At 39.1% G+C, this 142,347-nt stretch overlaps 2 protein-coding genes across 2 annotated transcripts; both read right to left on the bottom strand.

The window, feature by feature from the left end:
- Positions 1–37,552: 37,552 nt before the first annotated feature.
- Positions 37,553–87,942, bottom strand: Lix1 (limb and CNS expressed 1). Its single transcript, XM_027401212.2, has 6 exons — positions 87,682–87,942; positions 70,769–70,932; positions 54,333–54,473; positions 52,083–52,178; positions 43,137–43,214; positions 37,553–38,583 (listed from the first exon to the last, which is right to left on the bottom strand). Exons 1-6 carry the CDS (start codon positions 87,761–87,763, stop codon positions 38,296–38,298), a joined length of 849 nt encoding a protein of 282 aa, XP_027257013.1. The 5' UTR covers positions 87,764–87,942; the 3' UTR covers positions 37,553–38,295.
- A 12,630-nt stretch (positions 87,943–100,572) lies between these two features.
- On the bottom strand, positions 100,573–123,491 carry Riok2 (RIO kinase 2). The gene is made up of 10 exons (XM_027400975.2): positions 123,177–123,491; positions 120,228–120,366; positions 119,450–119,566; positions 116,727–116,902; positions 114,224–114,312; positions 110,602–110,793; positions 109,876–109,968; positions 107,420–107,944; positions 104,211–104,307; positions 100,573–100,797 (listed from the first exon to the last, which is right to left on the bottom strand). Exons 1-10 carry the CDS (start codon positions 123,240–123,242, stop codon positions 100,573–100,575), a joined length of 1,719 nt encoding a protein of 572 aa, XP_027256776.1. The 5' UTR covers positions 123,243–123,491.
- Between the last annotated feature and the right edge of the window lie 18,856 nt (positions 123,492–142,347).

Genomic DNA, 142,347 nt, shown 5'->3' with positions numbered 1-142,347 from the left:
GGAGTGGGGATAATCCTAAAGAGCTAAGTATAAGGAAGAAGCAAACATTGTTAAAAGAAACGATATAACCAAAAGCCTAACTCTAGGAGGCCTAACCAGAGATGAGACAAGATGTGCTAGGAAGTCAGCAGTGTGGGCTATTCCTGCAAAGTCAGCAGTGTGGGCTATTTGTGCAAAAGTGAGTCAGTAGTTTGGGTTATTCCTATTCAGGAGTCTCAGTTATTCACATCATAGCTTCTGATATTAGAGATGCCAGAAATGTAGGTCTCAGGAAAAGGACTATGACAGAATAACAGGTTAAGCTTGGCCCTGCAGAGGACTGAGTATAACTGAAGGACAGATCCCATAACAGACATTAACTTGATATTGCAGGTGTTAAACTATGACCTGGCCAAGCTGAGAAACCCAAGGTAAGATAATGTATTCATGTGTGGCCCTGAAGGGCAAAGAGTCAATGGTATAGTATACCTTCATATGTTTGGCCAAAAGGGGGTGCTAATGTGGGGTTTTTGCAGTCCCTCAAATCACACTAGCATGGCTGGGTTTCCAAGAGAATTCTGACCATGAGTAGAAGTTTGAGGCTGGTTGCTTCAGGCCTAAGGTAGCTGCTAAAGCTGTTAAATGAATTCCTATCACTGTGACAGAATACCTAAGATAAACAACTAAAGAAGGGATATTGTGGGAATTACCAATTCCCACAATGTAAAAATACAAGGGAATTTATTAGGGAAAAGCCTTACTTACAGAGCGATTTAGCCAGCCCACAGGGCAGCAGTAAGTACAGCAAGCTGAAGATGAACCGGAAGAAGGGCCGCCCACGTACAGCCCCTCACTCTTAAACCTTCCCTACATCACCCTGACCACGTCTGCCATACCTGTAGCCAGCCCCTAGCTGGCATGGTTAAGGTGTCCCCTACAAAGGGAAGATTTTTGTCTTAGCTTCAGATTTCCAGAGGTTTCAGTCCATGGTTTCATGACTATGTAGTTTTGGGCCTACGATTGAGGCAGATCGTCACGGTGGGAATTCAAAACAGAGGTAGCTGGTGACATCACGCTAGCCAGGAAGTGAAAGAGAGAGGCAGAGACCTGAGTTCTCAGTGTGCTCTTTAAGAATGTGTCTCCAAGGACCTAACCTTCTTTTAAGAGGTCCTACCTCCTAAATGGTTCTCTCCCTTCCAAGCTCATGGCCTAACCACAAACTGGTGGGAGGAAACAGGAACCTACATCTCAGAATCTGTGAGAAGACAGGGAAACAAACAAGCAAATAGATAAGATTAAAACTGAGTCCTGAGATCAATATTTATAGAGGATTATGAAGCATTGTATTTATCCAAAATACGTAATTATTTGTCATGCTGCCTGGGGGTCTTGAAGATTGTTTTGTATATGAGTAATTAAATCACTTTTTAAAATGCTGGCATAAACGGCTTCAGTTAGGAGTCAGTTGTATAGACTGAGGAAAGGGTAATGCTAGGAGGGAACATGATAGCCTGAAGAGTACTCTGCAGACCACCCTTGGTTCAGAACTCCTCCAGATATTTCTGTCAAGTGCCTGAGGCTCCTGTCCTTTCACAGATACTCCTTCAGAATGAGGGCCACAGTATCACTTTAAGGAAATTTCTTACAAATGCATATAAACACATTTAGTTACAAAGAAAGTTTTTGTGAATTAGTACTAACAGCTCAGCACATTAGCTCATTACTATTTTGAAGCAGACCTCCGGGAAACCTTTTATTTTTAATTAGGCACAAGAAAGAAGTGACCAGAACTATGGCTTCTAGGATTTCCTATAGGAAGCCCTTTTATTTTGCCAAACTCTCCATCCCTCACAACACATTTTAGCTATGAAATAGTGTTACATAACTTATTCACTTAATAGAATTCTACTATTTTTAATCACAGCCTTCCACCACCATCTTCTGGATGTCCAACTCCTTTGCTTCAGTGTGTTCATGTTAATTTGGTTTGGGAGAAATTGACAACTCTGAAATGGGAGCAGTGCATTTATAACACAAAACTACAGTTCACATGGTGTGCTGAAGGCCAGGAGCTGCTCATCTGTGGAGTGTCTTCGAGGCTGCAGTGGAACCTTGGCTCCTGAAGACCTGGGAGTCTCTGAAGACAGCAGTGCAAGAGTTGGGTCCCTTCCTGTGAAAATTGTACTCTCAGTCCTGTGATAGTTCTGGGTTTAAAGCAACTACCTCTGCTGCCCAGTTTCCAAAACAATGTTCACTCTCTTCCTTTCCTGAGATCATGACTGAGTTGCTTCACCTTGAAACTTCTGAGCAGGCTAAACCTAGTCTTCTGCAGGCAGAGAAGGGCTAAGACTGACAGTTTGGGGCACTCAGACTAGATGGCTTAGTGGGAAATTTTTACCCTTGAGTCATTAGTAAACTAAGGAAGTGTGTGTGTGTGTGTGTGTGTGTGTGTGTGTGTGTGTGAGAGAGAGAGAGGGAGGGAAGGAGGAATGTGCATGTTTTTCTGGCATTAAAAAAAAGTTTGAATAATCTAAGCTTTCCAAGAAATTCAGCAGGCTGGAGAGATGGCTCAGAGGTTCTGAGTTCAAGTTCCAGCAGCCACATGGTAGCTGACAACCATCTGTAATGAGATCTGATTTCCTCTTCTGGCCTGCAGGCATAATACTGCATACATAATAAATAAATAAATAAATAAATAAATAAATAAATAAATAAATCTTTTTAAAAAAGAAATTCAGCTGTGTAGTTAAGAATTAAAATGTCTGTTAAGCTTGGAAAGAGTGAAGTCCACTGATTCTGGCGATGCTCCACAACTTGAGGGGTTGGAAGTAGGCTGTCTATGAATCTTCCAGTGACTATAACATGACAAGGCTGGCGAGAAAATAGACATAATTTGCCCACAGAATTCGTTGCTTGTCCGGTCTCCTCCCTCCACATACACATTTGTTTTCCATGTTGTGTCAAATGCTGATCATTTCTCTGTGCAGCCCAAACGTCCATGGGATTTTCACCTCATAATGTGCTGGAGTGTAAAAGTTCCCAAGAGCTACAGAGATTTACAGACGAAAAATATCGCGCTGTCTCCAGTCCTCTGAGTCCAGCTTGAGCAGTTCAAACAGGCGCCTTAATCGAGTTGATCCAGGCCTGCTTTCCGGTGCTGGCCTCTGGAGTGATCCAGTAACTTGAGCTCCCCGCTCTCTAGCCATCCCAGGCAGCAGCGGAAAGAAGCCATTTCCTTTCCCTCGGAGGCAATGCTCAGCAACTTGGTAGGACCACATGTTCAAAGGTAGCTTCGCCATCTGCATGGGGGGGTGGGGAATGGAGGGGGGAATGACACAGGCCTGGTAGGAGCCCTTTGAAATGCCAGGACAAGCTGCAGGCTGACTGAACAGGCAACCAACCATGCAACAGCTGGAACACATTAAGGTTGGCAATTATTGCCCAAGGGAAGAAAGTGCCTTTACATAGGCAGGGCCAAGGATTTGGCTCACACTTGACAATATTTGTAAAGGGATGCTGAAGGGAATTTAAGGCAAAGGAGGTGAGCCTTTCCCCTCGGGCTCTGCTGCAAGCTTGAGCAACCTGCCTGTGGAAGTAATTAGGTGCTGTTCTGATGGGTTCTCTGTCAACAGCACATCACAGTGTCCAGGAAAGGTTGTCCACAGAGCACAGGCCATTCTGTGAGAATTTCCCTGGGAATAAATGGCTTGTACCCGGGGATGGTATTCAGACAAGAATGACAGTGTGACTGGCTGCTCTCCGGTTCTTGTTATTTGGTGGAGCTTGAACCCAGAGCCTCATGCATGCCAACTTTAAAGTGGCACCCCTGAGTTACACTCCAAAAACTACTACTGTTATTCCTTTTAAAATTAACACTGGTGACATAATATTTAATGTTAATATATCAGTACATTCTTTCTAAGTTTTGTTTAGGAAATTTAATATTTGAACTGAGGAAATATCCACTCAATAAAGTGCTTGCCTTCCAGAATGCAGGTGGCAAATGCAGGTGCCACGTATTTGTAATTTCAGAGCTGAGGAGGCAGGGACAGGTCCCTGGTACTCACTGGTCAGCCAGCATAGCCTATTTAGAGAATTCCAGGCCAGTGAGTGACTCATGACCTCCACACACACTGTGAACTTCTCATACCAAATAATAAAATAATAAATAAATAAATAAAATTTAACTTAAAAGCAGAGGGGTGGCGATTGTTGATAAATTAGGTTGAGGAATTGTTATGCCTAAACTCTGCCCTTAGTGGATGATGGTACAAAAGAGAACATTAATAATAGTTTCCAGGGGAAGGCGGGTTTTAAATGAGTCCACCAGATCCCTGATAAATGATGAATAGGTATTTATTAGGGAAGCAGTTACACAAATAATAGAAAATAGCTGCTGCAGTCTTCCTGCTCCAGAAGATGCAGTCTCTGCCCTTCCGATGCTCTTACTACAGCCCAAGAGAGGGAACTAGCCCTCCTCTACCTTCTAAAGGATCATTTCTGCACATCTGAAGCCATGCCCATAGGGTGTGATCACCACCGAAAGTTCACTGACAAAGCAAGATGCCACTACATTTCCCCTTTTTGTCTAAATAAGACAAAAGCCTGATACAAAAACTATATAACAAATATCAAGTATAGTCCAAGAGAAAGAAAGGTAAAAAAAATACACAAATTTAGACCTACAACCAGCAAGAAAACAGTAAGCAAGGAACACATACTAAATAAATGTCCAGTCCTAGGGTAATGGCATACATATAGCAGCGATTACTCCAATAGCTGTTCTATTCTGGAAAGTCTAAGTCTTATACCCAATATGTTCTGGCTAAGATAAGAGAGGATATTAGCTGTGAGTCTTCAACCTCATCAAAGACCTGAGAAGGAAAATAACATTACTAGGGTAAGCAAGAAGTGCAAATGGGCAACTTCCTAAAGGTGCAAGAAATGACAGAAACAGCAGGCTACCTGGACAGTCACCCAAGGTCTCACAGTAATGTCAGAATAACCAACTTTTGCTAAGGCCTAGAGTATCTGACTGACCATCTCAGAAGCAGGAAAATTTGAAAGATTGTCTTACCCTGACTTGGCAAGGTTCAGCAGTCTCTTTATCTCTTGTTAGCTCAGTTAGGACAGCATGTCCAAAGTCAGCAGTCCAGGAAGGGACAGTTCTTTGCCCAAAAGGCCAGTATTGCCATGAAGAAAATGAACTCCAAATGGAGTGTCATCGGTGCCTGTCATATTCTTGGGAATAGTTTGGTGCTGTCAGGAGCAATTGTGTCTCATATCAACAGAGTTCTAAATTATTAAAACATTTAAATGTCATATTCTGTAGATCTTTGAAGCGTTTGAAGATCAAATATCTGTGTTGGGTACATCTCTGAGAACTTAGAGAAACTAACATCATTAGGTATAAGAAGCATGGGTAACTATAATCTGTAACTGATCAGTGACTGAAGCTTCCCAAATATAGTATAAATAATCTTTAAACTGATGTACAACATAAGGACAATGACCTAAAATTTGTAACTATATTCATATATATGTAAATATCTGTATTAGAGGTAGAACTGAAATATCTTGACCAGAGGTAGAATAAGATATAGCAAAATGATAAAAATATCTTAAATTGTATCAATATACAAAATATCTTAAGTATATGTAGAGATATACATACATACAATATGATAAAAAATAGTTTTACATTTGTGCACAAAAAACATTGTAAACAGAAAGAGGGGCTACACTGTTTGACAAATACAATTTCAAGTTTGAAACAATATACAAATTATCCAAGACAGGAATACAAATTAAATTTTATGTAAGTTTCAATACATAAAAATCTGTAACAATTTGTTGTCTATAGCTAATAGTTGCTAAAATAGTTCACAAATCTACCTATATTCCATCCCATCTATTCTCTTTATGCTTTTCTAAAAGAGAATCCTGAGTCTGAACATCATTTTCCATTCCCAACCCTACACAACTTAAAACCAACCCTTAGCAGGTGACAATTATCCTTATTCTAGGGAAGAAACCAAAACACTATGTAAGCCAACTGTAGAGAAAGGGGGCGTTATTTACTTAGAATTACTTCCAGCTGTCTTAGGGGCTAAGGTGACTCTATGGGATTCTGTAGGAAAAAACAAGAAACCAAAGCAATGGTTAAGTCTCAACATTTGTAGCTGGTCTCTGAGTAACAGGTGATGCTTGTCTGAAGTTAAAAACCACATTTCCCACTTTCTTTTGATGCTGCAACTGTTGAGGAATTTAGTTCTCTTTTGCTTAGTTGTAAAAATGCAAGACTTGTGCCCAGACTGACTTAAGTAAGGAGGGAAAGTGAGCAGGAGCTTTCATTGTAGCAGGTCCAGGTAGAGCAGATACAGAATAACTTTAGAGCCTAGAGTTTTGAGGGGGAGAATTTATTCCCTCAAATTTTCCCTCAAGGTATGGTGTTCCTGAAATCCACAGTGCAGAGGCACCTTCTTTATTGCTAGATTTCAACTTAAGTAGTCTGATCCTGGATGCAGCCTTTGCCACTGCAGCATTCAGATCCCTGGTTCTCTGACTGTAACTGTTTATCAGTTATTCTAAAAATAATTCTCTAAAAGCCAACCTAGAGTCTGTTCTTCTAGCCATTCCAATGATTCCCTAAATTAGATTTCTTTCTACATGAAAATAGAAGAATGCTGTCTCCTAGCTGCAATGATTCCTGCAATGATTCACTGTAGCCTCTCTCTTGATAAGGCTTGTCTTTCATGATCATTTGCACTGGAAAATATATGCAGTCCCTTTACTGTGAACTTCACAGTTGTCATTGGCAGCTGGTAGTTTTTTTTTTTGAGGGGGGGTGTTGTCCTACTTTTACAAACAGTAAACCCTTCTCATAATACATGAGCTCTCATCTTTGTCTTACAACACAGTCTTACTGTGGTCAAGGCTGCCATTTCTCTGGAGAACTCCATTGGGTAGGCTGAGCAAGATTCCAAAATTTTAAAATGGTGCATTCTTGTTTATGTTAATACTCAACTGGCTATGTTGAGTACTGACATGCATGGTGGGAGTCCTTTAAAAAGTTAACTTTCAGCAAATAAAAAAAATAATTCAGAGTTTCTGAATGTTTTCTAGAATCATGGAAAATTACGCTGTCACTTTATGAATATGTGGACCTTTGACAGAGGGCTTCTGCTTTTATAGGTACATAAATGGGTTCCAAATCACAGGTCATGTCCTTGTATCACCAAAGAACCTCCTTTGGAAACTACCAACCTAGATCTTTGAGTGTTAAAGAAATCAAACATGTACAAAATTTATGACTTTGGACGTTTTTACAACAGAATTTAATAACAACTGTGATAAAACTCTCAATTATAATTATTGAGTACTTCATTAAATAATTTGTGATAGTTTAGAACAAAAAAACCCCACTATTATCCAACTTTCACATAATTTGCATTATAGGCACCAGAGGGATACCATGTGTGGTGAGTCCTGGGCTGGATTTCTGGTGTATAATGGTATGTTAGGCAACTGTATAATAAATAATGAGATAAATCAAATTAGAAGATGGAGAGTTTGCTTTGGATCACGTTCCTAAGGCTTACAGCTATAGCCAGTTGACCCTATTGTTTTATAGCCTATGTCCATTGGGGAAGGAGAAAGTGATGGAGGAAGCTGCTTACCTCATGGCAGCCAAGAAGCAAAGGAAGAACAAGGAGTAGAGTCGTAATATCCCCTTCCAAGATATACCCATAGTGGTCTCATTTCAAGTATCTCATTACCTTTCTCCTGTTTTGTCTATTGGTTTTTATTGGCTTATAGGTTTAGACATGTATTGATGGCAAAATTAGCACCAATTTAATTTAATTTACCTTTATCGTGTTATTAAATGAAACCTGTACTTCCCCTTGGTTTAGTTTATGTTTCCTCATGGATATGGTATCTTTTCTTCATAGGGTAGCTCTTACATAAAGGGGACAGACAGACACACAGAGGAACTCTGAGATTGCTGTTGAGCTACTCAGTGGTATCTTTCCTGATGGAAACAACTGTAAGAAACAAGTGAGAGAATGGTTGGAAGCCCAAAGAAAGAAATCAAAGCAGTCTGCATAAAGAAACATATCTGAGAAAATGTGTTTCTGTAAATTATCTTATTCTTCTGATGGAAAAGACTGTTACAGAAATGCTTAGCATTGTACACAGGCACACTGTTAAGTAATAATCATTTGTGTATGATTCTCATGTTATGTTTGAGGTAAAAACTTGAAGAGATTGACCCAGAAGTCTTTCTTTAAAGACTTCTGGCTAAATGTTTGATGAAGTTCATGAATTTGAGGTCATGTGACTTGAAGACTGCATGTTCTTTAATGCACCTTTATTTAATTTCCATTCCCTTAGCTGAAATCTGACTCTAAGGAATGCAAACAGAAAGGGGTAGAAAAGGTGCCTCTGCATATCGAAGCCTCGAAGCCTCATTGAGACACAATTGTCTGACAAACATTCTCTTTAGCAATTTACCTGGTCCCTTGATGCTGGGCCTTTCCTGAAATGGACACGTGTCACTTTGCCCCAGATGTTTAACTAATCAGTCCTATTTTATGATGAGTTTTAAAAGCAAAATTAAATAAAACTAAACATAGGAAAACAGAAAAAAGTTTAAACATACCAAATATGTTATTTGTTTTTCTATTTTATTTTTACAACTTTCACTTGAAGATGCAGAAAAATGCAGATAAGTATGTTGTAAAGTGAATAACACATTTGTTTTTTTTTAAATTTGAGAAAAACCAGGCTAGGTAGTCTGCCACTAAAATTCCAAAGTAAGATCAATATTACAAAACAATGTCCCTAAACTCTTTATTAACTTAAATAATAAGTCTGTTACCACACTCTTCCTTTGATTCAGTCTAGAGAACTAACCTGAGTGCGCCTTTAATGAAAAACACTACCTTCAAGAGTACAAACACCTACTAAATTTTTCTAATTAGCAAGAGATGACAGATGACTTCTTTATGGTGACTATAATGAAGTGTATTGAGGCTGTTAAGGCAGAAAAGGAAATGATGGAGTTTCATGTCTCACCTTGGACAGGGAGAGCAAAGAAGAAAGAAGTGGAGGTGTTAGTCATTTTGCCTATTGTTTCATCCAAGTCTCTCTCTCTCTCTCTCTCTCTCTCTCTCTCTCTCTCTCTCTCTCTCTCTCTCACACACACACACACACACACACACACACACACACACACACACACCAGCTTTGCAAACAATAGTATTCACTGTACCATTGTTATTACTGTTCATTAAACTAGGTGGCTAACAATCTCTCAAGATGTTTTAATGGACAAGTTAGAGTATAATTTGGAACCAGAATCCCTGCTGCTCTTGTTATGTCTTTATCCTACACTGACTACCCATGAAACTCCTAAGGCTCTTACAGATGTGCTCTTATTTTTCCCCTCCTCTGTATCTCAGGGACCTTCATCTTGGACAAAATGACACTTGAAGCTTTTATTTCCTTAGAATTCCTTAATGAATTTTGAAGTAGAACCCATGAAACATAATAGCCTTGAAAAACCTGGTCCATTTACCCTAATTGTTCCTGACTGAAAACAAACAAACCCATTTTCTAACTGATGTTCCTTTTCCCCTTTCAACTCATTAAGTAATCTAATTTAAAAAGCTTTTAAAAGTTGAACAGAATTGCCAGGTAACCACTATCCTTCCCTCGTACCTACTAAATGCTGGCTCCTTTGTGTGGGTTTTTTTCAAGAGAGTAATGACTTAAATTAGCCTGAAATATATTTTATCCCACATTTTGTTTTGTGAATTGATTCTAGTAGCAAGAGGAGCGTGTGGAGAGAGGAATGTCCTTTCCGGATGAGGAATACAGAAAAGGGGCTGACTATCCAAGGGTGGGCCCATGGACTATCATCTGTACAGAACATTCAGATGCTTTTTGTGGCTTTCTTCCCCACCACCCAGAGCAGCCGAGACAATTCCAAGATACCAGGAGGGACACCGCATTAAGTAGAAAAGAAACAGATATGTGAATCTGACAGTTGGTTTTGACTCCCACCCACTGAGAGGGAAAAGACGTTTATTGTTTCAGTTGATACCTGGTTTTTGGTGATAAATCGTTTAATGCTGTTATTTTTAGAGTGAGTCAGTTACTTTATTTTGAAAGTTGGGTGTGAGAAAAGCCCTTCTTATTCCTTGGAACAAGTCCACATCTTAACCTACAAGCAACAGCAACTGTTCTGTGTCACTCATTTTCTGGTCCCTGCTTGTAAATGAAGCCTCAGGGCACTTACCCAGTAACCTCAGAAATTGGGCATCATTCACACCCTGTCCTCTCCACTGGCAGTGTGTTTATAATTGAAAATCAGAGGAGTGTATTAATATGAATTTCTGAGCAGACAGTACCATGAAGCATATGACATACCTCTAAAATTTTCTTCTCTGAGGGCTAACCATAGGTGACTCACACCTTTAATTCCAGCACTGTCGAGGCAAAGACCAGTAGATCTCTGTGAATTTGAGGCCAGCCTGGTTTACCTATATAACTGAGTTCCTACTCACATATGTAGTGAGTTCCAGGATAGCCAGAGCTACACTGAGAGACACTTCCTCAAAAAGGATGTACTCAAGGGATATACATTTTCAAAAATCTATGTTTAATTTAAACTAAATTTTGGACAAAAAATATTTTATTTTATTTTATTTGGAAGATATCTATTGGTCTAGCTTATAGATCATTAATTTGGGTCATTGATCTTCTTATAAATTATCTATAAAGCTCTTTGTTCATGTATTGTCCTTTAAGTTCTAGTATTTCTGTTCAACTCTGTATATATATATAAATACTAACTTTGGTTTAATTTACTGTCATTTCCTCTATTTCATTGAACATATTAACTACTTAAAATTCTTTACGTGTAAGTGAGGGAGGAGCCATAATATTAACAAAAGGATCAAGACCACAATAGGGAAACCCACAAAATCAGCTGACCCAAGCTAATGAGAGATCACTGACTCTGGTTTGACAAATGGGGAACATGCATAAGACCAAACTAGACTCCCTTAATATAGGTGGCAGTGGTGTGACTGGGACAACATATGAGGCCACTAGCAGTGGGTCCAGGATCTAACTCTCATGTACAAACTGACTTAGTGGAGCCCATTCTATGTGTAGAGACACCTTGCTCAGCCTAGACACGGGTGTGGACTGTGGAGAGTCCTACCTCAACCAGATGATGGGACAGATTTAGACTTCGTAGGGTAGGCCTTACCCTCTCTGAGGAGCAAATGGAAGGTGGTGGTGGGGGAATGGTGGGCACAAGAGGAGAGGAGGGAGGGGGAACTGGGATTGGAATGTAAAAAAATAAATGAATAAAAATGTTTTAAAATTTCTTTATGTTTTATGCCACTATTGGGGTCCATAAAGTGTCTGTTTCTACTAGTTTTTTGTTGTTGTTGTTGTTGTTCTCTTGCTTAGTTTTAAATTATATGATTCTGTCTCTTAGAATTCCTGGTGACTTTTTAAACTTAAAACTAGAACAACGCATTTTAAAAATTACTGCTGGTTCTACCAATTTTTAGCACAGAAGGTTTACTCTTTCCTTGCTAAATGGAATCACAAGGACTGAAGACATGGCTCAGTGGGTAGGAGTTCTTGCTATGCAAGCAGGGGATTAATGGCTCCTCAGCACCCATGTAAAAGGTGATTGATTATATAAGCACCAGCTTGTGTAACTACAGCAGTTCAGGTGGGACGGCAGGAGAGTCTCCGGGGGATCCCTGGCTAACAGGTCTAGCTATAAAATGACGTGATTAGCTCCATGTTCAGTGATAGGATGTCCTCCTCTGGTCTCTGCATACACAAGTGCTTACACACACACACACACACACACACACACACACACACAATGAATTAGATATGAGCTAGTCATTCAGGTCACATGCCATATCAATTACATGAAGATATCTGGGTATGAGAGCTTGGTGACAATCCTCTTCAAGAATCAAGGGGTTTCTATTTGCAGCAAAGCTCAAGAGGTGATTTCAACCTACTGTAGTCACCTAGGACTTTTGTCATTTCCTGTTATCTCTTTTTCTATGCCTGTTACTATTTTAAGGATCCTAATTGGGAAGGAAACACCATTGTCTTTAAGATTCAATTTTCTGTGTGTTGAAAGTTGTAACAGTCAAAAGAATGAGATCATAAGCCAGAGTGATGTCCTGAGGTTGTTGCCTTCCATGGGTAAGAGCTATTTGTTTTATTTCAGATAAGGTGTTTTTGCTAGTGGCTCACTTGCTATCAATGCATAGATGATTGATCACTCTGACAATGGATACTGCGCTAGTCTTGCAGAACCTGGCTCCCTTCAGTGGAATAGAAATGATAAATATTCTTCATGTATTTTAAATTAATTATTTAGGTGTGGGGACTGACCCAGTGTTCAAAAGGTACTGAACTACATCCCAACCTAAAACACTGAGTAGTCTATGGGAGTTCATAAACTGTAGTTAATGAACAATGTAGTTCATAAACACTATATGTGCTTATTCTAACAGATCTCCATTTTAAAAGAATTAAGCATTATTTGTGTGTCTAGTACAAGAGTAAAGATACAAAAGCTTTGTCTGTGAGCAGGTATCCCAACACACGCCTAGGATTAAGCTTCACCCAAATTCAGGCTATTCTTGGAGTGTTGACCTGAAGTTACACCACCAGAAAGGAGGAGGCAAGTATTTAAGACCTGGGCTTTGTGGGCTCATGACTCAGTCTTTGGGGGAAAGACTGAAGAGAGCTTTTTTCAGGCACTGACTAAGGGAGCCAGAAAGAACTTAAGGAAGGCCTGCTTTACAGGCTGAGTGCCAGAGGGTAGCTCTCAGGTTACTGCAGAAGCAGAGAGCAGGAGCCCAGTGGTCTCACTGGGCGGAGGGACCAAAACTTGCCCTGATACCCTGGCTCCAAAGCATCATTCTTTGCCAGTCTTAGTTTCCTGGTAGTCATAGGAACAGCAGTGCCTTTGGCTGCCTCTGTGGCACTATAACTAATATTTTGGAATGTATATCATTGTCATTAAAAAGTTACTCAAGATTATGTCTTGAGTCTGGAAACTAAGGTCTTTGCACTGATGGGGCTCACATTTGGTAGAAAAAGAGAGAGATCATAAGCCAGGAACTCTACATGCTTTATTTCCTAAAGTCTTCACAGGTGGACATTTTGAAACTTTGTATTCCGTCTATCCCTTTCACTCTTGAAGGCAACCCAGAGTTCATATCTATAATCCTGGAGATGGTGGTAGGTGGAACAATAGTGAGAAAGAGGACTGCCGTGAGATCAAGGCCCCCTGGGCTATATAGTAATTTCCAGATCAGCCCAGGTTACAGAGAAAAATCAGAAATAAAAATAAAAATCCTCAGCTCAGATCAGACTTTTCTCCTTAATGCTTTCCAGATGTGTCTCTTCTGCCCCTCTATAGAACTCACGGCCCCTATGCCACTGCTATAGCATAATCCTCTCCCATACAGTGACCTGGATGCCCACTGTATTTTCAGCTCCTTGAACATAAGGTTTCTCATTGTACCTATGACTGTATTACTCAGTGGATATTTATTAAATTAAGGGAGGAAATGAATATAACATTGGTCTTACTTTCTATGGCCAGATTGCAATAGAACATAGCATTCTTGAGTTAGTGCCTTTACTTATCAGCATTCTTGGACAGTACTGCTCAAGCCTTAGTTGCCAATATATACATGTGTTACATGCCTAATGAGTTTTATGAACTGTGAATTCAAATCTGAATAAGTCATGGAGGAGCTTATAGTCTAGAAAGGATAAAAATGCATAAGCAGATAACTTGAATATGTCAACCTTGAGAGAGAACAATGGAGAGTTACCAATTCAGGATGAGTAAAAGAGAGTATGCACTTTTTGTCTTGGGTTTTATTATGTATTTTTGGTTCTGATGATCTTGCTAAACTTAGAAAAAATAATATTTCGAGGTAGGATCTAATCCCATAGGCCAGAGTGGCTTGGAACTCTCTGTACAGCCCAGGTTGATCTCAAACTTTGTGGTAATACTCTGGCCCCATTTTTCCCACTAATGGAGTGAGGTTTAATCCTGGATTTATCTGTCACCTATCATATATCATACATTTTTCTCATTACCCTAAAATTGCTACATTTCACTTGAAAAATAAATATGAAAGGACAATGCTATCTTCAGTTCAAATATTCAGCAAAGGAGTTTTAAAAGAATTAAGAAACTTGTACTAGGTTCAAGAGCTAGGCATGCACAACCAGGAAAGTCTTCTTTTATTCTTGGCTCTTGTGTAGATGGACATAATGTCAGTTACATAGGGCAGGGTCCATACTAAATCCCAGACCTATTTCCTATTATTACTTTTTATCACTCTGTTTGGAGGTGGGGCCTGGGAGAATGGAGCCAATAAATGGGGGCAGACTGAAATCTCATGCAACAGCCTACGTTATCCAGAGAAACAGCCAATTTATACTTTGGGGGTTAAGAGGAGTCACACGGGTAAAGTGTACAATTACAAGGACACAGTGCACATGAGGGAAAAGATGCACATGAACAAAATGTGCATTTTTCCATAGAGGCATATAAACTAATAACAATAGTCTGTTGTTAATAATCTGAATAATCTGAAATAAACTCATTCCTATCCAATGCACCTTGGGGGGGACAGGAAAGCATAATCAAAGAACAATTTTGTATTTTTGAAGAAACTGAGGTCACAAGACTCATCTTTTTTTTCCTTAGAGTTTTCTCACAAGCAAGCACTCAGAATTCTCCTCATGTGACTCCTATTTTCGGTCGGTGTTCCGACAATCCATATGACAATGGGTACTTCCCATAAAGCCGTTAGTTGTAGTTTTTAATCTGTAAAACATGAATGAAAAAGTTATACCACCTGACAGTTGTGATCATTAATATGCAAATCATAATTGAAATTATAGACAAAGTTCACAGCTTCATGAATATTATGAGGATACTATGGTCTCCCTAAGTGTTATCATGTTCTTTCTTTGCTTACTTTTTTCTTGTAAGCATACTTCAAAACTATAATTCCTAGTCAACAGCAGCTGCTGCATAATTTTCTTGAGGATTTGAGGTCCTATCAGTAGCCAGAAAAATCTCCCAGGACAGAAGTTTGGAGTTTTATGCCAGCTTCCAAGCCTTAGAGTTCTTGAGTGGAAGTTGTATGAAATAAATTGAAAAAGACTGAAAATGCAATGTAACAGTGTTTTCTCTACTGGTGATGGTGAATGGATTTGACAAGGGACCAAAAACTCCGATATGTCCTATGATTCCAAAGAATTTTAATGGGCCAAATAAAAGGTAATGATAATTGTCAGAGCAAGACTCAGAATGCCAAGGTAATTCCCTCACCATTTAACATACGTATCAGAAAGCTCATAGCATAGCCCATTGGCCTCCAGGCAGGCCAGAGCCATGAAGCTGACAGATTTGACTGAGAATGGTCTTGCTTTAAGTGTGATATTCAGATCAATAATGTCAGTGTCACTCAGAAACTTGCAGATTCTTATGTTTCAACCAAAACTTCTGAATCAGAAACTGGACTTTTAAAGCTACCTGGCTGATTCTTTTTATTTTATCTTTTTACATTTTTTATTTGAATTAGAAACAAGATTTTTTTACCTGACAATCCCAGTTCCCTTGTCCCTCCCATCCTCCCCTACCACCCCCCACACTAAAACCCTACCTATCACATATCCTTTCTGCTTCCCCTGGATGGTGAGGCCTTCCATAGGGTGTCATCAGAGTCTATCGTATCTTTTGGGATAGGGCCTAGGCCCACCCCCTTATGTCTTGGCTCAGGGAGTATTCCTCTATGTGGAATGGGCTCCCAAAGTCCATTCTTGGACTTTGCTAGGGATAAGTAAGTACTGGACTACTACAGGAGGTCCCGTAGATTTCCAAGGTTTCCTCACCGAAACCCATGTTCCTGGGGTCTGACTCAGTCCCATGCTTGCTATCCCAGCTATCAGTCTGAGGAGCAAGAGTTCCCCGATGTTCAGGTCAGCTGTTTCTGTGGGTTTCACCAGCCTGGTATGGACCCCTTTGCTCTTCACTCTGCATCTGGATTCCAGTTCAGTTCAGTGATTAGTTGTGGGTGTCTGCTTCTACTTCCACCAGCTGCTGGATGAGGGATATCCAGTGGCATATAAGTCAGTCATCAATCTCATTATCAGGGGAGGGCATTTAAGGTAGCCTCTCCTCTGTTGCTTAGATTGTTAGCTAGTGTCATCTTTGTAGATCTCCAGACATTTCACTAGTGCCTGATTTCTCTGTAAACCAAAAGTGTCTCCCTCTATTATGGTATCTCCATTCTTGTTATCTTCTATTCTTCACCTGACTCAACCTTTCTGCTCCTTCATGTCATCTTCACCCCTCCTCTTCTCCCTTTCTCATTTTCCTAGCTCCATCCCCCCTCCTCCTTTGCTCCAAATTGGCTCAGGAGATCTTGACCCTTTCCCCTTCTCTAGGGGACCATGTATGTCTCCCTTAGGGTCCACCTTGTTTACTAGCTTTTCTGGCAGTGTGGATTGTAGGCTGGTAATCCTTTACTCTATGTCTAATATCCACATATGAGTGAGTACATACCATGTTTGTCTTTTTGTGAATGGGTTACCTCGATCAGAATGGTTTCTTCTAGTTCCATCCATTTTCAAGATTCCATTGTTTTTTTCCACTGAGTAGTACTCCATTGTGTAAATGTACCACATTTTCCCTATCCATTCTTCAGTTGAGGGGCATCTAGGCTGCTTCTGGTTTCTGGCGATTACAAATAGTGCTGCTATGAACATCGTTGAACAAATGTCCTTGTTGTTTGAATGTACTTTTTTGGGGTATATGCCTAAGAGTGGAATTGCTGGATCTTGTGGTAGACTGATTCCCATTTTCTTGAGGAGTTGCCATACTGATTTCCAAAGTGGCTGTACAAGTTGGCACACCCACCAGCACTGAAGAAATGTTCCCCTTTCTCCACATCCTCTCCAGCATAAACTGTCATTGGTGTTTTTGATTTTTAGCCATTCTGACAGGAGTAAGATAGTATCTCAGAGTTGTTTTGATTTTCATTTCCCTGATGGCTAAGGATGTTGAACACTTTCTTATGTGTCTTTTAGCCATTTTAGATTCCTCTATTGAGAATTGTCTATTTAGTTCTGAACCCCACTATTTAATTGGGTTGTTTGGTGTTTTGGAGAGTAGCTTCTTGCGTTCTTTGTATATTTTGGAGATCAGCTCTCTGTCAGATGTGGGGTTGGTAAATATCTTTTCCCAGTATGTGGGCTGACATTTTGTCTTGCTGACTGTGTCCTTTGCTTTACAGAAGCTTCTCAGTTTCAGGAGGTCCCATTTATCAATTGTTGATCTCAGTGTCTGTGCTACTGGTGTACTGTTCATGAAGCAGTCTCCTTACCAATTAATTCAAGGGTAGTTCCCATTTTGTCTTCTAATGAGTTCAGTGTGACTGGATTTATGTTGAGGTCTTCGATTCATTTTGACTTAAGTTTTGTGCATGGTGATAGGATTGGATCTATCTGCAGTCTTCTACATGTCCGTATCCAGTTATGCCAGCACCATTTGTTGAAGATGTTCTCTTTGTTCCATCATATAAATTTGGATTGTTTGTCAAAAATCAGGTGTCCAAAGGTATGTGGATTAATATCAGGTCTACCTGTCTATTTTTGTGCCAATACGAAGCTGTTTTCAGGACTATAGCTCTGTAATAGAGCTTGAAGTCAGGGATGGTGATGCCTCCAGAAGTTCCTTTATTGTACAGGGTTGTTTTGGCTATCCTGGGTCTTTTGTTATTCCATATAAAGTTGAGAATTGTTCTTTCAAGGTCTGTGAAGAATCGTGTTGGGATTTTGATGGGGATTGCATTGAATCTGTAGATTGCTTTTGGCAGCATTGCCATTTTTACTATGTTGATCCTTCCTATCCAAGAGCATGGGAGATCTTTCCATTTTCTGGTATCTTCTTTAATTTCTTTCTTTAGAGATTCAAAATTCTTACTGTACAGGCCTTTCAGGTTTTTGGTTAGTGTTAGCCCAAGATATTTTATGTTGTTTGTGGCAATTGTAAAAGGTGATGTTTCTCTGATTTCTTTCTCCACCAATGTGTCATCGGTATACAGTAGTGCTACAGATTTTCTTGACTTAATCTTGTATCCTGCCACTTTGCTGAAGGTGTTTATCAGCTATAGGAGTTCCCTGGTAGAAAAGTTTTTCAGGTCACTTATGTAGACTATCATATATCATCTGCAAATAGTGAGCATTTGACTTCTTCCTTTCCAATTTGTATTCCCTTGATCTCCTTTTGTTGTCTTATTGCTCTAGCTAGAACTTCAAGGACAATAATGAAGAGGTATGGAGAGAGTGGACAGCCTTGTCTTGTTGCTGATTTTAGAGGAATTGCATTGAGTTTCTCTCCATTTAATTTGGTGTTGGCTGTCGGCTTGCTGTATATTGCTTTTATGTTCCTGTTATCCCTGATTTCTCCAAGACCTTTATCATGAAGGGGTGTTGGATTTTGTCTCAGGCTTTTTCGGCATCTAGTGAGATGATCATGTGGGTTTTTTTTTTCCTCAGTCTGTTTATATGGTGGATTACATTGATGGATTTTGTATGTTGAACCAGGCTTGCATCCCTGAGATGAAACCTACTTGATCATGGTGGATGATTTCTCTGATGTGTTCTTGGATTAAATTTTTCAGTATTTTATTGAGAATTTTTACATCAATGTTCATGAGGGATATTGGTCTGTAGTTCTCTTTCTTAGTTGTGTCTTTGTGTGGCTTGGGTATTGAGGTTATTGAAGCTTCATAAAAAGAGTTTGGCAATGATCCTTCTGCTTCTATTTTGTGGAATACTTTGAGGAGAATTGGTATTAGCTGTTCCTTGAATTTCTGGTAGAATTCTGCACTGAAGCCATCTGGCCCTGGGGGTTTTTTTGGTTGGGAGACTTCAGATGACAGCTTCAATTTCATTAGGGGTTATAGGTCTTTTTAAGTTGCTTATCTGTTCTTGATTTAATTTTGGTAAGTGAAATCTGTCCAGAAAATTGTCCATTTCCTTTAGATTTTCGAATTTTAAGAAATATAGGTTTTCAAAGTATGACCTGATGATTCTCTGGATTTCCTCTGTATCTGCTGTTATGTCCCCCTTTTCATTCCTACTTTTATTGATTTGCATGTTGATTCTCTGTTGTTTGGTAAGTTTGGATAAAGGTTTTTCTATCTTGTTGATTTTCTCGAAGAACCAACTCTTTGTTACATTGATTCTTTGTATTGTTCTCCTAGTTTCCATTTTATTGATTTCAGCCCTCAATTTGATTACTTCCTGGCATCTGCTCCTCTGGGGTGTATTGGCTTCTTTGTGTTCTAAAGCTTCCAGTTGTGCTGTTAATTCTGTAGTGTGATTATTCTCCTGTTTCTTCAAGTGAGCACTTAGCGCTATTAACTCTCCTCTTAGCACTGCTTTCAAAGTGTCCCATAAGTTTGGGTATGTTGTGTCCACATTCTCATTGAATTGTAGGAAATCTTTAATTTCTTTTTTTATTTCTTACTCAACCCAGGAATTGTGCAATTGGGTGATACCTAATTTCCATGAGTTTGTAGGTTTTCTGTAATTCGTGTTGTTATTGAATTCTAACTTTAAAGCATGGTGGTCTGATAAGATACAAGGGGTTATTTCAATTTTTTGTACCTGTTGAGGTTTGCTATATTGCCTAGTACGTGGTCGATTTTAGAGAAGGTTTCATGTGGTGCTGAGAAGAAGGTAAATTGTTTTGTATTTGGATGGAATGTTCTATAGATATCTGTTAAGTTCAATTGCACCATAACTTCTATTAGTTCCTTTGTTTCTTTGTTAAGTTTCTGTCTGGTGTTCCTGTCCAGTGGTGAGAGTGGGGTGTTGAAGTCTCCCACTATAAGTGTGTGCAGTTTTATGTGTGATTTGAGTTTTAGTAATGTGTCTTTTACAAATGTGGATGCCATTTATTTGGGGCATAGATGTTCAGAATTGAGACTTCGTCCTGATGTATTTCTCCTGTGATGAGTAGGAAGTGACCCCCTTCATCTCTTTTGATTGATTTTAGTTTAAAGTCCAATTTGTTGGTTATTAGGATTGCTAATCCCACTTGTTTCTTGGGTCCATTTGATTAGAAAATCTTTTCCCAACCTTTAATTCCTAGGTACCATCTTTCTTTGAAATTGAGGTGTGTTTGTTGTATGCAGCAGAAGGATGGATTCTGTCTTCTTATCCATTCTGCTAATCTGTGTCTTTTTATAACTGACTATTAATGTTGAGGGATATTAATCACCATTGATAGTTCATTCTTGTTTGTTTTTGATTTGGTGATGGTGGTGAAATTGTGTGTGGAGTTCTATCCCTTTTTCCTTTTGGCTAATGGTAAAGTGTGATTATCTATTGCCTATATTTTTCTTGTTGTAGTTAACTTCCTTGGCTTGCAGTTTTCTTTCCAGAACTTTCTGTAAGGCTGGTTTGTTGGATATGTATTGTTTGAATCTGGTTTTGTCATGGAATATCTTATTTTCTCCATCTATATTGATTGAAAGCTTTGCTGGGTATAGTAGTCTGGGCTGGCATTCATGGTCTCAGTGTAGGTAGAATATCTATCCAGGACCTTCTGGCTTTTAGAGTTTCCATGGAAAAGTCAGGTGTAATTCTGATAGGTTTGCCTTTATATGTTGCATGACATTTTTCCTTTGCTGCTCTTAATATTTTCTCTTTATTCTGTATGTTTGGTGTTTTGATTATTATGTGATGAGGAGATCTTTTTTTTGGTTCAGTCTATTTGGTGTTCTGTAGGCTTCTTGTATTTTCATTGGCATGTCTTTCTTTAGGTTGGGAAAGTTTTCTTCTGTGAGTTTGTTGAATATGTTTTCTGGGCCTTTGAGTTGGATTTCTTCACCTTCTTCTATAACTATTATTCTTAGGTTTGGTCTTTTCACGGTATCCCATATTTCCTGGATGTTTTGTATTAGGGATTTGTTGGACTTAAGATTTTCTTTGGTTGATGTGTCTATTTCTCCTAGTGCATCTTCAACTCTTGAGATTCTTTCTTCCATCTCTTGTATTCTGTTGGTTATGCTTGCGTCTGTAGTTCCTGATCATTTACCCAGCTTTTCTATTTCCAGTATTCCCTCAGATTGTGCTTTCTTTATTGTCTCTATTTCAGTTTTTAGGTCTTGAACTGTTTCCTTGAGAGATTTGTTGATATCTTGTATTTTTTTTTTCTTCCATTTCTTCAAGGGATTTTCTCATGTCCTCTTTGAGGTCCTCTATCATTTTTATGAAGATGTGCTTAAGGTCATTCTCTTCTGCTTCGTCTGCATTGTGATGTCCAGGTCTTGCTGGTGTATGGTTCCTAGTCTCCCGTGGTGTCATATTGGGTTTTCTGTTGTTGAATGTGCTTTTACATTGTCCTCTTCTTATCCTTTCTTCTGGTTGGTGTAGCCAGGAGTGTCTTCCTCTCCTGGTGGGTAGGAGACAAAGGTTCCCTTCTGATAGATGTAAACAGTTCCAATACTCTGATGTCTGTCCTCTTCTCGTGGATGAAGGTGGCACTGTCACTGGGGTCTTGGCAGTGTCCAGGTGTGTTGGATCCCACTGCTGAGTTCGGGTCTGGTGAGCAGATCCCTGTCATCAGATGTTTCCCCGCAGGGCTGCACAAGTAGAACTGGAAACAGCCCCTGGCCTACCTAAGCCAGTGGATGGAGGCAGAAGTGCCACCGGGGTCTCGGCAGTGTCCGGGTGTGCCTCCCTGACTGATTGTTGTGCTCATGAAAGTCTGAGAAATACTAAATTGGCCAGTGATGAGGAAGTATTTATACTCAGATCCATCTAACTGATCATTTTATGCTTTTTTTGACAAGCCATTTAATTTCTCTGAAGTTGTTCACACTCTATAAATGGAGATAAAGTATTTCTAACATCACAGATCTATTGTAATGCAAAACTCTGATAATTATAAAGCATTAGCCCAGCATTTGATGTACAGTAAGGGAAACAGGTGTTTGTGTTATACAAACTCATGTAACACAGAATAGAAACAGAAAATTATGAGCCTCAACCCATTAACTAGAAGCCTCTAACTTTGGTTCCTGCAGGTGAAGAGCTATGAGGAAAAATGTTGATTCAGTGGTTTTGAGTACATCAGTTATGACATCTTTTCAGATAGCTTGGGAAACATCAGCAAATTTCCTACATGCCAATTGCATGCCAAATCTACTTAAATTATCTCGTCCATCTTTCATAATCATAAATTTCAGCTTCTCTTCAAATCTGTTTGCTAAAAAAAAGCAGAGTGGTCCCCACTGAAATTGAGATGTCTATATTTTGTGACTGATGCCTACTAACTCTGAGATTAGAATGCTTGTTATAATGACAGTTACAAGAATATTGCCTGTGTTTACCATAGGAATTTGATTTTACTCTCTAAACCATTGACAACAATCTATGGTTACATCTCTGATTTGGCCCAAACAACTGAACCAATATGACAGTAGCATGCAGATACACTAAAAATTAAGAATCAGGAGAAAGGCATTTTATAATACACATTATATGTATATGTCATATATTCTGAGAATTGAACTCAGTCTTGTGCATGCTAATTGTACAATCTTATCACTAAAATATACTTCCAGCCCATGTAAAATATATCTTTAAAAGTAATAGGAAGTCAACCTTAAAATGTATCTTGTAGTTTTTTTTTAGTAAGAATAGAGTCTCATTAAGTTGCCCTGGTTGGTCTCAATCTCTTGGATTTAAATCATCCCTCTGCTTCTGCCTCCTAAAAATTGGGATTATGGCTCATGTCACTGCATTTCGGTAAAATGCAATTGGTAGATCCAAATTTGCTGCAGTTATCAAGTGTTACCCTAACCCTGACTATTATTTAGGGCAGAAGGACAGAAATATAAAAAGATGTGTAAAATAGATTTTTAATAGAATTAGGAAATATTAAGTAAACTTTTAAGATTAATTTGAAAGATTAAGTAAAAAAGATACTAAGCATTTACATAGCATATAATTAGAGCATGATTGAGTTAATATTTCACAAACTTGAAATGTTAAGCTATAGATGATTATTTCATCATAGTCACTTTTTAACATAGTTCTATTTCTCCTTACTCTATGGTAACTGGAGTAAATTGTTTTCAGTTTGATGTAAATATGCCTTTCAAATTGTCTCCATCTTTATACATATAATTCCTTCAAATATCCAAGTAGAGGAACTCTTCTCCAAATACATTTATATATCTTTATATAGATACAGGTGTGTAACTAATAGATATAAAATGAGTTACATGAATTCTCTTTTAAGATTCATTTTTTTATTTTTTTATTCATGTGTATGTAAGAAGATTTAAGTGCAACTACTCTAAAGAAGAGAAGAGGGCATCAGGTCCCCTGGAGCTGCCATTGTAGGCATTTGTGACCTAACCAATGTGGATGCTGGGAACCTAACTCAGGTCCTGTGCAACAGCAGCAATTCCTCTTAACTGGAATCCAGCTTTTCAGCTCCAAGAGTTAAATAATTTTTAAATAGGGACCATACTATTATTTGCCTTCTGAACTAGATGGTATTTGCCTAAGATAATGCAATATCCTCTGAGAAATAAATTTCCTCTGAAATTATGTTGGTTGAGGACAATTACAGTAGTAGGGTTCTCCTCTTGGGTCTATGACCTCTATAGCCCTGGGTAGTAAGCCTAAGAAGCTTTCTCCTCTCTCTCTCTCTCTCTCTCTCTCTCTCTCTCTCTCTCTCTCTCTCTCCTTTCCTTTCATCCTTTCTTCCTTCCTTCCTTTCTTTTTGAAGCAGATGGAAACTGTTACAAAGACCAAAATATAGAGAATAAGTGCCCATGAAGACTCTGGCCCCATCCTAATGATATACATACAATACAACTGTTACACGTAAAGCTCAGGGAAAATCACAGAAGAGAGGATGGAAAGTAACACCTATCTACTGCTAAGCAGCCTCTTGTAGACATAACAGTAAAGCTGTACCCATGAAATCTCAGTGATACAGTAGACTAAAGGAGACCCTGCTTAATGGTATACCGACATGAATTTGGAACTATAACAAGTTCTTTCCTTAGATGAAGAGCTACAGGCAATCAGTGGCCACTGGGGAGCAGGGGAAGAGTTTTCTTCATGGACAAGCTCCCTGATAGGTTATCTTATCCCAAATGATCAGCACTACACACATTTTAATACTAGCAACACAAAGTGGACTCAGTAGTTTATATACATATGCAATAATAATAAAGAAGTCATGAATTTGAGAAGGGGACACAGGTAGAGTTAAAGGGTAGAGGGGTAGAAATGATATAAATACAGTACTCATTTGAAATTACCCAAAAAGATAGATAGATAGATAGATAGATAGATAGATAGATAGATAGATAGATAGATTAAAAACGTCACTTCATCTGCCAGGAGCAGGGAAGACCCTCCTCACCAGACCCTCTTCACCAGGTTTTCTTGGACCAGCTTTTTCTCAGTTTTCTCTGCTAGGGCATCATAATGCTGATGTTTTCTTTTTTAGTTACTTGGGCAAACTTTTCTAGATACAGAAAGCACCTTTGTTTTATGTATTCAAAGTTTAGTCAAAGCCTCAGACTATCAGAACTCACTTGTAAATAGGAAATGAGAGAAGAGGGCAGCTATCTCACAGCTGCCATTGTTCCTTGGTGCATTCTGGGTGAATTTTGTCAAGGAATCTGTTGTGAGGTTGAAGAACTTCATTTGTTCAAATGACATTTTGGCTCAAGACATCATTTGCCAACCTTGCCAAGGAAACTAAGAATATAACCAGCACATGGGACTTGTGTGAGCCTTTCTCTTTCCGTGTTGCTGTTTGGCTTTTTGGGGTCTATCCCTTTCCTTTGTGGGGAAGGAACAAGAGCACGTGAAGGTTGTTATAGACTATGTAACATCTGTGTGATATTATTCCAAGACATAGCATTATGGCTTTTTGGGAACCAAAGACTAGAAGCAAAAATATGCAAAGGCAAAGTCAAGTTGATTTGTTCTAGGAAAGAAGGCACAGACAGGAGAAATTGCTAGTATTATTTGAAAGGGGTGTTTACTATTTATACTTTGAGTTTTCTTTCTGCTTCATACAGCTCCAATAGAGGCCCCATTTTCCTCTACAGGGAAGATCAACAGAATACACACATCTTCCCTGTCCTTTTGGTTGCAGCAAACTCTGGCTTATGTGTAAGGAATGTGAAAGAGACAGTGGTGCTTTGCGTATCTAAGAAAAGAGACAGAGAACTACAATAAGTGTGAATAAATTCTCCATTTGGCAGAAATAGTAGAGTTGGGGGTGTACATAGTATATTTTTATATGGTCACTTCTGTAAATAGTCTTTATCTTTATATAAAGTTGATAATGGCCTCCCATCTCTATGTATCTCTGAACACTGTCCATATATTTTGTTTCTCCTTTGGCTGAATGAAAATTCACTAACAAATAGAAAGAACAAAGCTAATAAAGTTATTAAGTAGATTCTTTGTCAGATGATAGAATGGGCTTTGGAATTTATCATTTGCTTTTTATAGTAAAGTGCATTTATAATTTTTTAAGAAGAAACTTGCCTATTAGAACAGCAATCACAACAATTCTGAGAGTTTAAATGGTGGAATTATGTGGAAGTTACACCACATATGTTATATATGTAACTGGCTCCATTTTGGAAAGTAATCTGATAATATATACCAAGGATTTATTACATGCTAAGGATTTTAAAATATTCAAACCATTCATTATTAGTTTCATTTTAAATGGGTGTTTACTTATCATGCTTTCAAAGAGTGATCAAATCCATTTAGATGAAAAATATATCATAAGAGAGCACCAAATATATTTAATATTAGAGTTTGGATATTACTACTTGAAAAATAAATCAGAAAGAGACAGTATTTATACAGTGAGCTTGCAGGATGGTGCCACTAAAGATAGCAGAAACTGAAAACAAAATTCCTCTGAAGAGCAAATAAACTTGCTGATGACGTACTATTCATGACAAGTTTGGAAAACACAGTAACAAATGAAAAGGTGTATATGAAACAACATTAAATGACTAAGATAGAATATCAAGTAATACGAACACAAGCCAGAGCTATATAAATATTATGTAAGCATGCTATAAAAAGAGATAAAGTAGTTTAAAATTTATTAGACCTTTTACTTCCTCTAAATTTACTTTCATAAAACATGAGATGCTCTTGCCTAAAGAATGTCCAACGATGGTTTCATCTTACCAACAGGAGCATCAGATAGCTGAAGCAGAATAGAATTTCAACCATTATCCATTGTTACCAATTGCCTAGGGACACATCACAAGAACTGAGTTACTGAGCAAAAGGAATCCTGTTTGCTGTCTACCAGGAGAACAATTAGTTTTGGCTTTCTATTAACTTTTTTGAGGTAAAAATAAATTAATAATAATAAGAACATTTTTCCTGTGCCATTAAAGAGAAATGCATGATTTTACAATATGTCATTAGAAGAAATTCCCATGACTAATGCATGACAAACACATATTTGGATATTAACCAACATTAAATCCTGAAACTGCCACTTTTCTTATTTCTTTTGAGTTTGGTTTTAACTTCCAGCTTTAATTTAAAAGTTTCTCCCTTTGTATGAAATTACAACTCACTGCCCTTTGCCTAAGTCTATAACTATGCTGCAATGCTAGGTGCATGTGGCATCAAACTTGTTAGTTTCACTAATGTTTCATTTGTTTAAGGGATTTGCATTTTATGTATTACTTTGAAAATTGTTTTTTCCATCAATCTATATTGGACTTTTATATATTTATAAAGAAAAAATAAACTTACTTATTTTAAAAGCTGCATGTTACAAATACTTCCTAAGATAAATATAATTTGATATTCAAATGTGAGTCACATATGCAATTACATATCTGTTTTACCACATATAGAAAGATAAAGAGAGAGAGCAGAAGAGATAGATGGCTTAGTGTGAAAGTTCTTGCCATGAAAGTTTTATGACTTGAGGTAGATCCCCCGAGTCCTCATGAAGGGTGGTTAGAGAGAACTGATTCCACAAAGTTGTCCTCTGACTTCAAAATGTGTTCTGTGGTACGTGTGTATCCACACTCAAACATCATACACATACACACACACACACACACACACACACACACACACACACACACACTTCTAATAAAATAAAAAATTTAAAGATGAAACTAGACATCATTAGTTTAAAAATATACTTATCTAATACATCTGATAGAATTTCTGCATACATCCACATAAACATTATTAATGGGACTAGAGAAAACTAGCCCTAAAGTAGATAAAGTAGATAAAGTGCTTGGTGCACAAGCTTGAGGAAGAGTTTAGATTCTCAGCTCTCACATAAAAACTGGGTGGGTATAATACAGCTGTTGCACCAGTCTCTCATTCTAACTCTGTAAAGGTAGAGACAGCAATTCCCAGAGAGAACTTGCTAGACTAGTCCTATTTTGAGCTCTGGGTCCATCTGGGTGATCTTGTGGAGAATGGCCAACCTCAGGCCGCCACACACATTCCTAATGTTGACCTCATGTACCATACACATGCAAACATGCATACACATATAGACAAATTCATAACAAATTATTAATGAGGCCATTTATTACATTTTTACAAACTCCATTATATACTCAGAAAACAAACTATACATTAGTGATTGGGAGGCATTGTGCCTAGCCTCTACACACTGGACAGCACAGGGAGAGATGGACTGTGAACTACTTATTCCTATACTGAGGAACATTTTAATGTTTTCCATTATGAACAAAAATAAAAAGTGTCCCTCAAGCACTTTCTTGAAGTTTTCTGTAGGATAGTAGAAGTTTTCTGGAGGATAAATCTGTCAAAGTGAATATTTAGGGTCAAAGGACAAAGCTTCAATTTTAATAAAGTTCACACTCTCTCCAATAGCACATATATTATAATTATTCACTGTCAATCTGATTTTGTAACTGCTGTTAAACTTGAACATTTCCCTTAATGGAGTACTTGCCTTCTTTTTAGGCTCATAAAAGCAGATTCTTATTTTTCCTTTCTGTGTCGAGATTCTGAGGACTTCTACCTCTTACACACGGGAGTCCTTCATAGTGCACATTCAAGAACCTGCCGCCAAGGAAGCACTTACTTACAGTTTTTAAGATTTTGGTTCAGTTCCAGAAAGTGGCATTGTTTGGCACATGTATTATCATTCTAAGTTCCCCATTTTTGTAAGATTTAAACAGAAAAACAAAAGGTAGCTATCTTTTCTTACTGTTGGAATATAAAAAGTATTTTTGCTATCAAAACAAAGAACTGGCAAGGTCTACATTAATTCTTTTTTCTTTAATATAGCTTTTATTATGGATACTTTGGAAACGTCACAGCATGCACCCCAGTCCCACTCATTTCCCAGTCCTTCCATAGCCACCCTTGTAACCTCTCCTGCAAAACAAAATCAAAACAAAATTAAAATTAAGATTAAAAAAACAGTACATCTCACAGACTCTTCCGAGGCAATGACCTGCACCTTTATCAATCACAACCTTCTCTCATACCAGTCACAGCTGTCACTGTACTTGCACCGCTCTTAACCACTCCACGCCTCCGTGTCCCGCCTCGACATCACATACTCATTTGTTGTAGTGGCATTGGGTGCTGTAGTGTGGCACACAGTATATACCCTTTTGCCCAAATAGCTTTACTTGCAAATATTCATTGCAATGAGTTGTTGGTCTGGTTCAGGGCATCTGGCTTCTGCTACACCATCGATACCGGACCCCAACCCAGACTTCTTTCAGATCTATTGATGTTGACCGGAGCTGTAGAGATCTTATGGCTATGCTTCCACAGGATGGGCCCCTTCACATGCTCCAGTAGTTCATAGATGGAGCAGGTGTTGGTGTGGGCTAATTCAAGGTCCTGGATCTGGGCCTAGGTGGTGGGGAAGTTGGTCATCCCGAATTTCTGAAGGGTCTCCCCTCCCACCATGTGGCCATTAAGCAGCGGGGCTAGCATTCTCAGAGCCAGTAAGGGGCAAGATCAACTCTCCGTGCTGACACCTCTAGGGGCGGGGCCAGCTCTCTTACCTCCATCACTGCTGGCACTGTAGGGCAAGGGGTTAGGCCAGCTCTCCTGAGTGTGGTGGACATTCAGGGGCCGGACCAGTTCAGCACAGTGCTCTGACTTCAACATGGCTTGAGGTGGCAGCCAAGACCACTGACATCGCCATGGGTTTTGGTGGAAACATGGAGGACCACAGACATCAACACAGACCCTGCCTGCCGCAGAACCACGGACCCAGACAGATATAGGACATTACCATGGGTTAGGGTTTAGGCGGCAGCACAGGCCACTCAACTTAGTTTGTCTCCAGGCTGCTGGTGGAAGGAATTGAAGGAGTCTGCAGAGTAATCACTAAATTGACTTTTCTGTCTGAGAGAGTAAAACTTAATTCTCTGGGGTCAGCAAAAAAGGAAACACACACACACACACACACACACACACACACCCACCCACCTAGGGTGCTGATGAATGGCAAACCTTCATCAGGTCAGAGAAACTGAAGAGGAGATGCAGAGTAAGCTAACAGACAAACAGACACACAAGGACTTTTCTGAGGGCCAAAGCTTAGTTCTTCGTTTTATTATTCTTTCTGTTGCTTTTTTTCTTCTCTATTCTTTTTCTGTCTGTTCTTCTACCCTGATGTTTCTCTTCTTTCTTGATGACAAGACTTCCTTCTAACTTCATTATTTTCTTTACAGCTTATATAACCCAGAAAAATCTTTCAAGTAATATAAAAAATAAGATATTGAAAAAAAAGCAGTGTGGTTACATTGTATTTTTTAAGTGAATGATTACAATGACTACAAGGAAAAAGTGTTTCCCATTTCCCTTACATGATGAAACATTTACATATTACAGGTGAAAAACAAATTATCCCCAAGAACCCACATATAGTTGAACATTTGTCTTTGAGATTTCTCATAGACCAGAGCCTTTCAGCCATAACCCTTTACATAGGATGTGGCTTTATAATTGCCAGAAAAACAGGTTACTAGTTTCACTTTTCTTATTTGAGAGTCCAGTCCAATTATCCTAACTAACCATCCAATTCTGTGTTTTTTAACTACATGAAATTATTTAAAGCTTTGCTTTAGCTATGATACACACTGAAACATATGGACACATTTCCAGTATCAAAAAGAACTTGAGCTAACTCATGGGACTTGATTGTTTTCCTTAATCATTAACATAAACCATATTCTGTACAGCTTCTCAAGGAAAACTCACAAGTCCTGCTGCATAACACTTTCTTGTTCCTATTTTCTATCCTCTGCAGCCTGCAGGAGTGGGGGTAGGGGCAACACTATATCCTACCTTTATCTATATTAATTTTCCCACTACACTAACCCCCATCATAATCCCTGACTATGTTTGTTAAAAACCCTTACTCATCAAAGTTCTATTTAAACTAACACTACTGTTGTATAAAATCATTACTTCAGTTAAACAGTACAGCTTGAAGAGGAAATCCTCTTCATAATAATCCACAGGTAAAAATGCCCAGCAGAAGGGGATATTCCCATGAGATAATCACACTACATTGAAGGCAGAGAGAATCTCTCCACACCAATTCATACTATGCCTGATACCAGAGAAAAATGGCAGCGGCAAACATGTAAAGACACAGCAGTAGCAAGAGACATTCTGAAGCTGAAGCCTGCTGGGCCTTGCCTAGCTGAGGGTCACCCATCAGTGCCTTGTGTTCTAGTGCACTGAACTCCTGAAGCCCAAGTGCCACCTGCTGCTCCTCTGACATGGCCACTGGCACCAGGTGGCAGCATGGCCCCCAGACATCAGCATGGTCTCAGGTAGCCGGCCAGACCATGGACATCTATCTCTGAACGGGTTTTGGTGGCAACATGGATCTTGGGCTCAACACAAACACAGGCTGTGGTGGAGCCAGGACCTAGACATGGTCCTTGGGAGAAGACAGTCCCGACATCACCAGATGATTGCAGAGGCTCCTCATATCCACCTGTTCCTCACAGCATCTCCAGTTCCACCTCTCTCCATGGTACATAAGCTGCTCTGTTTGGTTTTCTTTCCCATCTCTTCACCACATACTCATACTCCATCTTTCCTAGCTCTCCATCATGTATTTGTTCATCATAGTGGTGCTGGAGTCCCTGGGAAGGTGCTTGGGTGTCTTCTGTCCATGTCCTGGATTGCAGGACCCTGGGATGAGCATTTGCACCCATAAATTATATATCAGATATAAAGGACTTCCAGTTTCAAAGTTACAAAAACCCACCGAGCAGCCAGTTCATGCCTTTGATCCCAGCACTCTAGAAGCAGAGACAGGTGGATCTCTGAGATCGAGAGCCTGGTTTACAGAGTGAGTTCCAGGACAACCTCCAAAGCTACAGAGAAAGGCTGTCTCAAAAAACGAAAAACAAAACAAGAAAAAGAGAAAGAAAGAAAGAAAGAAAGAAAGAAAGAAAGAAAGAAAGAAAGAAAGAAAGAACCTATTGAGCAAAGAAAAGTTTTGCACACTTTTCTAGCAAATCAGGTCATTGTAAAATGACACACATACGTAATATTGTTTGTAACAATAAACCAAAACAATAAGAGGAAGGGAGGAAAGAGGAAGGGAGGAGAGAGAGAGAGAGAGAGAGAGAGAGAGAATGAAAGAAATTAGCTTTATTGGGAGTAAACATAAATGAGAATATCTTTATTACTACAAAGTCAATTTACTTTGATTAGCCCTACAGAACTTTAATTCTAAATGTGACTACAAAGTAATTTGAATCAAACAAATGGAATGTGTAACTAGACAACGTGAGAAACTAAAGATTTGAGTCCAATGAAGATTGCTTCCCAGACTTGAAGGGAAAACAAGGTTGCAGACAGAATCAAAGCCTCCTATTTTGCAATAACTATTGTGGGGGAAGAGAAAATGTGTTCTGAAATTTTGAAAATTAACCTCATGAAATAAATTGAAGAGGAGAGATTAACAGGAAAACAATCATTTTCATTGTGAGCATAACTGACAAAATGAAGCTCAAAGAAGGTCTTGGAAAGTTGGAGAATGGTGAGAAGTTTTGGGAGGGAGAGGGAAAGGGATTGTGGAATATAAACATTGTCTGATTTTGAAAGAGAAAAAATCTCTGATAAATAAAAACTACCCCAGAGGAGCCTGCCAACTGGGGACTATTGGCATCATGTCTACATGCTCTTTTTAACTGGATATATAGTTTCTGACTTTTTATTCTGTAGGCCATTTATTTTAGGCTCTGTAAATCCCACTGTCAACATGCATGACACTTGCAATGTCTGGGATGAAGCTGCACATGTGGCAAGACACAGCCCATTGAAGCCTCTTTTCCATAGAGTGCTAGCCAAGTCCCCTTGGCTTTTCGCAGACAGTTGGTAAACTGGGCAAGGAGATACTGTTGTGGATTAACATGGAGAAATGGAAACAGATCCCAAACATGTTGCCAATATGAATGCCCTAAATAAAAGGCAAAGTTAAAGGAAAGTTGTTTTAATTTACTGACTCTTGTTTTTAACAATGTCATCATCTATGATAAAAGGAACTATATCTTGGCACTTACGATACTTGAAGTCTCCTCTTATTTTTTAATTCATTTGCACTAGTGGTCTTGTGATCCAAGTTTTTTTTTCAATAGACAAATAGGTAGAGGTGGTAAATGATAGATAGATGGATAGATGTTAGATATACAGGTGATAGCCCATATCGTTTGATTAACTGAAAGGGTAAAACATCTTGTTCTTTTCTATTTCAGTTAAGTGTAGTCTCAAGTTGGCCTTTCAGTTATCCTAGCAATCTGGAATTTCAATAGATCATCTGTGTTTTCAAATTTTCTTTATGGAAACCAACTTCACTAAACACTATTTACTTACTTCCAGGTATCATTCGCAAATCACTGATGGAAGTAGTACAATGTTTGGGTAGACGCAATGGATCACTTCAGAATTACTTGTTTCCCACATAATGTTATGACTGTGTAAGTCACAACTCACAGGTCAGAGAGGCATGCTTAAGGTTATTAAATCACTCAGTCACAAGTAGGGACGATTAAAAGGTCTGGGCTATTGATCTGTGCATTTTTGCTCCAAATGTTTGCACTTGTTGGGATAACTATTCCCTTTTTTATTAAACCTCATTAGCAGCCACTGATAGAAAAAGCCAGGGCCCAACAGAAACAGACCAGAGGAAATTTTCAGACTCACTTGCATAAGTCCAATTCATCAGTTCTGAAGATATATGAAGTGTGACTGCAGAGTTATAAGAATGATTAGGTTTCCATGGGTAACAAAACTGTTACATATAAATAAGCAACATCCCTTCAGAAGTCCTCAGGGTGTCTATGTATTACTATATGCTTGGTCTTTAAGCATTTTTGGAATTCCCCTGGGGAGAATATTCTTTTGAGCATCTTTAATAGTGACAGTTTGTCCTTTGAGGAGGAATTTGATGTTTGGAAATGCTACAAAGTATTAATAGTATATGTATGTTGTCTTTGTCTACCCAGAAGTCTTTTCCCGAGTTTCTGGTTGGAGAGTCTGCATTTCTTCTTCTGTTTATACTGTCTTTGAAGGTCCTTGAATAGGAAATCATTTTTAAATGTCCTGGGAAGTTGCCATTTTACCTCTGGTAATTGAACCCATATTTTGCCCTCCTCCTTTTCCACTAGGTCTAAGCTGTTTAGATGGGTTTGACTTGACAGAGAAACAGACAAATAATATAGGTCTGACCATAGTCACCAACTTAAACCATGATGGTACTCAGTTCTTGGAATGGAACTGATTGGGATGACTCATTCGAATGGCTACCATCTTGCTTCAAGAGGAAAGAACCACTGCAAAAATGGATCCAGAACTTAAAAAAGTAGATCCTGAAACTTGAGCAATAATGTATATGTGTATGCAGACCTGTGAAAAACCATGTACTGAGAGATGTCAAATCCCGATTTGTTTTTCTAGTAGAAAAAGCCTTTGTATGTTTTTGTTTTCAGACAGTTGGTAGAGGAAATAGGGATAGGGAGTGGAGGGAAGGAAAAAGAAGACAACCAATCTAGAAGTGAGGAACATACCATACCCCAGGGTGGTGTTTTAGTATGGGGCCCTGTATCCATGCTGTTCCTTGTTTTACCTTCTGAATCTGAAGACCAAACTAGGCCTTGCACATGCTAGGCAAATGATCTACCATGGAGCTAAATCAAACTGTTTGGTTTATCAGGCTCATGTTAGTTTTCATGGATCAAATTTGTAGGAACGGCATAGCTAAGGAGTGTTGTAATTAAAAAAAAAATGTGGCATGAAAGAGAAAGATGCCATGTGACAGGGTTCAAGCAGAGGGGATTTTCACTAGGGAAAGGGGAAGACCGGCCTTCAGGGACAGAAGCAACAGGAGAGAGGAAAAGCGGAGGTGGGGGGGGTGGGGGAGTGGAGACAGAAAGAGAGAAAGAGGGAGAGAAAGAAAGACAGAGAGCGAGGATGGGAGGTGGTCAGGGCCCTTTCAAAAGGGCACATAGTGACTATACATAGGTGGTGCTCTTAGTGGCTGCAGCTGAGGGCATATCCTGTCAGAACCCCAAGGGCAGGCCAGTACAGATGCCTGAATGCTAACATGAGGTCTTGCCTGAGAAACTTGTCACCAATTCTTATCTTTACAAATGAACTCATGGAGTACAATTCATGTCAAAATTAGCAACTGCCTGCAAATAGCAATCTGTCATCTCCCACTGGAAACCAGCATTCCTTAGAAGTCAACAGCCATTAGAGTAAAGTTCTACTTGCTTTCCTAACACCTGCTTTTCTCCCAGACAAAAATGTGACCAAGGTTTACTTAGATTGAAAGAAGGGCATTTTACCATAAGCTAATAGATGGCGATTGTAATGGTTTGGTTCCTAGAAGGGTGGTTGAACATAATATTGAACACTGGTGCCAAGGTGCTCTTTTGAGAGAAAACAAAAACAAAAACAAAAACAAAAAAATATCTCTTTGTCCCTTCTGCTACTTTCTAGCTTCCAGAAAAATCCTTCTTTCTCTGTACTTACCTGAGAGAGCAGATATACTGCTCAGTGAAGGATCCATTAAGTAATTTCAGGCCAGGATACCAAAGACTGAAGTGTGGTCAGCAGCATGAAAGCACATGGTAAGTAACTTAGAAATTCCTACAACTTTCTTAGTAGTTCTGCAATACAGTACGGGAGCTTATTTTTTAAACAAGGATTTCAGGTGATTCTTTGTGTAGATGGTTCACATAGAAGATATAAGAAAAAGAGTCCAGGCCGGCCATTTGTGGCACATGCCTTTAAACACAGCACTTGGGAGGCAGAGGCAAGGGAATCTCTGTGAGTTTGAGGCCAGCCTGGTCTACAGAGCAAGGGCCAGGATAGGCTCCAAAGCCACACAGAGAAACCCTGTCTCGAAAAACAAAAACAAACAAACAAACAAACAAACAAAAGAGTCCACATAAACCCTGGGGCAGAATCTGGGTCTGATGAGGTGTTTGGTTATATTGTTGGTGTTCATAGGACATTGACACTGATTGGAATAGGTCAGAGTTTTATTTTGTCATCTCATCTTCCTGTATTTCTCTTTTCTGTTTCTTGGCTGTCATGATGTAAAATCACCCCCCCCCCATGTGTGTCTGTGTATACACTTTTCCTGTTTTAGTTCTGGACTATAGAAAAAAAAAGTGTATCTAATCCTATGTAGCCCAGAAGAGTTTCAAATTTGGGTTTAGGTCCAAGGTCAAGAGGGGCAATGACTCTATTGGTTAGATCATAGATTTGAGCCGGTGATGACTAGAGAAAGCAAGCAGCAGCTGTCAGCTTCGCTATACATTAAAACTGTCTGATGAGATATATACAACATTGGTGCCTGTACCATGTGTCCAAAGAGTCTGATTCCATCAACCTTGGAATAGTCTGACTAAGGATTTTAGAGCTCTTTGGGTATTTTACATACATAACCAAAACCACTAGGGAAAAGAAAATGAGTTCTATTACACTGGAACCCTAGATGAAACAGTATTGGCACACTCTTAGGCCATTAACTTTAAGTTTCAGCACAGAAGGATGTACTTTGAGTTTCTGTAACACCACAAAATCAGTATGTGACAGTATTTAGATTAGTGTTTACTGGTGGACATAGTCAAAGATAAGAAATTGTCTACTTTTGGGCTTTGGCTCCAAAGAAAAGCATGGCACAATAAAAACAAGAACTCTAAAACATCTCAACTATAGTCAACAAAACTTCTTTTGGCTTAAAACATTTTCCCTAAAGAAATAGGAGAGTTATAAACTTGGGTGTTTCCCATCTGTTTGTGTCCATACTGAAATGATTGAATTCACAGTGAAGAACTAAGGGCTTGATTCTTTTCCTTTGCTAGAAATAGTTGGCATTAAGAACAAAAGCACATATGAACTGTAGCTCTAGAAAAATTCAGAATATTGGAGGGGTAGTGATTTTATTAAATCTGTATTATTCTGATACAATTGCCCACATCTAGTAACTACTTTGTCTTAGTTTGTCTTCTCATAATTAAGCTATCTTTGCCCAAATAATACAATGGACTAGATCAAAGATACACTGGGTCTCTGATGTGAAATTTAAGACTATGTATGCTTTTAAAATTGTGAGTTCCAAACTAAGTTTAAGTGATGTTCTGGAACAGTACATGAATTTTAGGATGGGATCCACATATTTTTTTAAATTGTTATATTTTGCTATGAGCTAATCTTTGGCTTTTTATCTGATTTTCAAGGAGTTCATAACAACAACAACAACAAAACAGTTTCTGGGTTCTACATTCTTAGAGACTCCTTTACTTTAGTCCCTTTTCACAGTGTAGTGTTAAGAACAAGACAGGTAGTGTTGGTTTTGGTCCTCACCTGTGGTTCTCTGTACCAGTGTAACAGGTGTGTGTGTGTGTGTGTGTGTGTGTGTGTGTGTGTGTGTGTGTGTGTGTGTGTGTGTGTGATGCTCTGTCAGCACAATGTCATGGTTGACGTTGATTTGCTATTAGATGGGGTCATCCATGGCTATGACCTTTGTTACTTTGGCTGAAGCTTCTGGTACTATTTCAAGGAAAAGAGCCATTTCCATCATTTTCAGTTCATAGAATTTGTACAGTGTTATAATCACCAAACAGAAGGTGGGTTTAATGCTGACCCATCTAAGCCCTGCTTTTGTATCTAATCAGATATTATCCTTTTGAGGTGGATATTGCCAAAGGCTGCAAATACAGTGAAGATGTACCACACATCAAGATCACAGCTAACATGTGGAAATGTGCTGGATTTTAAATTTGTGAAAAAAATAGAAATTTTCTTTCACTTAAAAATTTATTAAACAAACAAACAAACAAAAATCCTGATTCCTTCTCTTCTAGATGACATTTAGCCTCATTATCGGCAGCAATGTAATTTTTGTTAAAATAACATTTTGAGATAAAATCTATCTAATATTACACACAATTACTTTCTTAGGATATTGTAATAGGGCAGTTATGTAGCTTAATTTTCTCTTGTCTGAGAAATATGATATGTTATAATTTTGTTATTAAAACTAATTTCACAATGTATGGTGAGAATATAGCAATTTTCAGGAGTGCTCAAGAATATACTGACTGCTGTACATTTTTATCAAATAATCTGTACTATTTATTTAATCTTCAGAATTTTAAAAGTTGTGATCAGCTAGGTGGTAGTGGCGACACATGTCTTCAATGCACTCAGGAGGAAGAGGCTGGCAGATCTCTGAGTTCAAGGCCAGAGAAACCCTTTCTTAAAACAACAACAACAAAAACCAAGTTGTTAGCATGCTACATTCCCTAGTCCTGCTGCTGTTTTCTTGGAGGGTTCTTGTGAAACAAGGCACATATCAGCCAGGCTTTAGACTGGATCAAACCCTGAAGAATTCTTTCCAAGCAGTTCTGTTGTCATTCTTTCATTCTGAAGTAGAACTACTAGGGGTATAGTTGAAAACATACATGAAGAAGGAAGTTGAGGTCTGGACCAGTCTTATGCTCCCATTCTGTGAACAGAATAGGTACAGTATACCCTTCGGGTAGTGACTACTAAGTTAACATCTCTAACAGCTTCTGTCAAGGAGATTCCTGATGTGAAAGTCCTCAGGAAACCTGAGACCTGGCCTTGCTAATGATAGCCACACAGAGCTGTGAGGCTTAGCTGGTCATCACTGGGTGAGGAAGGGTCAGGGTCACTATAGATCTGAGTCAGAGCCAAGCTCAGGATTTCTTTTTTTTCTTTGTAAAACCGTAGCTCTTGTCCTGCCTTCCTGGCTTCCTCCAGCTGTCCCAGGGCTGCACGCAGCTCTTGGGAGAGAATCCCTGGTGACTCTCGCTCCTTCATGATCCAGTCCAGGGCCATGTGGCTTCGCATCTTTTCATCTAAAGAATATTGGGAATAATAGGAGATGACTTCCTAGAACCAAGAAACAAAAGTTCAGAGTGTCAATGAACAGAAACAAAAACACATGTGTGCAATGTCTTCCATACTTCCCCAGTCATGTGGCCTTCAAACAACTCTTACTTTCAAAATCTGAAACCAAATCCCATTGACATACTTCTGAAAAGGAAATGGTGATCTAATCTAGTCCTGCAAAACCTGTCACTCCAGGCAGAGTCAAAACATAACACTAGGGGGCTGGAGAGATGGCTCAGAGGTTAAGAGCACCAACTGATCTTCCGGAGGTCCTGAGTTCAATTCCCAGCAACCACATGGTGGCTCACAACCATCCGTTATGAGTCCTGGTGCCCTCTTCTGGTGTGCAGATATACATGGAAGCAGAATGTAGTATACATAATAAATAAAATCTTTAAAAAATTTATAAAAAAACAAAACAAAAAAAGTAACACTAGGAGTGTCAATAATGTTCACGAAGATATATTTCTGTAACAACATAGAAACACAACATTTATTCACTGGACCCTTGGGTCCAGTACTATTGCATTTGACAAGACAGAAAGAGGAAAGGGCTACACAGACAAGTTGAGGTTTGGGCATGCCTATTACATGAAAAAGGAAGCATTCAGTAAAGGGGACTTCAGAAGATTTTGAAACCCAAGACTCTACTTCCTAGACAGTATGCTTTGTTGTTAGGACATAGTCCCAACATGCTTGAAAGAAAATTCCAAGGAAACAAGACAAGAGTCTTGTGACCTCAGTTTCTTCAAAAACATAAAATTGTTCTTGGAATGTGTTTTCATGCTCCTCTCAGGTGTACTAGTTAGGACTGAGTTTACTTCAGATTATTCATTACAACTCGCTATTGCCTCTATGGTAAAATGCTTTTGCCACATGAGTTTGTCTACCATGTGTGCTTTGCCCTTGTGATTATAAGTTTTACTCATGTGACTCCTCTTAACCCTCAGAGTATAAATTGGCTAATGCTCCAAATAAAGTAGGCTATTGCATGAGACTTCAGTACACCTCATTTTTAGCTCCATTCTCCCAGGTCCCACCGCCTTTAGAATGGTAAACACTTTGTTAGCATAAGAAAGACAAATGTTCTAGTGGCTTACAATCAGCACAGAAAGAACTTCCAAAATGGATTGTAAAATAGAGACATCATTATTGGTCTTATGGTGATACCTTTGTAATATACTACTTTTTACTTTTGCAAACAATTAAAAATTAACCACTCCTTTCATGTCTTCTATGAAAAAATATCAATCCATCATGCTGCCACATATATGTTTGATCATGGGGAATGGATGCATTGCTTATTTTTATTTTCAGGAACATATGGTATTTATTTATGACCTTAGCAAATTAAAAACAATCATGGAAAAGTGTTTATAACCAATCCAACATATTTCAAAGGACTTTCATAAAATCAAAGGAAAGAAAAAAAATAGCTGAAGCCATTGTCAGCTACTCATTTCTTTTCCATGTCTGACATTTTGAAAGCTAGAGTTTCTAAGCAAAGAACAACTAAAAATTACTGGGTCTTCAGTGCCTCCAATACCCTCATCTTGATTACTGTAGATTATTAGTTTTTCATACAAATTCTTATTAGGAAATTCTCAAAAACAAACTATTGTCCTTCAAGTTCTGATGGGTAAAAAAAGGATAAGTCCCAGAGGACAATAGGAATAAAAGTATTAAACATATAGGATAGAGTTTACGCTTAGTATTAAAAAGAGGAAGGGCTCCTATTGTAAGTTATCAGAGGTTCAGAAAGGAGGCTTACAGCAGGCAGGTTTGTTAAAAAGTTCTGGTCTGAGGGCCAAAAGGAAATAAACAGGCTCACACATGCATTCCCCTCATGGCTCTTTATTCTTCAAGAAATGTTCTTCCCAAAAAGACTCCCTCAAAAGCTCTCTTTAAGATTTCTCTCTAAAAGCCTCTCCTCAAAAGTTCTTTTTCTAAAAGTTCTCTTAAGATCGAAAAGTTCCTTCTAAAAATTCTCCGGAGGTCCTTCTAAAGGGTCTCCAAAAAGTTCCTTCTAAAAAGTTTCCAAAGTACCTTCTTCTAAAAGTTCTCCAAAAAGTTTCTTCTAAAAATTCTCTGAAAGTGCCTTCTATCCCACAAGGCTTCTAATTTTTATATCCACAGGCACATTTAACAGCTCTCTGACAACAGGACATGCATATCTCTTAGAGCCAGGAAGGCAGGGTAGAGTCTTGAGAAAAGCAGGTGCCCCTGGATATGACTGCAAAACTTCCTGGCAAACTTAAGTCCCAGGGGAGACGTGACTTGCAACTCATTAAAGGGGACTTCTCAGCATTATGTCAAAGGGAAAAACTAAGGCTAGGGCTCTAGCTCTTACTGTTAACGCCTGGGTGAGAAGGAATTCCTTTCTCTGGGGCCTATTTGAGAATACAAAGCAGCCAGTATATATTTTATATATAGCCAGATTTGTAGTAACAGATAATCTGGAGTTGATACCTAGAATATTAATTGCTACTTCAGTAATAAATGTTAAAGGCTCCCAGCATTTCACCCCCTTTTAGTTTATATTTTAAAAATGTGTGTAAATCTCTCTCCTTGGGCAGCATAAACTATGGACAAATAAAAGTCTGAAGATGATTTAAAGTAGAATAATTGATTAATACAATGCTGGGGTAATTTGGGATGAATCCCACTCTGGAAAAGGGGAGCACTATAGCTTCACAAGGGTTCTACAGAGGTGACAGTGATTGTTCAAAGAGCAGGTATCCCCAAGGCTTTGCAAGTGGCATTTCCTCCAACCGAATGCATGATGATCTTGCTGGGTCAGCCTAGTGATTTTGTCAATTGAGATCTCATTGTATGATCCCTGTGGCCTGTAGCAGTAAGTAATGAAGGAATGCTGAGACCTTGCCCCTGGAAAACAGAGAGGAAACTTCTAAACAAACAAACAAAAAAAATTAAGGTGACTAAATGCCTGTGTGTCCAACTTCATGATCCCTTGTAGGGGAAGCTGTAGCCACGCCTACTTAGGGTCTGGCTACAGGTGTGCCTGACCACGCCCTCACAAGCTTTCGAGGGTGACTGCGTTTTTGCTTTCGGTTTCTCTTTTGGGCTTGCGTACAGACTGCTGCCATGCCGGCTGCCTAGGTCGCTCTGTAAGTAAGGCTTTTCCCTATAAAATATCCTTATATTTCTACCTGACTCCGTATTGGTAATTTCCCACTATATCTGGTGTCAGAAGTGGGATATTGGAAACCTACACCCCATTTGGGACAGACTGTGGGTTCCAGCAGGCCTCGGCCTAGGCCTGGAAAGTGCCCTCTCTCCACAGGCATTCCCGGCTAGCAGCTGACCCGCTACAGCTGAGCTGCTCAGAACCATCCACCCAGCTCGGAGACAGTTTCTAGCTGCCTAGAGTCTAGGTAGGCCTCGGCTTTCAGCAGAGGCTTCCCCTGGCCACTGCTGCGGGAAAGCCACATCTGTTTCAATGGTTGTGGCCGCAAGGCTGTATACTCTCTAAGATAAGCGCAACTGCTTTTATGACATCTCTCCACCGCTGACCAACTGCTGCCAAACGCCTCGGACTAACTGAACGCCTGTGCTACCTGCTGGTCAAATATATTTACTACATCTGGAGTAGAAATCAGGTAAAATTATGGCGAAATCATTTGCTAAAATTGGTAATATTTTTGTTTATTACGTGAATTCACTGAAGAGGATGTTAATGTGCCAATTACTGGCCTATATGCCATAATGGCAGTTAGCTTGCTGGTACAAATAGTATTACTAGCCAGAGGACTCAGGAATAGGGATAAGGATAACCTCACCACCTACTTACAGTAAATAACAGCTTTACGCAATGAGGTTTTGGAGAACAGATTAGGTAAGACCACAATTGTACAGCAAATGGAACAGAAATTGGATGATAAGCTTGGCTCTGTGTCCAATATACTAAAGACAGAGCTGTCTGATGAGATGCAGCATAAAGATAAACACAGAGAGATCCTCCATGTCTGAGGCCTTAGAGGCTAGGCTGTCAGAAGACCATGACCAGCTAAAGAATATCTGTAGCCAGCTAGAAACTCAGATAGGCAATGTTACTCATCAACCACGCCCTCAATCCCTTTTGCTGCTTTTAAGGAAGTTTTGTTGTAACAATTCTGCCTGTCTTTATCATGGAGGTTCTGGAAACAGTGGACACTATATATATAGTGGATAGTGCAAAGGGGGCAGATCCAAGGCAGGCAGGATGGATGCACACGTTGAGTACTTCACTTAGAATCCAGCACTGTCTTATGGTGGCTTCATTTGGTATTAAGAATAATGGGTGTTCTGATCAACCCTCTGCAGAGCCAACATTCTTAGTGTGTGACAGTTCCTGACTCAGTATTTCTTCACTTGTCCCTACTCTCTTACTTAATAGGTAAACATAATTTTTAAAAAAGACATGCATAAGCAAAGGAGGTTTCAATCGATATGGTCACACAAACAGAAGTATCTGAATAAAGGAAGCCTCTTCAAAGTATGGTTGGCTCCTAGTCTTGTCCTTGGCACACTAACCTTCAACCAGAAAGTCTCACCTGTCGAGAGCACTTTGTTTCACGGAGGGCTTTCAGGCTTCCATTCCAGTGCAATAGTTGGAAAACAGTCATCAGTTCCTGCAAAAAGCAGAAGTGCATGTCAGCAAGAGCCGAGCAGACATAAGTATGACCCCAAAGAAATAAAGGAAACAAGATATATGAAACTGTCAGAAACCTTGGGACTTTCCAAAAAAACAGAGCACCAAGGCCCCCGAAGTGCCTTCATTCCCCTGCTTTATCTTACTTCCAGTATGACATTACAAAATGGTTGACAAATGTCTTTCAACACTAAAAATACACAGATTAAAATAATTGTACACCCCAAAAGTTACTTAGGTATGTCAGAATGTAGGAGGAATAACTTACAAAGTTATATTATGTTGTATCACTTTTTAATTGCCAGAGAATGGAAACATTTTAAGTGTTCATATTTAGAGAACAATTAAAGTATGATATATCCATATTGCTGAATACTGCATACATAAAGGATGTTAACACACTCTAAGCTGTAATACAAACAAATCTATGGTGCATTGTTAAAATAAGAGAAAAGCAGCAATGGTATGTACTTTGTGTTTTATTTTAAAAGAATAGAAGATTCCTATATACACATTTGCTTGTAAATGACTACAAGAGTTTTTACAAGATGCAAAAGAACCTGGTAATAGAGTCTGAGGTCTCACTTGGTGGTAGAGCAGGTACTTAGCATATATCAGACCCAACTTTAGATCTCCAGCACCAAAAGCAAAAATAAAATAAAATAAAATAAAATAAAAATTAAAAAAAATGATCTGGTAACATGTCTGACTTGAAAGAAAGGAGTGGGAGGAATTCTTCCCTGCATTCTGGAGAAAAGGTTTTGGGGTATAAATCATGTAATTAAATGACAAAAAAGAAAACAATGGAAATTTTAAGAATTGAAACTGAAAAATAAATGTCTATATTACTAAGTAAAATTTATAGGCATCTATTTGCTTTGGACCAAGCTCCTTCCAATACATGACTCAAAATGGACCAGGCCAAAGTAGACTCACTCATGCTAAAGTTCCATATCAGCAGGCTGAAATAGATTACTTACCTGACTTTTTCAGGATACAGAAAGGGGAGGGGGATGGAAGGAGGGAGGAAAGGAGAGAGAGGGGGAGGGAGAAATATGGGAAAAGAGAGTCAGAGAGAGAGACAGAGAGACAAAGAGAGGGGGCGGAGAATTTTAGCCATCATAAAGAGAGGGAAGTACTTTTGCTTTAAGAATGCTTTAAAATACCAACAGTGTGGTTGTATAAATCTTTATACAAAGGAAGGGGCTCACATTCTGTTCTTTAGTCCTGAGAGAGTACAGCTTGTCAGTTCTATTCCCATTTCCCTGTCTGATAAGGAACCAGCAAACTGAACATTTTCATTTTCCTAACGTGGTCACAGCTAGCAGTTTTCCATTGAAATTATCTGTGTTTCACCTATTCAGGGATTTCATTTTGTGTTCTTGCATTTTTTTGTTAAAGCTAGATGTCAATTATGAATCAATACCATAAACCACAACCATATAATCACTGGAAAATAACCCCATATAATTAAGGAACTTTCTGCTTATGAAAACTTAGCATCTAGACAGATATCCTATTATTCATAACAACAGTCTTTTACTGACTGACTTTACTTCTGTTTGCTCAAGAACAATGTTTTCTTCTGAAAGTACAGAGACATGTAGTCTTAGGTTGCAGGCATGCTAAAATTGTCTGGCGCATTTTAGAACCGTAGGATTATTGGAGGATCTAGCAGCACTAGTCTCTGCTCTAAAGCTTATATTGTGGGTTAGTGCTGCCACTTTTCATCCCAAGATCCAGTTGGCACATTGTCTGTACTCCACCATACAATGAGTACCCCAGGGAACACTGAGCTAGCAGTAAAAGCAAGACCATTTGTTTCCATCAATTAAAATCAACACAAATATTAAACAAGTTGCTCCTTCCACAACAAAGACCCCACTGTCTGTCCAGCATTCCAAGTCAAATGTCCAGAGACTTGCCCTACAACAGCCCCTCTTCTCCCTGGCCCCATACAGTTTTACTCCAGCATATCACTACACTAATATGAAAAACTGGGAGCACTTTTAACAGACAAATAGGGCTCTCATCATTGTGGCTGTCAATCCATTCATCAAAGTATTCCCAAGAGAGTAAGTCTCTGCTACTTTCGCCAATGCTCCCTTCAAACCCACTCATGCAATACTTTGTAGCCACAAAAATGAATATGGATTCTCTATGCCCTGATAGAGAACAGCATCTATGTTATAATAAAAGGACAATATTTGATGTTTCTTTGATTTAATACAAAAATCTACTTAAATTTTACACTCATATGTGTATCATATATGTTTGTTCATGTGGATATGTGTGTACATGAGTATGCTTGTGTATAGAGGCCAGAGGTTGACAGAGGTGGATGTCCTCCTCAACTGCTCACCACGGTAATTTTTGAGACAAGGTCTCACTGAACTTGGAGCTTACTGATTTGGCTAGATTGTCCAGCAAGCTTTAAGTATCTTCCTGACTCCATCTTTCTGGTGCTATGATTACCACTTTGAGCTACCATACCTGGTTTCTTATGCCAATGCTGAGGGTAGAATTTAAGTCCCATTGTCTGAGTGCAAGCACTTTAGCCTGAGCTGACTCTTCAGCCCTTTATCTATTTTTTTTATGAAGAAAAAAATCACTCTGCTTCTTCAGTTGATCCCTCACGATCCCAAATCTAGAGCTGGTTTTATTTTTATTTTTTAAAGATTTATTTATTTATTTATTTATTTATTTATTTATTTATTTATTATGTATACAGTGTTCTACCTGCATGTATGCTTGCAGGCCAGAAGAAAGCACCAGACCTCCCTACAGATGGTTGTGAGCCACCCTGTGGTTGCTGGGAATTGAACTCAGGACCTGCTCTTAACCTCAGAGGCATCTCTCCATCCCTGAAGTTGGTTTTAAATTTACCTTTCTTCCAGTTCTGTAGATCAAACTCAAGACTCTGTACATACTTGGCAAGCCTCCTACAAGTGAGCTATACTCACAGTCCCTATGTAAATTTGGCAACCAAAAGAGACAAGCTGGACCTGTGTTGCTGCTTCTAGGACACATCCTAGCACTGCCCTCAAGTGATCCTGTCTGAGAAACAACTTATTGCTAATACAGCTCTTGATTCCCGTTGGTGTATACTCTCTTCTTTCTTCGGGATCCTCTGGAACTGCCTTCCCGCTTATGCACCAATGGCTGCCTCTTGTAGATACACTGCTGTCATTCCATCTGGCAAATTACCCATAACTCTAGAATCCTCGGTTACGCTGTGAACAGAACCAGAAAGCTTTTCCATGCCCCTTGCCACCTTCATCTTTCAAAGGCTTCCCAAAAAGACTTGAACTGTTCTTGCCTCTTGGAGGAAGGTCATTTTCTTTCCTACTGGTCTAGTTTGTCTAAAAAAGTACCTCCTCCTCAGTGTGGCTCTGATTCTTACATTTCTTTAGGGAAGGTGACCTCTTTCTCATCCTCATACATTCTATCCTGGACTAGTCTTTGCTCTGCTGTGTAGAAATGCTTGTCTTCATCGTATAAGGTATACCTAATTATTTATACAGACTTCCTATCCCACTTCTTTATTTCCCTTCAAGAGACCAAATTCTTTTAGTTGTTATTGTTTTGTTTTCTTGTTTGTTTGTTTGGAGACAGAGTCTTACTATATAGCTCTGGGTGTCCTGGAATTCACTATGTAGAACAGCCTTGTCTTGAACTCAGAGATCTGCCTGCCTCTTTCTCCTGAATGCTGGGATTAAAGGTGTGAGTCACAACTTCTGAGTCTCAGTGGGTTGGTGCTTAATCCAGGGCTTCTATGCCCTGTCAGACTCAAAGGGAAACAAAGCTATGCAATATTTCAGAGGACATCTGTAAGGAATTGTTTTCTAGTTTCACTGTGATTCCTGTTTTCTGGTTTTTACCCTGGCTTTGTACTTTATCAACCCCTGTCCTGTACAGAAACTTGCAGTCACCTACTCTGTGATGGCTTATTCTGCTCTTATGTGGTAGAGTTTGTTAAATATGCTCATTTCAAAGTCTGGAGAGACTGACTGGACTGAAAGGAAAGTGAGAAGCCAGTTTGTTAGTGTGAGGTATGGGAGGCAAGATTTAAATTAATTCCTGAGTACTCTGGATCTTTAAAAAAATGGCATTTTGTGCCAGGCATTGTAACACACATGTTTAACTTCAGTACTGGGGAGGCAGCAACAGGCAGAGCTCTGTGGGTTCAAGGCAAGCCTAGACTACCAACTGAGACCTACTAAAAACTTGGGGTTTTGTTTTGTTTTGTTTTTTGTTTTTGTATTTTGCAATATTATGTAGCTTAATCACTGAGCTTTTAAAAGCATCTTTCAATTTTGTGCCAAGACAGATGCATCACTTTCCTCTCTTTGTCTGGGACCTTCTGGATCTGCCTGGCGTCAAGCCTAGCTTCTTACTTGTGAGGTCTATGCAGCCCTGGAGGCGCTGCCCCAGTTTGATACTCAGCTTAATAGTTCTTGAGCAAAGGTCTTTGCATTTTTATTTTGTACTGGGCCCCACAAATTGTATAACTGCTCTTGGTCATCAAAGTAAATTGTGAAGTGAATGGTGAATGAAGCCTGTGTTTCCTTTGCTCTGCAGGGAAAATTGCAGTTGCTTCTTGCTCTCTCTGTCCACAGTCCACAGCTCCGTTTTTCCTGTCACTCAATTTCTTTAATCCTGCAACAACTGGTCTCTGTCCTAGAAACTGCCTGCCTGGTTTCGCCTATTAGAGACAATGACTTTTCAGCTAGTTGGAGCAGGAGAAAAGTCTCGTTGCCTCTCCCTGGAACTCTGGGAAGACTAGCTTAGCTCTGTGATTCATCAGAAATAAGAAAAACAAACACTGTAAATGGAGACCTTGGAAAACAGGTGGGCACCATCTCCCCACCCAAGAGAATGAGTTTAAGAGGAAATTTGTTTATGGGATGAGGCTTTAAAAGGCGACCTGGGGAATTTAGCACAGATGTAAATAAACAACTCCTCTTTGGATTGCATTAGTCTTCAGAATAAATATATTAACCAGCTTCAGTCAAATTCTGCCTCGAATCTGACCTTGACAAGACCCAGAGCCTGCCAGTTGCCACTCCTGTCCCTCCCCCTAACAGCAGGCAGTTTCTCTCACCAGCCTGCCTCAAAACAGGCAGCCCCTTGTCTCTCAAGAAGTGAAGGTAAGCAGAAGCCTGTTAGGATCCCCTCAGTGCTGCAGGACCAACCTGCTGAAAACCCAAAGGAGACACCATTCATGTTTTTTTGTTTTGTTTTGTTTTTTGTTTTTTTCTTTTTTTTTTTTTTTTTTTTTTTTTTTTTTTTTTTTTTTTGCTAGTGTCATCCATTCCCAGATCCAAACACTCTTCAGTGACATCCCCAGTAGGGGGAGGGGCCCTGAATTGTGTCTCTGCCGAAAATAGCCCAAGTCTGTATTCACTTCCCTTTTTGAGTAGACACAAATGGGGATGCAGCTACCCAGACCCCATGAAACTTGCTGGGCATCAGCAGGCAGACGGAAGGAGAACGAAAAGCTTGTCCACCTATGCCCTTCATCCTGACTGGGGGGTTTGGGTTTTCCCTGCCTTTTGTTGTTCCCTTCGTCCCTATCCTGCCTCCAGCCTTCTTTGTGAAGCATTTCCAGAGTGTGATTTAAATGATTGTCATTTAAACACCTTACTACAGACCACACAGGAAGCAGACCAACAAGGCAAGGATTAAAGTGGGTACTGAGGTGAGGTTGAGTAGAACCTTTCATAGTATTTGGTAGGATTTTTTATTTTCTTAAATTCTTACATCACCTGCTTTGGCAGAGTAAACCAACCGTGTTCAAAATCATTATTTTTTTAATAGACACTAAATCGCATACAACTTCTTGGTACAGAGGTGTCAGTGGGAGAGTGAGTCTTTCACCTCGACAGGGCAACATAGTAGAGCTAGCTCTGAAGGGTTAGGTGCGGGAGGAACGACCCTGGGGATGTGGAATGGGAGAACTGACCCCACCCTTGCTCATCCCTTCAAGGGGTGAACTAGCCAGGGCAATGACGGAGGACTCACCCTGGTGGTGAAAATGGGAGAGCTGTCCAACTGGTCAACCCCACAACCACCCAGGCTCAGAAACAGGGTGTTGGCCCACCCCAGCATCCATCTCATCTGTGATCTGCTGGAGGGGTAGGGGATCCTGGGACCCTGGGCTACAATATCTCCACAGCATGGGGCAGCAAAAGAATGTCCAGGAAGAGTGCCAGTGAGGGCCAGTGTCGCTAGTGTAGCAGGGACCTCCTACAGGGGCCTCCAGCCAAGCTAAGGCTTCTGTGAGGTGAAGACCTGCATGTAAAGATGTAAGCAAAAAGGGGTTTACTGTGTGAGTCACTGTGTCACACGGCATCTTCCATGACGAGATTTTCCCTTTCTACCACCCTCCTTTCTCTTTTTCATCTTAAATTTTGTTTTGTTTTATTTGGGGGGTATTGCAGGGGCTAGAGGGTGGACACAAGGAAGTGGGAGATGCGTGGGATCAGGAAGCATGATGTGAAAGGCACAAAGAATAAATAAAAAAGGAAGTTGAAAAATATTCCTTAAAGAAGAAAGCTAAATGACTTTCCTCCTTATGAGAAGAGCTGTTCTGGATGATTTATAAATGCCCAGGTTTTTCGCTCTATAAAATGACACTATTCTTTTTATTTAGCAGGAAAAAAAAGTTTCAGATTGGACAAGCTCACAGACGTAAAGTGATAGGCACACACACATAGGTCTGTATGATTTTAAATGTATGCCTTTTCTCTTCTGTCATTCTTTCTCCTGTTATTTTCTCTTAAGCTTGGGGTTAGATTGTAGGGGAGGGTTATGGATCCTTTATAGTTTTCCCCCATTCACTGTAAGGCAGGGGGCCATGAAGCATTTTGGCAGGGAGCTACCTACCTCTGATGAAGCTTATGATAACCTAAAGGTGTCAGGGTAAATCCATCCATCAAGCAGCCTCTGACTTTTCAAGTAACACAATTCTTCAGAGTCACCCTTAAACTTCATGGGGTGTTAACCACATGCCAGGCTGCTCTAGACTCTTCTTATTGTGTCCTATTTCACCTTTACACTGGTACTGTGAGGTAGTACTGGTATTTCCTCAGATTTATACACAAATGAAGAAACTGATTTAGAGATAAGGAACGAGCAAGGCTAAAAACAGGTAGTATATTCCATATGTCTTCTTCCACTACAGAGAAAAGTTGGTGGCTTTGGGAGTCAGCTGCAACAGAAAGATTTAAGTTTTACCGTGATAAACATTTTTGTTCATAAAATTTTATAAATCTCATTACTTCTTGAAATCGAACCTAAGAAAATAAAAATACTGAGATTAAGGCTGTGCTACTCCATATTAATTTTTTCTGGTACTCTGTCATTGGATATTTGACTTCATTTAAGCTTAACTATTTAGAAGGACACACACTGACTGCCAAATCACTACTGAATTTTCATCTGCCTAGACAAGTATATGACAAGAATTAGATGTGTGAGAAAAGGAAAGAGATTGCCCCTTGGGTCTGAAGCCTGGAGCTCAGCCATTTGCTAAATAAGATAACCTTCCTTGGATAGCACGTGAATAGTGACAACTACCTCATGTGATTGTTGTAAGGGTTAAATTATACTAATAATTGTCAAATGCTCAATATTATGCCAAAGAAAGTATCAAATAAGAATCAGATACTAACATTATTATCATTAATGTTGTTTTATGCTTTATAAATACAGATAGAATAAGCCAATTTTAATTAGAAAACATGTGTAAGCCAAAAAATGTATATAGTGCTCTTAGCCCAGTGAACCACACAGCCTAGCAGAATGTACTTTCAAGATACTCAAAACACTTACAGTTGTTTTGCAGTTAGGCAAAAGTTTACAATACAGTATTAGATATCTTTTGGGATTTATTGAGCAATATACCTACGAGACAAGAAACGGTGCTGTTTTCATGCCTTCATAAATGTGGGAAACCATAAACTGAGGATTGTGTGTGATAAGTAACGGAGTTCCTCAGCTGTTATTGTTCGTCAGCTGTGGATGACATGTTGCTAATGCTGGTTTCCATGACAGGAGGGAGAGGCACATCTTGTTTAGGAGAAATATCAGAACTGAAGTAATACTTTTTAATGTACCCTTATGGAAATCTTTATCTGACTTCTGGAAATTAAGGAAAGAATGATCACAAGCAAAATTTTTAACCATTTGGCTTGGTTTAAAGGGGATCTTAGTCCTGAAGAGCTGGTGAAGTGTTACTGGGTTTACTCAGTAAGATGGCCTTACTCATCTGTTTCTAAGAGACTCACACCACATGTAGGTCCTGTAGGGTTTTGAATGGATGTGTCTCCTCTCTTATGCCATTCTGTTTTCCCCTGTTATTTTCTTCTCTTTGAGGATAGTTCTGTTTGAAAACAAGTATAGATTTTTTATAGTTCTCCTTTTTTGTTGTAAGACAGAGGCCCTGAAGATTTCAGACAGGGAGCTTCATGAGAGCAGAGTGTGCCATGATTGCTGTTTGATTTGGGTTAGTGAGTGTGGCTAAAATGCAGTCACCATGCTGAATTGTAAAAGGGTAAACTTTTAAAATTCAGATTGTTGGAGCAGAAGATATTAGTGCTAATGATAAGAGTTCCATGTTTTGAGTCTGGAGAGATGCCTCAGTAGCTAAGTGTAACTCTAGCTTCAGGGTGATCTGATGCTCTGTCCTCCACAGGTACCTAAACTTATGTGCAACCCCCCCACACACACACATACTCTTAAAAATAAATAAATAAATAAATAAATAAATAAATAAATATAGTTGCACATCTCCCAGGCTTCTCGATTGGGTCATCAAATAAATAACTGGCAGGGACTTAGTCACCTGAAACTCCAGCATAGTCTTCCCCATGTTTGACTCCAACATGTAATGATAGGCTCCGACACTTGTGCTGGGGTCATCCGCATCATCTAACGTGCCCTTGGGAAGGAAAGCAAACAAAGCAAATGTCACTGATAATTCCTCCCCCTCTTTGAATGAATAGGACCTAATCCTATTATTGGCCTAAAGGCATTAATATCCAGTTGCTCTTGGATAAGACACTTAATCTCATTTACCATGACTCAAGTAAAGAGTGTTTTGTAATCAGCTTGAATGTGGCTTTTGCTCTAAATGCTAGCAGATTGTATAACTGTTAATAGGATAATAAACCCAAAGCAGGAATTCCCTTTTTTTTTCTTTCTTAGGATTTCTTGTCAGTGATGCGTTAATGCTCATGTGACTGTTCTCCATGGCTGTTATTGTGGCTTACTGAAATCTTACAATGTTGGCCTTATCCAGATTTCAGACAAAGCTGTATAACAGAAATCGAAAGAACTGTACAGGTGTGTGGCCCATTCCTTCTTTCTTGCCTGACTCTTAAAGGGAAGTTTACCATGCCAACAGCATGGGTATTGGTTTATATATGTTTTTTTTACTCTCAGACTATTTAATATTTAAGAAGCAAGGTGGGTGACTGGTAGAAATGAGATTCTTTTTCAGTGTGGTTGTGAAGAATGACACGAAGCAGCAAACACAAGCTCTGGAATGACATTCGAGCTTCCTTCAGTATCCCACGGCCTTGGGTTCCCAGGACAGTGGGTACTAGCAATGTTGTGAGACTGAACAAACAACTGTCAGCATCAGACAGCAGGAGATGTATAGCTCTGAATGCAATAACGTTAACACACTGCTCCTGAAATATTTATGTTGGACTTTTAAATATCCTAGGGGAAATCCATCCAGAAGCTCGCAAGCCATATATATTCTCTCTCTCTTTAGAAATTTCCATGAAAAATGACAAATTACATTTACATTGAGGGCCCTTCCCTGCTCCTAAGTAAATTCCACATGTATATAAATCAGGCATCATTTTCCTAACTTCTCTTCCTCAAAGGCACTTGAAATTTACAGGGCCAGAAAATAAAGGCTTCCTTTTATCTTCAGACCAGATATAGTGCAGAACTCTCTAATTTTTTTTCCCAGCTAGGCTGGCTACTAGTCCTTCTGTCCTGCTGCCCCATCTCTTCCCCAAGGGAAAGGGCCTCTAACAGTCTGATTGGCTCTTTCATGAGCAGCTTCCCTGGAAAGACAAAATCTGTCAGTTCAACTCAGGAGGAAAAAAAGGGGCCTGGGGATGCTGGCACAATGGCCTTTGGTACTAGCACCCACTCAGGAGGCAGAAACAGGCAGATTCCTGTGAGTTTGAAGCCAGCTTGGTCTCCATAGTGAGTTTTAGGACAGCCAGGACTACATAGTAAGACCCTACAAAAAGGGGGAGGGGAGCTGAGAAACAGAAGAAAAATGACAAGAATTTGCCCTTCTATGACTCAAATTCCTGCCCATAAGCACACTCAGAAAACCATCTGCTATAGGTGGGGCCCAGGTTTCCTCTGAGGCTTACAGCTGGAGGAATTTTCAACCATTTATTGGACAAGTAAATATCTAGTCCTGGATTGCTGAGAAATTTCCCTATTTAAATTTGTAAGACACATTTTGTTGTTCTCGTTTTTCTCTCAATGCATCTAATTGTATTTATCACAGAATGTTTCAAAGCTTACCAGAAGATATAAACTGCTAGGAACCATGATTTTTCTAATACACGGAGCTGTCTAAGCAACCCATAGTTCTTACACTATGAACTGCAAGGCTGCACATTGGCTGGGGAATTATTATTACAGCAAGGACTTTGAATATTTAGCATAATTAGTGAAGTTTGGGGAAAATTAGAGCTAGTTTATCACTAGATTATAAATCATTCTTTAACTGCATACATCCTTGGGCCTTAAAAAAATCTATAGTCCTCAAATATCAAACATTGAAATCAGTGTGATCATGTGATCCTCCTCAGTCTAAAATGTAATCAGTTTTGAGTCTGGCATGTCAAGAGGATTATCAGACACACAATGGAGATCCGGCTTCACTTTCATGATTTCTAACCAAAGGATCCGTTTTGCTAAACTTTAATGAGTAGACAGGCAAAAATTTAACCTGGATATTGTTGAAATGAGAAATGTGCTTACTTTATTATTTCCCAAGAGTCAAATGTCCTCACATTCTTATAGAAACCACCTCTTGCCTCCCTTTGGTACTCACACTGGTGGAGGCCACTGCTTCCTGAACACTCTCCATAATGAACTCCTTGGTGATCCTTCGGGAGGGCAGCTCGTTGAAGAGAGAGTTGATGAGCGCCACTTTAGCTGCATCCCGCCTGGCCTCAGCTCTGCTTAAGCAGCACTTGAGAAGAAAGGAGAGAGACAATTATTAAAGAAGTCAGCATCTCACCATTCCAACACTGAAGCAATTGATGCCTGTGCATTTCTACTTATACCTTTACATGGGTCTGGATTCAGACTGTTGGATTCAACTTGAACTAGTTGATTATTCTCTCTGTGCCTTGATGTCCTTCTTAGTAAAATAATAGTAGGAGTGAACTTGAAATTGATTAATTGATATGAAGAAAGCACCAGGAATGGTCATGGTAGATGACATATTGTCATGCTCTATGAAATCATGTCAGTCATATATATTTTAACTTTATGATAGCTGTAAGAAAATATAAGTTAGTGCAAGGATACTACTGTCAGTACTTTCTGCTTTTAACTTTTCCAGCATCTGTTCCCCATCTTTCTTCTAGCAATAGTTCCCTGATTTTCTTGAGGATTGCCCTTTATAGTCATATAGTCTGGGTAGGAATCAAAACCATTTGTTTTTCCCAAAGTTAGGGGCCACAGACTACCTATGCTCAGTAACTTATTAAATAAATTTTTAAAAGCTTGGCATGGTGACAACATCTTATAATCTCAGTACTTTAAAGGCTGAAGCTATGATAATTTTGAGGCTAACCTAGGCTAGAGAGGGACTGTGGGGCTTTAGCTCAGTTGTGCATACTTGCTTAGTATGCACAAGGCCCTGGGTTTGAATCCCAATACTTTGAAAAAGCTTTTCCAGTGCTCCCAATATAATGTTAGTCTCCATCATCCAAGCATGTTTCCCTCACTGTTTACATGGGCTTGCCTGAGTATCTCCCTTCCATTCTGTTCACTCTGTCTTTTTTCCTAAGACTTAAAAATTCCCATTCTTTGAGTTCTACTTTGGTGTGGAATTTGGGGGTCCAGAGAGAGGTAGAAGTTCCATAAGAGCTAGAATGAAGCCATACCTTTAGAGCATTTAAGACATGATGAATGACTGCTCTCTGAGAGCCTCCTATGAACACAGAGCTAGACACTAGGGTCCCTTGGGGGAAACTAGTCTCATGAAAAGAAGTCCAGGCTCAAGACCAGTCAGTGTGGTAGCCAGGCAGCCCAGGCTTGTAAGATCTAGTCCACCTGAGCTTGGGGGTGGGGGGTTATTTCTTTAAGTACAGCTCCTACAACCTAAAATGTGAGGCTTTCAGAAACATGATGATGTGTGGTGGGAAGGGATATGGAAAGTACTGAGGGTCACCCTTCACTTTTCAGTTTCACAGCCTCATGGGTTCTTTTCCCCCAACAGAAAAAACCCAAATCCTTCTTGTGTGCTTTCAGCACTCTTTAGTCTGCACTGGCTTTGCTGCCCTGTTCTCAGTCACTTACAACCTTATATCATTTAGAGCCCAGCTTTTTCTTCCCACTTCTACAAACCCAGTTTGAATCTGAGATCAGGTTCTAGTCTCCAAATAGCAGGAAAGCTCTAATGTAACAATTAAGTAGGTAACAAATGATCACTTCTTTTGACAACTCTCCAAACTTTTGTCCTCTGTCCAAACCAGGATCAGTGCTTTGATTTAAGATGCTTGTGTCATGAGGGATGTCCTTCTGCATGCTGTGAATATATGTTTCTCTTATTGGTTAATGAATAAAGCTTTTTTGAACAATAGATAGGCAAGATGTAGCCAGGCAAGAAGTATAGGAGGGTGACCAGAGTAGGAGAATTCTGTGAAGAGGAATGCAGAGAGTGAGGAGAGAGACATCATGTAGCTACCGGGGAAGATAGGACGACTGGGCATTCTCCAGTAAGCCAAGACTAAGTGGCGATGCATAGATTAACAGAAATGGGTTAACAATTAAGAGAGTGCAAGTGAAGAGCAAAGGGGTCCAGACCAGGCTGGTGAAACCCACAGAAACAGATGATCTGAACATCAGCGAACTCTTGGTCCCCAGACTGATAGCTGGGATACCAGCATGGGACTGATCTAGACCCCAGGAACATGGATTTCAGTGAGGAAACCTCGGAAATCTATGGGACCTCCTATAGTAGTTGAGTACTTATCCTTAGCATAGGTGTGGACTTTGGGAGCCCATTCCACATAGAGGAATACTCCCTGAGCCAAGACACAAGGGGGTGGGCCTAGGCCCTATCCCAAAGGATACTATAGACTCTGATGACACCCTATGGAAGGCCTCACCATCCAGGGGGAGCAGAAAGGATATGTGACAAGTAGGGCTTTAGTTGGGGGGGGTGGTAGGGGAGGTAGGGAGGGAGAAGGGAACTGGGATTGTCATGTAAAACAATCTTGTTTCTAATTCAAATTAAAAAAAATCTGAAAAAATAAAGAGTGCTAGCCAATAAGAAGCCTGAGCCATCGGCCTAACAGTTTATAATTAATATAAACCTCTGTGTGTTAATTTGGGACTAAACTCCTGCAGGACCAGGGAGGACCAAAACTTGTTGTGTACCATCAAGGCATGGAAAAGATCGTACCACAAGTACTTTTAAAACAACAGGGCAAGGTGTGTGTGTGTGTGTGTGTGTGTGTGTGTGTGTGTGTAAGAGACAGACGGAAAGAAAGAGTGAGAGACAGAGGAAATTTAAGGCTCAGACTCCAGTTTATGGTGCTATTAGAAGGTGGTGGAACCTTTATAGAAGAGGCCCTATGGAAGACAAAGCTAAATCGTTAGAGACATGCCCCATATGAAAATACTGGGACCTTAGCACCTCTTCTCTCTCTGTCCCCTATTTGTCAAGAGGACAACAGCTTTGCTCAAGCATGCATGCTCTCTGCCATAATGCTCTGACTCACAACAGGCCCCAAAGCAGAAGAGCCAATGACAATGGACTTTTTGAGACCACAGTAACATGAACTTTTATTCTCTCAAAGTAGCTTATCTCAGATATTTGGTATTGTGAGGGGAAATTACCAACACACCTTTAAGTGAATAGAGCTGAAAGTTCTAAGACCTGTGTAGAAAAACAGTGTATGGGAGGTAGTAGGGTCCCTTTAGTGTTGGATGACAAGTAAGAAGGCTTTTGGAATAGCTTTAGGCAGGAAGCCTTTCAAACTTTAGGCGTTCTCTAAGGTTTAGGCTACTTGTATTAAGTTAGAGAGTTTCTGCATATGTAGTTTTGTGTTGTGATGTAGGCTTGGACAGAATGTACAGGGCCATGAGGTCTGAGTCAGTTGTCCTTTAGTAACACTTAGCTGCTGCCTCTTCCAGGAAGCTTTGCCTACCACTCTCAAGCCAGGATGAAGGCTTTGGCCATACTTGAATGTAAATGTTTGCTGGTCTTTGCCTGCTGTCTCCTACTTGCATGCCCTAATTGTCACATAATTTTCTTTGTGTTCCTACCCTATTACATAATTTTGATGTAATTTTCTTTGCATCACTTCCTATTACAATTTACTGAGTGAATAACAGGCTGAAACATAGGAAACCCAGTAGCAAATCAATAAAACACCTGAAAAAATGTACAAGAAATTATTTCAAGGATAAATATATATAATCCTTTTTCTTAAAAAGTACTGTTCTATGTATTTTATATGGTATTTTAATTCAGCAATATGAAAATATATTAAGTCTGGACTAATATTCATAAAAGTAACTGGCTTTAGACTCTGATATAAGCATTTTGGCCAATGTGTAGGGTATATTTACTATTCTTTGAAAAGAATAAACTCCCATTAAAAAACAAATGTTTTGCTAATATTATACAACATCTATAACAGTAGCTCATTTTAGTAGAAGTTTGGCTTTACAAAATCTACAACAGAGCTTTAGGATTTTAGAATTTAGGGAATAAAGGGAGTTGGAAAGATGGCTCTTGGAGGTTAAGAGCATGGACTGTTCTTCCAGAGGTCATGAGTTCAATTTCCAGCAACCACATGGTGGCTCACAACCATCTATAGTGAGTTCTGGTGCCCTCTTCTGGCTGCAGTCATACATGCAGGCAGCACACTGTATACATAATAAATAAACGAATACATAAATAAATTTTTGTGGGGCAGTGGTGGCTTACACCCGTAATCCCAGTACTTAGGAAGTAGAGGTAGGCCAATCTCTATGAGTTCAAGGCCAGCCTGGATAGCTAGAGCTGTTACACAGAGAAACCCTGTCTCAAAAAACAATACCCACCCCTAAAATAGAATTCAGGTCAGAGCCCTCTTAAACACTTAGGAAATACCTTTCTGTATAAATAATAGCAATTTAAGCCAACTTTGAGGGGGCAGAGAGACAGAGTAAACACTGAACAGTTAAAAGAAGCTATCTATTTAAATAAGAGCAACTAAGTACTAGATCAAAGGCAACATGTACATTTACATGCCTCACAGATCAAAGTATAGTCAGGCCAGCAGGCAGGCATCAGACAGGGCCTTTACTAGGGAAGCGTGGAAAAGGAAGGTGGGAGACTCAGCTAATCTCAAGATGTGAAAACAGACACCTGTCTTTACTTATTTTATTGTTTCAGGGTACTGGACTCTTTTTTTTTAAATTCCTTCCAATGGGGAGAAAGTGTGCCTGTTAATAAGTACATAAAATAAAATCAGCTCTGCGCCATCAAAGAACTTTTATTCCTATTGTTCTTTATAATTCTGAAAGACAAGCACTTCAGAATGTCTATAATGCCAGCCAGCTGCTTTCTTCTGCAACTACAAATCCAAACCAGTAACTGCTGCCTGTTTTGCTTTTGAGAGGCTTAAGGAGAACCTTTCACCCATAGAAACATGTACTTGGGCAAGCAATTTAGCTCATTTGCAGTCTGCTTGGAGTGTCAAAACCACAGTCTCAATGCTCCTGTAAGAGCAGGCACTTTCAGAGCCACCACCAAACAATGGAACCACTGTAAGAAAATAAAATATGGCAAGTTACAGGGTATTTTATTGTTATCCAAACTGGTTATGGAGGACATCAGATGGGGGTTAGTGAAGTATGATGTTATTTCAAAGCAGCTTCCTGCTAGAATTAGACTTCCTGTATGGTTTATTCTTGCTATTTTTCCACCAGACCTCATCATAAATACAGATCCGTAAACTGCCTTATGTGCTGACTATTCTTACTTGCTCACACACAGAGACAGCTTTCATCCTTTGCATTCTATGGAAGTTCTGAGCTTGAATATTCAACAGTCAAGATCTTTAGCAAAGTCAGCTGTGGACTTCTTAGGCATGTTAAACTAGATGCGTTGTGAGGGGCCAGCAGACCCCACTCAGATGTGTCTTGCAACTCATGTGTCTTTTGTTTGCTAGTAGATTGTAAACCATTACAATTATTAATGCCTTCCAATATTAAAGCAAAAACAAAAACTCTCCTTCCTGATAACCCCTCCCTCCACAAAACAAACAAAAATACAAAAAACAAACAAAAAACACAGAATGTTGTATTGCTTGGGAAAGCCATTTAAAAGCAATGGTGAGTCAAAGAATGTCTTCAGTGGTCCATTCTTGTTCCCTGCATTCACATCTTCAAGTCCTTGCCACTCTGTAGCAGTGCTATTAAGTGGTACATGGCAGAAGTGACAGTATATTTCCCTAATATTGGTTTGTAAAAAACCCTGTGGCTTCCATCTTGGTCCTGTTTGCATTTTCTCTGATTACTTTCATGAAGAAAAGTTAGCTGCTAAATACGAGCAGCCCCATGGAAAGGCCAAGAAAAAAAAAAAAAAAGCCTGTTGTCAGTAGCTACCTCAGTGAGTCTGGAATGATACCCAATCCAACCTTCAGATGACAGAATCTCATCTGACAGCCTGACTGCCACCTCCAGCAGGTGGTGAGTCGGAAATACCCAGATCCCAGAGTCTTGAACTTGTTTGTAAGTTTTGAAACAATTTGTTATACAACAAAAGATAACTATTACAAAGGCTTTGCTTGCTACAGGCAGTTAAGATTTTCTTAGCACACTCTTGGGGGAGAGCTCAATAGCAGAGATCTTATTGCTGCCCCTGAGTGCTTTGGCCCTGGGCTAAGCATTTTATGGTTAATATCATGTCTAGTAATTACAACAATCCTATGAGGTTGGTTTTATTATTACCCTTATTTTGTAATTGTGGAAACACAGACTTTACAAAGGTTATGCACCCCAAGGTCATGGGACTTAAAAAAGAAACAAATAAAGATCCTCTCTCAAGTATATCTAACCAGTAGTTTATTTTGTACTTCATAAGAATGCTAACTCAAATTTAGCTAAGGTCACATACCATTTCTCAAACCCATATAGTACTCCAGACAGATTTCTCACTTTAATATTTCATGTCTCACTTTGGCAAAAGATTCCAAACGATTTCACTTAAAAGAAAAAGTGAAGGAAATGTAACACATTGTAACAAAACCCCAGCTCATTGGGGAGGGCAATGTGTCAATGGTCACTTTAATGTTCTCTTGCCTATTTGCTTTTCTGGACTGCAGAGAAAGGCAGAGATAGCAAGGTCGGCTTTGGCTTTATCAGAGAACATTTATCATTTTTGTCTGTATCTGGTTGGACATGTCCTCATAGATACTGTGGGATTCAGTGCTATTATATAATGTAAGTATGATCAGCCATTTTAAGAAAGGTTTGGTAACTCTTCAAGAGTGAAAGTCATTTCCATTAAACTTCCAAATTCTACGGGAAAATAAAATTTCCCCAAGCCTAAACCCTTTTGGCTTTGTATTTTATTTTGGAGTTTAGGTCATCAGCTAGTCAACAGGAGCTCATAGACGACCCAATGAAGACCCCTCTTGAACCTACCCAGTAGTCCAAAACATTTAATGTTCATGTTGTTACCTGGTGACTTGTCAAACATGTGTATTTCTAGGCTCCAAACTGATGGATAAAAATATCTTCAGATGGGTGAATCAATGTGAATAGAAAGCATATATGTTGTGTGTGTGTGTGTGTGTGTGTGTGTGTGTGTGTTGGGGGGGGTCCTGATTTCAGGCACATTCATACCATGGAACTCGTCTGGAAGACAATCTTTGGGAGAATTAATTTAGAGAAGTAAGTGGGGAATTTGGGGAGTTGGTTCTCTATTTCTATCATGGGTCCAAGAGATTCAACATCTGGCAAGCAGTTTCACCTGCTGAGCCATCTTGCTGGCTGGCCTTCTACCTTATTCTGGGGGACTCTGAGCTTACCAATTAGTTAGCTTGGCTTCCTAGCAAGCTCATGGACACAGTACTAGGATCACAGGCACATATCTCTATGCCTAGATTATTTTTATGTGGGTACTGGGGATCAAACTCATAACCTTATGTTTGTATAACAGACACTTTACCCACTGACCCAGCACCCCACTTCTCAGATATGCATTTAGATAAGACTTTCAGGTGATTCTGAAGTCCCTAGACCCATTCTTAGAAGAAAAACTACTAAGTAAAATATGCTGGCATTATGCTTTCAGCCAGCCTATATAGAAGCTACCTTGTCTTCATGGTAAATCCTGAGTTGTGAACATAGAACAATGCTAGTTTCTCAGTAGAGGAACTATTTCTACCTAAGAATCAAGCAAAGCAATATTCAGGTTAAAAAGTCTTTTGGTAGCCCTTCTAAACATTGCTGGCTTTTCTAAATTACACTGAATCTCTGCTTTTCTTCTCGGGTTTTTTTTTTTATTTCTTCTGTGGTAAACTATATAATGTCAAGATGTAATCAAGATTAGTTTGTAGGTTGTCCACAAATTAAATAGTAGCTAGCCATGTTTTTGTTTTGTTTTGTTTTGATTTTTTTGTTTTTTGTTTTTTAGAATGCAAAAATATTCTTAAGATAACTTAAATAAAATTTGGCAATCACAGACAAATTTTAAGTAGAAATACCTAACAAGAAATTAGTATCATTTTTAATAATTTATGAAACACTTAACTGTTTCTAGGTGTGTTCCTTATAGGACATCTTCTTGTCAGTCTGACACAATTCAGAATGAAGAGTAACTTTCACAGTATCTGTCTATGAATACAATTTTCATCCATAACTTCTTTTAAAAAAACACATGCAGGATGCATGTGTTTTGTCATCATTTTCACACCCAAGACTTTATTGAACATACATCCTAGATATGGTTGGTTTTGTTGGAAAGGGATGAAAAGACATCAAGATAAGGGACCTAACTCTGTCTTAACATACTTCCTGGAATTATTCACCCATGTGCTTTAAAGATTAAGAAAAAGGTTCTTCTCATCTGAAATCTATAGAGCCAAATTAAGTATACTCTACTTAGTGCCCACAAATGGCAGCTGAGGAGCTGCAAAGGCACAGTAGGCAAGGTTTTGAATAACAGTAATGAAACAGCAAGTGTTGCTGGTGATGGTAAGGATGTGAGCATCTTTGCTGGGGTCAAAGACAGATCAGTGATATTTAGGTAGGACTCACTCAACTGGACGCTGAACACAAAAGGCTCTCCCACCCTAAGATTTTGCAAGTGGCAAACCAAATAAACTGACTGTTAGAGGTGAAAGATTCTTGTCCTAATCTCAAATGTTTTAATGTTTACCATTCAATGTTACCATTGAGAACATTTTTCCGTTGGAACCTGTAGTTAGTCCAAGTTTCTACAATTGACATGAAGAGTTTGTGTGTATGGCCTGTGGGCTCTGGTCAGTGTCACCAACACCTCAGTTTCATCCTGACATCGAGCAAGCCTTCAACGAAAAGAATTCCACAAGCCAGGCCCTGCTGCTCTCAGAGCTTTAATGCTTTGACCTCCAAGGTCAGAGAATGAACATTTGCATGTGTTCCAATATATTTGGTTGTGGATGTCTGAGCATTGCCCCTTCCAGGTGGTGAAGTGAAAAGGGCAATAGCTGAGCTTCCATCACTCAGGTTAATAACATCTCTGCAGGTCAGACTGGAGGCAAGAATGTGGGGACAAACAATTCAAGTCTCTGTGTGTCCTGAGAAAAGGGCTCTTTCCTCATGGGGGAGGGGACCGGTTTGAGAGTTCAGTGTTCAGAAAAAATTCACCAGTTTCTGTCAACTTAGAGGAACGTTTCAGACATATGGTGGGTCAGAATGTGTTTTCATAATATAAACCACCTGCCCGCCTCCTCGTTTACCTCTGCTTGAAATGCTATTTTACACGTGTACCTAGACCAAGGTCCCTGGTAACCATTATAACCCCACATTGCATTGTGCTCCCTCAAGGTTCCCTTCCTCCCTTCCTCCCTGCCTTTCTTCCTTCTCTTCTCTTCTCTTTTCTCTCTCTCTTCATCTTAGTTTTGAAAGTTAAGATGAAGACAACAGGAATTAATCAAAGCTCAAAGTTTTGGCTTATTTGAGGACTAGAGAGAGGAATGGCTTGGCAGTTAAGAGAGAGCACTCACTATTCTTCTAGAGGACCAACTTTGGTTCCCATCACCCACATCAGATGGCCTGCAGTCACCTGTAACTCCAGTTCCAGGCCATTCTACACCGTCTTCTGACCTCAGAAGGCATCTGTACACACATGACATACACTCACACAGACATACACACTTACACTTAAAAAAAAAGAGGTCTTAAAAACGATTCTTTTGACTTTTTTTTTTTAAATAGTAACTTTTGTGTAAATGGATTGCATGAGAGGGATGGAAGGAGACCATACAGAGAAAGTCAATCTTACCTGCTCAGCAACTTAGTTAGATGGTGAGCATCTTCCCACAGTGGCTGTAAGACTCCTGTGGAGATACCCTGACCTCCTTGTTTTACCATGGGCTTTCTCTACGCTTTCCTTTCTCTGTATGCTACTGGTCTCTCTGGAGGTCAATCATCTCTATTCACTTTGTTTAATAAGAAAAGAAGCAGATTCTGGTTAAGGAAGAAGGCTGGGGAATAAAGGATCCTTTTAAACAATGTGCACTTCCACATTACGTGCAAGTTGCTAAAGTCTGATGATTAGCTGATGTGCCTTTTAAATGGAATGGGGTTAAGCTAACCTTCCTATCTTTGGTCTCATTATTTATGACAGGACTTTTTTTTCTGTGAATATTTCTACCAGAAAATGCATCCTTTAGGGGTTGGTTTACTACCTAGTGTGTGATGCATCTGAGCCTCCTACCAAAGTTGGGGAAAAAAAGCCAAGGATTGTTTCAAACAGAAATATTTAGGATTAATGCAACATTGGTGCTGGACAATAGTCTTGTTTTTATGGCAGGAACTTCACTTCTATCTGGAGAATGGAATGTTAAGGTGAGGGCTTATTTGATTACTAGCAAAGAAAGCATTGCAGTTACATTTAGTATGTGAACTGATTAAGTATTCTCTCAGTCATGGGGAAAACCTTAGTTTTAGTAACTGATTTTATTGTGATTTAGATATACTTTACTTTCTTGGATTTGGAGAAGACTCATGCAATTTATGGAAGTACAAAATGTGTTTTTATGTCTGATTATACAGGTAAAGCATACTTTAAGTAAAGCATACACATTAAGTAAAAGTAAACATTCCATACTTCTATTTTCCTTGTACTTAGTACAATCCTTGTAAAAGTAGTTTTCCTGGGTATTTTTATCAGCAAAATAATTAAAAGCCATTAAATGCAGAGGAAGCTTCACCAAGATTCATCTGCTTTGAGTGTTCTTTCTTTGGCTTCCTATAGTACAGCCCCTTGCATAACAACAGTGTCTGAGTTAAAGAAAAACATAATATCATAATAAATTAGGTATATTTCAAAGATATCAAGCTATCGCATCAATGTTATACATTTTTCATTAATAACAATTCACATATATAAATAATTGCACAAATAGGACTATAAGGAAAATTTGCTTTTACTAAACAGAAGAATGCAGTCCTTGATTCCAAATTATCCTAGCCAATTCTATACAAAAGACTTACTACATCATGGACTTTTTTTAAAAATCAGATCACAGACTTTTTAAACAAAAATATAAAATAAGACAGTTAAGTTTTCTTTTGGGCTTAGAAGCAAAAGCAGCTGCTGGAGCAATAGTGGCTCTCCTTCTGCATGCATAAGGAGGGTCTGGAAGATGAGCTAGGGTCGTGGTCACTTTTATGGTAAAGTGTAAAAAATGCTGCTGTTTTTTGTGATTGTGATATATGATAAGAGAAGGATTAAGTGCTTAGACCAAAAAAAATGGTGTAATAAAAATACACTCAGATTGCACAAATCTCATATAACTTCTGGGGGAAACTTTTGGATCAGCAGGTTATTTTGTTTATTGTTTAGCTATTTAAAAGTAATACCATATTTTCAATTCTCTTTTTTCACACTATAGTAATTTATGAAGGTCTGGTAAAAGGACCGTCTATAGTGTTCCCCACCACACACCCGTCTCTCCTCCATCTATTTGCATTTTGTTGAAGGAAAACCATAATGTCAAGATTAACTGAAAATGTCTTAATTAGTCTTCATGGACACAAGCTTCCCATTTACTCAAATGAGAGGTACTTTGCATAAAAAACAGTGTTAGCTTGTGACCATCAAAGCCTTGGACAGCTTTCCTTTTACTAATGAGAAAGCTAAAGACCATTCTGAATACCTCTGTTCTGAATGAATGAGCATAATTTCTTACAGCTATCACAAAACTGCTAAAATCAGAGTGATTAGTTCTGTAACCCAGCTCACACTCCACTTTAAGTGTTTCTCATTACTTGGCACCACTGGAAGTGATGTCCATGGAGCAGCAAGAGGCCTACTCTGGCATAAAAATTTCTCCATGCTTCAGCACATGGCCTTGGTATTAATAATCCATCATGAGATCGTTTGCAATGCACATATAGGCTCTTATAGGACAGCTGATGGTAAAACATGGTTAAATGTTATATGGCAAAAACAGTATTTAAGATGGTTTTTGAACTGACAAAGAAACAGTGCAAGATATCTCTAGAAAAATTTTTATTCCTCTTTTCTTCCCTGGTTTTTCTTCCCCCATTCATGTTTTGGAGGAACAAATGGGTTAAGGGACTAGATTTGGTTGCTAGCCACCCAAATACATTTCATAATATTTTTGATTCAGGAAGTTCTGGGTCTTTTAAAGCAAGGACGTTAACAATCCCCCTGAGAACCTTAAACTATGATGATTTAAACATAAGGAAAAGGAGACTTTGAAAGGATCAGAGAAGTCACCCAGAGGCCTCCCTGCTGAGTAGTTTCCATTTTCATTTTTTTAAGACCACAAGGATGATGTTGGATCCACCATCTAAGGGAAGTCCTATCATTTAAGTCAAAATTTATGAGACAATAGGAAAATTCATAGTTCTCAGGGTAGCTAAAACAAAAAAAAGAGCACTAGAATTCTTAGATTCATGATCTCTAGATATATTTTATATGACAAATGCATTCCATTATAGATAGATTATAATGGGTGCATTTATTGACTATGGACATAATGCATGCCTAGGAACAAATACAGTCATCATTGGTTATTCATGGCCATGAGAGCCAAGTAAGAGAAAAGTTATGCACAAATGAAATCCAGAGGGAGTGAGGAGGTCCTAGATCAATTATTTCTCATTGATTCACTTCCAATACTTTAGCCATAGATACAAACAAGATAATGGTGGTTTGTTACAGAGTTACTGAGCCTCTGTAGCCCTACACACATGAAAAGTTAAGTGGATATCTTTGCAGACTATTGATTACATAGAAGAGTAACAACATTAAGTTATTCTTGGGGTTTATTATTCATTCATTTGAGTATTGATTTAACAAAATTTATCAGGCTGATGCTATGTGAAAACAGCAGTGCTTGAGATTATGAAGTCTTAAGAATATGGGTCCCATCCCTGAGGCATCTATATTTTATTGCAGAGATAAAACACATGCACACATGACCTTAGCATAAAGTGCTAATAGAGAAGCAAATAACTGCTTTGGGAAATCTGAGGAGGTAAACTGTTTCCAACAGAAGGTTCAGAGCAAATACATGGAGAATACTCTTGTGTGGAGGCCGAGAAGGTGGGGCAGGAGCACTGACTATTAGGTCACAGTGTGAGTATGGGGATGACTAGAGGAGATCAAATATATTTTGGGGTGTGGAGGAGTAAGGCCTAAGCACTCAGTGTCAGAAAAGGGATCCCAGGAGATAAAGCCTGGAGGAGAAATGGGGTCAGCTGAATATTCTATTGCTGCAGAGAGATTTAGACTTCAGTAAGATAACTGCAACCACTAGTTTTCTTCCCTAGTCAAACTTTTTCTTTGGAAATGACTTTTGAGAAAAGTTACAAAGTAATATAGTTTCCTACTAGCCAGAAATCAGTTCATATTTCTGTGGTGTTTTCTTTAATGTTTTAGTTCATTTTTATGGTTTTTTTTTTGTGTGTGTCTATGTGCATGTGAATATAGGTGCCCTCAGGCCAGAGACATCAGATCCCCTGGGAGATGGAGTTATAAGTGGTTGTAATCCACTTGATGAGGTTGCTGAGAATTGAATTTACATCCTTTGCAATAGCAGTACACGCTCTTAATCACCTAGCCATTTCTACAGACCCCTTGTGTTTTTTAACATAATGAGTTTTTTGTAGTATGCTTGTACTAGACTCCTATGACTGTATGACTTGTCTCATAAGTACTGAGACACATATATTTTTTAATTTTTATTTTTATTTATTAGAAATTCCAAAGATGTCTTTCTTATTTATCTTTTTTTTCCTTATTTTTATTTTTTGGCTTTTCTAGACAGTGTTTTTCTATGTAATCCTAGATGTCCTGGAACTCACTCTGTAGAAGAGGCTGGCTTTTAACTCACAGAAATCCTCCTGCCTCTGCCTCTCGAGTGCTGGGATTAAAGGTGTGTGCTATCACTGCCTTTATTTATTTATTTTTCCAAAAAACGTAAACAAATTTGCTGCTTTTTGAGCCATTTCAATGTCAATGACCTTTAAGTTTTTCCCAAAATACCTTTACACTCAATCTATAGATATATTCAATCTAATTTTTGAAAACAAGGGGACTGCAGAAATGGCTCAGTGGTCAGGAGCACTGACTGTTCTTCCAGAGGCCAGGGGTTCAAGTCCCAGCACCCACAGGGTAGCTAACAACTGTCTGTAACTCTATGATCTGACACCCTCACACAGACATACATGCAGGCAAAACACCAATGTGCATAAAATAATAAATAAACTATTAAAAAACAACAGAAGCTAATGGGTAAATGAGGTATCAAAACAAGCAAGCAAGCAAGCAAACAAACAAAAAAACCCAAACTCCAACCTACCTTTTAAGTAGAATGCCCTACTCACTCATTCTGTCCACATTTTCTGGAGTCTCTGCTCATGCCCCATCTTGACTAAACTAAAATTGAGGCTTTATCCCAACTCCCAGTCATCTTTAAGTCCTTTTACATTCTCTGTTGATCGAATTGTGTATGCAGCTCTCTTACCATAGATTTTCATGACTCACTCACTTCCTGAAGCTCTTGGTCTTAGCTTCATGTAGTTCTAAAGCATCTGCATGTGACCACCAGAGCAGTCTTTCAGAAACACATTTGAGCATATTGCTCACATTCGGGGTTCTGATTTTACTTAGTACAGAACATGTACTCCTTTGCAAGGTGTGATGGCCAAGTGTCTAAATGCTATCTTCCACAAGTTCTTGCCCACACTTACACTTTGATAATCCTGAAAATGCTTGAGGTTTTCTCTTTTGATGTATCTTGAAATTACCATTCTTTATACTGAAAACATGTTATCTTTCCCAGCTGGATAAGATACCTTCAACTGTACACCTCAGCTTCAATTTTATACTTCCCAATAATCGCTAACATGGGTTTGCCAGTCTGTTTATTAAATTATACTTTTCTTGGGCCAGTGAGAAGGCTCAGCTGGTAAAGGTGCTTGCCACCAAATCTAATGACCTGAGTCTGAGCCCCGGGACTCACATGATGGAAGGAGAAAACTGACTTCCACAAGGTGTTCTCTTACCTTCATACAAGCACCATGGCACAGTGTGAACACACATTATGTATGCACACACACACAAATCTTACAAAATTTAAGTTTTAAAAGCTTAAAAACATAATCTTCTCTCACCACACAAAGGATCTGAGACAGTATAAAGCATATATACCAGGCAATACGATAAAATAGAGTGAAATAATTAGTTCAAAGGGAGAATATAGTTAATTAAAGTAACACCAGATATGAAGATAGCTTTAAAAATATTGAGTTCTGTACACCCATACATGTACATGATAAATATATACACTGAAAGGTTTTTTTTTTTTAAATCAGGACTTCTTAGTTACCAAACTCAAAAAGAAACTTGGCTGTGTATGCTCTTCTATATGCTAGAAATGAAGTACTGCTGTTAGTTCCTGAATGAGGGATGGCTTATTGCATTAAAGGAATACTTACAAAGAGGACTGGTAACTTTAGAAGTTCCCTTGCTCTTGCTTGCAGTGACCCTTAAATATAACTCCATAATTACTATAACTTTTTTTAACCTTGATTTCCTAAGTGTATGGACCATATCCTCAGCCTGCTTGATATTCCCTAGCGACTCATGGGATAACCAGATGTTGGTTGTAATATAGTCCAATGCTTTGCATAGATACACAATTAGAAATATGTCTACATTTACACACACAGAGAAAAAAGTGTCAACAAATGGATGAGTATTGTAATAATGGTATTTGGAAAGCTTGTATAATCTAGCAGATATGTCATGCTAAACACATTGGGAATGTACTTTCTGTGACTTCTGCCTACACATGTGGATACTTCCCATCTCAAAGCTGGGGAAAATGGGAAGGTTAAATAAGTTTCTCAAGGTATTCCAAGTAGATAGGAGCAGAACCTGGGATAAAGACAGTACTTTATCCCAGATTTTAACTCTCTGCTGTTGGTTCATGCTTTGGTGTGGAGTAGGCTGGTTACATTGACTTACATATTTTTATATAAATATTTATTTATTTAGCTAGTTTTGAGACAGGGTTTCATTCTACTGGCCTAGAACTCTCTATGAAAATTGGGCTAGCCTTGATCTCATAGAGAGCTATTTGTCCTTGCCTCCTGAGTACTGGATTAAAGCCATATGCTGCAGGGATGACCAAGTTGATTAAAACTTAATTACAACAAAATCATGGTAGAGCAGCTTTTCAACTGATAGAAAGACCCCAATGGAAGGCTTTATCACTGTTTTCTAGTTCTATACATCTTTTTCCAGAGTTGTTTTGAAGGAAAAGGCGAGAGCTATCCTGGAAATGAAATGCTATTCTTTAAAAAAATTGTTTTCTGTAAAAGTATCAGGGCACATCCCCAATATAAACCACTTCTTTCTTTTTTAAATTGGGGCATTTGACTGATTTTTTCCAGTATATTTGATAGGCTATGACTCAGCTTTATTCACTATATCCAAGAAAAATCGTAGCTAGTTTGTGCTCTAGCCCAGTTATTTTTTTTTTCTAACAAGGGCCTGGCTGTTCTTACCTGAAAGTTGCCAAAGCAGCTGCCTCCAGGGAGAGTCACGTAGCTCACAAAGGGAGGCCCAGAGGAGGGCATTGACTCATAGACCACCAGGCCTTCACTGGAGAATGTGGCTCTCTGCTGCTGCTTATTTTCCCAAAATTCCTGTAACATTGACACAACATTCACTGCAAAAGACAAGAGATAGCACCAGTTATAAGGGTGGACACACACTGGCAGAAACCAAATGTTTAAGGCTGAATTCTGCCTTGTGGCAGTTACTGTTTAAATGGAGCACGCACACTATGGGAACTGCTTTCAACTGTGAAGAAAGACATTTTAGTTAAGCATATGTAAAGGATGTTAAGATATACAACTTTAACACATGTGTGTATTTCCTTTTTAAATTACATTTTTATTTAGTATGTGTGTGTCAGACAGAGGGAGAGGGAGAGGGAGGGAAAGAGAGAGCGAGAGAGAGAATGTGTGTGGGGAGCATGTACATGTCCTGGCACCTCTATAAAGCTCAAATGGCAGCTTTGGGGAGTTGGTTCTCTCTATTATGTGGTTCCCAGGAATCAAATTCAGGTTGTCAGGCGAAGTGGCTGAGCCATCTGACTGGACTATATGTATATTTCTTAATAAGTAGGACTCAAGTAGTTTCAGTACCCCAATTCTAACAAGGTTGCAGTATATCAAATTTATTTTATAAATTATATTAATATCAAAATTTAAAATCTGACCATTCATCTCTGAAATTTTGCTTCAGTAGGCTTTTCCAGACCTGTGATTATCTATAGCCCATATCCAGTTTCTCATACCTGAAAAGAGAAAGCCACATTGTGAAGTAAAGATGTAAGCAATATAATATTAATCTGGACTCACTATTCATGTGACTTAAAAGAAATTCCAAAAGGAGAAAACTCTTTTATGCTCCCTCTATCTCAATCTAAAGAAGAATCAAAGGCAATTGTCAAATAAGCAAGAGCTGGAAAAAGCCATGAGTGAAACTAATAACATGGAGTCTTTGTAAAGACAAGGTCTGTTAGATGATTTTGGAAAACACAGGAACGGCAAGGGCCATGTGTTTTAGATTAAATGACCTGTGATAGCCTGCAGAGATTCCAGATCAAATTAGGCTGGTTTGTTTATCCTGTACAGCAAATTGAATTGGGGAAATTAACAAGGATAATAGAATTGTGGAGTCAAAAGTGACCTTATGAGTCATGTAGACTAAGCTTTGCCTGATGCAGGAATTCCTTGCCAGCACTGCCACTAGACAGCTGTCAGTCCAGCCTGTACCTGCATTTGCCACACACGACACAGCCATTTTCAACCACTGATGTTTCTATGGGATGGTGAGCTGAAATGTGCTTTTCTTTAAGATTTACATGAGGATTCTACCTGCATTTCTAGAGAGCTCACAGTGTATTTGACCACAGCATTAGAAAGATATCTGTCAGTTTTGCTTGTGGGGTATTTGCTCACTTTCATGAGTGACTAGGACAAAAGGGTCCCTTGAAGTATCATACAGTCTTTACAGTTGGGACGAGGGGTTTGGCCAAAGCTTATGCATTTAGAGGGATTAGTCCAAGACTTTTGTTGGACATTCTCTTTTTTTTCTCCTCAGGTCTCTGATAAACTCATGATGTGTCAGGAAAGTTCCCTATTCTCCTAAGGAGTTGGCTACCTTTGTAGCTTAAAAACACTAGTTTAGTATTCAAGTGTCCTAAGAAATAGTGAGAAAAGATATGCTTAACACAAAAAAGTGGATTAATATATATGGAAGGGATTAAGTTGGAAATTGGTGAATGTAGAATTTTTAATTTGTTTACAAATTTAAAATAGTCTTTTATACCAGTTGATAAAACTCAATGTGAAAATTCAATACTTTTATATGTTTAACTGTTTCTGGCCCACATCCTTTTCTTCCTTCCAGTTCTGAGAAGGCATAGATCTTCTTTTGAAGAATCCAGTTTATGTCTCTGCGTGCAGTTGGAACCTCTGGATTCATTAAGAGATCCTGAAGCTGGAAATAGAAACCACTGAGTAGCGTTTTGCTCCACTAGTCAACAAAGATCATGACCTTGGAGTTCTAGCTTCATCTTTGAATGAGATGGTTCTGGTTGGAGTAGGAAACTGAAGACTAGTGGTTATCTAGGATAGGCTACTGATGGGGGAGGTCCTTCTGTGTATATGTTTGTCTTATTGGTTGATGAATAAAGCACTGTTGGCCAATAGGGAAACAAGATAGGTGGGACTAACACACAAGAATTTTGGCCCACATAACTTACTTGAGTTAAAGAGTTTGAAAGTATGAATTTAGATTTCTGCATGAATAAAAAGAACAGCTTTTGAATTTTTCATTATGTAACCATAAAAGATTCCTTTGATGGTACTGCAGATGTCATCACCCTGAAAAGTGCAACATCTGTGCACGAGCACAGACAATGCATATTTCTGTCCGTACTTCCTTTGTGCCTTTGTGTCAGGGTGAATGCAGTGTAGGACAAAGAGGTCTAGCTTTGCTGTCTACAACAAAAGTCAGTTATATGAGGGTGTTCTATTTATAAAACACCCACTCCTTCTTGTTTAAGGAGCATCAATAAGGTTTATAGACTATTTCAAAGAAAATATGAGAAGAGGATGAGGATTCATTACATAGTTTAGTCTTTAGATGTCTCATCCCCAAATCCTGTCCTCCCCATGTTACAAAATAAACGTGAGCTACCAAGTGTGTGATACTCAGTCCCTACAACTTGGGACTGATCTGTGTGTATGCCCAACTTTCTAAGAAATAATTCATGCTCTCTCTCTCTCTTGGGTATTGTTTCCTTAGTCCCACTCTTGACCTATTTTTAGTTGCTTACTCTTTGCTTATTGCTTCTCAGCAGCCATAAGTGTGCTTGAGACAATGACTGAATAATAAGATAATTAATCAATTAAATACATCACTCAGCATGGAACTATTTGTGGTGACTAGCTATTGAAATTTGTGTTATAGTCAGGCTGCTAGTAGGAATATCCTATGTTAACTGTCTCTGCTTCCTCAATGTTCTTTTTGTTTTTTAGTCACCATAGCCTGGCTTCCTTCTACAAAGTGAAATACTTTGACAAATATTGCCAATTCAGGATTTTCACATCTCATTTACTTAACTTCCAAGTTAATACTTCAAACTTCTATCTTTATCTGCTCTTGTGGTTAGTGGTGGACAGAACACAGTATGAGCTATGCATGTTGTATGTTCAGAAGCAAGGTTGCTGTGCCGTCATGTGATACAATATAAACAAGCAGTGCTCTGATAGCCTCAGATTCAGTATGCATTTGATTTTGAATTACCTTTTGGTCACTGCATATTCAAAAAAGCTTTGCTGTTGCCAATGGATTTTTTGTCACCCTGCCCCATTCAGTTGACTTCACATTAGGTCACCACAGCAGTTTGAGAATGACACATTGTTTGAAGGTATGCATTATTTCTCTCAAAGTTTAGTAAGGCTCCTTTTCCAGTCTCTACTTTTTCTAAATGGATATCAGAGCAAAAACAGTTTTATGAACAGCCAGAACAAGATTATCAGTCACCTGGTGAATCTGGACACTAAACAGGAGGGTGTTAGTGACTCTTGGCTGGATATCTGGAGAAAGAATATGGGGACAGTTTGTTTGGTGCTGCAGTCAGAACAAAAAGATAAGCACTCAGCTGATGCTAAGTGATTAGGGCTGCCATAGAGAAGTATAAAGTCCAATGGCTGAGATAGTATTGTGAGAAAGAGTAGAAGGAAGATGCTAGGAACTATATGAAACCCAATTCTGTTTCATTGCATTTATCATCATAGAGCATCTGAAAACAGAAGATGAAATTTACTTCTAATTTATATTGTTTGTTAAACTTCTTAATCCATCTCCCTGCCTTGAATTTCTTCTTTGGATGCAGTGATAAATGTCTTCAAAATTTTGAATGTTTTGTGTATCAATAAGAGTTTTCTGCACAGTTTATAGGTATCATTGTGGCTAATATCATCTCTCTTTAAAGTATTCTGGAATTTGGTCATAACTGCAATTTTGGGGTAGTAATTAGACTGCCCAGAAGCTCTTCCACACAGCAGGTTTTCATTTTCTCCTTCCTCAAGTTTCCTTTTTTTATTATAAAGTACAGTTTAGAGCTTTCACAACTAAGAAAAGAAGATATGAATAGTTTCAAACACATTGACTATCTAATCTTTGATCCTCACCAACAAAAAGCCTCCCCTGGATTTGGTAAGAACATTCTCTTTGCTTGTCTTTGAACTCATGAAGCTTATTATCCCTCCTACCTTGAATGTTTTCCCCACCCCATGCCTAATTTACTTCTATACTTCAGATGAAATACCACCTCCTCCATCATGCCTTACTCACTGAGTGTAGCCTACATGCGTATCCTTTCCTGAGCTCTTATTCCATTAGTGGCCCTGTGTCTTAGCACTTAATCACCTATAAACCATCTCGTAAAATGGATATGGTGCTCCTGGCTACATTTATCAAGTCCGACTTGGCTGGACTTTCTTCTGGCTGGAAGAATGGAATGTCTTGTGGTAACAATTCATCTAATAAACTATAGTTTTCTGTGATTTAACTCACAGCAGACTATGAGATCCTGGAAGGAATGAACTCTGGTTCATTCTACTCTGTGCCCTCCTTGGTTTACAACCAAGAGGATGGAATTATCCTCTTAGAAACAGTCATCACATTCATTTGGAAACTAAACAACACTTTGCATGGTCTGAACAGTGGTGTGATAGACTGAGTGTATAGGAAGTAAGTGAATTTCACTAATTCCTGGAGAGTTCAGGATAGGAATAGGAATAGGAACAGGAATTGGAGGAAAAGGAGAGTTCTGTAATAGGTTTTATGTATGAACCCTAGTGTTACTAAAACAGCATGGCTATCATGGTAGTCACCTGCCCCAGATAAAGATGGTAGAGTGAATTCAGAAAGAGGAAACCTAGTCAGAGTTAGCATGTAACTAACTCATAGCTGTGGCCTCACTTGGGCTGTATCTTTATTAACTATTGATTACGGAAATTGTGAATGAGATGGTGGCTGTAAGGATTCAGGCAGAATCCTGGTCAGCCCAGGTGGCAAAGGACCCCTATAAAAGAAAGACCTCCGCCCACTTATGCTCTCTCTCTCCTCCTGTCCCTACTTCCCTCTCTCTGTCTCTCGCTTGCTCCTTTGCCTGCTGTTCCCCTGGGGAAGATAGGACGCTTCCTGTGTCCCTCTTCTCTTATGTCTTCTCTCTGTCTCTGTGTCTCTTTACCTCTTTTCTCTTTCCTTCTCCTCTTTCCCTTTCTAATAAAACTTTCACTTAAGCTATGCTTGACATGTTTGTCCCTGCCTCATCACCCTCACCTGCCATGGAATCTGCCAAGGTTCCTCACTCTTTATCCCAACAGTGGGTCCTTTTGTCTTGACTTTAATTGATTTATGTTCCCTTCGTGGAGTGCTCTACTGAAAATATCTTCAGGGATCAGTGGAACAGAACATCCTAATTAACACTCAGTTATGTGCTGTCACAGTGTATGTGTGACCCCTAACCTCAAAGCACAAGAAAGTTCAAAACAGGCCTCTCAGCCCACAGAGATTTATAGTCTGCCTGAAGAAATAATATATTCATTATATAGTTAGTGAATAAAATATTGGGGCACCAAATTATACAACTGAGTGAATGATAATATTTAAAGTGTAAAAAGATATGGCACAGTAATTAAGTAATTGCAAGGTGAAAAGAAGATGGACGTGGGCTGAGAGTTCTAAGGAAAGCCTGTGTAGGGGGAGAGCCTAAGTTGAGTTCTCCTTAGGGAAATCACATAGACAGGCACTAGGGGGAAGAAGAGAAATTGTACTCGCAGAGAAATAACAGTGGCATCAAGTGAAAAAAATGAAGAGACAATTATTCCCTTTTTAAAAGATTTACACAAGAAGGTGATAAGTATTAGAGACATCTGGAAGCTTCTGGGTTCTTTGTAAGCCTGAAGTGATTGATCATCAAGTACTTGACCACAGGAGTATGTGAATGGTGTAGAAAGGCACAAGGGTGGAGCTATGAATAGCAAAGACCGGGTGAAATACAGAAAGAGTTAACCCTAGATTTATAAAATAAACAAGGAATCTTAACATTGGGCAGTAGATAAAATAGTGGGAAACTGGAATACAGGTGGATACTCTCTTCCAGGGCTTAAGCAAGAGCAAAGGAAGGCCTCGGGACAGACAATCTGATGCTCTGCAGAAATACAGTTTAAGATAGGAGATTATATGATCTACACAATGAACAGATGCTGAAAAAAGGGCTCTGCACATCCTAGCTTACTCTCTAGGGCCATGGTGGGGAACCACCTTAAGAGTGAGCTTACAAACTGGGGCCTGGTGGCACATTCCTTTAGTTCCAGAGCTTGGGAGGCAGGGACAGATGGAGTGTGAGACCAGGTTGGTCTATAAAGGGAGTTCCCAGACAGCCAGGGCTACATGGAGGAGCCCTGTATCGAAGAACACAAAACAAGCAAGCAAACAGAGTGAGCTTATAGTAAAATCATTCTGCCAGGAGACGAAGGTCCACCACTTTTACTTTTATATTCCAAGATCCAAAGGTCTCTACCCATCATGGATAAGCACAAGACTACAGTTTAATTGGTTTGAGCCTAGGAAACTGGCTGTGACTTAGATGTAGGTGCAGGTAGCTAGATTTACATGGTGTGAAATGTGGGTCATGATGCACACAAGAAGGTTACATTTGGAAACTGCAGCCAGACCTCTAGGAAGAGGAGCAAGATCAGGCTTTTCTGAATATCAGCTCATATGGATACTGCATAGCTAGGCACACAGGATCACAGCGTATCCAGGCCTCTCCACCCCGGCACAGAAGCCTTCAGTTTCACTGCTTCAGCCTTGATGATAATGGACTAAACCTCTAAAACTATAAGCAGGTCCCCAATTAAATGTTTTCTTTTATAAAATTTGCCATGGTCATGCTATCTCTTCACAGCGCTGTAACACCGACTAAGACTGTCTCAGACTCCTGTAAACATAGAGGCAAGAGCAGGAGGATCATGAGTTTGAGACTAGAGTGGGTTACTTAGCAAATTCAAGCCATATCTTGTTTCGAACAACCATGGTCTGGGATATTTTGGTGATATAGTGCTTGTATAACATACACACAGCCATTGTCTAATACAAAGCACAGATACAAAATAAAAGATAAAGAGGAAGAGGAAGAAATACTCTTCCTCCTTACATCAATGATAATCAGACTACTCAGTTAAGTAGGAGAGGGGGAATACCATCAAACTCATGCTACAAAGCCAGAGTACCATGGTAACAAAACAAATTAAGGCTACAGATACCTGCAGACACACAGACATGCAGGCATGCATGCATACATACACAGAAAGAGGAAGGAAGAAAAACTATAGACTAACTTAATTTGATGAATATATACACAAAACTCTTAATACAGTACTTGAAAACCAAGTTTAAAACCATACATTATGATCAAGTTGATTTTACATCAGGAACATGAGAATGGTCCACCATAAGCAAATCGATAAACTTAATGCATTATGTAAGTAGAGTCAAGGAAAAGTGAATTGGTCATATCCCTTACAAACGAAGTATATGTCATCAATAAACACATGGAAAACGTTCAACAGCTTAAATATCAGAAAAATGCAGTCTGGAATCCATTTAAGGTTCCATTTCACCCCAGTCAGAATATCTACCATCACAGTGGAACTGAAGTTCATCTTGTTAAACAAAATAAGCCAGATTCAGAAAGGCAAGAGTCATGTATGTGCCGGATGTGGCTGGGTAAGGTGGAAGTAAATCTTGCACCTCTCCTATGAAGTAAAACTGATGCCAAGAAGGTACATGATTTGCTGAGGATCAAGTTGGAGGAACTCAGCTTCTTGTAATAATTTGAAATGACCCTCTAGCCTGGTGCCCCACTCAACTCAAGCGGGAGACAAAGATAGAATGAACATGGAGTTCCTTGCCCATTGCACTCGCTGAAAGCACTGAACTTCCTGTTGGGACTTCATTCAAGGAGAGTGATGGGGAGTTGGCTCAGTGGTTAAGAGCACTCAGTGTTCTTGCAGAGGACCTATGTTTGGTTCCTAGAACCCACACTGGTGGCTTACAACTATCTATAACACCAGTTCCAGGAGATCAAATGCCCTTATCTACATATCTACATCATATACACACAGACAAGCAGGTACACACATATTAAAGTAAATTACATCTTTTATAAAAAGAAGAGATAGAGCTTTAAAGAAGAAGCCAGACAGTTAGAAAGAATACAAATATTTGTGTGTGTGTGTGTGTGTGTGTGTGTGTGTGTGTGTGTGTGTGTGTAGGAAGACATGTAGGAATTGGCATGTAGGAATCTCAAGGCTGAATGTTTTTCTAAATCAGAGAAGGTTGGACATAAAATAAAATCTATGAGAGGCAGGTAGACAATGCAACAGCAAAAGAGTTCTTTTCATGAAGACTGAAAGGAACCTCAGCCCTTTCCTAGAAGGACAGAATTCATTTTACACACACACATACACACACACACACACACACACACACACACACACACACACACACACACAGGGAAGGAAGAAGAGAGAGAAGCAAAAGAGTTGTGTTTTCATCTTTTCAATGGAGACACCAACAGGGATATATGACCTATGTTTTCACACAGGAAGTGTGATATTTTAATGGGCACCACAGATTATAAAGTGTGGTTTATATGCACTCGGAATGATTGGCATTAGTTGGTATACATTAAATTATGTACTGCATTTTGTCTTTCCATTTATCATTAAGAGGTGGGCAGTTGCTGAGTAGTAGAAGCCTGTAGTCCAGAATCAGACAACCTGGTTTTGAATCCTGTTTGCACCATAGTGAGATACCTTCCTTACCTAAACTGAAGCTCCTCATCTGAGGAAAGCGGTGTGTGTGTGTGTGTGTGTGTGTGTGTGTGTGTGTGTGTGTTTAAAAAAATGTTCAGAGTAGAGCTCCATGTATGCTAAGTACTAGTTGCTTAACTATTGTGATCAGAGATGTTGAAGGGAGACATGATTATATGTTTGCATATTGCATCTTTGAAACTAATCTCATAGAGTTTTGGAAACCTTATCATTAAATGCTCTAAAAATAGTATTCATGTCTGAAACTTTTCTCATTAAACACATTGTGCTATTTGTTGGCCAAATACTTGAGAATTTCAGAAATCCCAAAGAACAAACTCATTTTAAGAACATTCACTGGTTAAGTCAAAGATTTAGAATAGTCAAAATATAGGTGGACAAAAACGTTTTATCTTGACATATTAGTATCCCAAATTTTCACTTTTTGATAAGTAACAAAAGCAATAGATCTGCCCTTAGCAAGAACTACCAAGAAATTGACTTTGACTCTAACTTAATACTTTGTGACTCATATGCCCCAGGAAAGTAGAAACAATATATTTCACAGCCCGGTTCAATCACTTAAAATGCCAGTCCTAGAAGAGACCATTTGTTCATACACTTACACACCAAGGATAGTAAAAATGTGTTACAAACCTAACACAAAAAAGAGTCAATTTCTTTAATCCTATATCAGGAAAATTGCTAGCTGAGTAAAATATCCCTTGCCAAAAATAATTAAGACAAATTGGAAAGCCTGCCATTTACAAATAAATCATTAAGTGGCTTTGAAGATAACATACTTTCAAATTGATTCTCTGCTTTTGAACAAATGGATTAATGTTTATAATATTTTAATATCACTTTTAATTAAAATATTCATTAACAGTTGACAATTTTCTTAATGTTAAATAGTATTTACTATCCCAGAAACTCAATCATGTAGAACTTCTTACCAGTGTGATTTTCTAATTTTATTGAGGGAAAACAAAAAAAAGGACCCTCAAATAATGTAAAAGACAAACTTGTTATGTATTAATTTATCATGCATCCGCAATAGGTTGAAAAATGGGATGCCTCTGGCTCTTGTTCTTTGTCTATCCGAGCCCCAGGAACTGTCTAGCCATGCCAGCTGTTTAGGCATTTGCAATGATCCTTAGCTTTGGCTTTGGCCAGGCCAATGAACTCTTGTAGACACTGCCCCTGTGTCCTGTAGCAGAGGGTGGGCCCTGACCCCCTTTCCTTTAGTGTGAAAGTTCTTTTAAGGTAGCTACATTGGCACAGTGGGACAGGCATCTGGAGTCTTCTTTGTTCCCAGCAGTGGCACTCTTCAAGGATTGTGGCCCAGCTTCTTAAACAGCTGGGAAGCTGGCTGGCTTTTGTTTGGCTTTTCTTTCCTTCTTCACTTCAGCCCCCTATTCCAAACATTTCTCTGAAGGAAGAGAGTTTTTTTTCACATAGTTATCCTTTCAGGATGATCTATAAAAATTTTAAAGTAATATTTTTGTGTGTGGGGGGGAGTACTTTTCACCTATAGAATTTTAAAAAAAGGCTGAACTGTAAATCTTTTTATGAGAAAAGTTAAGTAACATTTATTTTATGTATATGAGAAGGAAGGGGAGAGAAAAGAGAAGTATGAAGGGACAAAAGAAAGATACAAATGCAAATTAAATGAAAAATCATTGTATGTGTCACACTGTATGCTGCAGCAGCAACATGCTAAAATTCACATGTGTGGTTTACATGTGCAGCATGGGTCAGATGATATCATCCAATTTTGAATAGAAACCTGATACAACCTATTTTCCAATCATGGGGTAGATATCTCCCCCACGTTCTATTGGGCACTGTATTTATGATGCTTGATGGGAGCCGTGACATGAGATAACCAGCTGAGGGTCAGGCCCATGATTCGTATTTATCAAACTGGTCAAATCTACACAAACATGGTTTTAGGTATATAATGTATTTCCCTGGAAATAATAATTTAAAGATTGCATTTTAGTATTTGCCACAGGGTCAGTGTAAAAGACACAGATAGAATAGGACCATCAGAAGAATGTCCTGGTGACTTGTAGCTTATTTTGATGTCCACTTCTTCCTAACTGTAGCTATTCTCTGATAGTTGTGTCAATTGAGGAATGGCTTAGAAGAATACTAGGAAGTTTACTTCATCATTAAGGAGAATACTCAGCAGTGTGAAAACTCTTCCCCTTGTGTGGGGGGAGAAAAATTAATCAATTGGTAGTTTAAACATATCTGTCACATATTCACCAGGTACCTGGCCTTGTAGAAGACATCTAGCATGTGACCAAAGTACAAGGTCTGGCTCTTCCCTGGGACTTACAAGTAAACTATAGACAAAACCATCCCCAGAAAATTGTAGCATGTAGTTCAGGAGCATAGGAGAGAAATGCAGATGAAAAAGCATAGGTCACAAGTGCCAACAGAGTTGTGGGTGAGAGATGGTTCTCAGAGCTGTTCAACAAGGTGAGATCGGACCAGGGATCAACTGATTATCATCTCATCGGGGAGAAAAAAAACAAAGCCCACAAAAAATTCAAAACTGTAACATTCCATTAGCTCCAGAGAGACAATGGAGAGAACTACAGAATGGAGCAATAGTCTCTTCTGTTAGCTTTAAACTTTCACCAGGATTCTTTTCCTTTTAAAATAGAATTGTTTTAAATACCTCTACAGACTAAACTGACATGGGCATTTGAACATGGAGGAAAAGAAATAAAAGCCTTTGGGGTTCAACTTCAATATAAAATATATTAAATAAAAATTCTTTTATGAAAGGCTTCTAAAGTTGTCTAACATTTCTTAAATCAATCTGTAGCACATAATCAGTAAAACCATATCATTTAAACAGAAAGATCATAACTTAGAACCTCACCCTTGGGCAGCTGTATCCTATTATGGGCTGTAACTTAGCACATGAGTTTCAGAAGTTGTTAGAATTGAGTTCAAGCTAACAAATCTGAACTGTTAAAAAATAAAATAAAATAAATAATACAAACCTCTGGCAAGATGGGGCAGCAGTCTATGAAGAGGCCCTAGGTGGATCTCATGGAATGATTGTCCATCATATTTCATTTGAATTAGTATTAGTAATATTGTATCAGTAAATGAGGAAAAAGTATCAGGACAGATACAGCCTTTCAGTGACTGAGAAGTCACCCCTCCCCCCAGTTAAAAGACTTTAAAATATTTTCTCCTCAGGCTGTCTTTCAATATTTAAACTGTTAAATGAATATTTTCTGATAAAAGATAAAGAGAACACATTTTACATCACTGATAGCTGAGCTAAAGTTCTCATTTTTCCCTCAGTATAAATTCAAATAAAAGCCACTGTATCCTGTTACAAATAAAGTAAAACCTGCATCTGAATGGGATTCTATAAAACATGCATTTCTAGTTTAATACTAAAAGTATCAACATTTACTCTATCCCAATTAAGATGGAATCATTGCTCTGAAACGAAATGGTGTTCTTTCAAGGGCAGTTTATATGGTGGAATGTACTGCAGGACGCAAAGGAATTTTACAACCCTTACATCCATCCCTCTCTGTGAAATGTGAAAACTATAAATGTATCGTCAAATTTATAGATTTGAAGTAACTTCACTAAAGAGAATGGGATGGAAAAAATACTTGACTCTTGAGGATTTTTGTTCTCCCAAGCCATATACTGCCAGATTCATGATTGCTAAGATGTTTTTAATAGCCTTGTAGTCTGGTCTGAGTTTTTCAAAGGGTAGAAATGTGCTCTTTGAAGCTAAGTATTCACCTATCTTATATATATATCCTTCTATGCAGAGAGATGTTTTTCAAATAAAAAAAGTTAATGCACCTCAAATATGTGAGAAATTTGCATCTAACTGAGCAACGTTTAACAAAGACTCCATCTTACCTTTTCATCATAGAATATGGAGAAAATACTGGTGAAATCTAACATATAACTTTATAGAGCTCACGCAGTAATCAACTAATTCTTGTGGCTGAAATGACAATCAAGATAGCTTTTAAACAATCTCTTGGAGAAAGTTGTTTCCATTTGGCCTCAAGTTCCTGAAAGTAACATCTTCCCAGAGGCATATTTACCATTCACTAACTTTACATTTTATCTGGGTTGGCAAATGGTTTTCTTCTGATTAAAGCTGCAGTTCTTCCCAGCTAAGGAATCAGCATATACACTTTCAACAGATTCACATAGGGCCATAAACTTAAGATCATACCTAATTCCAGTACTTCCTGATGGCCTATGTGTCAGCAAGACTCAACCTGCTTTTTCTATTCAGTTCTCATCCAATCCATGCTCCTTGTATGGCCTTTGGCCAAGTGGCTTCTCCTCCTCTAAAAACACCCCATGTCTGCATCCCTGTCATAGTCTGTTCAAATATGACTACATACTAGTCTCTCTCACCTCCTAGAAAAGTTCACGTCTCTCCCCTCTCTGTTTTCCCAACAGATTTTGCCATTACAACCCTGATAATATGGGAACTGGCACCTCTAAGAATCAGTGTTATACAGTGAGTGACTAAAAGAAAGGAGTTGGAAGATATTTGTACCTAACCTCTGTCCCCTACCATGGTGATACTTGGTCAGTTTGCCTCTTTCCTTAACTTACAACAACCATATTACAGCAGTATCTGCATTTACTGGCTTGTTACGAAGAATAAATGTTCCTGGCATGTTATCTGTTATGCAATGAAGAGTTAACATCCTGATATATGATGGATGAAGTAACACCCTAGAGATGGTGGGTATCTTATCTTTTGTAATGTGAAGAATTAGTACCTATGTTAGGATTGCTACACAGCCATCTTGAAATCATGCAGTAGTTTCTTTTGAGAAAAAGCCAAGGACTGGTCAAATAGTCGCAAACAAACAGCAAGTACATGCTCCACAAGAGAGGGCAGGGGCTGTTCTTAAGAGAGCTCATCCTTGCTTGTGACTCATCCATGGAATGAAAGTGGATGGCACTTTGGGAGCCCATCCCATATGGAGGAATACTCCCTGAGCCTAGACACAAGGGGGTTGGCCTAGGCCCTAGCCCAAAGAATAATACAGATTTTGAAACCCCCCATGGAAGGCCTCACCCTCCCTTGGGAGCAGAAAGGGTATGGGATAGGTAGGATGTTAGCTGCGGGGGTGGGGGGGTGGGGGGGGTGGGGAAAGGGTAGAAGGGGAGGGAAAGGGACCTGGGATTGACATGTAAAATAATTTTCTTTTTAATTAAAATAAAAAAGAAAGTGGATGGCACAGAGCTCAGAATGGAAGGCAGCATGCACACATGCCATACTTTCTCTAAAAACAGGTTCTGTTTGGCTGTGCGATGCTACCCAGTGCTGCCTGTCACAGAGACACTCCTGTTGTAGAGAGCAGCCTCATGCAAGCCTTCAGATTGGGAGCACACCTTATCGCAAACCTTTTCCATTTGAATGTCAACTAGGAAGTAAAGAAAAATGTTGTGGGATTCCTTTCCTTTTCAGAAAAACAATAATATTTTTTAAAATATACAGTTATGGTAGATGAACAACACCTAAACTACAACAGAATTAACATATTGGAAAATGCCATCTGAAGAGCCTTCATGGCTTAGCAATGCATTCAACATGTATTTCCTTAAGCGAATGTAACTACTCCCACATGCATCTGCCTCATACAAGAAAACGCTCAGAGTGCTTTTCCTAATCAACTTGAAGAGAATATTTACCAACTGTTGTTTGTTTGTAAGCAAATCAAAAGCCAACCAAGGGTGGTGAATAACCCAGGAAGCCATTTTTGCTCTCTATACTGTGTGTCCAAAGAGTGAAGGAAATAGCAGTTTGCATTCATAGAAGAGGAGTTTAGAAACACCCTGACAGTTTTTAAAAAATACTCCTTTGTTCACTTGAATCTGGTTTTATAATTTCTTGAAGTCCCTTTTCATCTTCCAGGAAAGCAAGGAAGCAATTCTTAAATAATTGGCAGTGATGTGTTCAAGTACACAGCCCTCCCTCCTGGCAGAGACTGGATGGATTTTGGCAGGGGAGGAGCCTGGAGTGAGTTAGGAGGACAGCAGACTTTTCAGAACCTGCCAATTAGGGCTGGTGGCAGGTTTTTTGTTTGTTTGTTTGTTTGTTTGTTTCCAGTAGGAGTGTAGTGGCTGCAACATATAGGTGTGCCAAAGAAATAACGTTCATGAGTCAGACTTCAACGTGTACAGCAACCACAGTTGCCAAGACGAAGCTTGGTCCCCAAACAGACATCTCATGTCCTGACTCAGGAAGTAAACCCATTTCTACTCTTCCACAAAGATTAGTAGAGACATTGGCCATTTAGTCGTTTTTGTTCCCAGGATTAGAAAAGCCAGAAGAGAGAGGACTGGCATTCAAACATTCACACTCACTGAGACGAGCAGCTGCAGAGCAGCAGTTCATTCCAGGGTAAGTCGACAATGAAAAATGCCAAATTTAGGAATTTTTTTGTTGTTACTGTTAATGAATGAAATATATGAAATGTGACACATTTTTCCATATGAAAGAATTTCTGTGTGGATTATAATGGTCTCAGAAAAAAAAGAAAAAAATAGCATTCTTGCAAAAATTTGGGTGACAGACAGTATGCAATTGGAAGAAATTAGTTCAGCTTAAAACCTGGACCATGCAGCCTCACTTTTCCCTCCGTTTCCTTTTACTGCCTCCACACTCCAAATTCTAGATGTAAGAAGTCCTTACAATTTATCCAAAGCTTTGGACATGTCAAAGCCGTTTACCCTTCACTAAGAATTGAATGCATTGTAGGAGACAGACATTCTTTCCTTCTCTTTCACTGAGGGAAACATAACAAGCCAGAACAGACTCCCGGCTAGGCTTGTGGATGGAATGATTTTTATTATTTCTAACATAGCTATTGACAAATGCTTGAAGGCAATATTAAAAAAATAAGAAATAAAATAGCTTTCATTTTATGCCTTGGAGAACAGATTGGTTACAATTTAATTTCTAAGAGGGAAATTTTATAGAATAAAGTGGCCCAACATTTCTCTTTCTTCATCACACATATGAGAAATATAAGCTACAGGGACATCTGGAGAGGACTGTTATTCACTAATCAGGAGGCAAAATCCAAACCACTGATACTTTGATCGAGACAAACATTACTCGAGTCACAAAGAGGAAAGCTGTAACGTATTGCAGGCTGAAAAACATTCCATATGCATTTTCACCTTTTGGGCAGTTCCAAAGAGCAATTCTATTTCAGAAGCCCTTTGTAATCTGACACTCACTGTAGATAAGATACACTGTGAAGACAGTCTGTTTTGCAGCAGCAAGAAATCAAATTGGTTCCAGAAGCGAAGCTATATGACAAATGGTTTAATAGTATGGCTGGAATTGGAAAGCTTGACTGAATTATTTCTCATAATCATTTTAGAAATAGACTTAAAAATAACTTTGCCATGCCATGTGGGGTGGGGGTGGGGATGTGAGAAGTGAGACTGAAGTTAGCATCTCATTTTTATTGGCTTTATAATTTGTTATTTAAATTTAGGAGCTCAGTGGTGATTTCTTATTAAATTTTGTTTGCTACAAATACTATTAGATAGAAACAGTACTGGATTTAATGTGACTAGCTATGTTATGGAAGATTAAATACATTAACAACTAGAGATGAATTTTTTATTATAATTTCCAAGTTATTTTTAGCTTTCATCAAGTTCCAGTAAGCTTCGCATTATTTAAAAAGCATCTGGAAAAGTTCATTAAGACTTGGCAGGTTTTAGAGTTTAGAAACGGCGCTTTCTGCACAGTGGTGTCTTGGCAAAATAACCCAGAGCCTCGTGGATGTAGGTAAAATGAAATCATTCTCCTAACTGAAGTTGGGAACAATTTAAATATCGCTTAGCCCACAGCACACTACTACAAAGATCTAGCAGAAACCATAGTTAAATAGGATGTGACTAGACATGTAGAACTATTTTCTAAAAAGTCAGAAAAAGATAAGATTTTCTCCTTCAGTACTTACAGTCTTTGAAGACCAAAGCCGGGTCTCTGTGAGGCAGGGCTTGGGCAACGATGTGACTTAGAGATTCCAAGGTTCTGTCCATCTCGGTCTGCCTGTGCAAGCCTCCTGCACAGTGTCCTCATGCCTGAATTCTTGCAGCTCTGGACTGAATTTGTGCAGTTCATTGATGCACTGGATTACCAAAGAATCCCTTTTAACATCTGCCAATCAGACATTTCCCAGAATCTAAAGACCCTCAGGGCCCTCCTCTCAGGCTCACTTATCTTTGTTGTATTCTGAGCTAATTAGCCTGAAAGGCTGGCTGACAGGCTGGTTCCCATTGCTTCCTCCTGCTAAACACACCCACCTACAGGCTGGCTGGGGAAACTCACTAATCATGGGAACAGATTTCCTCGCCAAGCAGATTTTGCCTGGATGCTGTGCTGTCTGCCCATTTGGGTATTTCTTTTGACCTTCCATCTTCAAATTCACTGCCCCAGGAATATGGACCCAAGAAACATGTTTCTCAAAGCAATTTACTAAATTACAAAGGAGAGGCTCCTCCAGACTGCCACCATTGTATAACCACTATAACCAATATAATCTAAATTCTTCTTTGTAAAAAGGGGTACTATAAGTATTATGATTGGAATTAGACTATGCATCATAAATGCATTCAGAATCCTCTCCCCAGTGATAGTCACTTCTGGTGAGCAGTTCCAAGCAACACCTGGTGGACTATTTTGTAGCTTCTTTTTCTATTGCCTGCCCCCCAAGGCAACTCATTCCTAAAACTGACTTCAATTAATCCTGATATCATTCACTCATGATAACTCATTCTGTTAAAAATCTCAGGGTGAGGGTCTGGAGAAATGGCTCAGTGTGTAATGAATGACTTTGTAGAAGCAAGAGGACTTGAGTTCAAATCCTCATCACCCATGTAAAAGCTAGGCTTGGCTCCATGTACAGGCAACACTAGTATAGGGAAGCTGAGACAGGTGGATCCCAGAACCTGTCCACCAGTCAGTTTAGCAGAAATAGGGAGTTTCCTATTCATAGAAACAGCCTGTTTCAAAAGAAAATAACCAAGGTTGAGAGTAACAGAAGAAGACATATATAGTCATCCTTTGGCATATACTAGCATATATACCTGAGCATGTACCACAGATATTACCACCATCACCACCACCACCACCACCATCACCATCACCACCACCACCACCACCTCCATCACCACCATCACCACCATCACCATCACGAACCACCACCATCACCACCATCACCACCACCATCACCACCATCACCACCATCACCATCACCACCATCACCACCATCACCACCACCATCACCACCATCACCACCATCACCACCATCACCACCACATCACCACATCACCATCATCACCATCACCACCACCATCACCATCACCATCACCACCATCACCACCATCACCACCATCACCACCACCATCACCACCATCACACCATCACCACCATCACCACCATCACCACCATCACCATCACCACCATCACCACCATCACCACCACCACCATCACCACCATCACCATCACCATCACCACCACCACCACCACCATCACCACCATCACCATCACCACCATCACCATCACCACCATCACCACCATCACCATCACCACCATCACCATCACCACCATCACCATCATCATCACCACCACCACCACCAACAACAACAACAACAGTACTACCATCAACACCAACAACAGCAACAATATCACCACCATCAACAGCAACAAGTGACAAGAATTTCTGGTGAGCAAGTGCAAAAAGTAATACCTTTAAAAGAATATGCTAAGCCGGGCATTGGTGGCACACGCCTTTAATCCCAGCACTCAGGAGGCAGAGGCAGGCGGATCTCTGTGAGTTCGAGACCAGCCCGGTATACAAGAACTAGTTCCAGGACAGCCTCCAAAGCTACAAAGAAAACCTGTCTCAAAAAAAAAAAAAAAGAAAAGAAAAAAGAATATGCAAAATTACTAAGATAACTCAATGAATCAGGTTTTTTCCTATGATCTCTATAGCATCCATAACTATGTGTAAAATAATATTTTGACAAGAGACAAACATGTCATGTGATCACATTGCAATACTATGTAATACTAGAAATAAAAGAACTGATTTTAATGTCTGTAAGCTATTAGTTGTTGAGGAGTTGTGGAAGACTTCTTTGCTTTAATTCTCCCCCCACCCCACCCCCTGTTTAAGTCTTTTTACATAGCACTCACTACAGATTATTTTCTAATGTTCTTTCCAATTTTCACATTCCATTATTATGAAACTAGTCCTTTAAAGACTGTGTATAAATAAAGTGTCTTTCATGTGATAATTTCTTTAGTTTGTTATAGAAGGGTGGGCTTAATAAAAGAAGAAAAGGAAAAATGTAGCAGTAATAGTAATTGTTATTATAATGACTATTCCTTGGCAAATGCCAACAGGAAATATAGGCCATCCAAAGAAGAATTTCAAGGCTGTCCCATGGACAAAAATCATTAAGTGAAATGACACATAGATCTATGTATATTTCACATGTATGCTTGAACTTTACATGAGGAGACTTACCTTTGGGTCACAAAGTATACTTTTTCTGGCCTGCACTAAATTGTGAGCAAGTAGGTATGTGTGAGTGTGTGTGTATGTATGTTGCTGAAGATCAAACCCAGAGATGTGCTTAGGCTAAACAAGCAATCTATCACTAAACAACAAGTTCATGCCAGAAAAATATTAGTTACTGTTGTCCAAGAGTTCAAAATTTATTTTTAATTTGAAGGGAAGAAGTTCCCAATTTCAAACATAAACTAGGTGACTGGTGGTTGAAAAACAACCCTGTTATCCTGAGAATAGACACATGGTATGAATGAGTGTAAGTGCTTTGAGAATAACATAGTATTAGAAACCAAGACAATTAATGTTCTCCTTATAGAACCAGGACAAATAATGTGAGTTTCCCAAAGGAGTGACACTGATAATAGGAAACAGGAAAGTTAGAAATGATTCATGTCTGGATTTGGATCAGTAAATAGGCTTTTCCTATAGGATCTAAATCGAATATAATAATTCTTTAAAATATTTGATTTGTTTATTTTCTGTGTATGGGTGTTTTTCCTGTGTCTGTCTTTGCACCACATGTGGACCTGGTGTCTGCAGATGCTGGGACTTAACCCTGGATACTCTGAAGAAGCAGCCAGTGCTCTGGAAGAGTGGCCAATGATCTCTTGAGACTCAAACTCTAAATCTTAAAAAAAAAGCATGGAAGGAGGAACAATAAATGTGGGCTCACTAAGGCCTCAGATTATATTTTTGTCATCTAACTGTGACAAGCCACTCATCTCTGAGTTTACGTTTCTCGTGCATAAAATCATGGAGTTATTCTGAATGCTCAATTTACAGTCTAACATATGATTTTGTGGTTATAAATAAACACAAACATTGGCACAGGTTTTCTAGGTGTCTAGAAAATCATACATTCATTTCACAAATGCTAAACTGATATTCAGAAAGTCACTTCTAGTCTCGGTCATCTTAATCATTCATCTGTAGGAGATACACAAATCAATACGGTGAATCAGAAGATTCTCACTGCCAGTGCCACATAGGAATTTGTGAGAAAACTATATGCATCTTCACAAGACCTTCCAAGCAAATTTACCAAGCTCCAAGAAACGTTATGGTCTTTGATGGTTCATATTTTAATTGAATGAAGTCGGTTAGTTCAATGAAGGCAGATTACCCAACATCACAGTGAGCATCCTCATTAAGTCCAATCTTTCAATAAAAGTGTTCCTACACCTCTGCTTTACACATTCTTCTTTGAATGATCAGAACTACTCAAACAGGTCAAACTTCTGTTACTAGCAGTCAGAAAAACTACTATGCGGTTTCTCTACTTTGATGTGAAGAGCAACTGATGTAGATGGAAGAGACAGAGAAACACTGAGTGGAAGATCTACTTTAACAGAGATTCTCGTCCTTCACTGTGAGGGCTGCCTGAGAAGGTTATGTCAAAGGCACAATCAAAATATAGCAACGAGGGTCCTGGAGAGATGACTCAGTGGTGAAGAACACTGCCTGCTCTTCGAGAGGACCTGGGTTCAATTCCCAGCACCCACATGGTAGCTCACAACTGTCTGTAACTCCAGTTCCAGGGGATCTGACACCCTCACACCAATTCACATAAAATAAAGTTAAATAAATTTAAAAAATATGGAAGCGAGGCAAGAGACTACAGTAAAGAAAACGATGTTCTAACAAACTCTATGAGAGTACTAATTTAAAAGATGAGAAATGTCATCTAACTGACATGCTTGGTGTTAGAAACTCAGCCCCCAGTAATAAAAGAGGGCATTTTAATGAAACAATAAACATTCCAGGCGGGGTGGGGGATGGGACACAGAGAACATGAGGAAACAGCTTTGCTGTTAATGAAAGTTCATTTCTCTTGTCCTAATAGCATGTTTATTGTTAGATAGAAGCTCATTATGCATTTATAAAAATGGTATGGAGGTGGAAGTCACTGGTTGGAATTTAGAAAACACTACATGTATCAAAGGATCACTGTTGGTTAAAAATGGAAAAGAAACTTCTCCTTTTGCCAGTAGTGTGATGCACTCTGGAAAAAGTGACCAATATTGTCAAGGCAGGGAATGGGACTATTGGTCAGGCTGCAGAGACTCAGGGTAAAGAAAAAGACTGAGTCCATATATAGCATGCCAACTCCAAAGAACAAGCCTGTAGTCATATCATCAACCATCTTACATTCTTTTTTTTTCCCCTCAGGTTTTTTTATTTGAATTAGAAACAAGATTGTTTTACATGACAATCCCAGTTCCCTTCTCCCTCCCGTCCTCCCCTACTACCCTACTCCCCAATTAAAACCCCACCTATCACTTATCTTTTCTTCTATTCTTCCCCTGACTCAACCTTTCTGCTCCCTCATGACCTCTGCATCCTTCCTCTTCTTCCCTTCTCATTCTCCTAGCTTCCTCCCCCCTCCTCTTCCCCTGCTCTCAATTTGCTCAGGGGATCGTGACCCTTTCCCCTTCTCCAGGGGACCAAGTTTGTCTCTCTTTGGGTCCTCCTTATTTACTAGCTTCTCTGGCAGTGTGGATTGTAGGCTGGTAATCCTTTACTCTATGTCTAAAATCCACATATGAGTGAGTACATATCATGTTTGTCTTTTTGTGATTGTGTAACCTTGCTCAGAATGGTTTCTTCTAGTTCCATCCATTTTCCTGCAAATTTCAAGATTCCATTGTTTTTTTCCGCTGAGTAGTACTCCATTGTGTTAATGTACCACATTTTCTGTATCAATTCTTTGGTTGAGCGTCATCTAGGCTGCTTCCAGTTTCTGGCTATTACAAATAGTGCTGCTATGAACATCGTTGAACAGGTGTCCTTGTATTAATGTGCTTCTTTTAGGTATATGCCCAAGAGTGGAATTGCTGGATCTTGTGGTAGATTGATTCCCATTTTCTTGAGGAGTCGCCATACTGATTTCCAAAGTGGCTGTACAAGTTGGCACTCCCACCAGCAGTGGAGGAGTGTTCCCCTTTCTCCACATCCTCTCCAGCATAAACTGTCATTGGTGTTTTTCATTTTGGCCATTCTGACAGGTATCTCAGAGTTGTTTTGATTTGCATTTCCCTGATGGCTAAGGATGTTGAACACTTTCTTATGTGTCTTTCAGCCATTCCTCTATTGAGAATTGTCTATTTAGTTCTGTGCCCCACTTTTTAATTGGATTGTTTGGTGTTTTGGAGACTAGCTTCTTGAGTTCTTTGTATATTTTGGAGATCAGTCCTCTGTCAGATGTGGGGTTGGTGAATATCTTTTCCCAGTCTGTGGGCTGCCGTTTTGTCTTGCTGATTGTGTCCTTTGCCTTAAAGAAGCTTCTCAGCTTCAGGAGGTCCCATTTATCAATTGTTGATCTCAGTGTCTGTGCTACTGGTGTAATGTTCAGGAAGCGGTCTCCTGTACCAATTAATTCAAGGGTATTTCCCACTTTGTCTTCTAAAAGGGTTAGTGTGGTTGGATTCATGTTGAGGTCTTTGATCCATTTTGACTTGTTTTGTGCAGGGCAATAGGCTTGGGTCTATCTGTAGTCTTCTACATCTGACTTACATTCTTAAAAAAGCATACATATAATATATTATACATATAAATTATTTATAAAATATCATCATTGTGTATGAGAGCGCATAAGATGAGCAAGATGAGTATGGGGTGCTGGAGCGCAGGTGGAGACCATGTGGTTTTGGAGCTGGATCTCTCCTTTACAGGGATTGTGCTGATCTGTCTGAGATGGCCAGGCCAAACACCTTTATGCAGTGAGCAGTTTTCAGTAGCCACTGACTTATATTTTTTTGTTTCTAATGAATCAGATGACTGCAGGAGGGAAGGAGGACCCTGAGTGAGAGCTGGGGAGATTATCTTCCCTGAAATAATTTTTCACTTATTTGCCTGTGCCCTAATGCTGAAAAGTTTATGTCAAAATAGAGAAAAATCAAGAAGAATCAAAGGCATGGGGTTAAAATGTCAAGACAGAAACTGAACGCTTTACAGATTCCCATGAAGATGTGCAGGGTGGACTGGAAGGGTGAGATGGGGAACTAGCAAGAGGGGCAAAGACAGGCTCAGCATCGTTTCCCAGGAAGCGTGGGAGGGAAAAGAAGACGGATCACAAGTTAACTTTGTTGAGGTTTAGTGTCCGATGCTTTGCTTCCCTTCAGAAATAGGACGAGAGGAAGGATGACTGGCCGATAAGCACCAACTTTTATAACTAAATGAGGTGAATGGACTTCTCAGAATTTATTTGTTGTCTGTTAGGAGGACACCAATGAGATGTTCATACAAAGGCATTTATGAGAGACAGCTGAAAAGGTAAAAGTTTAAAAACAGAAGTAACATAGTGGAATCTTACTCCAGACTTTACATCCATTGATAATTTGACCATATTAGGGAGTTGTCAGTAACAATTGTTGGATCACATGATAGAGAAATAATGAATATCTCATCTGCAGAGTAAGGGGATGGACATTTCTTCATTTTATAGGGAAATTTTTTAAAAAAGCATTTACAAACTGTTTTTTATTCTTGTTAGGGATATCTGAGTTCACCCTCATAGTCAAAACACACACACACACACACACACACACACACACACACACACACACACATACACACACAAAAATAAAATAAAATAAAGTTTTCACCTATTGGAGTCCCCTGATTGGTGAATATATTTGGGGTTCCTGCATAGACATATGTGTTCTTGTAGTCTTATATGACCAATTGTCCAGGCCTGTCTTAGAATTTGGTCTCCCAGAGAAGCATAGTTTATTCTTTAAGAAAAACTTTACAAGTCAATGACGTCCGGGAAGGTTTCCTCACAGGTTAACAGTTTTGATATAAACTTGGAATTGTTTAAAGCTGGAGGAATTTGTCTGTTCTATTTTATAAGATTGGAGATAATGATGTCAAGCCATTTGGTCATTAAATATGTGTCCGTGAAAACTGAACTGATACTTTAATGGCGGCTGGCTGACTTCCAGAACAATTCATGTTTTGAAAAGGATAGTTTAAAAATTTTGGTTTCTGGAGTAGATTTTGCCAATGGCTTTTATTACAGTATTTTCTTTCAGAGTTTATCTAATTATTAGTTCCTGTCCTTCCATTTCTTTCAAACTTCCCCTCCAAGACTGGGATTCATAGAGTTGGTTGTTTGAAAAAAAATTGACACAAGATGTGGCTATCGAGTGATAAGCTTTGTCTGTAAAGAGGCTACTGAATTGCAGCAAGCTTAGAGCCACTTCTCAAATGAAGAGGATGGGAGTTTTCCACAGAGAGTGCTGGGGGCTGTTTCTAGAGGTATGGTTGTACAGAATACTTAGATTTTGAAAAAATAATGAGTAATTTTAAATGAAAATATATAGACTAGGAGAAAAAGTATTAGGTTAAAACAAACACAGGGGATGTTTATATTGGTTACAAGTGACTTAAGTATGAGATTAGTTGATAATGCCAGGTTCCAGCAACCAGTAATTTCACAGCTCCATCTATTTTAGCTGAAATTTCCTGTAAAGGTTGCATCATCGGTAGATGCTTAATTTAGTTCCAGCTACTTATAGATATGCTTACATGAAGATAAAAGGCTCATTCCCTTCCATTTCACACTGTAAACTATAATTTCCACATACTTCCTATGCTGTTGTGACCAGAGTACTGCACTTAGCAAGCATTTTGCTGACAAAGAACTTTGCCTTTTCAAAATTTAAGGAGGAACAGGAAACTGCACACAAAGGAGTCCTATTTTCCCACAAGTTGTAAACTAGAGAAAGTCCAAAGCACAAAATAAATAAATTCTTCTGTTCCTCTAAAAATATCTGAATAACCTTGAGCTCAGGGAGAAAGAGCTCCCTCCTGTGCCACTCTTTCCCCAACTCTGAGAATGTTCTTATGGAGGCCTTTTTATCTATTGAAAGGGTTTTTTCTTGGACATGTAATGAGAACAAAGGCTTTGCTTCATAGAAAGTGAGTTGTGATGGGATAGACATCAAAATCTGGTTGTGCAGACTGTCTCCTTGCACTTCTTAGCGTCTGTAAGGTAGGACAGATGTGCCCAGTGACTCCACAGAGACCCCAATCAGGTACAAGCTCAAAACAATCCCAAATGCAGCTGTCCTTCGATTCACCTTTTTAATTACTTACTTTTAATTACTTACTTTTAATTACTTTTAATCAGTTCCATCTTGCCATCAAGCTTTTCACAACCTTATTCTGTGACTTCAGGCAAGAAATTTGGTGTTTAAAGATGTTTGCTTACAGCCACAATTAATATGAGGTCGTAGAGAATCTCTGAAACTCTGGTAGGATAGAATAGACCCTATTCCACAATGTTTCTGCCTTTTAAATTTCAGTCCAGATTCCTTTCAAATCATTCTTAACATTGCCAATTGCCCCTGAGCCTCACTCACCTAGTCCTCTTTAAAAATCAAGTTACTGAACTGCTCAAAACCTAGTTCTTTTTCACTAATGCATCATTTTTCATTCTGCAGAAGTCATCTGTGACATGGTGATCCCTTTTAATTATAGCACAGCAATCACACTACACTTCTGTCTTCCAAATTTTCTGCATGATTTCCTCCTTTGCATGCTGTCTTTTTCAGACTAGTTATTCAACCAAATCTCCCTTCCACAGATTACCTTGCCTAGGAACACTGGTCTTTGCCTCAGATTTCTTTGAAATTTTCTCATCATCAGTTTGGTATCAGGCGCTTAAGTAGAATTTTCCTTCTGTCATAAGGTTGGTTTGTTAGTCTTATCTTTCCAAACCCAGATGAGGTGATTAGCCAATTACAATTACAAGCTGTATCTTAAAAAAATAAAATTAAAAAACCTTTCCCCTGGTAATTTTACACTATCAAGCTTTTGGAAAATGGATGTAGGAAAAACATTTTTTTTAAACCTCTTAAAATAGGACAAACTATAGAATTATAACAGTAAGTTAAGTTTTAATGGTCAGTCATTTTTTTTCCCTTAAGGGAGGCATATATTGTGATAATCATACCAAGCAACAAATTTATATTATGAAGTAATAATATAATAATAATATAAAAATAATAAATTTAAGAAATTCCATTGACACTCATTATGTAATTGTGTGTTGTGTGTGCACATGTGAGTGCACTCACCATGTGTGCACCAGTGGGAGCTAGAGGTCAACATTGTCTTCCTCTATTGCTCTTCACCTTAGAGAGTTCCTCAGTGAAATAGAAACTGGCTGTTTCATCTAAATTGACTAGCCAGCCTGTCTCAGGGACCCACCTACTTCTGAATCCTCACCATCTCAGCACTGGAATTACAGACATGCAGAACAGTATGTGTTTTTTTACAAGGGTGGTAAGGATAGACATTTAGGTCTTCAGGCTTGTACAGCAAGCACTCTACCCAATAAATCACCTCCTTCCTCTGTATAATTTTTAAAAACAATTTAAAATCTCTTAATGACATAACTATCTACAATTTGCAATATTAAGGTAAAAGACTTAAAAATATGACACTAGGTATCTTTGTAATGCTAGTTTTCTAAGTTCCTTGGGCTTTGGAGCTGTTCCCACACTCTTGGTTATCACACAACTGTGAGGTCCGTTGGCTACTCTGATTTTTAACCTCAACACTATTAATTCAATTGTATTAAGCCAGTACATCAAATAGCAATGACAAATTAAGATAAAACTAGTGCTCTATTGAGAAGAGTTCTGAGGGTTAAAGGGCATGGTTAGTAAGCCTCTGCCCACCCTGGAAGTGGCTAGCAAACCTGGAGATAGCATCAGAGAGATTAACATGTTTGTCAGAAAATTTACCAAGTACTTGGCAAAAAGAAGTTATTTTAAGCTACACTAAACCTGTGATTAGTATGCTCTAAACATCCTATGGTTCTGGACCAAGGTCAATGCCATCTATCTGCAGTGGGAGAGGTGGCTGAGTGGTTAAAAGCACTTGACTGCTCTTCCAGCAACCACAACCATTTGTAATAGGATTAGATTCCTTCTGGTGTGGATGAAGACAGAACACTGACACACATAAAATACATGAATAAATAAACCTTAAAAAAAAAGCCATTTATCTGCAGTGACTACCAGTACCAGGTTAATATAAATATAAGCCACGTGCTATATGGAAAAAAGCTTGTTTAATGGGAACAAAGTCAACTATTCAAGAAACTGAAAAGCAAAGCTCCTTTCAGATACATTTTGGTGGATGTAGGTTTGGGTAGATACTGAACCTAGGTATTCAAATATCTAACCTGGCCTGAGTCATAATAATACTAGAAAGGATCACAGCTCTAGTATAAATGAAATAGATAAGATGGTTAGTGTAGTTAATGTTATTAACTTTAAGCTCTTTTTTTTTTTTTTTTCCCTAAGACAGGGTTACTCTGCATAGCCCTGGCTGTCCTGGAATGCAATCTGTAGAAAAGGCTGGACTCAAACTCCAAGATCCATCTGCCATGTGCCACCATACCTGGGTATGAGACAGGGCCTTTCTAGCTGCTGTGGACTTTAGTAGACCACGCTGCCTCCTGAGTACTTGGAATTAAAGGAAAACACAACTACCCTGGTTCTTTGTAAGGATGAGTATCCCAAAAGTAAAAATAATAATAATAATAATAATACTCTACTATTGAGTTACAAACATTTACAAAAATTCTTTCACCCAGTCTTCATAACTCTATGATAGACATTATCAAATGTTCCTACTTTACAAATCAAAAGAATGCACTTAAAGGCTATAGAAGATACTTGATGCAAACATCTGAGAATCCTAGACTATTCCCCACCTGTGATGAGAATCAAACAAGGTCTTGCACACCCTAATCCCCCACAAAAATTTACACTCACAGCATACAGATTTAATGCACTAGGAATAGGTTTAGCTTTGCTTTTTAAATTGTTGACTATGGATATTTTGAAATATGTAGGTTAGAACTTGTCTAGAAAGACATCTCCCCCGACCAGCTGCCCCAATCTTAAAAACAATGAAGGAACCTCTTGTAATCGATCTTAGTTTCCAAATAAAACAACCCCCCACAAATCCAAATCCCTTATCACTTAGTACTAAAGCTTTAGTAGTTTCTACCAATCTTTGCTCAATTAGGTTGAAGCCTTTGTTTCTGATTTGAATTTGGTAGGTAACTTGAAATCTTAGATTATTAAGGGTAAGAACCATGTAAATCTGTCTTTTAGTTTTATCAAATAGAAATGAGCTTTTTATGTAGTAGGTGCTCAAGTCAACTCAGCCAATGGAGTAAAGCCAAGATGAGGTCATACAGTTTTATTCCCAATTTGCTTTCAACACTTTGGATATAGGAAAATGTATTCCAAAATAAACATTCTGTGGTCTTATTAAGCTGTCTTCAACATTAGTTTATGCTATAAAAATACTTTTGGCAAAGTATAAAAACTGAGTACCTCAGCTTAAAGAAACAATCAGAATTTAAAGTAGGGCTATGTCAACACTCCAAAATAAGTCTAACTTTCAAAGAAACCGTATCTGATATATTCCTATATCCAAATATTTAAATGAATTTAGATAATGATCAGTTGCAAATAGCCAGAAGGATTAATTTTGCTTAGGTGAAAGGGACCCTGATGTCTTTATCATGGAAAGGCATCAATTGTATTTCTTCTGGTTTATTACTCTAGACATTCTGTTGGTTACTGTTGGCAGACATTGCCATCTGGTGGTCATTTCTTGCTGAAGAGGATTTTCTACTATTGGTTTGTCCCAGGAAGCTGAAGGGACCATCTCCATCAAGAATTCAATAACGCTTGAGGAATGAACCATGGTTTATATTTTCTTTCCTGTACTAAATACGTGTTAATACTGAGGTAGGAAGACATTCTGAAGTCATGCATACAAGAAAATGAAGAAAGAGTTTCACTCTTCATCCCTTCTCATTCTCCCACCTCCATTATAGCAACACTTCTGCTCAAACCTGAGGAAAAAAAAGCTGACAATTAAGAATCCTGGTAGGACGATCTCAAATTTCTTTCCCATGAACCACACAGCCAATGAAAACAGCACCAAACAGACTGAAGGCTGATTAATTACCCATTACTTACTTATCTCTACTGCTGAAATCTAAATAAATAGAAGGTCAATTCACTCCAATGACCAAATAATTGTGTACTGTCTCATGTAATCCTAAATCCAACTCATCAAACTGACTAACTGAAGGAGAAAACTATGCTTGATTTAAGTTGTTCTATTATTTATTACATGTAAAGCCAAGACCTGAAGCCAAGTCATCTACCTGCTTAAGGTAGACACAAAACATCACAACAAAATAAAAATAACACTCAAGGTTTGCAAATACTGCTAATAAAGTTTTATTGAACAAGTTATTTTAGGTTTAACAGAATGCTTAGCAGAATTACAATTAATTAGTCTTTGGAAGTCATATGAGTCAAATTTATAGTCTAAAGAGGGTTTATTTCTATATATAGTGGCTTGTTCCAAAAACTCTCCTTTCTGCAACCGGCGTCTGGCAGCTGACTTCTGCTGCCTTGTCAGCTGACGTTTTACCTTCTGCTTCACCAGTTCCTGGAAAGATTTTTTTGTAGTTAGTATTACTAATGACCATTTTGATAAAGAGCAGAAACTCATTAAAGCAAATATTTATAATATCTTTCAAATTTAGATGTTGAGGATGAATTTTTAGAAACCCTGATGACACTATACGAACAGTATATAAACCAGCAGAAGCTGCTATAATATTTGCAGAAATACAGATTACACAGCCAAAGGGGTCAGCAATAGTTTAAATTACAAATCACCAGAGTGCCACCTAGCGATCATAATGAGCATAAAGAGGAAAATCTAGATGAAAGACACAATTTTGTCCATCCATCCATCCATCCATCCATCCATCCATCCATCCATCCATCCATCCATCCATCCATGCACCCATCTTTGAGGTAGTCTCATGTAGCCCAGGTACCCAGGCTGGCCTTAAAACTGGAATGTAGTCAGATAACCTTGCTCTTCTGTTGTTCCTGCATTCACCACCAAGTGTTTGTGGTGGTACTGAAAACTGAAAACAGGATGGGGGCAGCAGGCATTCGTGGGGAAGTTTTCATAGGATTTCTGGAGATGCAGAATATCATCTCATACTTAATGACCAAAAATTCAAATCACTCATAGTTAAATGCCATATGTACAAATCACACGACTGAAGATTTAAAGAAAAATTGAAAATTCAGTTCACAATGATCATTTCTTTCTCAATAGCCCCAATTCAGAAAAATATATAAATCTTATAAGGTAATAATTTTTTGTGTGTAGGAAAAACCCGGTACAACATGAAGTAAAATACTATAGGTTAGCCAGGCAATGGTGGCTCATGCCTATATCACAGCACTTGGGAGGGGGAGGCAGGTGGATCTCTGAGTTCAAGGTCAGCCTGGTCTACTGAGTCTCAGGAATGCCAGGGCTACACGGAGAAACAGTCTCAAAATAAACAAATAAAAAATAGATATTTATTTTTGCAACTACATAAAACCCACCTTTTTTGGTTAAAAGTAAAAACATTTTCCTATTAGATCTAGCCACATGTATATTTATTGAAAGGCAATATATCTTAATCACTAATTCTGTTACATTCAAGAACAGAATTTACAAATGACTAGTGGCTGTGTTAAGAGTTTAAATCTAGCTTTCAGAAGAACCTGGATTTGATCTCCAGAAATGCAAAAGTCCAATAAATAGGAATGATCAAAGAGGATCATTTCAACGGATTTAAACCCTTTTTGTCTTTGAATAAATTACAAAACTATCACCAAGTTCACTGAGGTAACAAACAGTTTTCCTCCTGTCATTTTAACAAAATAGAAAGAAAACAGTATGAGAAAAATTTCAAGAGAAGTTAGGTGTACAGCCTGTAATCCTGGCAGTTGAGAGGCAGAGGCAAGATGATCGGGAGAGAAAGAAAGGGTATGGATTAGAATGGAAGGAACTGGGGAGAGGGGAAACTGTGATCAGAATATAGTATATGGAAAAAAAACAAAAAGACTCCGAGGCCAGCCTGGCCCACATAGGCTTATATATTATACTTCACAACACTTGAGACAAAAGACTTGAAGACTCTGAAACCTCCAGGTATGAGAGCCTGATGAAGAGAAAAGGGCCAGAGCAGCTTAGTTCCTACTTAATATGCACAGACAATTGTATCTGAGCCACAAAGAAGGCAATTACATTTCAAGAATTTCATCTTTATTGGTCTGGCAAATTCTAAATTTTTCTGAAAGGCCCCAGAACTATAATAGAAACTACTGTTAACTACTTTTACTTTATTCTTTCATGTGTACATGTATGTAGTCTATATACACATCCTTGTGTGTGTACATGTGTGCAGGTGTGTATGAAGGTGTGCACACACGTGTGCATGCACATGTGTGTATTAAAGCCAGAGGTCAGTGTATGTTGTCTTCCTCTACTGCTCCCCAACTGAATCTGGAGCTTACCAAATTGACTAGCTGACCAGGACACTCCTGTTGGTGTTAGGATTAAAGACATACCTGACATGCCTGGCTTCATGGAAACATCTTCCCAACTTGAATTTTTATTTTATCCTTGATAGTTCTCATTTAATAATATAATATTTCATTCTATCCAAAGGATTTTAATTTACTAATGACATACCTGAATTTTTAATAACTTTAGCGAAATTAAGTTATTTATCTTTTGACTTTATTTCTATGCAGCTACTTCCTCATTTCTTCACTTCTAAACTGTTACTGTCTTTGTTCACTATGAGTAAATTATCTCTAAAAAACTAGCTTTAGTAACATACAATTTTACATAAACAGAAGAAAAAATTCAACACAATTATATGACTTTAATATGTGAAAAATTTGATAAATTGCTATTATTCCACTTTCTTGATGTTAGGCAGAAAATAGTTTTTAGAAAATGCAATTAAACAGCACTCTTCAAAAACACTGCCTAATCCTGAAATAAAGTGTGTGGGTTGTGTGGCTCCAAAGAATCAGGAAAACAAACCCAACATAGTTTTGCTTGAGTCCCTACAAGAGTAAACACTTGTAAATCCCTGCTCTTTCCAAATGTCAGGAATGAATGAGATCTATAATCCTGACTGTGGAGATGGAGAAACAATTCCTCCATAAGCCACAATAGGGAGCTTGCTTTGTGGGATGTAATAATCTCTACACTGATTCTTCCTTCTGGGTAGGTCAGAACAAAGGCTGGCTTACATGCCAGAAACCTCAGTTGGGGCTAGAATATTTTGCTCACTGTCCTGTCTTGAAAATGTCTCTTTTGTAAATTGTTTGGATACTACTGCTAAATGTCCAAGGAACCAACAAAAATTTAACACCAGAGACATTTAAAATTACCTATTTTCCAGAATGTAAAAAAGTGAGGATGGAACACCTTCACATTTTAACCATATTGCTATGGCTGTACCTTTCTGCAAAACCACATAACTTTCCTTGTTAAAAATGAAGGATTGGGCAGGGGTTGAGAAATGGCTCAGCAGTTAAGAGCGCTGACTGCTCTTCCAGAGGACACAGGTTCAATTCCAACCACCCCCATGGCAGCTAACAACTGTCTCCAGGATCTGACACCCTCATAGTCATATGTTCAGGTAAAACACTAATGCAAACAAAATAAAAATAAATTATCATTAAAAACAAACAAGCAAACCAAAGACTAAATCACATGGGAAAATACAAAATCCCATTTGGATCCAAAATACTTAACGTTTTATCTCTCAAATTCAAACTGATTTTTATGCTGCCCCATCCCTGGAAACTGCTTATTCCAGGTAAGTGAACCCTCTCCTCTCTTCTCACTAAATTTCTGAGTGCTGTTAATTTTATAGCAGCATTAACATATGAGACCCAAATTTGTAAATGACCTGAAATCCTCACAGAACCTAAGTTAACTGCTCTCTACAGCACTGGCCCAAACAGCTGGTAGATGTATGCACTACTTACTGGAGGGATTGTTGAACAGCTGAGGATACTGCCTGTAGATGTAACACTCAGGGTTCTTGTTCTATGCTGAGGAACACTCTTCATACTGTCTTCATCTCTAGGATAAATAAAATTTAAGAAAAACACAATTTATCTTGTTCATTTTTATAATGTAAAACTTAATTTGTATTTTTTTTTGCAGTGAAGCTTAAGATGAAATGCCTCAGAATTGTATTTATGACAGTAAAAAATGAAACCACTTGCAACTCAGTCCACTACATTTGAACATTCACTAAATTACATAAATCCACTAAATTATATAAATCTATTTTTCACACTGTGAGTGTCTTTCTGGCTACCTTCTGAACAAAATCACACATAGTATGGACAGATACAAACATTTCCATTTTCTCTCTGAGACATGGTCTCATTTACAGCCAAGGCTGTTCTTCCTATCTCAAGCCCTCAAGTGGAAGTGCAGGGTATGTGCCACCATGCCCAGTCAGAGACAGAAGTACTCTGAAACTGTACTGTGAGTCATAATAAAAAATTACAATCACAGATACATCTATGCTTTTCAACATTTTAATATAAACAATGTATAAGAACTCAGAAAACATTTGCTTATGATAGCCAGCATTTTCCTACATCGATTTTTAAAAATTACATTTATTTATCTTTCTGTGTGAATGGCACATGCCATAGCATGCATGTGGAGGTCAGAGAACAATTTGCAGGGGTCAGTTCTTTCCTTCCACCATGAACTTGGGTCAAACTTGGTAGCAAGTGATTTTACCTTCTGAGCCATTTCCCCAGCTCTACAACATCTATTTTTGCACAGTATTTGTTCAGAGCAAGAACAAATCATTAACTCCCTCACTGCTTATAAGACTACTAACCCTATATAGTTCTTTTTTGGGGGGTGGGGGGGCTAAGTCTTTGTAGACATTTTTCAGGATATACCACAGAAGGCACACCAATTTAGAAGCACTACTAGCTGTTCTGAGTTTCCAGCTTGCTTATTACAGACCAAAGGCCAATTCCTTACAAAGTCAATCCCAGACTCAGTATGGCTGATCTTATAAATTTTCAACGTTGTCACAATGTGAAAGGGTTAGCACATTTGGTGACAACCATGCTTTGATTTCCTCTAGGGCTGTCACTAAGTGGTACTGATATTCTTGAGATGCTGGGAAACAGTCATCCAAAGATCTAATTAACAATGCAAACACAAGGACAAATGACCTATACTTTGGTATATGCTGTTTCTTATTTGGTAGTTGACTTGTATTAAGCACATTTAATTTTCCTTCAAATTATAACAGGCTTATTAGGATGTGAGCTCAAGGTAAGTAGAAGTAAACTTAATAAATTTCCTACTGATCCTAGTTGATCAAGAGAACCCAGACCAAATCTGATCAAAATCTGGTATCACAGTTAACCTTTTTGACTAGCTGAGTTTTTCTTATGCTTCTGCTTTAATTTTCCAAGTTTATTAAATGGCAGTAGGCCAAAGGCAGAAGGCACAGAGCTATGTGGAAAAGGAACACAATTCTCACATTTCACTTCATAAACGAAACTACAAAGATAAAGCTGTCCTTAAGATACACAGATATAGGGGCTGGAGAGAAGGCTCAGCAGTTAAGAGCACTGACTGCTCTTCCAGAGAACCTGGGTTCAATTCCCAGCAACTACATGGCAGCTTACAACTGTAACTTCAGTTCTCCAGGACCTGACACCCTCACACAGACATACATACAGGCAAAACACCAATGCATATAAAATAAAAATAAATAGACAGAATGGGTTTAGAGGACCTGGAGTTGGCAATTTTGGAGCTGCCCCTGGTTATGAAAATGAAAATGGTGGTGGGGAACCTGGATATGGCAACAAGAGCAGGAGCTATGGAATTGACTATGACAACTATGGAGGAGAAAGCTATGGCATCTGAAAATTATAACCAGCAGCACTGTAAAGACGGGCCAATCAACATAGGAAAAATTTGGTGGCAGCAGGAACATGAGGTGATCACACGGTGGAGGAAACTGTTTCTGGGGGCAGTGGAGGAAATGGGGGTTATGGTGAGAGGGACTAATACGGAGCTTCTTATTTGTCATGGGCTTCACTGTACAAACAAGAGGAAGAGAGCCCAGAGGAACAGAACTGCTTTCAGTTACAGGAATAACAATGTTAAGGAAACTTTTAACTCAGTCATGCATAAACATGCAGTGATATGGCAGAAGACATCAGAGCACACATGGAGCAATTTTGTGAATGGGCCGAATTATTTAATGACATTACCTTAGTGCGGAGGAAAAAATAAGAGTTTCTTAGCTTCCTAAATTTCTTTCTTGCCTGACTAGCTCAGTGGGTAGAGCACGAGACACTTAACTTTCTAGTGTTTTTTTGTAAGAGTATAGAAAGCATTCCTTCTTGGCTAATGTTATTGTGGTAGATATCAGTTAGGTGAGGTGAAACTTTTTAAAAGATGGTTCTCAAGGTTTTGAAAAGTATTAGCTGGGATCATCACAAGACAGAATAAAGTTTTTCTTTTTTAAAAGTCAAGTTATTGTACACTTAAAATTTAATCAAGTAATTTCAAAGTAATAAAGGATGCATTTCTGAACATGCACTGGAAAATGATTAGCAATGCTCTACTGATCTTGTATGGTAATGTTTTGAAATAAAGTCACTATTGCAATAAACTATAGTTTTATTCCAAATCTAAAAATTAGGTTTCAGGCCTTTTGCTAATTTGAGTTGAGCTTAACACTCTTAAGACAAACAAACTTAAAATGTAATACAATAGTGGCTTTAAGTGCACACTAAAAAACCAACAACAGAAGGCTCAAAGCATTGCAAAATATTCTCAGTAGATATTTAACATAGAAATCACATTTGTCGTTATGTCTTACATACTTTCACGTCTCTTTGTAGTTTAAATACATATTAAGTGAAACAGAACTTATCCTGTCTAAAAAGCAGATCTACATTAATTTTATGAAGTTTTAAAGGCAGAATTTTGTGAAATTTAGTCAATAGACTATCTGGAATCAGATCAATTGAAAAGACAACTTTGTTTCAATATGAAAAAGTCGGCTTTCATTTTACGAGTGATGGCACAGCACAATTATGTCATAGCATTTGTTCTTTTTCAAATATGCTCCCTTGTCAGGGTCAAAGAACATATTGACCTCAAGATTAAAGGTAAAAAGCAAACAGGAATATACCTGAAAGGCCTAAACTCTTTGTTCATTGACGACAAGGCAATCAGATCGGGGCATTTATCCTCACACTCTTCAGAGCCAGCAGGGCTTCTCCATGGACCTGTCTGGCCACCATGTCTAGTGTCATTTTCAGTACCATTGCTCTCCTCAGAAAACCCAGTAACAGAACTGTGGGTAAGAACCTGCGTTTTTATTTCTTCTAAAGCTTGATTTAATTCAGTCACTTCAAAACTGGATACATCAGCACTCTGCTCTGATAAACCATCTTCCTTTACTTGCTTAAAGTCTCCAGATGAGCGGTGACAACAGTCATCTGATTTATCTCCTGGGTTCAGTTCATTTTCCAATTCTGACGTCAAAACTTGGTGTTTTTCTAACACCTCTTCATCAGAGAATGAGAAGTCAGATTCCTCTTCTGTTTCAGTAATTTTATCATCTGGACCTAATGGATGGAGCAGTTCATCATCCGCCTGCATCTCCTTTGTGTAACCACTGGCAGAGACCTCAACGTCAAGAGAATCCTCCCTCCTAGGGAAAAGAAGGTACCAGCATCCAATGACACAGAAAAAGGATACCCAAGATGAATAGCACCAATCTAATAAATGATGCATCTGTGGCCTTCCACATTTTAATCTTAAACATAGTGTTTAAGTTACTTACCTTTACAATACAAAATATAAAAGATATTTGAAGAATAAAGTGACTAAACAGCTACATAGAAACCAATTGATTTTATTACACTTGCAAAAAGTGTAAGGGTTGTTCCCTCCTCAACCTCCCCCCACCCCCAGACAGGGTTTCTCTGTGTAGCCCTGACTGTCCTGGAACTCACTCTGTACACCAGGCTGGCCTTGAACTCACAGATATCCTCCTGCTTCTGCCTCCCAAGTGCTGGGATTGAAGGTGTGCACACCACTGCCCAGCAAAAAAGTGTAAGGATCACTTCATCCAACAACTGATAAGAACAGATGCGGAAACTCACAGCCAAACATTAGGGGAGGTAGGATGGTAGGTGTCAGAGGGATCAAGGACACAGCCCACAGAATCAACTACCAGGGTACTCAGGGCCTCAAAGATACTGGGGCACTAATTAGGGAATCTGTATGATGGGTTTGACCTATGTCCTCTACATATATGTTATGGTTGTGTAGCTTGGTGTTTTTGTAGGACTCTTAATAGGGGGAACAGGGGCTGTCTCTGACTCTTTTGCCTGATTTTGGGACCTTTTTTTTTTTTCTGCTGGGTTGCCAGCCTTAACATGAAACTATGTGCCTAGTCTTATCATAACTTGTTATGCCATGTTTAATTGATATCCCTGGGAGGCCTTCTCTTTTCTGAAGAGAAATGGAGGAAGAATGGATTTAGGGGAGAAGGGAGTGGGGGTGACTGGGAGGAGCAGATGGAGGGGGTAACTGGGGTGAGGATGTAATATACAAGAGAAGAATAAACAATTTAATTAGAAAATAATTACAAAATATTTTAAATAAAGGGATAAAACCCCATTGCTTTTTAAACTATGTAACAACAAATCTCAAACTACAAAATATCCTAAAAGTGTATAAAACCAATAGAGAAAGATTAACTCAAAAAAATACACAATTTGAATAAAAGAAAAACAATAAGGCTGGAGACATGGCTCAGCATATTGTTACTTTTCTAGTGGAAGGGGTTTGGTTTCTAGCACCCACTTTGGCTGTCTCTCAACCACCAGCTCCAGGGGATCTGACTCTCTTCTAGCCTCTGTTGGTACTTGCACTTATGTGCTGGTTTGTGTGTGGACAATGTAACAGAGGTTACAATCCTATGGGAAGAGGGAAACTCAATTGAGAAAATGTACCCACCACATTGGTCTATAAGCAAGCCTGTGCATTTTCTTGACTTGTGATTGATGTGAGAAATCCCAACTCACTTTGGGTAGTGCCACCCCAAGGAAGGTGATGCTGCGAGGTTTAAGAAAGTAAACTAAGCAAGCCATGAGGGACCAAGCCAATAAGCAGAATTCCTCCACGGCTTCTGCTTCAGGTCCTGCCTTGGATTTCCCTGACAACGGATCGTAACCTGTGAGCTTTTGGTCATGGTGTTTATCACAAGTGAAACCCTAACTAAGACACATAGATACACATAATTAAAAATAAAATCTTAAAAACCAAAACAAAACATCAACTTCACTAAGATTTGCCACCTAATTTCTTATTAATGCATTATGAACATTTGATGCAGCATTCAAAATGAAAGGTGTTGACTTCATAATAAATCAAACATTCAAAAGTTCAATTGTAGTCTTTTAAATGATTAACAACAAGTATTTTCAAATCTTCAAGTATCATCCATGTACTGTAGAGTGGTAATTCTCAACAACTGTATGTCTGGACATTATTTCAGACAAAAGAAATAACTTTAGAATTAAGCAAATAATCTATCGAGGGGTTTTATCATTATACGCAATATTAAATACAAACCTGATGTCACTAAAGGTTGGGTAGAGTTCACTTTCATAGCCAAAACGTTTCATGAAGAACTCTCTAATGCATTTAACATCTCTGTCAAAATACCTGTAAAAGTAAACATTCATCTTTAATGTTATCTTTTCTATCTACTGTCCATTTATCTACTTCTGAATAGGTCACATAGCCTTCTCCATGTATCTTCTTCTGAGCAAGCTTTGGTTTAAAACTCTGATTTTTTTTTTTTTTCTGAGATAAGGGGTCTCCACATATTTCCAGCTGTCCTAGAACTAGCTCTGTGGACAAGAGATCCACCTGCCTCTGCCTCCTAAGTGCTGGGATTAAATACTTGCACCACCAGCAGCCGGCTGCTTTGACTTCTTAAAGTCCTATTTGAACAAAACTGGCTCCATGGCTAAGAAAGCTTGATTTGAATGTTAAGTACAAATTATTTTAATGCTTTCTTCATTGCAGTTTATGTGTTAGATTCTCAATACACAGGATAAGTGCAATGATTAGTTTTAAAATTGGATCTAAGTATATTTTCTCAACTTTAAAATAATGAGCAGTAAAGATTCCCTTACAGGGAAAATTCTAGTAGTTAGATACTCTATTCAAAAAATAAATCTTCATCATTGAAACAATTTACTGCTCTAAGTAGAAAACTGGAAAATTATGAATAAAAAAATGATTCTATAATACACAAACACATCCACAACTAGAATCAGTTTTAGCACATACCATTCAGCATTTGGATGGGAAGTAGAAACCATCTGTGGAAAATCAATCATGGTGATATGGTCATCTTTATCCAATAGGAGATTGAATTCATTGAAATCTCCGTGAATCAACCCATGATTTCCCAGTTTGACTATTAGTTCCATAGCTTCATCATAAACAGATGCAGGGTCTTCAACATGATGTATCTGACACCTCAAAGTATGGAAATTATGAATAGGTTATTTGTACATGTTCATGATTTTAATGAGTATAAAAATGTATGTGTATATGTCATTTCAATTCCTAGTCTTCCCAGTCTCCTCCTCATTCTCATCACAGATACATGCCTCAACTATTAAAAGCCCACACCGTGTTCCAAACCTGTCTGTTTCCACTATCACTTCCTTTCTCACATCTCCCTTTCAGCGCAACTTTTTATATAGGCCTTTTCTAATTTCACTCATTCTACTTTTAATAGATTTCCTTCCACACCATTTACACAAAAACAGTTCAAGACAATTTCTTCTATTCTTTTAAGCATAAATTATTAAGTCATTTCCATTTCTAATCAGCTGACTTCTTCCTCTACTTGAAATAGTTTCTTCACTTAACTATCAGGCACCCAAAAGCAATCTACAGATTCAATGCAATTCCCATCAAAATACCAGCACAATTCTTCATAGATGTTGAAAGAACAATAATTAACTTTATATGGAAAAACAAAAGACCCAGTATAGCCAAAACAACCCTGTACAATAAAGGAATTTCTGGAGGCATCACCATCTCAGACTTCAAGCACTATTATAGAGCTGTAGTCCTGAAAACAGCTTGGTATTGGCAAATATAGACCAATGGAATCGAATTGAAAACTCTGATATTAACCCACACACCTACTAACACCTGATTTTTGAAAAGGAAACTAATGTTATACAATGGAAAAAAAGGAAGCACATTCAACAAATGGTGCTGGCATAACTGGATGCTGGCATGTAGAAGACTGCAGATAGATCCATATCTATCACCATACACAAAATTTAAGTCCAACTGTATCAAAGACCTCAACATAAATCCAGCCACCTGAACCTCTTAGAAGAGAAAGTGGGAAGTACCCTTGAACAAATTGGTACAGGAGACTGCTTCCTGAACATTATACCAGCAGTACAGACACTGAGATCAACAATTAACAAATGGGACCTCCTGAAACTGAGAAGCTTCTGTAAGGCAAAGGACATAGTCAACAAGACAAAGGCAGCCCACAGAATGGGAAAAGATATTCACCAACCCCACAAAGGGCTGATTCTCCAAAATTTACAAAGAACTCAAGAAGCTAGTCTCCAAAACACCAAATAATCCAATTAAAAAGTGGGGTAAAGAACTAAATAGACAATTCTCAATAGAGGAATCTAAAATGGCTGAAAGAAACTTAAGAAAGTACTCAACATCTTTAGCCACCAGGGAAATGCAAATCAAAAAACTCTGAGATACCATCTTACTGATGTCAGAATGGCTATAATCAAAAACACTAATGACAGTTTACGCTGGAGAGGATATAGAGAAAGAGAAACACTTCTCCACTACTGGTGAAGAGTGTCAACTTGTACAGCCACTTTGGAAATCAGTATGGCAGTTCCTCAGGAAAATGGGAATCAGTCTGCCACAAGATCCAGCAATTCCTCTCTTGGGCATATACCTAAAAGAATTTACATTCATACAACAAGGACATCTGTTTAACTATGTTCATAGCAGCATGACTTGTAATAGCCAGAACCTGGAAGCAACCTAGATGCCCCTCAACTGAAGAGTGGATAGAGAAAATGTGGTATATTCACACAATGGAGTATTACTCAGAGAGAAAAAACAACAACAAAAAATCAATGGAATCTTGAAATTCACAGGCAAATGGAAGGAACTAGAAGAAACCATTCTGAGAGAGGTAACCCAGTCACTAAAAAGACAGACATTGTATGTACTCACTCATATGTGGATTTTAGACATAGAGTAAAGGATTGCTAGCCTGCAGCCTAGGCTGCCAGAGAAGCTGGTAAATAATGAGGACCCTAAGAGAGACATACATGGTCCCCTGGAGAAGGGGAAAGGGACAAGATCTCCTGAGCAAATTGGGAGCATGCGGGGAGGGGAGAGGGAACTAGGAGAATGAGAAAGGGAGAAGAGACATGGTGAGGAAGACATGGCGGGACAGGGAGGTTGAGTTGGGGGAAGAACAGAGGACAGCAGGATGAGATATCATAATAGAGGGAGCCATTATAAGTTTAAAGAGAAATCTGGCACTAGGGAACCGTCCAGAGATCAACTAACAATCTAAGCAATAGTGGAGAGGCTACCTTAAATGCCCTTCTCTGATGATGAGATTGATGACTACCTTATATAGCATTCTAGTGCCTTTATCCAGTGGCTGATGTAAGCAGACGCAGACACCCACAGCTAAACACTGAACTGAACTTCTGGAATCCAGCTGCAAAGAGGTCAAGACTGAGCTGGTGAAACCCACAGAAAGAGCTGACCTTAACAAGAGGGAACTCATGGATCCCAGACTAATGGCTGGGAGGCCAGCATGGGACTGATCTAGACCCCCGTGAACGTGGGTGTCAGTGGGGAGGCCTTGGCAATCTATGGGACGTCTGGTAGTAGACCAGTATTTATCCCTGGCGTATGAATGGACTTTAGGAGCCCATCCCACATGGAGGGATGCTCTCTCAGCCTGGACACATTAGGGGAGGGCCTAGGCCCTGCCCAGGATGATATCACAGACTGGTGATTCCACATGGAAGGCCTCACCTTCCCTGGGTAGCAGAGAGGAAGCTGGGATTGACATGTGAAGCAGGCTTGTTTCTAATTTAAATCAAAATAAATTAAAACAACAACAACAAAAAACTATCAGGCACCATATCTTTCAGATTCTCTTCACCATCATCCATTTCCTGCCTCTTTCTTTCACATTCCAATTTCAAATAACTCATGCTGCTACCTGTAGAACATACTGAGAATCTGAGCACTTTCATCACCTTTATGACTGTGATTAAAGATATTACCATCTCTTGCCTGGACTTCTGTAAGTTTCCTAACTTATCTTCCCTGATTGTTTTTTGGATCTGACTATTCACTTTTGCCCCTCTTACTGCCCATTCCTCCTTAGTCACTCTGCTCATATACTGGTTTGTTCTCTCTCCAACCACAGCTGTGAACAACTAACGTTCTTTCTTTATCTGGAATATTGCCTTATCTAGTTTCCTAAGATTTCACCCTGTGAATGACACTTTTTCCTGACTATCTTGCATTAATTAGGAACCTCCTACCTCTACCCTCTTCATTGACCTATATCAATAGAATTTACTGATACTCTAGATATACTATGTATTTCCTTATTCAGTTTGAGGGCAGGAACTGTTTTGTTCACTGATGATCTTGAAAGCACTGGTATGTAACAGTCTTCACAAATACTGAACAAATCAATTCACAAACGGCAGAGATAACAAACTGAATGAAACTGAGTTTTCAACTTATTTTTGCATACCTCTTTAGAAATTTCTAGCTTCTCAGAAATATTCCAACAATTTAATACTTAAAAACACGAACCTTAAATTCATTATTAGGACCTACAATTTCAAACTTAATGAATACTTACAGGGGATAACCATCAATAAGCTCCATGATCACTGCATGTCGATTGTAATCAATTGGCTTAGGAACTGGAAATTTCCTCTCATATAATGCCTAAAACAGAAAAATATGAAAGGTTAATAAAATCAGGTTTTTAAAAGGAAAGAATGTATTTTCCTACAACAAGGCTTTTAGTTAACCTTAGGGTATTTAATGCATCTTTTTATTACAAGAATTAGCTATACATAAAAATAAATTTAAGTTGCTTTGAATTAACTTCCCCTCTTAAATTATAAATTACTACGTATTCTATACTGTGATTAAGACAAAATTAATATAAAAAATTCTTATAGTCCCTTATGGTATTTCCTTTTTGCTTTTTAAGTCTCTGTCAACTGATATGTGCTCACAATATTGCAATGGAAATATATTTTGATTTAAGTTTTCTGACATAAGATGTCAGTCATCCTGAAGGTCAGGCATTTTAGTCTGTAAATCCCTGATGCTGCTCTCCAGAATACACTATGTAAGTAACAAGTATATACACCATGGCAATCTGAGCCAGATACTACTTTAGACCATTCATATCTCTTCTTCTCTGACCTCGGAATGCCAATATTTCTACTAGGCCTTTGTTACTTACACATGAATATTCCACTAATGTTCAATCTCTTGCCACCATACCTTACCTATGGACCAATATCAGACCAGATGCTTATGCCAATGTATAATTTAAAAGTTTCTACAGTGAATGTAGATATTTTATTTCAGTCTGAACTACTTTCGTATTTTTGTTGCCCAGTTTTCAAAATTCTCTTTAACTATCTAGTACAAATACTTCAGCCAGTACCAAAAGCATAGTTAGGACTGTCACTTCAGAACCACTTATATATATAGGGCTCACATCCACACATACCTTGGCCTACACTTGATCTTCTGCACAGTACTTTCCTTAAACTCATATCCATCTTTATGAATTCACTCAACTCCCATTCATGTCACAGTATTTTCCTCTTCATGCTGACTCTAACTTTAACATATAAACTTTTCTTTGTGTCTATTATCTTCCCAACTTTAAAGCAGTCTATAATGGCGAGTCCTCCGGTATTCGATCCTTTACTCTGCATTACCACAGTACTTAATTTAAAAGCTTTCAACTTAACCACCACCTTCTGTGGATAGGAACCAAAATATTTCCCAGAAATTTTTGTTTACTTTAAAAAGTTTTACATCAATACAGACCAGTTTTAACAAGTCTTGGCAGCATAAAAGAGCATAGTATAATCTTCAAAATTATACCATCATTTGTCTAGAACAGCAGTTCCCAACCTAAGGGTACAGACCCCTTTGTGGGTTAAAGGACCCTCTCACATGAAGCCACCTAAGACCACTGAAAAACACAAATATTTACATTACTATTCATAACAGTAGCAAAATTACAGTTATGAAGTAGCAACAGAAATAATTTTATGGTTGAGGTCACCACCACATGAGGAACTGTATTAAAGGGCTGCAGCATTGGGAAGGTTGAGAACCACTGCTCTAGATTTTATATTATAGTGTGGCTCAATCTGTATCCTAGTCTTTTCCTTTTGGGAAAATATCAATTCATTTAAGAAGAGTACCTATGTGCAACCAGGTTCTTTTTCTGTACCTTCAATGTGAACACACTTAACAAGCATCCACTACTGTTTGGAGTAAATGTTTAATGATTTCTGCCAAGATACTTCCTTACAGTATAAGAGAGGAAAAAGGTATAGTATCTGAATTGCTTATTTATACTGCATTAAGAATTCTTCTACCACTAATAGCAATGAAAGGATCAGATTAAATAAACTATTCAAAGAAACAAGCGGAGCTTCCAGGAAGCAGTTGTTTCCACATGACAGTCATTCTCAGCAGAGGGTAAAGGAATCTAGCAGACCTGTATTTCATCCCAGAGACTCTCATGATGGAAGGAAATAAGGGAATCTTTCGTACACACATACATCACTCACTCACTCACTCACACACACACACACACACACACACACACACACCCCACACACGTAAAAACATAACCAAAACTAAAAACAATAAAGTAAATTTTAACAAACCCTACTTGACAAAATGTTATTTTCTGTTAAACTTAGCTGTTGATAAATATTTAAGTATTGAAGATATTTTTAAAAAATCTATGTGGCACTTACTTTTAAAGGTTTCAGATACAATTTTATTATACAAGTGTATAAATTAATATTTTTACTCATAATGTTAAAGAGAAATACTAGTCAACTTATCTGAAACAAGATTTGCAGATACCGTTTTCAATAAAAAGTTCATTTATATAGTCACACACATAAATTTGTACAACAATTAAATATCTTCATTAAGAGGAAGCCATAAGAGGAGGAAGCCACTAGGAAAAGAACATAACAGAGTTAAGTTGACTGAGCTGGGAGTCATTAAGGTCTTTGTAATGGTTGCTTACAATGAGCTAGCTACAGGTTATCTTTTTTTTTATGGAATGTAAAATCATTAAAAAATACCTTCATATAGGCAAATTCCTTCATAGCCGAGAGTCGAGATAAATAAAGCCAAGAAACATTATGCCTGTGCTTATGGTAATCACGCTTGTTTTTCAGATTTCGAAAGGAGGTTCTTCCCAGCCTGTGAAGCTTCAGTGCAAACTGTTGCCCTTCTTCATTTGCAACAATGTAAATATCTAGAGCAAAAATTGTAAAAGCATAATTAGGAGGCTTTTACTACAATGGGTTAAATAGTTCTAACTTTATCTGCCTTCATTGTATCTGCTATCTTTCCTAATACTTCTTGTGTAAAACATTTCATATCCTAAATGACAACGCAAAATGTGTTCATCTGTAACTGTAAAAGTAGAGATGCACTGAACCAAAGGGTAGTACTAGGGCTTTCAAAGACAGTCAATATTTACATTTATCATTATGTCAAAACAATCATTCAATTCATTGAACAAGCATTTCTAGCCAGGGAGGTGCTAGGAATCCAACACAAGCCTTGCACACAGCAAGCCAGTGCTCTCATACACAATCACATTCTCAGTTGAAGCAAAGCGACTCAACATCAGTTTCAACACGTTCAACCGCTTCAGATGACTAATAAATTAGAATTTAACTCTTTTTTTAAAAAAAAAAGTTTTTTTTTTTATTATTATGTATACAATACAATGTTCTGCCTGTATGTATGCCTGCAGGCCGGAAGAGGGCACCAGATCTCATTATAGGTGGTCGTGAGCCACCATGTGGTTGCTGGGAATTTAACTCAGGACCTCTGTAAGAAGTCAGTGCTCTTAACCTCTGAGCCATCTCTCCAGCCCCTAGAATTTAACTCTTAAGTAAACTGGTGATCTTCTTAGTAAGTAATTTGCCAACTATCAAAGTAAGTTATTTATGATGCTGACATTTACAACATGTTCTAAGTAAATTAAGAAAAATTAACCATATCTATTAAAAATAGGCTATCATATCTAATTGACAGAATATAAAACATTACACTTTTTTTGAAACTTGGTAATATCAGCATTTACATACTTTTTATCCTGTTATGGACTAAAATTGTGTTCCTCAAAATTCCCCCATGGAAGCACTAACCTTTCATGTATCTCTCTAAAGAAAGGATCTTCTATTACTATTCACAATGAAGTATAAATGAAACTCAAATCACTACTGCTCAGAAAATGATGAAAACCAATCAAAGAGCAACCATCCCCCTGTAACACTGTACAATTATGAGAAAGATACCTGTTGCTAAACAACATCAACAGGAGTGAAAAGCAGACAAAAACTAAGGTATAAGATCCTGAGTAATGCTTACTTCCACTGTTGGCTACAATCTCATGTGAACAACAACAACAAAAAAACTCTTAATGCATATGTTTTTATACAGAAAATTTCTCAGATTAAATAAGAAAGTCTTAGCTATGGGATATAATCAACAGAAAATTAACTAAAATGTGGATTTGAAATAAGACTAGATTTTATTGTACTTTCCTTTTTTGCAAAGTTAATGCTTATCATTTTACTATTCAATTTTTTAAAAATTAAAAAATAATGTTTCATAGCAACTTAGTTTTTTCATATAATAATTGAAATATTTTCAATAGCTAATTCATAATTTAAAATTCAAAAGCAATGGCTGAAGTTTTTTCATATAATAATTGAAATATTTTCAATAGCTAATTCATAATTTAAAATTCAAAAGCAATGACTGAAAGCAAAAAACAATTAACAGGAAGGTTATGTTACACAGAGATGATAGTTCACTGTGTTTATACATTTATATTCATTTTCATGTGTACATGCTCTCCCTACTTCAACTCAGTATTCCACCTAGCATTACAAAGCATTTTTGTTTGTTTGTTTTTGGAGCCAGGGTTTCTTTGTAGGGTTGGAGACTGACCTGGAACTCTCTTTGAAGACCAGGCTGGCCTTGAACTCACAGAGGCCTGCCTCTGCCTCCCAAGTGCTGAGATTAAAGGAGTGTACCACCATCGCCCGGCTTAGCATCACTTCTTAAATATATGCTGTCACTTTGATATAAACACAGAAGGCACACTACTCATATAAAATCTCATAGGGACCTTTTTGGGGTAGGCTTCTTAATATTTATTCATTTCCAAGTTTAATTTTGCTTCCCCAGTTTAGATGATGTAAATGAGACAAGAAGAACTGCACAGGACAAAAGCTGTATACTGGAGGCTATGGTTCAAAAAGAATCCTCTCCTATTCTTTATTCTTGTCTCTCAAGAGGAAGTAAATGAATATACAACTGCTCAATGACATTTAAAAAATGCCTTTAGTTCTGTGTTGCTGTGACAGAACAATGTGCCTGTGGTATTGATATTTACTATCTCCCAGTACTTCCTTTTATTACAAATGCATACCTTATCAGGTACAAAATAAGAGCAAATATAATATTTATCAAAAATGTGAGCTAGTAAAAGAAAATTGGGGCCTGAAGTGTAGCTGAGTGGTAAAACATGTATTAGTATGTATGATTCCTGGAAATTCTTGGTACTACTGAAATGACAGTAATTGATTTATGGAGGTAATTATAACCTACTAAATTACTGTTAATAAATAACAAACTATGTTCCTAAATCTGTAATGCTTATGATCAACTTTCTGACTTACTGTTTAGTTGGACTATGTAACAAAATAAAAGAAAGCTTTCTCAAAGTAAAATAAAAAACGTAAGCAAAGACAGTGCTTTCAACAATACTATGAGTACATACCTGACTCTTTGCCAACACCCATCTGGTTTCCAACAGACTCAACTACCTGTCTAGAAGACAGTGTTTTCAAAGCTAGGTAATCATAACCAGCATTTGTCAACCGATAGCCCTGGACAGCTAGACAAAAATTAGATAAAAACATCATTTATTTGCACCGTAGGAACAAGATACATCAACTCAAGCCAAGCATTAAAGATGATGGAAAAATGTTAGCTAGAAAAAGATAAGTTACCCAGACTTGTAAATTCCCAATTTCTTCTCTATTATAGAGCTATTTAAAGTGTGATTCATGTATGAATACCAGTTTGAGAGTCTATGAAAAGATATGCACATAAACTCAAAAGTATTTAAGTTCAGTATTTTTTATACTGAACTGACCATGAACTTATACCTATTTTTGCATATAACCATTATCCTCTTTTCTTTTTTCAATAACTACTTTCTCTTATAAAAGTTCTGCGCTAAGTTTTTAAACCTTCAACCTTCACCATGGATGGCTTAAGAAATGCTCTAGAGTCGTCTGAGAGGCCGGATTTTCCAAATATAGTATTAACTGCCTGACTACCCCATTTGTTCTGCAGTGTGATCTTGCCATTTTCTCTTCCTTCTTTGATTTGAGAGGACTCTGATTGTTTTTTGACCAATTTAATATGGCAGAGGAACATGTCAGCTCTGGGTTGTCTAGTTAGGCAACCTGTACTTCATGCTCTTTGAAGGTCAGCTCTACAGAAAGCCAACTAGCTGGAAATTGACAAATAATATAGCATAAACTACTTACTTTTAGTACGTTCCCAAGCTATAAGTTTATGCTTCACTAATTCTCTCAAAACTTTATTACAGCCACCATGTTTCAGGCTGGCTATAGACGCAATCAAACTGCAGGGAACAATTTCATGGTTCTTCATGCCCATTTCAACCTGAAATTAAAGGAATCATTATGATGACATAGCAATACGAAGCTTTGTCTATTAAAACCATGCTAAGAAATTAGCCTCTTGAAACTTTCCCAACTAAGTACATCTCTAGCCACAGTTGTGTAGCCTAACAGGAACAGATCATGAGAAATGTGTTGTTAAGCAAATGTAGACTACAAGTATAATGGGCACTATCATAGTTATAGTGTCACTACATACAATGATCCTAGGGGATTGTTGAACACATATTCTGTGGCCAAACAAAGGTTAGGTCAGCATATGACTATAATTCTACAATATAGTTATTTTTGTCTGCACCATGTTAAATTCCTTCTTGATAAATACATTTAGTCACTGATACTCTCTCAACTTCAGGAGTAAAAATTGTTAGTTCTTGAAAAGCTAATGCCACATGACTGATAATAAACACCTAAACACTAGTCTTAAAAACTACAGATATTAAGCATAATTGAGATAATTGATAGAAGTTCACAGGAAGAATGGGGTGGGCAAGCAAAGTCAACACGGGTAACTCCTTAGGGAGCTTAGAAATTTTGGAAGAAAATTTTGTTACTTTGTTATCTTACCACAGCTAAGCATTTGAGACTTTTTACTGTTTTTTTTTTTTTTTTTAATGTTCTGTTTCTGCTTTCCCAATCTTCCAATACACTTCTCTACTAACCTACTTTTGTCAGACATTAATAAGTGAATGTGAGCCCGTGTGGTGGCACACGCCTTTAATCCCAGCAATTGGGACGCCTTTAATCCCAGCAATCGGGAGGCAGAGGCAGGCGGATCTCTGTGAGTTTGAGACCAGCCTGGTCTATAAAAGCTAATTCCAGGATAGCCTCCCAAAACACAGGGAAACCCTGTCTCAAAAAACAAAAAAACAACAACAAAAAAGTGAATGTGCTGAGAACAGATGGAAAGCCATTATTTAAAAATACTATATTTATAAAAAAAGCCCAGGTTAATTAAGGCAGCTATAGGAGAAAGAAAGTGAATGCCTTATTTCTTATGGACCTTGCATCTGATAGATTAATTTGTAAATGCTACCTGCTTAAGACTAGTTCCCAAAACCTTGGCTACACAGGCTTAAAATAATACATGAACCATGCAACACACATTACATATCTTATGTAATTATGTAACACACTCACCCTCTCCTTACCAAACCACAGTGACCCCTAAACAAAGACTTAGTCTAATCTTAGATGTATGTTCTGCTCTCTGTGCAATGAGACTAAAGCTACACAATCAAATTTTGTCATTTTCCTAATTAAAACATTCACTGGCTTCCATACATAATGTTTACAAGGCCTGCAAGGACAACAGCTACACAATTTGGTTCTCAGCGCTTCCATGTACATCTCCAACCCTCAGTCTCAGCCACTCTCTCTCCCTTCCTTCTTTCCTTCCTTCCTTCCCTCCTTTCTTTCTTTCTTTCTTTTTTTCGAGACAGGGTTTCTCTGTAGCTTTGGAGCCTATCCTGGCACTCACTCAGGAGACCAGGCTGGCCTCCAACTCACAGAGATCTGCCTCTCTCTGCCTTCTGAGTGCTGGGATTAAAGGCGTGCGCCACCAACGCCCAGCTCCTTCCCTTTCTTAGAAGACTTTCCCACCTCTGGGTTTTTGCCCTTAACAGGGTTATATTCTTTACCTCCAGCTCTCTCCAAGGACACCTCTTTTCCCGTAGGGTAATATTCCCCTGGTTCGGGGTTGGGATCATGACATAAAGCAACTTTGAAGTTTGATGAAAATAGGAGTAAAGACAAGATTCTTGGATTCGGGCAGTCTCTGTCATTATACAACTCCAAGACAGCAGTACTCTCGCCTCGCCTTCTACCACATGGACATTTTCTTTCTTTCTTTTTTTTTTCTTTCCATTTTTTTATTTGAATTAGAAACAAGATTGTTTTACTTGTCAATCCCAGTTCCCTCTCCCTCCCCTCCTCCCTTACCACCCCCCAACTAAAACCCTACCCTATCACATACACTTTCGGCTCCTCAGGGAGGGTAAGGCCTTCCATGGGGGGGGGGTGTCTTCAGAGTCTGTCATGTCCTTTGGGGTAGAGCCTAGGCAGACCCCGGTGTGTCTTGGCTCAGGGAGTATTCCTCTATGTGGAATGGGCTCCCAAGGTCCACACTTATGCTAGGGTTAAGTACTGATCTACTACAGAAGGCCCCATGATTTCCGAGGCCTCACACGGACACTTTCTATTCCTTTACCTTTTGTCATCCTCACGACCCTTTTTACTTGACAACGATGTTATTAACTTATTTACTGGATAACTTGACGACAAAGGGTATCTCCCCCCGCCCCTCCCATCCCCCCTCTTTTGCATTCTGCTGGACACCCTAAAATTGTTAGTTAAAACTGACAGATGTGGTTCTTTTCTTTTTCTGGTTTTGGTTTTCTTTCTTTTCTTTTTTTCTGAATGAATCAGAGGGAACAAACATTACGTAGCCGTGTCTATCACTGGGAACCTAACCGCCTTCCTTCAAGAACTTAAATCCTCTCTCTCCCTAGTTTGGAAGAAGCCGAGGGTCACTAAAGTTTGCCAGGGAGCAGAGACGCGAGCGCCTCCGAGGCAAAAGGAGAAGCGAAAAGGAAGGCTTTGCAGTCTTTAGGAAAAGCTACCTCTTTCTCCACAAAAGCTTAGTGTGAGTCAGACCTCGGTACCCTTAACCCAGGTCCCAGGTTCAGCAACGACCCACAGGCCAGAGCCCAGACGCTCAGCTGCCAGCAACCTTTGGAGGGGCAGGAAGAATACGCCACCGGGATGGACAGGCGAGGAAGGCGTGCTCCTTACCGCGGTCAGGACCCTGAAGTCATCGCGGCTCATGTATCTCAGCTTGGCCACATTCACCTTCCCCATGCTGGCTCAGCTCCGGCGCGGACGCTCAGACCGCACACGCAAAGACGCCTTGTGATCCGCCGGGCTTCCTGTGGACCGCCGGCCCACGCAGGTTCTGGTTGGTCAGAACTCAAGCATGACTGGTTTTGGACAATGCTACATTCTTCGGCCTTGGAACTAAAACCCGGTAAAAGAAATTATCCAGTGTTTTGGTAGTGTTTTATTTTTACAAGTGATTGATGGGGCGGGTGGCAACTGTTTCTCACAATAGGCCTCGTTGCTTTGCGGAGCTGCCAGGACCTGTTCAGGAAATGATGCGCCACTTCCGGGAGCAACAATGCTCATGTCCTGGGGAGGGGCCAATCCGGTCCCTTCCGGCTCGCGTCTTCGGTTGTAACGCCGCCGCTGTCTGCTGTAGAATCAGGGAGGGACACCAAAGGAGGGAGAGGAGCAAACGAGGCTCCGGGGCTGGGGAAGCCACCGGGGCAGGGAAGATACTGGAAGGAAGGCGAAGGAGCGCCAAGGACTGCGTTAGGACCACCCGACGCTGGCCGGGCGCCGGCCTCCGCTGCTGCCCCGCTGGCTGGGGACGGGGACCCCAGGACCAGTTAGGCCTTACTTCCCGGTGCCCCTTGGTGTTTCTGGGGGCCGGGGGCAATAAAAAGGCTTTATGGGAGGCTTCCAATTGGAATGGCAGCTCCTCGCTATGCCTACCTGGAACGGTGGGGCTGTACCCAAGACAAAGATGTTCCTACCATACGCCCTTCACACCAGCGGCAGAAAAGCCAAGGATTTAGAATGTTGAATTTCCTTCCCCAGACCTCCCTGCTGCAGTCAAGCTCATACATACACACTTGCCTCTTTCTCATAAAGTAAGGTTCTTTCTAATAAAGTAAGATTCCTGAGTCTCACTCAGTAGTCCAGACTGGCACCCGCCTCTGCCTCTCCAGAGCTGAGATTAAAGGAGTACACCACCTAACTTTTTTTAAGTCAGCAATTCGGTGTATTATTCAGCAATCTACATCATCCTTTTGAAGCGGTTTATAATTGTGTCTAATTTTTTTTTCTTGTACAAGTTCCTTTCCTTATCATCTCTCCCCGTCACCTGTAATGTTGTTCACATCTTTTTTATTTCTTTTTTCCCAACTGTAATATAAGTCCTATTTATTCTCCCAGATCTGTTTACCGCTCGAAGCTTTTATTATTTCTATTTACATTAATTTCATAGATCAGATGTAATAGATTACTACATTTTTGTCTCAAAGCAATAGAAATTGATTTCCCCACAGTTCTGAAAGCCAGAAACACAAAATAATTTATCACTGGATAAAAATGTTAAGTGTGGCTACTAAGAGAAAAATAAGCCAGATTAAAAACATCGATTTAAAGTATTATGTGTGTATTGTTAGACCCCCCAGAAAGATCAGGCTTCCTGGATCTCAGCCCAGTACCACGGTCACCCCAATCACCAGGCAGATTCGAAAGCTCGATGCAAACTGCATGAGGCTTTATTAAAGTTGTTTAACGAGCTAACCCCATGTTAGCTCGGGTCTTTTATCCATTCACCATGGCGGATGGCTACAAAAGACAGCTCGAACCGGCTGCACTTGTCCGTAAAGTACACCCAGGGTCGTAAAGCATAGAGCCACCAGCTAACTTCTGATTGGTTACTTGCCACGAGGCAGGGATCTGACTTTCTAGTGACTAGGACAAGGTCAAACAAGCATGTGTTCAGCTGTTATGGCTGCCAACAGGGCAGGCATCTGACCTTAGTGACTAAGACAAGGTCAGACAAGCTGTTGCGGCTGCCGAAATGGGGAGCTGGTCCTTTCAGTATGAATATGTATTTATGGTTGTGAAGGGACGACAAGTACACAGCAATGACGTGCGGAGCATGGCAACCACCCTGGGAGGGCCTATGGGCCATAACAACCAATTGGCCAATCAACAGGGCAAGTCCTCCAATCCTGGAGGCACACCAATCCTGAGCCTGTGCGTACCCCTAGACACTCCCTTACGCTGCCCTACAAGATGAATCGGCAACCGGTTCGAGGGGTCTTTGCTAGCCATCCGCCATGGCGGGTGGGTGAAAGACCCAAGCTAACATGGGGTTAGCTTGTTAAAAAAAACAATAAAGCCTTATGCAGTTTGCAGCAACTCTCAAATCTGCCTGATGAAAAGGAGATCAAGGGGGTACAAATTGGAAAGGAAGAAGTCAAACTTTCACTATTCGCAGATGATATGATAGTCTACCTAAGTGACCAGAAAAAACTCTACCAGGGAACTCCTACAGCTGATAAACACCTTCAGCAAAGTAGCAGGATACAAAATTAACTCAAAAAAATCAATAGCCCTACTATATACAGATGATACATTCCTGGAGAAGGAAATCAGAGAAACAGCCCCCTTCACAATAGCCACAAACAACATAAAATATCTTGGGATAACACTAACCAAAAAAGTGAAAGACTTGCGCAGTATGAACTTTGAATCTTTAAAGAAATTAAAGTCGATTCTTAATCACAAAGTCAGACCTACCTTCCATTTTCTTCTTACAATTACTCTAGTACTATCTTATTTCCCAGTCCCCTTTAGCTCTTCCTCCTTTTTGGTGAGTCCCTTCTACCTTTATGACTGACATACAACTGTTAGACCCCCAGAACAACTCAGGTATCCGGGGTCCCAGGCCACGACTGAGGTCACCCCAATCATCAGGCAGATTTGAAAACTTGCTGCAAACTGCATGAGGCTTTATTGTTTTTTTAACAAGCTAACCCCATGTTAGCTCGGTCTTTCACCCACCCGCCATGGCGGAAGGCTAGCAAAGACCCCTCGGTTGCTGATCGATCTTGTAGGGCAGCATAAGGGGAGTGTCTAGGGGTACGCACAGGCTCAGGATTGGTGTGCCTCCAGGCTTGGAGGGCTTGCCCTGTGTTGATTGGCCAATTGGTTGTTATGGCCCATAGGCCCTCCCAGGGTAGTTGCTATGCTCTTAGAGTCATTGCTGTGTACTTGTCCGTAAAGCACACCCAGAGCCGTAAAGCATAGCACCACCAGCTAACTTCTGATTGGTTCCTTGCCACGAGGCAGGCATCTGACTTCTAGTGACTAGGACAAGGTCAGACAAGCACGTTTTCAGCTGTAATGGCTGCCGAAATGGGGAGCTGGTCCCTTCAGTTCAAGAACAATATTGAAGAGATATGGAGAGAGTGGACAGCCTTGTCTTGTTCCTAATTTTAGAGGAATCCCATTGAGTTTCTCTTCATTTAGTTTGATGTTGGCTGTTGGTTTGCTGTATATTGCTTTTATCATGTTTAGGTATGTTCCTGTTATTCCTGGTCTCTCCAAGATATGTATCATGAAGGAATGTTGGATTTTGTCACAGGCTTTTCAGCATCTAGTGAAATAATCATGTGGTTTTTTTCTTTTTCAGTTTGTTTATATGGTGGATTACATTGATGGATTTTTGTATGTTGAACTATCCTTGCATCCCTGGGATAAAGCCTACTTGATCATGGTGGATGATTTTTCTGGTGTATTCTCTTTTTAGTTCAAATTAGGAACAAGCTTGTTTCACATGTCAATCCCTTCTCCCTCTCCCTCCCCTCACTCCCATCCCTCCTCCCCTATCCCTGACCTACCCCCCACCTCATCCACCCTCCATTCCCCAGGCAGGGTAGGGCCCTCAACCAGGGCTCCACAAAGTCTACCACATCATCCTGGGCTGGGCCTGGGCCCTTCCCCATGTGTCCAGAGCAAGAGTGCATCCTTTCATGTGGGATGGGCTCTCAATGTCCCTTCTTACACCAGGGAAAAGTACTAATCAACTACTAGGGGCCCCCTGGAGTGCAGAGGCCTCCTCAATAACATCCATGTTCAGGGGTCTGGATCAGTCCTGTACTGGCCTCCCAGACAGCATCTGGGGTCGATGTGCTCCCCCTTGTTCAGGCCAGCTGTTTCTGTGGGTTTCTCCAACCTGGTACCGACCCCTTCACTCTTCATTCCTCCCTCTCTTCAACTAAGTTCCAGAGTTCAGTTCAGAGTATATCTGTGGATGTGTGTCTCTTCGTCCATCAGCCACTAGATGAGAGTACTAGGATGTCATAAAAAGTAGTCATCAATCTCATTTTAGGGGAAAGGCATTTAGGTTATCCTCTCCACCATTGCCTGGATTGTCAGTTTGTGTCATCCTTTTTTTTTAAAGATTTTATTTATTATGTATACAACATTCTGCTTCTATATATATCTGCACACCAGAAGAGGGCACCAGAACTCATTACGGATGGTTATAAGCCACCATGTGGTTGCTGGGAATTGAACTCAGGACCTCTGGAAGAGCAGTTGGTGCTCTTAACTTCTGAGCCATCTCTCCAGCTCCTTGTGTCATCCTTTTAGTTCTCTGGAAATCTCCCTAGTGTCAGATCTCTCCTCAGATCTATAATAGCTCCCTCTAATATGGTATCTCATCCTGCTCTCTCTCCTCTATTCTTCTCCAAACTCAATATTTCTGCTTCTCCATTTCCTCTCCTCCACTTCTCTTCTGCTCTCATTCTGGCAGCTCCCTCTCCTCTATCCTCATGGTCCCAGTTAACTCAGGAGTTCCTGCCTCTTCTGATTCCTGGGGTCCATTCCTTTATCCCTTAGAGTCCTCCATGTTTCCTAGTTTCTTTGGTGAAGAGGATTATAGGCTGATAATCCTTTGCTCTATGTCTAAAATTCATATATGAGTGATATATAAAAATAAAATATAAAATTCATATATACCATGTTTGTCTCTTTGTCACTGGGTTACCTCACTCAAGATGGTTTCTTCTAGTTCCATCCATTTGCCTGCGAATTTCAAAATTACATTGCTTTTTCTGCTGGAACCTTCTCTAAAATTGACCATATACTTGGCAACATAACAAACCTTCACAGATACAAAAATTTGAAATAACCCCCTGTATCTTATTAGACCAGCATACTTTAAAGTTACAATTAAACAACACAAATTGCAGAAAACCTACAAACTCAAGGAAATTAAATAATGCACAATTGCACCATTCCTGGGTCCAGGAAGAAATTTAAAATGAAATTAAAGACTTCCTAGATTTCAATGAGAATGAAGACACAACATACCCAAACTTATGGGTCACTTTGAAAGAGGAAAGTTCATAGCACTATGTGCCCACATGAAGAAACTGGAGAATAGTCACACTACATCCAGCCATTCCTCTCTTGGGTATATACCCAAATAATGCACATTCACACAACAAGGACTTATGTTCAGTTATGTTCATAGCAGCGTTGTTTGTAATAGCCAGAACCTGGAAGCAACCTAGATGGCCCCAACTGAAGAATGGTTAGAGAAAATGTGGTACATTTACACAATGGAATACTACTCAGTGGAAAAAAGCAATGGAATCTTGAAATTTGCAGGCAAATGAATGGAACTAGAAGAAACCATCCTGAGTGAGGTAACCCAGTCACAAAAAGACAAACATGGTATGACCTCACTCATATGAATTTTAGACATAGAGCAAATGATTACCAGCTTACAATCCATACCACCAGAGGACCTAGAAAGCAAGGAGGATTCTAAAAGAAGAATGCATGGACCCTGGAGAAGGGGACGGGAGCATGATCTCCTAAGCTAATTGGGAGCATGAAAGTAGGGGAGAGGGAGCTGGGAGGATGAGAGGAGGGGGGAGGTAATGGGGGAGCAGGAAGGTGGAGTAGAGGGAAGAATAGAGGAGAGCAGGATGAGAGATACCATAACAGAGGGAGCCATTATAGATTGGAGGAGAGATCTGGCACTATGGAGATTTCCAGAGATCTACAAGGATGACACCAACTGACAATGTAAGCAATAGTGGAGAAGTGGCCCTAAATGCCCTTCCCCTGTAATGAGATTGATGACTACCTTATATGCCATCCTAGAGCCTTCATCCAGTGACTGATGGAAGCAGAGGCAGACACTCACAACTAAACACTGAACTGAACTCTGGAACTCAGTTGCAGAGAGGGAGTAGTGAAAAGCAAAGAGGTGAAGACCAGGTTGGTGAAACCCACAGAATCAGCTGACCTGAACAAGAGGGAGTGCATGGACCTCAGAGTGATGTCTGGGAGGCCAGCAATGGACTGCTCCAGACCCCTGAACGTGGATGTCAATGAGGAGGCCTCTGCACTCTATGGGGCCTCTGGTATTTATCCCTGGCGTAAGAAAGGACTTTGGAGCCCATCCCACGTGGAGGGATGCTTTCTTAGCCTGGACACATGGGGGAAGGCTTAGGCCCTGCCCAGTATGATATGACAGACTTTGAGGATCACCCATGAAGGGTATTACCCTCCCTGTGGAGCAGAGAGGGAATGGGGTGGGGCCCTGGTGAGGGGTGGGGGAGGAAGAGAGGGAGAAGGAGAAGGGATTGACATGAGAATCAGGCTTGTTTCTTATTTGAATTAATTAAAAAGATAATTTCTTGGGGAAAAAAGAATCAACTTTAGCTCACAAGGAGTTCTGAAGAAAGTAGGCTTCATATAAAGATGCAGTTAAAGCACATGAAGAAAATCCTATTCCTTTTCATGACCAAAATGCTTAAGCAAACCAAGTTCCCCAACCCAACACAGCATATGATCCAATGTTTTTCTTAGTGGTGAAATATTGATGGCTCTGGTGTTAAGAATAGCAACAAAATAAAGATGCCAGTTTTAAACACTTCTCTTCAGTTTGTACTGAGGATAAAACAGGAGCAAGTAGACAAGAAAAGACAACATAAGGAATCCAGACCAGAAAGAAGGAAGTCTCTATTCACAGATGACATAATTTATAATGCAGAAATTCCAAGGCATATATACACATGAAAAAAACAGATCAGAACTAATGAGTTCAGCATGGTGTAGGATATTTGCTTAATGAAAGCTCTCTTTGATGAGAGCAGACCAAGTAGACACCAAAACTAAATGATATTGGAACATAAAGAGAACATTACTGGGAAAGCTTGTGAATTTTGAACATTATTCTATGTCATTAAAAAAAGCCCCAGAATGTATTTATTTGAACTATGTAGTGAATGGTAGCCTGATATTAAGTAGCTAGGAGTGCTAACTGAACCCCCATGGGTTTGCCTTTTGTTCTTCTTTTACTTTCTTCTCACTGTCCTTCCAGTTTCTGTGCTGTGTCTTTAAATTATCATTTTCATAAATAGACCACGATGGTGTAATTTAAAATTGGAAGATTAAAGGAGGTGGCATCATCTTTGTAACACTTCCTCAAGTCTAAATACTTTCAAAGCTTTTCAAAAGTTTCAAAACATCTGTAATTTACTTGTTTCCTTATTTATTCTGTGTATTTTTGGTGAATTTTGACCTGTCCCTCCTCATAGAGAATTGTTTAGCTATAAGGCTGTGTGACCTGAATTCTGTAGTATACCAGCAGGTTTTGTGTGTCAACTTGACATAGACAAGATTAATCAGAGAGGAAGGAGGCTCAATTGATGCAGGATATATATATATTATATATATATATATATATATATATATCATATTGGTTTAATAAAATGCTGATTGGCCAGTAGCCAAGCAGGAAGTATAGGTGGGGCTACCAGACTAGGAGAATTCTAGGAAGAGGAAGGCAGAGAGAAGCCACTAGTAAGATGCCTTGTAGCTGCTGAGGAAGAAAGAGGACCAGGTATCACTTGTACTCCCAAGACATGTGGAAATACATAGATTAATAGATATGGATTAATAATTAAGAAAGAGCTAGCCAGTAAGAAGCCTAAGCCATGGGCCAAACAATTTATAATTAACATAAGACTCTGTGTATTTATTTTGGGCTACACAACTGGTACGAGGTGGGACAAAAACTCTATGAAAGTTGAGGAAATGCCTCCATGAAACTCACCTGTAAGGCATTTTCTCAGTTAGTGATCAATAGGGAAGGCCCAGCCCATTGTTGGTGGTCCTGGGTTCTATAAGAAAGCAGGCTGAACAAGCCAGAGGAAGCAAGTCAGTAAGCAGCTCCCCTCCACGGCCTCTGCATCAGCTCCTGCCTCCAGGTTCCAGCCCTATTTGAGTTTCTGTTCTGACTCCCTCCAATGATGAATTATGATCTAGAAATGTAAGCCAAATAAACCCTCCTCTCCCCAGCTTGCTTTTTGGTTATGGTGTTTTGTCGAAACAATGGAAACTAAGACATGGTTATTCATTTATTTTTCTTTTTTTAGATGAGCAGTCTTTACATTCATCAATTCTATCATGTGTAGAAAATCTAGGGCAGAATTCTTGTTTCCATGATTGCAGAGCATCACATTGATTGGTTGAGAAGTTTCAGATTAGAGCTTTCCTTGGTCAGTGTTCTATAGTTGTGAAGAGACACCATGACAATGGCAACTCTTATAAAAGAAAGCATTTAATTGGGGCTTGCTTACAGTTGCAGAGGTTTAGCCCATTTTCATAATGGCAAGGAGCATGGTGGCATGCAGGCAGACATGATGCTGGAGAAGTATCTGGTAGTACTACCTCCAGATCTCCAGGCAGAGGGAAGAAAGAGACTCTGAGATTGGAATGTGCTTTTCGAAACCTCAAAGCCCAGTGACACACTCCTTCCAACAATGCCACATCTCCTAATTTTTTTCAAATAGTGCCACTCTCTGGTGACCAAGTATTCAAATCTATGAGGCTATGGGGGCTATTCTCATTCAAACTACCAAAGAGTTCTTGATCCCTTTAGTAATCCAAATTCATTAAAACCTAATGCTTATATTTTAATTCCCATATATTATAGATTATTTTGCCTGTCAAAATCCATATAAATCAGATGAAGGTTTTGTGCTACAAGTGGTAAATTTTTATGGGCTTGTGTGCTGTGTGTGTGTGTGTGTGTGTGTGTGTGTGTGTGTGTGTGTGTGTGTGTGTATGAAACACTCAGGTCAATGTCCAGAAATGCTATCACATAAGTAGAAGACTGCAGTGCAGATGGTGAAGACTTTTGTGTGCACTGCATGTGAATCCTTTGTGGTGGAGATAACGATGCACCTCTTCTGTGAGATTTGGAGGTTAAACAGTTTGCACAGCACTTAAAACAGTGTCTTAAGCATCATAGGCACTTAAAGCTTTTCATTTGAGAAAGGAAGAACAGCCCAACACAGCTGTAGAATGAGGCAGAACCCTGTGCTGTCAGGGGAAGGAAAGTAGATAAGAGCCAGAACTTCATGTATTAGAATATCTGGTTTTATTTTGGGCTAAAGTAGAAATCAATGAAAATTTTTAAGAAAGGTGTGAGATTATCAGATTTGTGTTTTTAAAACAATATTCAGCTTGTACTTTTTTGTACTAATTTATTTTGTGGGGGACACAATATCAATATCATTTACCTCTTCCTTTTCTTCCTTCTAAACCTTCGGATATACTCTTCCTTACTTTCTTTCAAATTAATGGGCTCTTTTTTCATTAATTGCTGTTACACACATATATGTACATGGATATACATCTATATGCTCCGTCCTTATAGTGTTACTTGTATGTATGTTTTCAGGGCTGACCATCTGGTATTGGATAACTAATTGGTGTGCTCTTGGCTCTTCCCTGGAGAAGACTATTTTCTTCTGCCCCCAGTGTTCATTAGTTGCCTGTAGTTCTTTGTGTACTGCCTCATGAGCTTTCTCTCATCTACTTTAGCCTGTCTACTGTTGTTCTTGTTCTCATCATATTTAGCAGTCATGCTGGTGAAACTTTATAGGGATAGGTCCTAACTTACAGCTCTCTCATTGGACTTCAGACCTGCTTAACAGTAGGGAAATCATGCCTGGGACTGGAAACCTAGCCAACTACTCAGGGCTAGTAAAGTCATGGATCTTGGCGAACCTACAACCACCACTTTATTAAACCAACCTAATCCCCAACTACATTATAAATATTTGCCCTTATTTCCACAGACATGTGTTGTCCTCATTCTTAGCAAAGAAACTTATTTGCAACAGCAGAGACCATTACAAAAAGCCCAAACCAATCAAAATGCAGAGCTGTGGAACTCAAGGGATATATATAATGTAACTCCTGTTTTAAGGCTCAGGGAACATTGTAGAGGAGGGGGCAGAAAAATTGTAAGAGTCAGAGGATCAGGGATCCTTCTTTGAAATTGTATCTCTTAGGAATGTCAGAACATAACCCCCATAAGGTCTCATGTTGATTTTTGAAGTGTAAAGCAGATTTTTTTTTCTTTTGGCCACAGGAGTTAAGAATAAGTGGTTTGGGACAGGTGAGCTGTCTCGTTGTGTAAAACACTTGTCCTACTAGCATGAGAACTTGAGTTGGAATTTCAAGAACCCATATAAAAGTCAGGCTCAATAGCATGTGCCTGCAATCCCAACCTTCCCAAGAGGAAAAGATCAGACCTGAGGTTATTCTCTGACTCCTGCACATATGCTGTGGCATGCATGTGCCACATTCATGCACATGACCATGCTGCTTATATACAACACATGATATACCAGATTTAAAACAGAATACAGTTGTTTTCTGGTGTGGGGGTAACTAATCATTTTCTTAATGACTTTGAAACAGGAGGGAATATATGTAAAAGGCAAATATTACCTGAGAATCCTGGAAGTCAGATGAAGGAAGTCAAAGGCAAATCTGATTTCCTCCTGCACCTGCCATATATTCCCTGGTAAATGTTAGTAGCCTTACCATAATTCCATTCATGCATGGGTGGCAGGGGTGGGGTGGGGTGGGGGTGGGGTGGAGGTGGGGTCTCGACAACACTAAGTTTCATTAAGGCTGTTTATGGGACCATGGAAACTTCACCAATGACTCTACCACTGAAGAAAATGCCTGTTCTCGGGGAGGAGGGGACCCTGTAAGCACCCCCCACACACACACTTCATGACAGAATGTTAGCAGTCCCAGTCTTATGAATTCAAGAATGAAACAGTCATGTCTTTCCCAAAAGTCAGTATTCCATACCACTCCCTTCCTCTGGCTCTTAAGTTCTTCATGCCCCTTCTTCTGCAATGTTATCTGAACATAGTAGGGGAGTACTATAGATTTCCTAAACCAAGTTTCACTATTTCAGCTCCTAAACAAGAAGCCCCAACTGGTTTCTTGTGATTTAGGTGTGACCATTTCCTTATTCTTCACTCATCTGTATTTTTCCCATCTCTTGAATATCAGTTTTATCATCTTACCGCACATAGCTGTTAAATTGTTAAAGATGGGAAGACATTAGGACTTATTTGCATTCCTGATCTAGAACCCTTATTGTTTGCATCTCTGTGGCATCATCTTACTTTGGCCTCTCTGTCTGGAAATCCTTACATATTGCCTTTATGTCTGACTGCAAGTGCTACCAATGCCTTTACAATATTCTGTCCAGCCCTGTGCTTATGTCATAAATTCATGGAGGGCTGGCCCTACCATCAATTTCGATATGGGATTGCTGCTCTGGTTTCTGCTATCTTTTCCTCATGTCATCTAATTAATCTTCTTTTACTTCTTCTTAGGCTCACTGTATTTAGCACATATTGATCAGCTTTCTTCAAGGATAAATATTGAAAAGAAACATTAAATAGAGCTAGCAATATGTCCTCTGGCATTTGCTTTTAGAGTCCCAAGAAAAAAATCAACCAACCAAAAATGACAGACATGTCGGGCATTGGTGGCACACGCCTTTAATTCCAGCAATGGGGAGGCAGAGGCAGGCGGATCTCTGTGAGTTCGAGGCCAGCCTGGTCTCCAGAGCAAGTGCCAGGATAGGCTCCAAAGCTACACAGAGAAACCCTGTCTTGAAAAACCAAAAAAAAAAAAAAAAAAAAAGACAGACACATAGATTAAAAAAAAAAAAGATACACTGTTGACACTTGTTAAAGCTAGATGGTGGATATATCATTTTAATTTGTAGCTACATGAGAGTAAAACATACTAACTTTAGCCAGGTAGGGAGGATGGAGAGTAGCTAAAAGCAGCACTTGTCTTTTTGACATATACAGGCCAGTATGTTTTCTATATATTGTCCTTTGCTTAGAACTACTTTATAAAGATAATGCCTTTGTTTCATTTGACCTTGAAATTCTTGTCATAGATGATCATCCTAGGCAAGGAGTTGGGTTTTAAATGAAGATATTTATAAAGATAACTCTTGCCACCAGTCGCCTGAGTTCTGCCACCATGTTAGGGCCCCCAAATAACACATAGAGTCTTACATTTACTACAATGCTGCTGGCTAATGATTAGGATTTCTTATTTGCTAACTCTGTCTTAAGTATCAACCATAACCATTAATCTATATATTTATAAAGACTTACCTTATTGAGGACACATTCATCCTCTCTTCCCTGGGATCACATGGCAACTCCCTCTTTACTACATTTCCCATAATCCTACTCGATTCCTAGCTCCACCTATCTTGCTTTCCTATTGGCCAACAGTGCTTTATTTATCAACCAATAAGACAAACATATACATAGAAGGACTTCCCCCATCAGATATTATATAAGCAAAGTCTTTTGGCTTGGATGTGAAATGTCCCCCATAGGGTCACATGTTTTGAACATTTGGCCCCCAGATGGTGGTGTTATTTGGGAAGCACATAAAACCTTTAGGAGAGGGAGCCTTGCTGGAATTAGTGGATGACCAGAGATGAAGCTTGATGCTTTATAGCCCAATCTTGTTTCCTGTTCACTTTTATGACTGTGGATACAAAGTTGCCAACCAGTCTGCTGCTCCTGCCACCAAGCCTGTATGCTCTCATGTCTTCCCTATCATGATTAACTATATATAACCTTGAGCTGTGGGCCCAAATAAACCCCTTCTCCTTTGAACTGCATTTGTCAAGGTATTTTATTATGGTAACAGAAAAGTAACTAAGCTATAGAATTTCTAAAATTTGGTGCTGTTAATATCTGGGGCTAGATAATCATTGGTGCTGTTGACTTTTCTGGAGGGGTGTCCAGTTCACTATAGTATGTTTAGCAACAGTCCTGGTCTCTATCAACAAGAGACTGGGTGCTAGTGGCACTGCTACCTCCTGTCTTTCCACAGCCCAGTATGACAGCCCAGCATGTCTCTGGACATTGATAAATGTCTCCTGGGGAATATGGCAGAGTTACATATAGTTCTGAGGTGTACTGAATTATCACTAACTGACCTTGTTGCTGGACTTTATCTTTATCACCAATGGAGTTGATAAAAAGCAGTCAAGATATCATAGTTTTTCTATGCTAATATAAAAGACTGGTTGTAAGTATTATAAATAAATAATTTAAGTAGATGATTTTGTTTCCAGCATTTTTTTATAATAACACTAATTGGTTTAATACCTGGACTCCATTTTTAAGCTTTATGTAGCATTTCTCTTCTTTTGCATAAATGTTCATAAGTTTCATTACAATACCACTTTTTAAATCTGAGGCACTTTTTAAGTAAAATTTTTCTGCAAGTTATTATTTTCAAAATTTATAGAATATGATCTCTTCTTTTTCCAGCATGTGGATACAACTGCATAGTGCTAGTATTTTATTTTTAGGGTAATGTGAATTTCACAGTGTCTTTGGAAATGTAGCTTTTCCTTAGATTGGGGAGTATGGAAATTTATTTGATAAATTTTGTGGTTCTGGGCACAGTGTAAATGAGACATTTTCAGGTGCTGCAGTATATAAATAAGTGAATGTTTTTCTTGGCTCAGTTTTGTACCATAACTAGCCAGCAATTCTTGCATTAACTTCTTCAACTGAAAGTGCACTCATACATACTTCTGATTTAATAAAATCCTTAAAATAGGTTTTTGTACTAATATATTTATCACATGCAGGTGTTTGACATAGAAACATAAATTACACATGAATAAAATTGGTTCAGGGAAATACTAAAATGTACCAGGGAGGATATTAAAATATATATTTGGATGTTTGTTTTATAATCCAACATGAACATTTTTCAGAATTAGTTGAGAGCTCAGTGCTGTTACACGATTCATTTTTTCTCTTGAACATTTCTTGTCTTAAATCATTTTTATTGTTTATTTCTCTTGAAAATTTTCAAATTATTATTTTATTAGTCTAGTTGTATAATTTCTTCTTTTTGGAACACATACCAAGATCTGAGAACTAAAAACAATCCATGTAATTTTCTCAATAATTTTATTTGTCAGTTCTTTTTATTATATTTTTCTATAGAAACTGTGCAGTGTATGTGCCTTACTTCATAAGAACCACAAGTATGCTGGCCAGCCTATTTAGAGTCATGGCCATATTTTATGTCATGGTAAAAATACTGACCACATATTAAATTGATGTCAGAAAAACAACATTGTTATATGAATTCTGTTAAGACACTGAAAGCTGGTGAAGGGTGGTCTCTGAAACTCAAGCATGCTAATTTAATTTGTCTCATTAAATATTTATTGAGTGCTCACTAAGTGACAATTGTAAATTTTTATTTATTAATTTTTATTTAGATAGACTTTCATTATGTTGCTCAGGCTGGACTTAAATTCCTGAGCTCAGACCATCTTCCTGCATCAACCTCCTGAGACACTGGCACTATCCTTTCTCAGCTTAACCTTTCTTTTTGATTATAGTTTCTCATGAATAATTACCCATTTTTTTTCAAGTAAGAAAAAATTGAGATGAATGGAAATAGGGTAAGTGATTATGAAGAATTAACCAAAATTATTAACAAATTGGCAGTCCTTGATTACAGATTTGTTTATGGAATGATATCCACATGGCCAAGTTCTTTCTCCTATTTGATTGTGTCCTTAGATGATCTCTTCTCAGGAGACCTCTGACTGCTGAATTTGCAAGGATGCTTGCACCCCTCCCCCCCTATGCTTACCTGTGGTATAAGTGTAAGCATTGAAAGCACAATTAGAAATTATGTTGGTTTAGGAAAATGGACATAGTAGGTTTTTGTTTCAAATCTATGGGTAGTGTTTAATAGAGATTTTGACTAACATCACCATGGTGGGTGTTCATCTGCTACCTCAGCCTTTAAGGGGGCTGAGGAAAGAGAATTTTGAAAGTGGAGCCAGTCTAGGCTACATGGAAGTGAGAACACATGACCCTACCCCCAGAATTCATTGTTGATCAATGACGTAAGCGTTAAATGTTCTTTGAAAAGCATAGATTCTGAGTCAAAGAAATGTCTCCGTGGTTAAGAAGGCTTACTAGTTTTTCTTGCAGAAGATCAGAGTTTGGTTCCCAGAGGATTCTTGAAGAAATTGTCTTCAGGCTGTGTTGGAATCCAGAAATAAATTCTAATAACAGTGAAAGGTGTACTGCAGGACAGATTAACGAGAGAGAGAGAGAGAGAGAGAGAGAGAGAGAGAGAGAGAGAGAGAGAGAGCACAAGAGAAAGGGGAAGCAGGTGAAAAACAAAAGCTTCTTTCTTACATGTCACTTTATGTGAACTACCACCAAAAAGTATTGCCCAGAATTAGGGTGGGTCTTCCTACCCTAAATGATCCAATCAAGAAAATTCCTCACGGGCAGTGGTGGCGCACGCCTTTAATCCCAGCACTCAGGAGGCAGAGGCAGGAGGATATCTGTGAATTCTAGTCCAGCCTGGTCTACAGAGTGAGTTCCAGAACAGCCTCCAAAGCCACCGAGAAACCCTGTCTCGAAAACAAACAAAAAGAAAGAAAGAAAGTGAAAGGTTCAGGCATTATGCTGGCCTGCCCCTGTTACCTGGTGGAATCCACTCAGGCAATACCCTGGTCAGCCCAAGGTTCCATGGGAAAGAAGTCTGCACGCAGGTGCAGAGGACCCCTTTAAAAGATAGGCCCCTGCACCTTTACGCTCTCTCTGCCTCTTTGCTCTCTCTCCCTCCCTCCCTCTCTCCCCCTGTCTCTCTCTCTCTGTGTGCTCTCCCGTCTCTGTTTCCCTGCTCTGTCTCTCTATGGCGACCGGCCATGGCGGTCAGCCATTACCCTGTTCCTCTTCTTAGTCTACCCATTCTGCTGGGCCTTATAATAAACTTATAGTCTTATGTCTGGCTCAGCAATTTCTCTTTTCTTCTTTTTAAACAAAACAATAACAGAAAGAAAGAAAGAAAAAAAAAGAAAATTCCTCACAAGCATGCTCGGTTGCTTGCATTTTAGTTGATTTCAGAAGCCGTTGAGTGTAAAGGGTTCTAATTGGTCTAAATAATAAAAACCGAGGGTCAGATATAAAGGAAAATGCTGGGAGATCAGAGAGAAAAAGGAGCAAGCCAAAGCCACGTTTACCACATTAGCTTCCCAGCTGAAAAGAGAACAAGTTCCTGGTTTTCCCCCACTTAATATGCTCTCTCTGAGGCTCAGCCCTCTCACTTCCTGTTGTCTGTACAAACCTCCAGACCTCTATGGTGGCACTTTCCATCCTCTTGTCTTATCTTCAGACAAGCTGTTAGACCCCCGAAAACTCAAGTATCTGGGGTCCCAGGCCAAGTTCTTGGTCACCCCAATCACCAGGCGGATTCGAGAGCTTGCTGCAAACTGCACGAGGCTTTATTGTAATTTAACGAGCTAACCCCATGTTAGCTCGGGTCTTTCACCCACCCACCATGGCGGATGGCTAGCAAAGACGGCTCCTAGGGCCTCCCAAGAGATCTTATAGGGCAGCGTAAGGGGAGTGTCTAGGGGTATGCACAGGCTTACGCACAGGCTCACGATTGGTGTGCCTCTAGGCTTGGAGGGCTTGCCCTGTGTTGATTGGTCAACTGGTTGTTATGGCTCATAGGCCCTCCCAGGGTTGCTATGCTCTCTACGTCATTGCTGTGCGCTTGTTCGTAAAGCACACCCAGGGTCGTAAAGCATAGCACCACCAGCTAACTTCTGATTGGCTCCTTGTCACGAGACAGGCATCTGACTTTCTAGTGACTAACTTCTGATGGGTTCCTTGTCACGAGACAGGCATCTGACCTCTAAGTGACCAAGGCAGGTTTATGGCAAGCACGTGTTTGGCTGTTATGGCTGCCGAAAGGGAAGCTGGTTCCTTCAAGCTTTATTGGTACAAGCAAGATATCACTATGGTTAAGTTGACAATCAGTTAGCTCTCAGAGGTACATTAATTTTTTAAAAAAATAAAATTTAGGTGCCCAATGCAATGCATGATCATCCATTTAAAAATAGTCTTAATTTTTATGATCTTGTATTCTTTAGAAAAACAGGTAATCATTTCATAGTGCATGCTTAGTTTTGTTTAGCAGTTCTCCTAATAGGCATGCAATATATATTGGAATGTATAAATATATAAATGATTATATTTGCTTGACTTTTTTTTGAGACAATGTTTCTCTACCTAGTCCTGGTTATTCTGAAACTCACTAGATTGGCCTCAAATTCACAGAAATCTGACTACCTCCGAAGTGCTGGGTTTAAAGGCATGTGCCACCATGCCTGCCATTTTCTTTTTTTTCCTTTGGTAAAAGATATTTGCTATTTGTCCCAAGCTTCTTCATCTTCCTGTAATTTTTATTTTATTTTCTGATGTTGCTATATTATTTATTTAAGTTAAAAAGTTTATATATGTGTATATGTGTGTGTATGTACATATTTGTTTAAGATACCCTAAGAAGCCTAAATTGGGCGTTAGAGTCCCTGGAACTGGAGTTAAAAGCAGTTGTTAGCTGTTACGGTTGTTAGGAACCAAGCCAAGGTCCTCTGTGAAAACAAAGTGTTCTTAACTGCAGAGAAACCTCTTAAAGAAATTTTTAGAATGAAGCAAGTTGGAAGCATAGAAGATTTAACAAACTGTAGAAGAACTAGACATCTTGAAAACCCAGAATTCTGAGGACATGATGTGTGATTCCCTGTATTTAGTCACCAGCACTAACAAATGAACAAGCAGCAGACAAAACTGAAAGGCATAGTTCTTTAATGATTTCTAAATATAGACTTCATTTCCTACTTGGAATGGAGAATGCTAAGAATTAATAATTAACTGCGTGAAGAGTATTCACGGATGATATTTGATCTTCAAATGGTTTCAAATGGTGCTTTTTGTTTGAACTAAGTTTTTTTAGATTTTTTTATTTGAATTAGAAACAAGATTGTTTTACATGACAATCACAGTTCCCTTCTCCCTCCCATCCTCCCCTACCACCCTCCCAACTAAAACCCTACCTATCACATATCCTTTCTTCTATTCTTCCCCTGACTCAACCTTTCTGCTCCCTCATGACCTCTGCATCCTTCTTCTTCCCTTCTCATTCTCATAGCTCCCTCCCCTCTCTTCCCGTGCTTTCAATTTGCTCAGGGGATCTTGACCATTTCCCCTTCTCTAGGTGACCAAGTATGTCGCTCTAAGGGTCCTCCTTATTTACTAGCTTCTCTGGCAGTGTGGATTGTAGGCTGGTAATCCTTTACTCTATGTCTAAAATCCACATATGAGTGAGTACATATCATGTTTGTCTTTTTGTGATTGTGTAACCTCGCTCAGAATGGTTTCTCCTAGTTCCATCCATTTTCCTGCAAATTTCAAGATTCCATTGTTTTTTTCCACTGAGTAATACTCCATTGTGTAAATGTACCACATTTTCTCTATCCATTCTTCGGTTGAGGGGCATCTAGGTTGCTTCCAGTTTCTGGCTATTGCAAATAGTGCTGCTATGAACATCGTTGAACAGATGGCCTTGTTGTATGAATGTGCTTCTTTTGGGTATATGCCTAAGAGTGGAATTGCTGGGTCTTGTGATAGACTGATTCCCATTTTCTTGAGGAGTCGCCATACTGATTTCCAAAGTGGCTGTACAAGTTGGCACTCCCACCAGCAGTGGAGAAGTGTTCCCCTTTCTCCACATCCTCTCCAGCATAAACTGTCATTGGTGTTTTTGATTTTACACCATTCTGACAGGTGTAAGATGGTATCTCAGAGTCGTTTTGATTTGCATTTCCCTGATGGCTAAGGATGTTGAACACTTAAGTTATGAGAAGGGTCTTCCTATGTATCCCAGACTGGCCTTGAACTCACAGCAGTCTTTGTGTTTCAATCACTTGAGTGCTAGGATTACAGAGTGTGCCATTATACATGGATCAAATGTTTGTTTTCACATATTATTAGCCAAAAAATTTCTAAGCAGAGTATTCTACCTATAACCTCTACTGATTTATTTGAAGAAAATATTTACTTTGTTCTGAAGAGAGCTAATTTGTTGACGCATAATTCTTCTTACA

Source organism: Cricetulus griseus, chromosome 2, assembly GCF_003668045.3.
Source record: "Cricetulus griseus strain 17A/GY chromosome 2, alternate assembly CriGri-PICRH-1.0, whole genome shotgun sequence".
Taxonomy (NCBI): domain Eukaryota; kingdom Metazoa; phylum Chordata; class Mammalia; order Rodentia; family Cricetidae; genus Cricetulus; species Cricetulus griseus.
This window is presented reverse-complemented; position numbering and strand designations above follow the sequence as displayed.

Excerpts from the sequence above, each read along its gene's own strand:
- Lix1 (XM_027401212.2), bottom strand. The coding sequence starts at position 87,763 with ATGGACAGAACCTTGGAATCTCTAAGTCACATCGTTGCCCAAGCCCTG. Across the intron at positions 70,933-87,681 it reads GGCTTTGGTCTTCAAAGACT|TGAATGTTGTGTCAATGTTA; the intron begins GTAAGTACTGAA and ends TGTCTTTTGCAG. Across the intron at positions 38,584-43,136 it reads AAACAAAGTGCTCTCGACAG|GAAGTCATCTCCTATTATTC; the intron begins GTGAGACTTTCT and ends TCTTGGTTCTAG.
- Riok2 (XM_027400975.2), bottom strand. The coding sequence starts at position 123,242 with ATGGGGAAGGTGAATGTGGCCAAGCTGAGATACATGAGCCGCGATGAC. Across the intron at positions 114,313-116,726 it reads AGGAATTTGCCTATATGAAG|GCATTATATGAGAGGAAATT; the intron begins GTATTTTTTAAT and ends TTTCTGTTTTAG. Across the intron at positions 104,308-107,419 it reads AAAGAGTTTAGGCCTTTCAG|AGATGAAGACAGTATGAAGA; the intron begins GTATATTCCTGT and ends TATTTATCCTAG.